The sequence below is a fragment of the Setaria viridis genome, chromosome 1, assembly GCF_005286985.2.
Source record: "Setaria viridis chromosome 1, Setaria_viridis_v4.0, whole genome shotgun sequence".
NCBI classification, from domain to species: Eukaryota; Viridiplantae; Streptophyta; class Magnoliopsida; order Poales; family Poaceae; genus Setaria; species Setaria viridis.
This window is the reverse complement of record NC_048263.2, coordinates 29544580-29673558: the sequence shown is the minus strand read 5'-3', so window position 1 is coordinate 29673558 and position 128979 is coordinate 29544580. Positions and strand designations below refer to the sequence as shown.

Below are 128979 nucleotides of genomic sequence, written 5' to 3'. Positions count from 1 at the left end.
ATCCGGAACTAAAGAGACATTAGTCACGGGTCTAAATTTCGTAGTCCCTTGGAGCCCTTTTAATCCCGGTTGGTGGTTCCAATCGAGACAAAAGTGAAACCACTACTATAAAAACGACTTTTCGTTCACTTCCTTAGTACCGGTCACATTTTGATCCGGTACTAATGTTACCGGATCCAAATTTGGAACTCCCCGAAGGTCTTTTAGTATCGGATCGTAACACCATCCGGTACTAAAGGGGCACTTTTAGTATCGGGTGGTATTAGGACCTGGTACTAAAAGCTCTCCACGGGTTACTTTATTTTAAAAGCATATCTAGTTTCATCACATGTGTTACTTTAAAAGGAAGACTCGCGTAAGGCTTGAGGTCATGGGTTCGAATCTCACGGACTGCGCACGACGCAAGGCTTTATTTTTTGGCGCAAAACAAGTTAGTACCGGTTGGTGATCCTTTTAGTACCGGGTCGACTCCTTTAGTACCAACACAGCAATACCGGTTGTACAACTGGTACTAGGGGGGTTTGGAACCAGTACTGAAAGTGGAATCCTCAGTAGTGAACTTTTAATTCTCTGCGACTCTCTCTTTCCCTTATCCTTGTCTCGATCTGCTCCCTCCCTCCCTCCCCGCCGCGGCCCGGCGAGGCGCGGGTGAGATTGGCGAGCGATGAATGATTATTTATTTGTGAATGATTCGTTTGTTATTTTATCCGGTGAATCCACCACGTGTTGTGAATCAAATCGAACTCATGTGTTGTGAATAAGATCTTGTGCGAATTGATTGGTTGTGCGTTCTTATATGTGATGATCATTGTGAGATGAGCATGTTTGTTGCTCTTGATTTGATTGTCTCTTTGGTGGAGTTGGAGCTCAAGGAGGTGGTACGGTGGTCGATGAGGTGGCGGGGCGAGCATGTAGGAGGGGGGCAGCCTACTTTTTTTAAAAAAAATCTTTTTAGTTCCGGTACCAACCGGGATTAAAGGGGATCTTTAGTCCTGGGTAAATGACCCGGGACTAGGAGGACTTTAGTCTCGAAAGATTAGTTCCGATTGGATTTTCAAGATACATGAGCCTATCCAACCGGGATCGATGCCCGTTTTTCCACCAGTGGTAGTACGCCGAGGACAATGGATCAGTGTTTCCCACCGATAACATTTCCCGTCACAAGGCAATCACATATACTCCGTTCTACTCCCTCCGTCCACGAACATATGACGTTTAGGACAATATAATGAAATGAACATAGCAGGTTGTCCCTCAGTGAAGATACCAGTGGATTTGTGGTACACATCTATCAGTCCACACCTGATAAGATTCTCCAACCGGCCCGGCAGATCGACAAAGGTTTTTACAATTTAGAGAAGTCCAGGGTCGTTACATTTCCAAAGTAAATTCAGAACACCAGGCCAATCATCGCACATATCAGCGTCACTCCTCGGCAGCCTGCGTTTTCACAGCCGTGCATCAGCCTCGCAGTCCTGCAGGGTTTGCCGCAGTATGTCAGCACTTCGTTTCGGAAGATCATACCATTCCTTCTCTTCCACAATTTCCAGCAGCACAGAATCACAAATGAGTCCAGCAACAGGGGACGCGATCCGGCCGTGGAGTGGTATGTAGATTACAGGTCTTGTGGTGAGGCGGCAGGTGGAAGCAGCACTCGGCACTCCAGAACGACCGTGCAATCGTGCACCAAGTCTCCAACATGACCTGGGTAGGTCTCCGGGGCGTTGCCGCAGATAGTTGTCACAGGCAGCTGCACACAGGCCGGTGATTGCCTGGTACACCGGTAGCAAAGCCCGCAGCGCGTCGCAGTGATGCCCCATAACCTTGTGTTCAATTGTGGTGATGCTGGCATGCCTGATGACCGAAACTGCCCAGGAAGATCGTGCACCTTGGTTTAGCCGGTGGATGAGCTTTTATTAGCAGTAGGAACGGATTCTGCGCACCAAGGTGTTTTATGCCAAGTGCTCCCTGATCTCGGTCGCAATGAACCTTGTCCAAGGCAATCAGGCAGCTCGATCCGCTAGCAGTATCTTCACCAGTCCACTGTCCACAAGAAGCTGCGCCATTGTTTGTCCATCTATGATATGCACCCTGTGGTAGAGCTATGCATGGCAGTATGTCACACATCAGATAGGACATTGGAGAGCTTTGCCATGTTGATCAGCACTGTTCGTTCCATGGAGTTGAGCAGCGACGCCTGCCAACCCGCGAGCGGCGAGATAGCGGCCTTCCCGGCAAATGTATCATGTATGAATCGAAGGCAGATAGCCTCAGCCCTCAGCCCTCAGCCCTCAGTGATTGTAATTTATTTCCGAATGCGATGGTCATTCGATGCTCAATTTGCACTTTTAATGAAAAGGCAGAGCACCTGCCCAAGGTTCATAAGGGAAAAAAACTACCCAATTCAACTCTAATTTCGCAAAGTCGCGTCCTTTAATTCAGGAAAAAACAGCCAATGTTCGATAAAAGGACATTCAGTTGACCGATGATAATGGATTTCCCACCAAAAACAGCCAATATTCGATTAAGGACGAGGACAGACAGACATCCACAGTCAGAATCCTCAAACCTGCAGGAAGTTTGCCGCGAAGTGGTCCATGTGCGCGTGGTCGAGCTCCACGGTCACCTGCACGCCGCCGTTCGGCGCACCCAGCAGCAGCACCATCCCCCTGCCGGACGGCGACGACACGAGCTCAACCCGGCTCGGCGCGCCCCAACCCATGTCCGTGTCGTCGTACGCCATGAACCGGTTGGACGACCCCGTCGGCGTGAACCTCTCGCGGGGGATCCCCGCGTAGACCTCGGCCCACCGCTCGGCACCCCGCAGCGGGTTCGCCAGCTTCTCGCGGGCGGCGTCGCGGATGGCCGCGGCCGCGTGCGCCATCCCGGCGTCGGGTTTCGTCAGGTCACGCGCGGCGGCCTTCGCAAACGACAGAGAGAGGCAGTTCCCGAAGTAGCCTTCGCCGACGCCCGGTAGCAGGCGGCGCCGGCAGTCCACAGGCACCAGGAAGTAGCAGGTGTCGTCGTCGTCGTCGCCGCCGCCGCCGCCGTGGTCCAGCGCCTTAGCGCGCACGATGGACGTCCACACTAACGACGACACCGCGACATAGGTGCTTGGAAGTTTTTCCAGCGGCTCGCTGATGGCAACGCTCTGTTCCATTACGCGCTGCTTCAACGAGTGGATCTCATCGCGGCGTATCAGAAAGCTCCTTCGCCGCTGGGCCAGCTCCAGCGTGGGGCGGGACGCCGGCGGCGGCCTGACCTGCGAATTTTATGTTCGTGATGAACAATGTTCATTGACCATGCGCAGCAGGGGGGAAGACCATCTCAGCGAGAGAGGCTACCGTAGGCAGCGCCGGCGCAATCGTGCGCAAGAACCTGCGCGTCAGCTCCTCCGCTTCCGGGTGCTGAATCGCCGCCCGGTCGAACGTCGGCGGCGGCACGAGGCTTTGGGACGACGCCGACCGCGCTACGGCAGACCATGCCCTCATGAACTGCCACACCGAATGGCCGTCGGCGACGGCGTGGTGGATGGACACCCCGACCACCGCGCCTCCATCACCGGCGGCCGGCCGAGTGACCTGCACGGCGAGCACCGGGGCGGGGAGGCGGCCGACCTCAAGCTCGGGCCCGAGCCGCAGCAAGTCCTCCGGGTCGTGCTCCTCGCCACAGGCGAGGCGGCGCATATCGCCGATGCTGCCGTCGTACTGGGCCTCCACGAACGTAACTCCAGGGTAGACGGCGGCCGGCGAACAGTCCACGACGAGGTCGCCTGCTGACGGGCGGTAGGAGAGCTTACCGGCGAGCGGGAGGAAGTCACCGAGCGCGGCGGCGAGGGAGGACCGCAGGGACCGGACGAGGCACGGGAAGGGCGGGACGCCGGGGCCTTCGTAGACGAAGAGCCGCTGCATGGGCAACACCCCGACGAACAAGCAGTCCATGAAGGAGAGCTTCAGAACGCGGTCGTCAGGGAGTGGTTGATGATGAGGTGAGCCGCCTGCTGGGGCGGCTTCATCTGCTCCGGCAGCTGGTAGGACATGGCTGACGCTGACAACTCGCACTCGGGAGCTCATGGCGCACAGAGATCGATGCTACCTCTCCAACTCGATCGGTTGTTTCATACTAGATCGATCCAGCGAGCTATCAGCTCTAGCCAACAAAGTGGTTGATGAGCTAGCAGAAACCACGCAATAATGTAATCAGAGATAGAGCAGTGCTGCAGATTGCCAACGAAAAAAAACGAAGGTTGACAAGGGACGGGAGAGAAACGACACAAATGGTGCCGTGCAGATACAAAGAAGCACACGGAAGCACGTCAGTCCTAATTTCTAAACGCAAATCGCTCATAATCTGTCCTGCATTGTATGCGCACTACGTACCAAGCTGCTTTTCGTACGAATATTCTCGTACCAGCCAAAATATTTCTCCACGCATCTTTATATTAAAAAGAGAGCATCGATTATAAAGTGGTTACAACGTGCAACGACGATTTGTGGCCACATTCGTTAAACCCACTAGAGCTATATTGAGCAGTTGGTTACAACTGAGAAAGAGAAGTGCCATGCATGCTTAGCTAAGCCACAAACAGGCAGCCAAACTGAATACCAGCCATAAATAAGTAGAACATTATTGACAACAACATAGAGTTCCCATCACAATACATACACATTCTATATACAAACATACAACTGATAATCTATTGGAGTTAAACCTAGCCACATTATTTTCATCCATCCAATACAATGCCAAACAGGGTCGAGATATATTAATACTTAATAGGTTATACATTGCATGAATTCTATTCAATCATCCTATGACTTGCTTCTTAATTGGAGTTTCTAATGGGTGAGGGTTGTCAGTTCAGGTTCCACAGAGAACCACCAGTATAGTATGAGCCCGGTGAAAGATGAAAATTTTAAGTGATGCGTATTGTTTGCTGAAATACATGGATAGTATCACTCTGTGACCATGAGATTGAGGACACGACATGATACACAACAGTGGAAGCCCCCGCGTATAAATCCAGGGGCACTACAATTAGTCCGTCCACGCGCGGATCTTGTATCTCCGCATTGACTAGTAGACACTACGTCTTATCTTTTTTAAAAAAATTTAAAGTTGTTGGGCTAGCTAGGGATATTGAGCTGGCACCTGAGCAGAAGTGAAAATGTTCAGATTTGCCAGCTTTAGAGTTTTGGGATAAAAATGTAGTCCTATACAATTTGTAGTAGCCTATCTTAATAGTAGCCTATCTTAATTAGTTAGCTCAATCAGTGGTTCATAAGGCCATTTTTATATAATAGAGTCTAAGGCCGTTCCAGTGGCCATGTTTATTTAGCGATCATGGTCGCGGTTTGGTTATGCAACTTGTTTACTTATACTATCGGAGTGTTCACTGTGTTGAAACATAGAGCAGATCCTCTTGATCAAAATATGACCCTCGGCACATGGTTCCGTGTTACGTATCGTGTCAATCATTCAGTCACAGTGGCTGATACCTTGTACCACTGCTGAGATTGCACGATTTTGTAGCAGGCGGTGAATGGTCCCTTCAGCGTAGATTTGGCTGTCAAAGTAGATGCAAAAGTACCGAAGAATGCTAAGTAGTGTTCATGTTCCTCCAGTCGGATATGCTTTGAACGTTGCTGTTTTGGTAAAAGAGATTTAAAATTGTTTGAAAGTCAACTCGAGAAAATAGGGGTAGGAGAATGACGGAAGCAACGGCGAACAGATGCAAACTTGTAATCGAACACCCCCTCGAATCTGCGGTCGTACCGCCGCACCACAGCAGGACGTCTCGTCCATCCGATCAACATCGAGCGGCCCAGTATCCTCACCGGGCCGGGCTATAACGCAAACGGCAAACCCCTCCTCGTCCCATTCCCATCTGCACCGAGACGGCCCAAACCTGAAAATCTGAAACCCCACCAGAGAGGAAAACTTCGAGAAGGGAGGCAGAGAGATGGAGAACGGCGGCGGCGGCGGCGGCAGAGGCGACGTGCCCGACGACGCCAACGAGCGTAAGAGATCGCTGCCTCTCTCCTTCTACTAGTCTCGACTCCTTCTACTCCCTCTGTTCGATGGGTTTGGTGTCGATTTTTTTTCTGGGTTTGCATCATCTCCTGACAGAAGAAAGGGGAATATTATTTTGGTGGGGAAGATTAGCTGAGATGCACGAATTAGGGCGTCGCGCACCAGTTCCGATCGCCTGTTTTTCTCTATCCAAGCTTGGTTCGAGGTTATACAAGTATTTCTAAGTATGCGTTGTCTGCTGTTGCGCAGATTGCCCTGGTACGCAGTCGGAGGATGCGGGGAAGGCAGATGCCTGCGCCGGATGCCCCAACCAGCAGATTTGCGCCACTGCCCCCAAGGGTCCTGATCCAGGTAATCAGATCATCCATGCCCTTGTGTTGAATTTCCATTCAATTTTGTGACTTGCTTTGGTGCCCCCTCACTGTTATCTGTCATCATTTTGTTTGATCTAGATTTCCTGGCAATAAGCTTAGTTCGGTTTAGTTAGATTTATTCACAGTAGCTGAGCAGCAGATTTAGTATGTTTTGGTATCAGTACAAATGTCCCCTGAACATGAAACTTAGTAGATTTAAGGGTGGTATTTCTGAGTTGCTGGATTTTTAGTGGCAAATGGAAGGACTAAGGTGCCTGTCACGTGTTATGTAGTAATCATTGAGGAGCTGTTAGCGCCTGTGTACCGGAAAACAGGCTACAGCTACAAGGGCTCAGTGATCTCCAGGGGAGACCTGATATCCTGATGCCACATCACTTTAATCAAAAATAAAATAAAATCCACTACCACAGCTGTTGCTGAAGGTTCAAAGTTTGATGAATCTCTAATTTTGGCTCAGACAGAGATTAGAAGAGTGCATGGGTTCCATATTTGGATCTTGTTCCAACTATCTGCGGGTGTTTGCTTAATTGCTTGGTAGTAAATTCTTGCTTCAAACCTGCATTGTTGTTGCACTATAAGGTCTAACAGATCTCATCACAAGAAAACAACTATACTTTACTCTTTTTTTTGTTACTTCCAATATTAATCTTCTTACTCCGCTTGGAACCTCATGATCTGTTTCATCTCCTACCGTGGAAAATGGACTGGGATTTCGCTATTTAGTATCTGCTATTTGAATATCAATATGTTGAAGTATTACTAAAGTTGCTCCAGTAAATTGCATACTTTTCAATATTGAGTAGCTTCTTGAAAGCTTGGACACTATCCATCTGCTTGTAGTAAATTTGGAGTGATGAATTTCATATTCACGAGGAAAGACACTCATGGCCCTATCCCTGCATTATACTTTGTGGACTTTTGAAGGGTATGCTATCAAGTCTGCCATGTGACTTCAGTCAGTGATCTAAATAAATACTTGATCTGAATGTAATCATTAATGAGAAAGAGAATCTTCAATGTGATATATATTTTTTTATATATTCACTGGAGCGAAGCATCATGGTTAAATTGAAATTTGTGTGATTGCCTAAAGCCCTGAACGCTTGTAGTTGGTAACCTTTTGCTAGTGGGTTAAGCTTTTTGGCATGCATTTTAGTGTGATCATGCTGTTAACCATAAGTGATTAATATGTGCATGAATGCTATTTAGTTTTCCATTTCTATTTGTTCAATGCTAAGTGAACTAATTATCGACTGATTGTATTTTGCAGATGTGGTTGCTATTGTTGAGCGGATGGCTACGGTGAAACACAAGATACTGGTTCTGTCTGGAAAGGGAGGGGTTGGAAAGAGCACGTTCTCGGCCCAGCTCTCATTTGCCCTAGCTGAAATGGAGCATCAGGTTGGCCTTCTTGACATAGATATCTGTGGCCCTAGCATCCCAAAAATGTTGGGCCTGGAGGGTCAGGATATACATCAAAGCAACCTTGGGTGGTCACCAGTCTATGTTGAGTCCAACCTTGGTGTCATGTCAATTGGTTTCATGCTGCCTAACCCAGATGACGCCGTCATATGGAGGGGTCCCCGCAAGAATGGACTGATCAAGCAGTTCTTAAAGGATGTTGACTGGGGGGAGATTGACTATCTTGTAGTGGATGCACCTCCAGGAACATCTGATGAACACATCTCGATTGTGCAGTACCTCCAGGCCACAGGAATCGATGGTGCGATAATCGTCACAACTCCGCAGCAGGTCTCTCTAATCGATGTGAGGAAGGAGATAAACTTCTGCAAGAAGGTGGGAGTCCCAGTCTTGGGTGTTGTGGAGAACATGAGTGGGCTGAGGCAGCCACTTTCTGATCTCAGGTTCGTGAAGTCAGGTGAGTCAGGCGAGACAGACGCTACAGAGTGGGTGCTGAACTGCATCAGGGAGAAAGCCCCTGAGCTTCTGTCGGTTGTGGCATGCAGCGAGGTGTTTGACAGCAGCAAGGGCGGGGCAGAGAAAATGTGCATCGAAATGGGAGTCCCTTTCCTTGGTAAGGTGCCCATGGATCCGCAGCTGTGCAAGGCGGCTGAGGAAGGGAGATCGTGCTTTGCTGATCAGAAGTGCAGTGCCAGTGCTCCAGCTCTTCAGAGCATTGTGAAGAAGTTCATCAAGCCCGAGTGACAAAATAGTGTTGGCCTGCTGGGGATCAGGTGGTGAACAATGAAATGATGTGACGATGCTATAGTTCTCACTATGTATGTTGCTGCGGTACACGCTGAATTTGTATTAGTGCTGGTATAGGATCCAGTAAGTTTTAGTTCGTGAATTATTGGTGGGTGCACAAACTACTGCAGAATTCTGAGTGAAGTATGTTTTGAGCTGCTGCCTGAATGATGTTTGCTTTACATGCTTTGTACTGCGAGTACATTAACTGAATGAGCGAATGGATTGTGCTAGCGAAAAGCCTAGAAACGCTTCTTTGCTGTTGTGGCGACTGTAATGTCCAGCACTCCAGCTACCATCCGGTTTGTGAAACTTGCAATTTATCGGGAGAAAAGGCGCCCTCACCACGCCACAAATCAGCGAGCTGATCGGTGTTGCTAAGCTAAGGCGACCCCGGCCTGGGCTGCCGCCACCACCCGTCAGGGCCAGCCAGGTTCAGGCCGTCAGCCACCCTCCACCGTGTTCACCCATCAGAGTCATTGTTTCACTTCTATGGAGTTCACTTAAGAACTGCCAATGGTCCAATTGTTGACGAACGAAACATAATAAGCGAGAACGGTAAGCATGCCCTGTGCTTCTCTTTACACTGACGACTGAACGGTGAAAACGAATTAGAAGGTGACAAGCAGCGGAAAATTGTTGGTCTTAAGCTGACTTGCAGCTATTATGGCTAAAGATGCAACTACATGTAGCTGCTCAAGTTAAAATAGACATTCAGAAGAAAAGTTGGCAATAGCGAGTGCATTCTGAACATGAAAGATTTTATTTCATATCGTAAACGGTACACACTTTCAACAAGAAGTTTCTCTTATTACGTGACCCGCGGATTACAAGGGCTATTTTCCTCAAGTGCTTGTTTGCAAATTCAGACCTTTCTGCCGTGGTTACACGGCAACTACCAAAACAGCTAAAACTTAGCGAGGGTTGGCGGCACCCATATGTAGCCATGGGTCTGCACATACCCCATCCTCCTGCTCATATCATCGGCCTCCTGTGGTCCTCGGGTTCCTGGTTGGTATGGAACGGACTTCAGCTTGCCAGCATCGATGTCGTGAAGCAAAGGAGTGAAGATCTCCCATGCAGCCTGAGAGGAACAAATACTCTGTCAGATTCGGCTATTTACAAGGGAGCCCATTTCAAAGGAAGTGCATATGTATGGCAAATCACAAACCCTCAGTTCATCTCGGCGAACAAAGTGCTGCTGATCACCTCTTATCCTGTCAAAACATACATTGGTATCGATAAATAGATCATGGTTCAGGAAGAAAGTTTTTCTTCTGAAACTTGCAGAGAACTGAATGCGCTGAAAGCAAATTTGGCACTAGGATGGAGCAGCACATACGTGTCCAAGATAAGACGCTCATATGCTTCTGGGATTTTTACATCTTGGTACCGCATCCCGTAGGATAGATCCAGTTCGCTTTGTTCAGTTGCCATTTCCAGTCCAGGTTTCTTGACCTACAAAAGTTCATGCAGTTCACTTAGACTGTCAACCAATCTGTTCATCTTTTCCCTTGACAAACGTGAAAAAAAGTGTTAGAGTTTGCAAAAGTAAATGCACGTACTGTTAACTTCATATACATGGCTTCTGATGGCTGCAGGCGTATAACAAACTCATTCCTTCCTTGTTTCTTGCCTATACCAGGGTAAAAGAGAGCACAAAGCATTAGTTCCGTTCAGTACAAACAGACAATTTAAATGGAAAATTTGGTCATTCAAACAAAATCATTCAAATTAGTAATAACAAGGTAAGTTAAGTTCTCAGGGAGTATGAGTAAATAACAGTTAGAAGCATTTGCAGGAACAGACTTAACGACAATACATTTAAAAATGAGAAAAGAATTTAGCACGTACATCTAAAAATGTCACCAGGAGCATCCTTGAATTGCACACGTATCTCTGCTTTCCTAGAATTTAGAGCTTTACCAGCCTTGAGAATGAATGGAACTCCTGTAGACACAGATATTTGCATGTCAGTACAAAAATAAACATTCCAGTCTTCAGAAGTATGAAAATTTGGTCATTTAAACAAAATCACTCAAATTAGTGATAACAAGGTAAATCAAATCTAAGCAACGTGGAGGTCTAGTTAAGGAAGTCTGCAGAACTTGACATGGGGGATTTTTTTTTAATAAATAACTCATCAAGTAATATTTACCCTCCCATCTTTCATTGTGTACCCTCAGTACAACAGATGCATAAGTAGGGGTGTTGGAGTCATCTGGCACAGTAGGGTCATCCTTGTAGCCATCATATTGTCCAATGACTACCTCTTCATGCTTTATAGGCTCCACTGATTGCAGAACCTGGCATTGTGTAGTAAAAAACCAAAAATGAATGCATTTGCAACTAGCAAGCAACAACAAATGATATATGACACGGGATTCATAAATTAAAATCACATCAAGGAAGCGTCTAGATGCCAGTTTTTATTGTCAGTTGATAACATAGAAGGATGAAAGAAGTAAGGACCTTGACTTTTTCATCTCTAATGTGCTCGGGTTTAAGAGAGACAGGCTTTTCCATAGCCACCAAACAGAAGACCTGCAAATTATAGTAACAGTCATACCAGACCTCTTGATTCCAGAATATAACATCATTATAGCTATGAGGAATTGTAATGACAGGTATCTACTGTGTCCGTTCAGAAGATTTAGCATTACAATGGTGATGAAATAAAATATTAATCATACTACTGAATAATCATGTATTAAGTACTAGCTGTTCCTACAGTAAACAACTGATACTATAGATTCAAATCATAGAGCAAATGTCTGATAAATGCTTGCAAAATTATTTTAAATGGAAGAAGGAAAAAGTCCATGAGGATATCCTTACCTGCAACAAATGATTCTGAATGATATCACGAATGATACTGCATCAACAAAAAGCAAGTCAGATACTTGGATTGTAAGAAGACAAATATCAGCACATGGAGGTCGTTTAAATGATAAATAAGAATGATAGTGCTTCTATGCTCTCTCAAAAAATACTGTTGGTAGTGTAGTAGGTGGTGCAAGATGGTCACAAGAAAGTAAAAAAGAAAAGAACTTTGGTCTTCCAAGGCCCGAGCAATATACAATTTGCAGTTAGTGTTTTTTTTTTCCAGAAGTATAAAGCCACATGATCAGAGGACCTATTAGGACCAGAGGTGCACCATTTACAATACAGAAAGTATAGAACAGATGTTTTATAACTTGAGATTCAGTTACAGCCATATGTGCCTTCTGGCTACTGCTCAAAACAAATGCTTATGCAAAGAACAACCATGAACCATATAAGAATGCAGTTGCTTCCAACGTACCCATATTGATCAAAATATCCTCCACGTCCCTCGGTTCCAAAGTCCTCCTTAAATACGATCTGCGGAATTGATTTATTATTTGCAAGCATATATATTTGGCATAATAATAACAGAAAAACTCCCAGCTTTCTGACATCGACTTTGTACAACTTTTCAGAAAAGAAAACTGACAAAAAGAATTCGGATCAACTTGGAAAATTCAATTTATGATTTATAAAGAAAAAAGTGCTCCAAGCACCTAGAGAAGAGTCTTACCTGTACATTAGCAATATTATCACGATTCCAGAGAGGCAAAAATAAGCGGTTTGCAAAACGAAGCACAAGCTGAAAATATGGCAATATGAGATAGAGTTGCATATAGGAAGGCTATAGAGTTCAGTGTTCACTATAAGTCACATAGTTTACCAAGTTTTGAACCAGCTCTTTTCCTAAATAGTGGTCAATTCTGTAGAGTTGTTCTTCTTCAAACAGCTTTCCAAGTTCGGCACTCAGTTCCTCTGCAGAGTCCAAATCCTTTCCAAAGGGCTTTTCAACAATAACTCTTGTCCAACCAGCATGTGAAGCTGAAAGTACAACATGAATTGATTATTGATATCACAAATTTTAGCACAGCTGCACAAGAACGGGGTAACATAAGGTAGTATGATAAAACTCCAAATTAGGGCATCGGCCTTGGTTATCTTTCTTAGTTACGTGTGAAAAATTGATGCCGCACAGTTTGAGTGCTTCTAGAAGAGGCAAAAAACTACAGACTACTGTATGGACTTTCAAAGGAATGAATGAATGATCTACTTGAATATGTAAACAGCATTTTGCTTTACTTTTCATCAGCCTCGGTGAAAGAGCAATGCAGAGAAACAAGGGTGGAAAGTGGTAGAGAACTATTCTGCTGAGAAGTTGAACAACTCTTGACAGAGAGAAAAAATTTGGAACTTTGCATGTTCCAACTTCCAACAAGCTGGGTAAACAATAAAGAAGAAACAGAATATGGTTCTTTATTTCCAAATAGCAACAACAAAGCCTTTTAGTCCCAGGCAAGTTAGGGCAGGCTAGAGATGAAACACAAAATGAGCCAGCCACCAACAACAACAAGAAGGGAAAAAGTTTATAAAAATATAAAAAGACATCAATACAGTCAACTGTTGGTTCTTTATTTCCAAACAAAATTAAATATTTTTTCTACACCAAAAGCTATGTAATAATCAGATAGCATCATTAACCTCAGGGAAGTTCAGTTGGAGAGAGACTTTTTGAGAGTAACTTACATGGATTCATGCAATACGATCTTATCATTTTGCATACGGATGGGTAGACTGATGGAGGCAATGCCAAATAAAATAGTCTGCGATAGCTTCCCGATTCATTGTTTTTTGATGTTTCATACTCAGAGATTGCCTTGTTTAATAACTCAAATCCTTCCCCACTATCATAGGAACCACTAACATATTTAATCTGTAGAAAAACTCAACATGATTACAGAAGTCGAACATTTAAGGATTCAGGAGCTATACACAATATTAGAAACTTACTAGCTGCAAAAATTGAGAAAGATGTTCATCTGAACCTTTGAGGTATCTGCAGCAGTAGAGCATTTATATATTCAGATAGAGAAAGAATGATGGAATATTTCAATCATGCTAAACATTGGTGGAAATAGGAAGGAACCCATCACACAACTCAGTAATCTTGTAATGAAGTTCTTGTATAATTCAAGGAATGAATCTTACCCACGGATGCGTTCTCTTAATCCATCATCAGAAAGATTTGATCTGGCATACCCAAATATATGGACTTCTTCAGATTGCAGAAATCCCTATAGATATCAACACAGCAGCGGCGAATAAGGTTCACAAGTTTGTACATGTGCAAAACTAAGAAACTTATATGTACATATTATATATAGGAAATGCAAATATGTTATATTATGATGTTCTAGTATTTTCAGTTCTACTGTGCTGATATATTTCAAAAACAGATGGATCAAACTATGCACTTGTTTCCTACTGTTGTATCAGAAGTTTACAGTTCCTTGTGGCTTTATAGTTAATATGTAAAAAACTGCTAGTGCGTTTACATTACCTGCTGAAAAAGGTGAAAGAGTGCTGGGAAAGTTTTCTTCTTAGCAAGGTCTCCAGAAGCACCTAGTACAACAATGGACAAGCAACCGGACTCTGAAGATAGTCCAAGGTCCTTGAAACTTGACAGAGAGCTGAAGCTATTTTCCCCAGAAAATGGGGAAGATACAGATGAGCGTCCTGACATGATAAATTGTGTTGTTTCCTTCTTCCTTCAGATAAAAACCTAGGAAGGTTGAGAAGGTACAATTAATCACACAATGAATAAGATTATTACAGTCTAGGCCATGAAGGCAAGGCAATCTAAAACATTTCTGAGCAAGACCACCGAGCTCATGTTATTAACAGTCAGTTTATACTACTCCCTCCGTTCCAAATTATAGGTCGTTTTGGTATTTTAAGATTCATAGATTTTGCTATGCACCTAGACATAATTATATATCTAGATGCATAGCAAAAGCAATGAATTTAGAAAAGGCAAAATGACCTATAATTTGGGACGGAGGGAGTAAAAGTTTTGAAACAAAAAAGTGGGATTCTAAAAAAGTTTTTTTTAAAAGAATTCCGGTAAATCTTTTAAAAACAATTCTACTCAAGTTTGTCCTCCAATATACCAGAGATTATGAATATTAATATGATGCTACGAGTTTACAATCTAGTTAGGAAAACTATCTTTTATAAGAGGAATCAATTGAACTGACCTTCATCATATTTAGGGGAACTGAAATCAATTCAATTGAACTATGCTAAGTGCAAGCAGTTCAAACCACTCATGTATTCAACCTTCATGAGTATGGAACTCCTTTTTTTTTTTTGCAGTAAACATGTTGCTTGTAAAGTGTTTGTCATGCTAACAAAAATTCAAGGTGAATGTGGCACTTATGTAGCCTTTGAACAGTAAGCAAACAAATTGACATTATAATAAAATATTCCTCTCTGAAGTCAAAATACACAACTATACGAGTACAGCTTAGTTTCCATACTGATTTTTTTGTAAACATTTTTTTAGCGAAAGTGTTACCCATATTTCGTCAGCTAATCTTGAGATAATTGCATGAGTCATGCCTACAATCTGTGATAAAATGTTCTGCCGATCAGAGGTACGAGTAATAAGTTAAGTCACCATAGAAGAACACATCAACAGGCATCTTTCATAAGATACTTTACATAGCAGAATAAACTAACTACCTTAGAAAAAGAAAGGTGGGAGGATGACGAGATCTTGGCATATAGCACATTACAAGATTAGAAGTAGCTGATTTTAATTAAAAAATAATCGTCCCCAACCACTCCCTAGGTACAGAGCATCCCAAAGAACCAGCAAAGAAACAATCGCCGAAGACAAAACTGAACGATCTCTATCGCAGGCAGTTATTTCCAGGAAAGGGTACTTCTAATTATGAAGAAATTGAGGGCAACTCTGAAGCGACAACAGATCCGCAGAAACATAAAACATGCAGGAACGGCGAACGCGATCCTTCGTAACCGGAACGGACGGGCGCTTACCCCGCTGCAGGAACCTCCGGCGATCAACCAAGAACGCCGAACAGGAGGATCGCAGTAGCCGATATGGCTAATGGCTATGGAGAGACGCCGGGACGCGGCGCGGAGCAGACCAGACAACCACTGATGAGATTTGACTTCGCAAGGGGAGAGGGATTTATAACGATGGATCGCACTCGCCCGCTTCCGTTTTCCCTCCGCCGCTTTTATACACCCGCCGACTAGTCCCGGCGGCCTCCGTCCGGTTCCCGGCTCCGAGTTGACCTCACCTGCCCACCGGCTAGGCGGCTAACATCCACCAACCCTGCACACATTGTTCTTCTGTTAATTAAACAATGCTCCGAAATTGAAGAATTTGCAAGGGCTTATGTGGCAAAAGGGCGTGATCTTGAACTACTGGTGGTGCATACGCATTGAAAACTCAAAGAATGGCACTATCATTTATACGATTTTCTTTTGGAAAAAAAACAAGAATTGGACTGTCCGTAAAAGGGTCTTGGTCTATGGTGCGCATGATGATAACATAATTCGATCGGATCCAATTTGCAGCCAACCTTGACTGCAACATGGAAATTAGAAATTTTATTTACATAATTAGTGCAAATATTCTTAAATTTATACGCGCTAGGCAGGAGGACGCTGGACATGAATACTAATTTCGCAAGATTTTGTTTTTAGTGGAAATACACGGGTCTAGCATCGCAAAAGTTTGTGTTTAGACCTAAAAGAATCCTTAGCTTTGTAAGACCAGGGCTAGTGCTACCTTTTCAGCGAAACCACAAAGACCAAACCTGTAGTTCATCCAGACACAGGGGTGGATCCAGGGGGCCTAATTTTAGTTGTAAAATACTGTAGATAAAGTTTCAAATTATCATTAATTTCTAGCTTTAGCCCTTAATTTCTACTATTTAGCCTTCCGAGGTGTTCATCCTGGTTCCGCCCCTTGTCCAGACACGAGCAATAGCAACGCAACACGTACTCAAATACTAGTAACCCCAAATCTCAAACACAGCCCCATTTCCTCAAATTCGGCCCATGCACAGATGCATCCACTTCCTCAGATGAGATCTTGCCAATCCCATCTTGGGCAAGTCACATCATCATGATTTGGAGCCGTGCTTGGTACAGCCGCACGGCGCCGAGTTTCATCGTGTCACGGAAAGCGCATTTGGCCTTTCAACCCTGGTGTCAACCTCGTAAAAACGCGAGAGGTCTTAACTACAAATAAATAGGGGAAAACTATCATATTATAAAATAAGCATGTGCATACTCGTCAAACGATGTGGGGGTAAAATCGTGACAAAGAGAACTTTCGGTGTCAGCTTGAGATAATTTTAGTCTGAGATGGTCCTGGGCAGCTGTAGTTCAACTTGAGATAATTTTAGGCTATTTTTGTTATAATACTGCACCAACGATCCCAAAAATTCAATTCAATTCCATTTCGTTTCGTTTTAGTACGAGATGGTCCTGGGCAGCTGTACATATTCTGCGATCACAGGTGAGAACAATATGGACTCTGGTTACACTTGCGGCTTTATTCTCTTGTCAACAATTTGGTCAGCCAGGAGAATGGGCCTGGCGACTGACTGTTCAGATAATGCGATCGGTTCGGAGTTCAGACACGGGCCAGCCCAAAATTAGAGTCCTCCATTTTGAAACTTCTGAGAGACGGTCAGATTAAAGCGTAAGAAAGGGCTGGACCGCCGGAGCAAATGCTCGTTCGTGCTGCTTGACCGGAGACCTTTTTGATTTTGAACGATCTCATTCTCACCCGGACGCGTTTTGACGAGGATTCGCAGGAGTTGACGATTAGTTTGGTACCCATGCTCGTCCTCGGCGAGAACTTCTTCGAGGATCCTTAGGGGCTAAATTTCATAAGATATGACAAGTTCTTTTTGAATTAAAGATGGAAGTAAGTAGGATTTTGGAAATATATCAAGATCCATCCTTATCCTAGGGCTATCGACATGCAAGTCCCTCATGCAAGTAAAAATAAATTTCCATAACATAAGAGAAGACTTGGCAATGAAGTTGGGCGCGAGATGACGAAAGGAAGGCCCAGGCCGATCGGCTTGGACCCCCCTAGGCCGATCGGCCTGGGGTATTTCCTCGCGGCCTCGCTTTCCAATTTAAGTCACGACATCTCTGGACTATAAATACCTCAAAAATTTAGCGAGCCCGAGCATCCATTCATCAGAACTCGATGAAACCAAGGGCATTTACTAGAGGGAGCTGAGGGCTGCCACAAGTCTTCGGAGTTATCTACGAGATGGCTTAGGCCAAACCCTACCGGTCATGGTCGTCCCTACACGGCGAAGCTATGGTAGAGTTCAGGAGTCAAACCTTGTATTCATTAGGGCCTATGTACACGTGACGGTGATATCAATCTAATTTTGTGCTTTGATCTATTATGATGTATGCTTATTCTCGTATGTCTAGCTAACATATGTTCTTAGTAGGAATAGATGTAATCGTGGTAATTAGTCTATATCTTGCGGATACATCTTAGTACTACGTAGAAAGTCGGTGTGGTCACCCTTGCGTGGTGACAACATGTGGGAGGGAAAATGTCGAACGACTGCGTAGGAAGTCATTTAAGGTAAAGCTTTGAGAAACTGGAGGCGTCAACACGCACCTCGCAGTGGCGGCCATGAGAAAGTAGGTCACTTGTGAGCCGCCACACTGAGAGATGCCACACTGAGAGATGACTCTTTATCAAGGTGCTACATAGGTTGGTTATCGCTTTGGCTGGACTACAATGAGAAAATGATAGGCTCTTGCTATCCTTGGTGATGTTATATCATATATATACATCTGTGGATGTGATCTACCCTTATTTATGATATCAATCTTTACATCAAGGTTACCCTTCATATGCAATCTATGCTTCATATTAGGATTAGATCCGTTAGATTAGATGGAAAACCCTAGTCAGTTCGCTGGTGATCCACGGATTGATAAACCTTGGATGGAATACTCTATGGAAAAGCTACGATGATTCGTGCACTTGCGGTTCACAAATTGACGCGATGACTGTTGTCAACATTGTGTACATTGACATATGCTTGTTTTTTTAGCTGTGTAAGATGCAATTGGTTTCAAAGTACAACACTATGGTTACATGTCCACGAGTGTCCTTCATCGTCATTCATTAAGAAATTTTGGCCTCAAATTATAAGTATCTTTACTGTCATTCAACTTAAGAAATTTGGCCACAGACCATAGATGTCTTCAATGTCATTCAATTCAAGAACTTTGGTTACATATTGTAAGTGTTTTCACTGTCATTCAATTTAAGCAAAAAAATCAAGGCATAAAAAAATTCACGCTAGTAAAGTTAATTTTACATGTTTTATGTACATGGAATCTGTGCACAAGGACCCGGGAATGGATATGCCACTTTGTGGTCATCATTATAGAAATTAGAAACTGATAAATGTTCTTTGATAAATGTTCCTTGCTGCTACTGTTTGCTATATTGAACAGGAGCTGCTCAAATCAATTGATGAAAGCTATTGTTCTTCAACTGTTCAGAACATTAAGACTTGAAAAATATAGCTGCCTTCTACCGTAAGTTTGCATAGTATCTCTTGTGGAGATATACTATTGGACTTGCAGGTTTGCGTGAACTTGTTATCGGTTGCAATGTTTGCCCAGGCTCTACAAAAGTTTTGGGTCCACCACTGATTCAGGGAAAATGTTGACAGGCATGAAAAGTACGAAGGACGATCTCTAGGACATTAAAAGGATGTAAGTTGTGTTGGGATACAAAACTGGAGAATATAGGGGTTGGCATCAAATTGATTATATAAAAAGAAATAAGATCCATGCTAACAAATATTTTCTTTTTTCTGAACAAGTATAAATTTTAGATTCTTTATTTGTAATAAGAGGATGTTCCAAATTTCAAATTCTTTTCTTAATGTAATAACAAGCCGTTCTCCTACGTGTTTAAGAAAAAGGAATGTTACCGTAGCGTTAGCACGGGTATTATAAATTATTTCCGCTTAGTGAAGTTGTTGGCTAGTTTTCGAGGGCAAAGGATTTCAATTATAGCGGCTTGGTTCTCTTGTTTTGTGTCATTTCTTTTGATTGTATTTCTTACTTTTTCATATACATGTATGTGCTTTATATTTTATATACTTTGCAGATTTTTAGAGCCTCTCCTAATAAATCCGCTACTTATTTTTGGAAAAAAAATACATGGTTTTAAGTTTTTGTTGAGTTATTCCGACCTTAGAACTAGAATAATCTACTCCTTTTGTTGAAGACGATGTAATGCCAGTGCCTACACATATATAGGATCGGAGTAGTTTTTCGTACTTTTTATCATGCAACTTTGGCTGTGAGTACCTTTGCAATGTTCGTACAACAAAGATCCGATGAGATGACTAAGGTCTTGTTTGTTTGAACTTTTGCTTTCCGAAAGCTGACCTTCAGCTTCTTGTCGTGGAATGGTGGCTTTCCGAAAGTTAGCTTTCTAAAAGCTACCTAGCTTTCTGAAAGCGGAAGCCTCGCAATCGCATCCACCCGACGCCGGCAGCCGCCGTCTTCCTCCACCAGCGGCCTCGCCGGCTATGCTCTGGATCTCCGAGGCCACTATGCTCTGGCACGAGCAGGCTCCCAGGACGAGAAAGGTGAGGGCGACGAGCGGCACGACTTGGGGTGGAGTTGGTGACAGTGGGCGGCGCAACCTGGGGTGGAGGGAAGGCGGCGGGCGGCGCGAGCTGGCGGCGGCGGGCGACGCGAGCAGGGGCAGCGGGCTGGCGACGCGAGTTGGGGGCGGCGGGCGGCGCGAGCAGGGGTGGAGGGAGGGCGGCGGGCGGGCGGGCTGGCGATGAGTGGAGGGAGGGCGGCGCGACGGGCGTGAGCAGGAGCGGAGGGACGGCGGTGCGGGATGCGGAGGGCGGCGCGACGCAGAGGAGGAGGCGGACGGGAAAAAAAAGAAACGTACCGATTCGATACTTTACCAATGGCAGGCGGGTAGCTCGCCAAAAGCTCCTTTTTTCCTCCTTTCCAACTTTCCATCGTAACGTGGCTTTCCATAGCTTCTGGCCCATGAAAAACTAGGGTCGAAAGCTAGCTGTTTGTTTGGGCTTTCAGCTTCTCGGGGCTGAAAGCTGGCTGAAAGCCCAAACAAACAGGGCCTAAAGCTATATTTGGATAAGTTAGAGCTAAACTTTAGCTGGCTAAATTTTAGCCCATTCCATTTGGAGATATAGTTGATGGATAGAGCTAAAGTCTATAAAATATCACTTTTATCCTTATTCTCTCCTCCTTTCCATAAAGTTAGGAATATTTTGGCTTTTTTCCAAGTTACTTAGTACTCAGTAGCTCCTTCCTCTTAGCTAATGTTTTTCATCTTTATAAAGTTTAGCTCATCCATTAACTCTCTGTTTGGGTTGCTAATGTTAGCTAACCTTGAATCTAAATATATCGCGCAGAGACGAGATGAGACGGGCTCCGACTCCGAAGGATCATGCTCAAAACGATCTAGCAAGCTACGCAGCTGCTGGCTGCTGCGCAGCTCAATGCAAAAGCACACGCAGCACGAATTGGAAGGCCGTGCGCGTTTGCGTTGCTGTCTTGCTCAACTTCTGTACTCTTGACACAGGAAATCCAGGCAGTTCAGCTGCTCAGAAGTCAGAAGCTGTCCACGTAGGCTATGATCGAAAACCTCCCTAGGGAAAAAAAAAATTCGAGAGCCGCAGAAACATCACAACTCTCAGCAAACACTAGGGCCCACGCATCAGTAATGGCCTCAGCTCCTCACCACCAGATAATCTGCTTGCTTTATCTTCTCCCGATTCCTCGAGGGACACGCAGCAGCGCCAAGCAGCGAGGCATCCATGGAGGTGGTGGGCGGCGTGTCGCTGAGGCCGTCGTCGGCGCAGGCGCCGGCGCGCATCGGGAAGCTGTCGCCCGTCGACGTGGGCGGGCGCTTCGTGCTCAGGGCGGCGCCGCGGAGGCAGCCGGCGAGGCGCGCGCTGGTGGTGGAGGCCCGGGGGAGGAGCTGGTCGGAGCGGCAGATGGAGCAGCAGCGGCGCATGCCGCAGCTTCCCAAGATCGAGGACGACGGCAACCCGCGCTTCGTCATCTTCATTCGCACCGCCAATGTCCGTGGTTTGCTCTAGCTGCTGACTGTTGTCTCCATTGGATTCTTCCTAGTCAATTGGTTTCGTTCTGCAAATTCAATGGCGCGTGATCAAGGTTCCGCTGCAGGTCTACTTCTGGTACCCGCTCAACATCATCACCGGCGGCACGACGGCGAAGATCATGCTCGCCGCCAAGGACAACTTCCTCGGCAAGTACATCTACAAGGACACGCTCGCCAGGAACCTCGCTGCCGTCATTTACAAAGTAATCATCGACATCAGCAGATCTTTGCTTCACAGTTCACACGCTCTCTAAATCTTATTAATGATGATCTAGTTTTACTACTTGCACAGACTACATAGGTATATCCGCACGACCGCGAAAATCTTAATGGTGCTAATTAACAACTGACTGCTTTGACGTGTCTGTCCGTGTTGTTTGTCTGAAAGGATGAGGATGTGATCATCGACACCGCAAAAGAGCAATACCGTGTGTTGAAGACCGAAAATGAGTTTAGATATGGCTACAAAGTTGTGGTAATTTTCTCCTCGAACCTTGATTACAGAAGCTTAGTTGTTTTGTTAAGTTTTTGAATTGGATAATAATCATCCACTTTTCATTTGCATGAGCAGGAGAATGGGAACGTTAGGTCTGCGCTTACGACAAGTAATGTGATCGAAGTATGTTTCTGAAATTTTGTCAAGTTCTATCACAATGGCATAAACAATATCCTAGTTCGGACTTCAGACCCCTAATCGTTATTACTTTTCAATTATGGTCTTACTTTAGTACTGAACTATTTATGAGATATTTTACTTAATTATTATTGCATGCTGGATAGCTCAAAATAGTGTCTTGGAAAAGTTCTCCTAAGCAGAAGTTGCATCCAAATGAGGATGGAAATTGAATCTTTGATAACAAATGTTCAAATTTTCAGTAAACATGTTTTGAGCATTCTGGCATGTCATTAACAATAGGACTCCTTTTTTTTGCGAAACATTAACAATAAGACTCCTGATCTCAGCTTCCAAAGAAAGACGAGCTCAAAACCGTTGTTGACAAGGTGAAAGACTTCTTTGGCGACGTAACTGCTGGCGCCAAAGAATCCTTTGCACAGATCACAGGATCTGCTGTGACCAAAGAGGACGAGGAAGCACAAGGCAAAGAGAAGTTCCGCTCAAAGAGACGAAAGAAGCAGCGGAAGTCGAAGCAGGGACTCAGTAAGTACATTGAGACTGCTTCAACAATTCAGCATCACTTGTGTAAACCTCATTGCCATCCTTTATTTAGCCATCAGACAGAGTCTAAGCACGTGATTTTCCGTTTACATCTTGCAGAAACAGAGAAATGATTGTGTCATTCAGCACGTCAGGGGTCGTTAGACAAGTGAAGCACCGGCCGAAGTTTTGTTATCTATGTCCAGAGTTGCTCTGTAATTTCTCCAGATTTAAATTTTTGCAAAGAGACATTGTGTAACCTCCTTGCGACTAACGTGTGTGATGACTTTCTCGCTAAATCTTGCAAAATTCGGTGAAGGTTACAGCTGTATATTAATTTCATTTCTTGGAAGTTTGAAAGTGAGTGTGGCTGTACAGTGCGGGTACGAATTGGATCATATGGCAACTGAATTTTCTTTATGTGTTAAATATCAAAGCACTTTATGTAGGTTACAAAAGGGCACCAGTGTCGAGTATGTCAAACCAGTAACTTAACGAAGATTGCACAGAACCACATATATGAGACTTGAAATGGGAAAACAAGGTTGGCCACAAAAGTAACGTCCATGGGATGGAGCTGCACCTTCCTCATTCTACAGACCCTTGGGATACATGTACCAAATTCACGCTTAAAACACAAGTTCTCTTAGAAACTTGTTCCCGGCGCAAGAAGAGCAACGCTCATGTCTTAATGGAAGCCTAGGTGAAGACGACGCAAGAAGTCCAGTGCGGGAAACATTGGCAGGGCGCTGAAGGAGCTGCAACAGAAACAGCAACTCTTATAGGTCAATGACTCGTGAAAGCTTCTGTATGCGGTTCAGCAAGAAGTCCCCTTGCTTGATGGTTGCCTGGTAGAAAGCATTCCTCTCATCTGGTCGGTTTGTCTCCAGAACACCAGCAACCTTATCAATTTTGCAGTGAAGCTTTCCAGCTGCAATGAACCGTGAGAGTTCCCTACAACAAATGAAAAGTAGGCTTTATGAATACTAAAGTAACAGGAAAAAAATCATGGTTAGCAGGAATTACAAAGATAGAACCACAGCAACTGATACAGCACTTACTGGTCTATGAAATCAACAGTCACACCAAAAGCAGCAGCCATTGCTTCCATTGTCACACTCTTGTACGACTCCAGGAATTGTGAGTAGACAACAGTACGCACTTCCCGCATGTAGTAGCGGAAATGAGGCTGAAGGTATCGGTCTAACTTGATCTGCTCTGCCAAGCCAGCTGGAAACAATCATAGACCATAGCACTGTCAGAAACGAATACAATGCATAATAATCTTTTTTTGAAAAGCATAATGCATAATAATCTTACAATAATGCAAGAGCTTGGAAAAGTTATTTATATATCTCAACTTACAGAATGCAACAAAGAACGACTTGTACTGGCAATTGTACAGGGAATTGAGGAACTCAGAGAGGTGAGGTACTTTCCCAATCACAGCCAGGATTTCTGGTGCATCTACCACCTGTCAAATTTCTTGTTATTGAGGAAACCATGATATGATGATAAGGAAACAGAGCAGACTAGACAAAGTTGAATACCTTTTGTTTCAGAGATACACGATCCAGTGTGATGATACTAGTGAGGACTGTATAAAAGATGAATGTATCATATGGGAATAACTCATAGGTAGTGAAAGTCGAAATGGAATCTAAAAATAAGCTGGCAGCTTTTTTGAAGTTTCTAGTTGCCATGCAGTACAATCCTTCATATACTTTCAATCTGTTCTTCCTCTCCCAGTCACCTCCTTCCTCAAACAAGCTTCAATAAGTAAAATTTATGGTTAAATATTACTGATTACTCTGTGAGACAAATGACAGAATGGAACTCACAAACAAAGATAAAGCTTACTTCTTTGCCTTATCAATGGACTTTGAGATGAGATCAAAATCCATGTAGAAAAAACCAATCTGCAAAGTGTGAAACACAAGATCCATCTTTTGGCCAACAGCTACAGTTTTTCCTTCAGTAACTTTAAGCTGTTCCAGGGCTTTCTCCTGAAATAGATCAATAAGGATTTTTAAGATGTGCAACCACAATATCTTGGACAGGCTCTTAGTGAACAAGGCCACAGATGAATGTAGAACAAAACAAGTCTGTACCTTCTCACCAACCCTTATAAAGTACAAGGATTTGGCAAGATGGGCTTCACGTACTTCGCTCTCACCCAAATTCTCCTCAGCGTCAGCAATTCTTCATGACAATTGATAAGGAGTTCAGTCTCAAAGGAACAAAACTTGCTTGCAATTAAATCATTATATACATAGTATGTGAAGTCAAAAACATGCAGAATCTTATAACCACTGAAAAGACATCCAAATTGCACTTCAGAGTTCTGTTAAACATTCTACTGTAGTTTGTTATCATAACTTGCTCTTCCTTCGCACTCATATCCTCATTATAACCTCATTAATACTGACTACTTGGCACAAATTCCAACTTACTTGACTGGTTTTTATTCCTGTGGTTAAGTTGTAGAAAGTTATTCGGCATCAATTGGATCAAATATCAAGGCATGAACTGTAGTATAGTCTTTAGAACCCCTTAGGCCCTTACTGCCCTTCCTCAACCCCTGCTATACCACTTAACAGAAATGCAATAACCAAAAGCATGTGTACTTATCAATGTGCATGACAGAGGATGCAGGGATATGCAAACCATCTCAGAGATACCAATTAGATCATAGCGTGGACATAAGTGTTCAACACAATTAAGCACAACTCTTACAAAAATTGCAGGACTTTTTTCAATGCCCTACTGAAGAGCTAAAATGTATACACGAACCATTATTCAAGGGGTAAATATATTAATTAATTAAATTAATTCAACTGGATCTTATCACAGTCCATGAATGCGAAATCATAGATCGAATGTGGGGATGAGGCACACTTGAAGAGCGCAGTACAAGTCCTTCTGGATCTATTTCAGTGTTTTGCATCGATAACACGACCTCTTCCTCCTATAGGTAGTTTGGGAGAAGTTTCTTTTTAAGTGGATACCTCAAGACCAAAAATAGCACGTAATTATTCAGCTTTCACAATATTCGATGATTTGCTCGCTATCTGAGGCATTAATTTACCTACTAAAATATCACCAGTGTCTACCCAGGATGCCAACTTCACAGTACAAGTACAATTGATATAGTTGAAGCATAGTACAAATATGTTTTTTTTATGGAACATTTGGTGTCAGCCTATAGGTTTTCTAATTCCCTCACCCCAAGAACACACAATCATAATCCATAACCCACACCTATCCAGTGCAATACAACGGCAAGCTGTACCACCTACTTCTAGCATCCAAACTAAGGTAGTCTGATTGGCGAAAGGTCATAGCACAACCTGAGTTATCATCAGTTCATCACCACAAAATCATCAACGCACACGGTACTAGATGAATAATCAACATGGCAACGGGAAAGAAGCCACATCCGAGCAGAAGGAAAAGGACGAAGCAACTCACTTCTCATCGAGCTTGCGGATCTCCTCGTCGATCCGCCCACGCATCTCGGCCAGCAGCGCGGCGTCCGGCTCCAGCACGCCCGCGGAGACCAGCGACTCGAGCAGCGGCGCCATGTCTGGCCACAGAAAGCCGAACCACGTCAGGGAGCCGCACATCTGAGGAAGCGGGGGGAGAGGAGAAGAGGGGCGGCACGGTACCATCGGATTTCACGGTGTCGAGGACTTCGGCGCGGAGGACGACCTTGGAGAGGTCGTCGACGGCGGGGTGGGAGAGAAGGAAGAGCTTGTGCGCCAGCACCAGGTGCCGCTCCTGCTTCCCATCCTCGCCGGCGCCGCCGTCCATCTCGCACGTCGCCGGGGGTCTCGCTTCCGTTCGGTTCGGCAGGCTCTCGCTTCGGTCGCACGGAGTCGGGTGCTCGGCGTCTGTGGGGGGATTGGCTGCTTCGGTCGCACGGAGTCGGGTGCTCGGCGTCTGTGGGGGATTTATTGTGGATGGGAAACGTGGCCCAGTTGTAAACGGCATCCAGTGGCGATAGCCCATGGGCCGGATTTGTCGAAATCTACTCGACTCTCTTCCGAAAGAAAATCATTGACCATTGCAGTGGAACGGACTACTTCAATCAGTGTTCGGTGATCTATTATATAGAACGTGCTGAGCACGTTTTTCGTTAAAAAGAAGAAAGTTTGTTTATTATAAGAAAAAAAAACCTTACAGTTTGAAAGAAGCAAAACGAACAACAAGAACCACATTCATGATCTTTAACAGCCCGACTAACCCTACAAAGCCCATCGAAGCTCAAAGCCTTGCCTCCTACAAAATGGCGAGAGCCAATGCTACCAGAGCTAGAGCGGATCAGTCATGCACCTGACGGTTCCGTTCCCGCCACAACGACCAAGCGACCAACCAAACCAGGGTTCAAACCCTTTCCGACGTGATTTAGGCACCCTCTTCCGAAATTGTAACCACCATGAAGCGACCGCACCTTTCTCTTGGGGTACTAATATTTGGAGGTTCACATAACGAAGAGTGTGAAACCACGTTTCCCGGCTATGTACACAACCGGTAAGCAAATAATCTATAGTTTGCATCTCTTGTGCATACAGAGCCTAATCATCTTTGTCACGGAGCTCATGGCGATGAAGACAGTTAGAAGTCTAACAACGACCATGTAAAACGAGCCATCCGAAGAACTTGCGTTTACCCAGGACCTGAGCCTTCCAAAGTCTCTGTCACGAGTGCCCCTATGTAGATCACTGATTTTTTTGCCCAAGGGGAAATCAGTGATCTTTGATGCACGACGAATGCATGCGGCATCACATCTAGCATCCAATTAAAAGATCATAATTTATATGCAGATACAAAACTCATGGATTGCCACTTTGGGAGAAGCGCCTTGAGTCTTGACTCTCTTTAACTGTATGTATCAACTGAAACGTAGAATCAGACAAGAGACACAAAATCTCCACATCGAAATCGATTTCGAAAGCAACACATAATAGTAGTCCCAACACGGCTTCCAATTTCGACTCCAACTGCATTTCACGGCATGAAGCTGATGAACTAGAAACAAAACCTTACATGATAACGTGAATGGGAACTAATAATGCAAGCATGCCAAAACTGAATTTCGATGTGCAGAACTGATCGAGCCAGCGCTTTTGCATGGCTAAGGGGTGTTTGGATGTCCCTGCTAAACTTTAGCACATATCACATCGGATGTTTGGATATTAACTAGGAGTATTAAATATAGTCTAATTATAAAATTAATTGCACAGATGAAGTCTAATTAGCTCATGTTTAGTCCTCCTAATTAGGATCCGAACATCCGATGTGACCCTGCAAAAGTTTAGTACCTCGTATCTAAACACCTCCTAAGTTCTGCTGCTCCTAGCTATGATCCAGAACAATGGAGAGATCTTGACGGCAGTTGTACCCGATCAGCTCCTCGAGCTCCCTGCCACGCCTCAGTACTTGCTCCCCATCGTACGACCTTGGTGACGACTCGCCAAATTACCACCTCTCGCATCAAACAGACCAACCAATTCTGCGAAGCAGTGTTAAAATCCCAATTTTGGCACTGTGCAAAAAGAAAATTTCTCATCACATCAAACTTACAGTACATGCATGAAGTACTGAATGTAGACGAAATTAAAAAATCAAAAAATAATTGCACAGTTTGGTTGTACTTTGCGAGACGAATCTTTTGAGCTAATTAGTCAATATTTGGACAATAATTCACAAATACAAACGAAACGCTACAGTATGCTACAGTGCTGCACAGAATCATTGTCCAAAATCAGGCAACTAAACAGGGCCCAAAACAAAGTAGCCCCAACACGAATTCCAAGTTCAACTTCCACTGCACTTTTATTGCATGACATGACACCTGAAAAACTACAAACATAATCTATTGATCAGAGCATTCGCGGCATTAGTATCAGTCATTACGTACAATGCCACCGAAACTCCTGTAGTACCGGTTTGTGGCCTCAACTGATACTAAATGGCGACATGTGGACCGCGTGGCCGACAGCTAGATCCCTAAGAAGCCATTTAGTACCGGCTGGTGGCTTCAGCCGGTACTAAATGGTGAGAATGTCATTTAGTACCGGTTAGTAGCTTGAACCGGTACTAAATGAAACCATTTAGTACCTATTGAAGTTACTCGCTGGTACTAATGTCAACCATTTGCTCTATATATAAATGAGCTGCTTTCTTAGCTTCCTCCTCGAGCAAGCTCAACCATTTGCTCGGGCTTAGTTTTTCTTCACTCGACCAGCTTCTTCACTAAACCGGTTAGCAACTTCATTTCTCCCTCCTCTGGTCATAGTATTCTAGGTTTGAATGAGCTAGTTTTATGTTACAAATGGAGTACTTGTTGCTTTATTAGATGCTTTATTAGAGTGAGGAGAATGAAGAGTCTTTTAGAATGAGTTTTATATTACAAATGAAGTACTTGTTGATCTTTTAGAACGAGGAGAAAATAGAGCTTTTTAGAGTGAGGTGATTGGGAAGTTTTTTAGAATAATTTTTATGTTACAAATGGAGTACTAACTTGTTGATCTTTTAGAACGAGGAGAATGGGAAGTTTTTTAGAGTGAGGACTAAATATTATAAACACATTTACTCTATTTTTCTCCTACCTAATATTGATAAAAAAATTATCTAATACGAATCTCTATGTTCATTTTTCACGTAATACGATGCAGATGGATTAGCATTGGATGTAACACCTCCGCTCCTCCAATACCAGAGAACAGAAGAACTTCGAGTCCACAAACTCTGGCTGAACATTATGAACGAATCTTGAAATAGTTTTCCAGACACCCTATGGAGCCAGATTTTCATAATAGAAGTATGGTGGTCAATAGCCTATTCAGGCAGAGATTTGTTTACTGACCTTGACCCATCAGCTTATGGTTGGTTTTGGATTGCCAAAATGGCCTATGCTTAGTGAACATGTATTTTGCCTGGACAGGCTATTGGATCACCGTACTTCTATTACGAAAATGTAACACTTACTCCAAAAAACATTTGGACAATTATTTCAAAATTCCTTTATAGTATTTAGCCATAGTAGGTGGACTCGTAAATCTCATGTTGTACCATTATTTTAGAATTGGTGTATCTTTTTATCTCCTAAATTAACAGTCGTGACGTGGACGATCCTATGTTCTAAATATCTCATTTATGTAAGACTTAATATATGCGCTAGGTTATATCGATAGATTCTTACGAATCGACATTATCGATATAAATTGTAGTTTGTATGTTGCAATGATTAATGATCACGATGTGGACAATCCTAGGTTCTAAGTATCTTATTTATGTAATATTTAATATGCACAATGAATTTCACATGTAATGTACTCTAGTTAATATTTGTGATGAATTTTTATCTCTACTATTTCATCTATACATATAAACACTTGACAACCTTGTCATAATAACAACCTTGTCTTAATGATTGAAATATTTTTTAGAATTAAGATAGTGTGCACGGGAAAAAAATTGCTGGAGGTGGACAGTTTTAGCTCCCGCCAATTTGGCAACTTTAGTATCGGTTGGAAACATACCCGGTACTAAATGGAGGAATTTAGTATCGGGCAAAGGCTGGAACCGATACTAAATGTCCCTAATTTCAGATCCCGCCATTTAGTAGTACCGGTTGGGAGCCCTGCCCGGTACGAAATGGAAGAATTTAGTACCAATCAAAGGCTAACACCGGTTCTACAAATACTTTGTCTTCTCCAAATACTTAGCAGTTTCCAAAAATTAGCAGTTCCTCCCTCTACGCCGCGCCGGCCCCATCCCCATCACCCTCACCCACCACCGCCACCCCGTCCCCATTGTTGTTGCCATCGCCATCGCCATCTCCGTCTTCCACCACCGCCGCACCGGTCCCGTCCCGTCCCCATCTCCATTGCTATCACCATCGCACCGTCCTGTCCGCATCTCCATCACCGTCATCGTCGCCCGTCGCCCCATCCTCGACCACCGCTACCTCGTTCCCGACCGCTGTCCCCGTCACCGCGCCTCTTCCTTCCCCGCCTTCCTCGGGGGCCGCCGCCGCGCCTCCCCCACCTCACCCACACGCCCTCCCCGATTAGGTTTTCTTTTTTGGATAATTTTGATTTTGATGCATTAAAATAATTTTGCTACCCATATTAGATTAAAATGGATATGAATTTGCTTGAATTAGATACCAATTTGTATTAGATGCTAAGTAATTATTTTTTATGATACAATTATGGCATAAGGCTATATCTCTTAGAGGATATGTAGATATTCACAGGTAGCATTGTGATAGGATTGTGGATTGCTATGAAATGATGGTCTAGATTTACTTCAATATATATGATGTGTGTATATGACAATGTATTATTGGTGGCAAAGTTGACTAGTTAAGAAAAATTGTGGCAAATTATTTTATCACAATTTTATTTGGACAGTTTGAGTTAACTATGGCAAGTGGAAGTTCTTGGTAGCGGCGGTCGTGGAGTGGCCGCTATGGTGGTGGCAGTCGTGGACACTACATTTTTGAGGAGCCACCATTGGCTCGTCCTCCAGGAATTCACTTCCCTAATCGCGTCATTGACTTGCCAAAAGGCGATCGAAGCAGAGGAACAATTCCCAATATAGTAATTGTCGTTGTCAAGATTAGCGAATCAAGACTTAGACTAGTAAATTTCTTTTATGCGCGTGAGCCTCAGGTGGTTGCGTGGGAGACACAGATTTAGACTGGTTCGGGCAAAGGAAGCCCTACGTCCAGTATCGAGGATGCTCGTGTTGCCCACGCGGGGGTTCTGTAGTAGGGGGTTACAGATTAGCGAGAGAGGGACTGGTCCCAAGTCTCTTTAGTTTCAGCGCTCTTAGGGAGAGTTGTAGTGTACTATGGTGTGTGGGAGAAGAAGCTGATCGATCGATCCCTCTCTCCGGCCCCGGGTTCCTCCTTTTATATCGCAAGGGGATGGCCGGAGTTACAATTGGGATCAGGTAAAAAGGTTTGTAAAGAGTAAAGCGTAAAAAGGTAAGAGGTATGGCAGGAAGGAGGAGCGAGATCCTAGGTGTCCGATGCCCTGCCGACCCTAGACGCGTGCCGGCGTGCATGCCGGAGGGGGAGGTCGCCGGGCGCCAAGTGTTGTTGCTCCCCGCAGATAGCTACTTCGATGCTCGTAGGTATCAGGTCATGATGAGGGCGCTCCGTCGTTACCCCAGCGTCCGTTAGGGAGGACGGTGGATGCCGCTGCTCAGGCGATGGCTGTTGAGAGGGAGAGCGTCACATCCGTACTGCTGGGTGCGTGGGACCCGAGGGCGTGCGGGGCCCGAGGACTGGCTGCTCTCTCTCTTGCTTCGGTCGGCACAGGCCATGAGTACCCTGCGGCGAATGGGAGCCGGCCGCCGGCACTGTAGCCTGCACAGGGCGGTCGTGCACGGGTACTTGCGCTGGGTTGCGTGAGGGGCGCGGTCGCCCTGCCCTCTGCCAGACCTGCGGCGCATTTATGGCGAGGCCGACAGGGGGACCCACTGGATTTTGTCTGTCTTGCTCATGTGGATCGCATCCGAGGGGGGTTCCGGCCCCGTGGGCCCCAGCGTGCCCGACTCCTTCGCTTAGGGTCGGACGAGGCGGAACTTTTCGTGGCACAGGGTCGGGCGCCCCCGACCCTGGGGTCGCGGTCGGGCGAGGCGGATTCCTTGCGGAGGGGGGTCGTCCGTTCCCGATCTTGGCGTCTTGATCGGGCGAGGCGGAGTTTTGGTCACGTCTTGGTGGGCCTGGGCCTTCTGCGTTTGCTTCCTTAAATGTTGCTTAGGGGATCGTTAATATTTCCCCCGAACAGTAGCCCCTGAGCCTGTGGTGGAGCAGGAGTGCTCCTCCGGAGGCTTTTTTCGCTGTTTTGCCGCGGATTTTGTGTTATGGCGTGCTTGTTTTATTTCAGCCACGCTTGTGAGGACCCGCAAGTTGTGACCACACGCGTGGCAGTTGGTTGCGAGGCTAGCCCCCGAGCTCCCGCTTGTTGCAGGAAACCGATCGGGAGGCTAGGTCGACTTTTTTGATCGTTGCCCCTCAAGCGTCCGTTCGCTTGGACGGAGGGGTTGAGCCGTGCCACGTTATCCGCATTGGACGAACCGTGGTGCTCGTTTGAGCTGCAAACGGGTAAGTTCGAGTGGAGTCCCGGTCCCCGTTCGGGGGGGTCCGGCTTGGGCCAAGCTGGTGGCGTACTCCAATTTCCCGCCGGTCAGTTCATATAGTTCCCGGACCCGTTCGACCGGATCTGAGGGCTCGTTGCCTTTCCCCGTGGAAAAACCATGAACTTCTCACCGAGCGGGACTCGAACGTGAGGTTGGGGCACCCTTGGCGTTCGCTCGCCTGGGTGTTGGCCGCTAGCGGGCCCGCCCCTTCTCACCCCTTGCTTGGGGGATGTCCTGAGGCAGCTGTCGAACCCGTGTTGGGCCAGCTTTCGAACCCCTGGACCGTACTGGGCCGTAGGGACGTTTTCAGCCCCGTATCCCTTTCTTACCTCCCTGTGGACCTTGGACCGGAGCGGAGCGGTTGGTGTGCCTGGGCCGAACGTGGGGAGCGTCGTGGGCGTGGCACCCGGGAAGTGGAGTTATGGAAGCGCCGTCCCGCGAATCGAGGAAGATAGGATGTTTTTCGCGGCCGATCGTGCGCGCGGTTTTCAAAAAGGAAATGGGTGTGGCAGGGGCGTACCTGGCGCCGCATTTATGGCGGCCGGGGCGTCGATTCGGCTTCCCCAGTACCTTTCCTATAAAAGCAGGAGCTCGCCGTGCCGGTTCCTCTCCTTTCGCACTCGAGCCTCCTTGCCTTCCTCTTAGTTCACCTGCGCTCGCTCCGCTCGCCTCGTTCCCGTCGCTCCACGGCGCGCGCTTTCGTCTTCCACCTCCGTCGATCTCCTCCCTTTCCCGGCGATGGCCTCCTGGGGAGTTTCCCACTTCACCTCCAACCGCGCCGAGGGCCTGGTGCGAAAGGGGCTCCTCTGCGAGAAGACGGAGGCGGACGAGTGGTTGCTGCCGGGGCCGGAGCAGGTTCCGTCGCCTCCCGCCGGCTACGTCGTCTCCTTCGCCCACTTCCACGAGCGGGGATTCGCCTCCCCCCCAAGCCGCTTCTTCCACGGGCTCCTCCACTACTACGGGCTCGAGCTCCAGCACCTCAACCCCAACAGGATCCAGCACATCGCGGCGTTCGTCGCGCTGTGTGAAGGATTCCTGGGCATTGAGCCCCACTTCGAGCTGTGGAAGTTCTTCTTCACGGTGAGCCTGTATCAGAAGGCAGGGAAGGCCGGGAGCCAGCAGCGGTCGCCTCCGGTGCCGATTGGGTGCGCCGGGATCCATCTCCGTCATACTCGCTCCAAGGAGTACATGACGGTGAAGACCTCGGTGTCCCCACAAGGGGTGGCATAACCAGTGGTTCTACGTGAAGAACTACCCGAACTCCTCCTTGCCGGTCTTCACCGGCCGCACCATCGACACGGCGCCCGAGGTATGGGCGTACGGGCCGGTGGAGAAGGAGAAGAAGAAGATCTCCGACTTGCTGCAGGCCATTGGGCAGCTGAAGCGGGATGGGCTCACCGGCGCCGGGGTCATCGGCGCGTACCACGCCCGGCGGGTGGCGCCGCTGATGCTCCGGGCCCGGCCGCTTGGCGCCATGACCCCCGACACGCCGCCCGAGGGCACCGCTCTGGCGACGGGTGCGCTCGCCGCCTCCGAGATCCGGCAACGGCTCCGGGAGGCGCTGGAGGATAAGGACGTCGACTACCCGATCCCCGGGCATCCGCCGATGCGCCCGGAGCCGGGCTTCGTAGACCTGGTAAGGCGTTTGGGTCACCGCTTCTCCCTCCTGGTGTCCGCTATTTTGTTTTTCTGATGCGGATCCGCTTTACGTTTTGCAGGGCATGCTGACCCGGGTCGCGGACTCCCTCCCGCCGGTGCCGGAGGATGCCGAGCGGAGGGCTCGCAACCGTCTCCGGGCCGAGGAGCAGAAGCGCCGCAAGGACAAGGAGACGGCGAGGCGGCGGAAGAAGGCCGCCAAGGAGCTCCAGCGGCGGCGGAGGGGGGCGGTCGTGTCCGACGACGACGACGATGAAGAAGAAGAAGAAGAAGAAGACAAGGAGGAAGAGGAAGAGGAGGAGGAAGAGCTGTTTGCCCCCCGATCGGGGGCTTTGGTGATTCGCGACGCACCCCCGCAGACGGCTGCGAGGGGTGCAGCGGAGGGAGCGTCTTCCCGGGGTCCGGCTCCCCCGGGTCCTTGGGCTGTGCCTCAGGGGCCAGCACAGCGCGTGCTCCAGGAGCCGGCGCGGACTGCTCCTCAGGGGGCGGCGCAGGACGTTCCCCGGGGGTCGGCGCAGGGCCTCTCCCACGAAGGGGCGCGGGGCGCCCCCTCGGGGTCGGCTCAGGGCGTCCCTCAGGAGCGGGTGCGGGCCGCTCCCCCGGGGTCGACACGGAGCGCCCCTCAGGGGCCTTCAGAGCCTGCCCCTGCCGCCGCCTTGGGTCTGGCGCGGGGCGCTCCCCAGGAGTCCGCTCGGGGCGCTCCTCGGGGATTCGTGGGGACTGCCTCCGCCGCCGTGCCTGTTGGTGGAGGGCAACGGGGTGGCGACAAGCGGCCACTGCCAGATGCCCCGGGGTCGGTGTCCGGCTCCGAGTCGAAGCGCGCGCGCCGCCCATGCGCTTCGAGGGCGTAAGTTGACTTTCCCTACGTGTCGTCCTTCCTTTCTTTTTCCGTTTGTTTCTGCTGACGCCTGGCCGTCGACGTGCAGTACTTCTCCCCGTGGCGTCACCCTGCGGCTGGTGCCCAAGAAGGCGCTGCTGACGTCGTCCTCCTCCGGGGGGCGGGCCGCGGCCCCGCCAGTGGCGAGTGGCGGGGTTCCTGGTGTGGCCACAGGTCCCCCCGCGGAGGTGGCCCCTGCGGAGTCGGTTGGCGGAACGGCGACGGAGTCAGCCGTAGGAGGGGGAGCGGACTCCACTCCGCCTGCGGCCCCACCGATCGCCCCTCCGGCTCGGGGCGTGATCCCCCCGGGTCCTCAAGCCGGGGAGGTGATCAACCTCGACGCCGACGAGGCGGAGGAGGCGGTGACGACGGGGGGCAGGGCGGATGCCCCCGCTGCCATGGCGGGGTCAGAGGAAGAGGGAGCGCTTGCTCCCGGAGACGCGGCGGCGGCAGAGGCGGTGGTGACAGAGGCAGGGGCCTCCGCCCCGGTCACTCTCGCGGGAGTAACTCCGGTGGCTGAGACGGAGGTGCCCACGGGGGTGCCGTTAGCGGCCTCGGTGGCGACGAGCGCGCAGACGCCGGGGCCGTCGGCGGATCCAGGGGTTTCCAGCGTCGTGATGCCATCCTTGATGGTGACGTCAGAGTCGGCCCCCGTTCCACCCTCGGCTTCCTCCATCCCGGGGGCGTGGAGAGGGCCCGTTCTCCGCTGGACATCCCGCGATGACCCGCCGAGGCGCCTCTACGCACTGGATGACGCCGCCGAGTGGCATAGGTGGCAGGCGATGCACGGCGGCGTCGCCCAAGTTCAGGCGGCTCTGACCTCGGCGCTGGGGGTCTTGGCCAACGCCGTGGTCCCTGGCAGCAAGATATGTTATTCCTGCCGCTTGGCGATGAGTACCTCCTATTTGCTTTTTTGCTTTAACAGCATGTTGCTTGGCAGGCTCTCCAAGAGGGCAGCCGGGAGAAATCTGACTTCCTCCGGCGGCAGCGGAACCTCTGGGAGCACTACAACACCGAGAGGGAGCGCACCAGGGATCTGACCCTGCAGCTTGGCGCCGCCCAGGGGGCCGTCCGCGACTTGGAGGGGCGTGAGCAGGTGGTGTTAGAGGGGGCGCGGCGTGCCGAGGCCAGGCTCCAGGCCGTCGCCGAGAAGGCCCGCCTCGACCTCGAGGAGTTCCAGGCCGCCATGGACAGGGCCCGCCGCGACGCCGAGGGGCTCAAAGCTGCTGCTGCTAAGAGGGCCCGCCGCGACGCCGAGGAGCTGGCGCGGCTGAGGGGGGAGGGTGGAGCCCTCCGCACGGAGAACGACCAACTCCGTTTGCAGGTGCAGGGGCTCCAGTCCGCCTTGTCCCGCAGCGTCGACCGGGAGCGCGAGCTAAAAGCCGAGGCCGACGGTGAGGCTCTTTCCGCTCCTGCGTTTTTGTGTCGTTGGTGTTTTGCTTCTTCTGACTTGGTGGGATTTCTTGAGTGGCTCCTGCAGGTGAGATCACCAAGTTGCAGGCTCTGCTCGACGAGGAGCGCGGCAAGCATGGCGCCCTGCGGGATGCGGTCTGTGTCATCTGCGAGGACTTCGGTGTGGCTCCGGAGGAGGGGTCGAGCTCTCTGCCAGCTCGTGTCCTCGAGGTGCGTCGTCGCCGTCGCGAGATCGCCGTGGACGCGCTTCGCCTTGGCGTGCGGCGCGCCTTCGGGGTATTCGGCTCTCACTATTCCGACATTAATTTTGTCGGGATGAGTGAAGGGTACTGCGCCGGCTACACCGAAGCCGAGCTGGACGAGATCGACGCCGGGGTGACCGCGCCGGCGGAGGCCCTCGCGAAGCTCCTGGAGCATGAAGTCGTCCCCCCTGCCGACCCTGAGGCCGCTCCTGCCGACCCTGAGGCCGCCGCTGCTGCCGACCCTGAAGCCGCCGCTCCTGCCGACCCCGAAGCCGCTGCTTCAGCCGACCCCGAAACCACTGCTCCAGCCGACCCTCCTGCCGATTAGCTGTACCGGGCTCGCGCCCGAAAAAGTTTGTACTTATGTCAGTCGTTTTGAACTCGTTTGCGTTGGCCATACGGGCCTGTTCTTATGACTTTTTATTTGCGCAAAGGAAACCGTTTCCCTTTGTTATCCCTTTGGTCTTGAAAGCTTTAGGATGCGTTGCCGGGTGCGTCAGTAAGTTTTTGATGAGCGAAGGTACCGTAGCCGCTGGGGCGTAGGCTTTTTCGCAGTCTGATTGTAACTTGCCTGAGTACCGTTCACGCATCCTTATCTTTTTGCATCCAAAGGTTTTCGAAAGGGAGTGTTCGGTCTTGAGAAAAGAAAAAACGTTTTCTTTTTAGATGGCGCCCAGCGGCTGGGGTCGGGACCCCTGATAGCCCCCGAGGGGTATGCAGTCCTGGAGCCAGGCCAGGGTCGGATACCCCTGAGCTTAAAAGAAAAGGCCTTCTTTTTTCGCAGAAGAACAAAACTGGTAGCCCCCGAGGGGTATGCGACCCTGGAGCGAGGCCAGGGTCGGATACCCCTGAGCTTAAACGAAAGAACGGAAAAGACGGCAAGACTATGGATAACTTGGAAATGAGAGCTATGGGTAAAAGTGCCTTAGCTGTTCTATGTTCCAGGCGTTGCTGAAGATTTGCCCGTCGGGAGTTGCCAGCTTGTAGGTGCCTGGCCGTAGCACTTGTGCGACGATGAACGGGCCTTCCCATGGGGGAGTCAACTTGTGCCGACCCCTGTTATCTTGGACGAGGCAGAGCACTAGATCTCCGACGTTGAAGGCGCGGCCTTGTATCCTGCGGCTGTGGTAACGCCGTAGGGCCTGCTGGTACTTAGCTGAGTGAAGTAGGGCTACATCTCGCGCCTCGTCGAGTTGGTCTTGTGCATCCTCGAGTGACGCCTGGTTTCCCTGTTCGTCGTATGCTTTGACCCTCGGCGACCCATACTCCAAGTCGGTGGGCAAGATGGCCTCTGACCCGTAAACCATGAAGAACAGGGTGAACCCTGTCGCCCGGCTGGGGGTCGTCCTCAAGCTCCAGAGGACAGCTGGGAGCTCCGCAACCCATCGTCCGTCGAACTTTTTAAGGCGGTCGAAGATCCGTGGCTTGAGACCCTGAAGTATCATGCCATTGGGTCGCTCGACTTGCCCGTTCGTGCGGGGGTGCGCCACTGCCGCCCAATCCACTTGAATGTGGTGGTCGTCGCAGAACTGGAGGAATCTCTTCCCAGTGAACTGCGTGCCGTTGTCGGTGATGATGGAGTTTGGGATCCCAAAGCGGTGGATGATGTCGGTGAAGAACTGTACCGCTTGCTCGGACCTGATTTGCGCCACAGGCCTTGCTTCGATCCATTTGGAAAACTTGTCGACAGCGACGAGTAGATGGGTGAAGCCCCCGGGCGCCCTTTTGAAGGGTCCGACGAGATCCAGCCCCCAGACCGCGAACGGCCACGTGATGGGGATGGTTTGCAACGCCTGCGCGGGCAGGTGGGTTTGGCGGGCAAAGAACTGGCATCCTTCGCAGGTGCGGACTACCTGGGTAGCATCCGCGACCGCGGTTGGCCAGTAGAAACCCTGTCGGAAGGCGTTGCCAACAAGTATCCTTGGCGCAGCGTGGTGACCACAAGCCCCGGCGTGGATATCCTGGATCAGCGCCTTTCCCTGCTCGATCGGGATGCAGCGCTGGAGGATCCCAGTGTGACTTCGCTTGTAAAGCTCCTGGTCGATGATGGTGAAGGATTTCGCATGGCGCGCGATCCTGCGAGCTTCGGTTTTGTCTGCCGGGAGTGCGTCGTGGACAAGGTAGTCGAGGTACGGGGCTCTCCAGTCGGTCGGGGGGTCGGCCCCCGCCGCGGGGCCCGCCTCGATTTCCATAACCACGGGGTCGGATGGCTTGGCTTCCAGGGCCGGGTCGGGTGGGGCAGCGTTGGTTCCCTCGGGGTCGGTGCTCGGGTCCAGGACAGGTGGCGCGCTGCCGACCTTCCCCGGCTCGGGTCCCGACCCCAGGGCTGGGCATGCCTCGCCGACCCCTGCTGGCTCCAGATAACGGATCGAGGGCTTCAGCTGGTCGCTAACGAAAATGCCGTCGGGGACGGGCATCCGGCCGGACGCCGCCTTTGCTAGCTCGTCAGCGGCTTCGTTGAAGCGCCTTGCGACGTGGTTGAGCTCCAACCCGTCGAACTTGTCCTCGAGCTTTCGGACCTTGTTGCAGTAGGCGGCCATTTTAGGGTCATGGCAGCTCCATTCCTTCATGACTTGCTCGACGACCAACTGGGAATTGCCTCGGACGTCTAGTCGACGGATGCCAAGCTCGATGGCGATGTGGAGCCCGTTGAGCAGGGCTTCATACTCAGCGACATTATTGGATGCAGGAAAATGGAGGCGGATCATGTACCTGATGCGTACGCCCAACGGAGAGACGAAGACGAGGCCTGCTCCGGCGCGGGCCCTCATCAGCGACCCGTCGAAGTACATCGTCCAGTACTCCCGCTCCTCTGTCGCCGGCGGTGTTTGTACCTCTGTCCACTCGGCCACGAAATCGGCAAGTACCTGGGACTTGATGGCGGTGCGGGGGACGTAGGTGATACCCTGATCCATAAGCTCAAGCGCCCACTTCGCGATCCTTCCTGTTGCATTTGGGTTCCGGATTACTTCACCAAGCGGGAATGAAGAGACGACCGTTACCGGATGGGAGGTGAAGTAGTGACGCAGCTTCCTCTTCGTGATGAGGACGGCGTAGACGAGCTTTTGGATCTGCGGATATCGTGCCTTGGACTCGGACAATACTTCGCTGATGAAGTACACCAAGCGTTGCACCTTAAGAGCGTGCCCCTCTTCCTCCCGCTCCACTACTAGGGCCGCGCTGACCACCTGGGTGGTTGCCGCGACGTAGAGCAGAAGGGTCTCGCCGTCGGCCGGCGGAACTAAAATTGGGGCCTTTGTCAGGAGGTCCTTGAGTCGGTCAAGTGCCTCCTGTGCCTCGCTGGTCCACTCGAAGTGGTCGGATTTCTTCAGGAGCCGGTAGAGAGGAAGTCCTCGCTCGCCGAGGCGGGAGATGAAGCGGCTTAGGGATGCTAAGCACCCCATAACGCGCTGTACTCCCTTTATGTTCCGGATCGGCCCTATGTCGCTGATGGCCGCTATCTTCTCCGGGTTCGCCTCAATGCCGCGCACGGAGACGATGAAGCCTAATAGCATGCCCCTTGGGACTCCGAACACACATTTCTCGGGGTTAAGCTTAATACGCTTATCCCTCAGCCTTTCGAAGGCTAGCTCTAGGTCGGGAACGAGCTGATCGCCCTTCCTGGATTTGACAACGATGTCGTCGACGTAGGCCTCAACGGTCCGTCCGATAAGATCTCCGAAGCATTTAAGCATACATCGCTGGAAGGTAGCCCCCGCATTTTTGAGGCCGAACGGCATCTTGACGTAGCAGTAGGGGCCAAAGGGGGTGATGAAGGAGGTAGCGAGCTGGTCGACCTCTTTCATCGCGATCTGGTGATAGCCGGAGTACGCGTCGAGGAAGCTGAGAGTTTCGCACCCGGCGGTTGAGTCGACTATTTGATCTATGCGTGGCAAAGGGAACGGATCCTTTGGACACGCTTTGTTGAGACCGGTATAATCGACACACATCCTCCATTTCCCGTTCTTTTTCGGTACAAGAACAGGATTGGCCAACCACTCGGGGTGGTGTACTTCCTTGATGAACCCGGCCGCCAGGAGCTTCTGGAGCTCTTCACCAATGGCCCTGCGCCTTTCTTCGTCGAAACGGCGCAAGCCTTGCTTCACTGGTTTAGAGCCGGCCCTGATGTTCAAGGAATGCTCGGCGACTTCTCTCGGGATGCCTGGCATATCCGAGGGTTTCCACGCGAAGACGTCGCTCTTCGCGCGGAGGAAGTCGACGAGCGCGCTTACCTATTTGGGGGATAGGGCCGCGCTGATCCGCACGACCCCACCACCGGAACTGCCGGGGTCGAGAGGGACTTCCTTGATGCCTTCGGTGGGCTCAAAGAAGATACCTGACTGCTTGGCGTCGGGCTGGTTCTCGATCGCCTCCGCAAGCTGGACCGCCACGTCGCTCGAGAGGGTGACGGCCGCGGCGTACTCGCAGCACTCCACGTCGCACTCGTATGCCTTCTGGAAGGTTGTGCCGACGGTGATGACCCCGTTGGGCCCCGGCAGCTTGAGCTTGAGGTAGGTGTAGTTGGGGATGGCCATGAACTTCGCGTAGCACGGCCGTCCCAAGATGGCATGGTAGGTTCCGCGAAACCCTACCACCTCGAAGGTGAGAACCTCCTTCCTGTAGTTGGAAGGGGTCCCAAACGTGACGGGCAGGTCGATCTGCCCGAGAGGCGTCGCTTGCTTCCCTGGCACGACGCCATGGAAGGGTGCCTTGCTAGGACGGAGATGGGAGTGATCGATCCCCATGGCGTCGAGGGTCTCAGCATAGAGGAGGTTGAGGCCGCTGCCCCCATCCATGAGTACCTTGGTGAGACGCGTCGTACCGACGATGGGGTCGACGACGAGAGGGTAGCGTCCTGGATGGCGGACGCATCCAGGGTGGTCGGACCTGTCGAAGGTGATGGCCGGTTCGGACCAATCGAGGAAGGCCGGAGTCGCAGGCTCGGCCGCGTAGACCTCCCGGCGCTCCAGCTTCTGCTGGCGCTTGGTGTCATACGTTGCGGAGCCCCCGAAGATCATGAAGCAGCCGTCAACCTTAGGGAAGCCGTCTTCCCTCTCTTCGTCGCCTTTCTTTTCCTCGTCGGGTTTCCGCTTCCGGTCACCCCTCACCGGATTGCCCACGAAGAACCTCTTCATGAGGTTACAGTCTTTGTAGGCGTGCTTGACGGGGAACTCGTGGTTCGGGCACGGTCCCTCGAGCAGCTTGTCGAAGAAGCCGGGAGCGCCTTCGGGGGGCGGCTGCCCTCGCTTGCGTTCGACCGCGGCCACGAGGGGGGCCTCGCGCCGCTGCTTGCCCTTCTTCTTCTGCTGGCGGTTGGAGGTGCCTTCGTCGGCGTCCTCCTCCCGTTTCGCCTTGCCGTTGGAACGATCGAAGATCGCTCCGACAGCCTCTTCGCCAGAGGCGTAGCTAGTGGCGATGTTGAGGAGCTCTTCCGTGGTTCGCGGGCCTCGGCACCCTAGCTCGTGGACGAGGGGCCGGCAAGAGGTCCCTGCTAGGAAGGCTCCTATGACGTCGGCGTCGGCGACGTTGGAGAGCTCGGTGCACTTTCTGGAGAAGCGCCGGATGTAATCCTGGAGGGACTCGTCTGCCCCCTGGCGGCAACTCCGGAGATCCCAGGAGTTGCCAGGGCGCGTGTATGTCCCTTGGAAGTTTCCTACAAAAACCTCCTTCAGGTCGTTCCAGCTGCGGATGCGCCCTGAAGGGATATGTTCCAGCCAGGCTCGCGTGGAGTCTGCCAGAAAAAGGGGTAGGTTGCGGATGATGAACAGGTCATCATCCGCCCCGCCAGCTTGACATGCAAGCCGGTAATCGCTGAGCCATACTCCAGGATTTGTCTCCCCCGAGTATTTGGCTACACTCGTGGGTTGCCTGAAGCGCAGTGGAAAGGGCGCATTTAGGATGCGCGTGGAGAAGGCCCGAGGCCCGGCCGCTCCGGGGCTTGGACTGCGGTCTTCCCCGCTGTCGTAGCGCCCGCCACGGTGGACGTGGTAGCCTCGATCTGCCCCGTCCTCCCTGTCCGCGCGGGAGCGTCTCCGCGCGTTCAGGGTGTCACGGGCGTCGTGGACGAGACCGACGCGTTGGTGGACGGATCGAGCCTCGCCTACCGCGGGTGGCGGAGCTCGTCGAGCGGACGCGGCCTGATTTGCCCCCGGAGGGGGCTGATGGACAGATTCCCCCCGCCGTTCCGGGGGTGCGCCATGCATTGCCCGGCTGGCGTTCTGCCCGCGTCGCCGAGACGCTGAACTTTCCGCCTGCTGGACGGCGGCGCATTCAAGCAGGTTGCGCATTTCTTGGCGTGCCCGTCGCTCCTCGGGCGTCGCCGGCTCGGGGAGCTGTCGGAGCAACACCGCCGCGGCGGCGACATTCTGGCTAGCGCGGGCAAAGAACGGCGGACGCTCTCCATCCGCACAGATGCGTTCCTGTACGTCGCGTGCCCGTTGTCGTGCTCCCCCCTCGTGGTGGGGGTGCTCTACTTCTTGGCGAGCGCCCACATGCGCTTCCGGTTGCTGAGAGCACTCTGGGGCCCTGGGTAGGGCCCCAGTTGTAGCTGCGGCGTGCGAGGGGGGAGCCTGTTGCCTCCCCTCGGCACCATCGCCATTGGACCCCTCGGAGTGCGCGTCAACCATGAAGCACTCGCGCGAGGGGCGGGGATTCTCGTTACTGGAGCCAATGTCGGAGATTGTCCTTGCCACGTCCACGAGCTCGTTGCTCGCGGGCGACGTGGTTAAGGACCGCGCTAGGAGGCGACCGTGAGCCCCCGTGGCGTTGCGTAGCCCGAAGAGCCATCCTTCTGGTGAGGTCCTTCTGGTAAGCGACCGGCCGCTCGCCGCCGTCCCGGTGGCGGAGCCGAGGGCAGCGGGACGAGCGGGAAGGACGAGGACAGGGATCAGCTTGATCCCTTCCCCGGTGGCCAGGAAGTCCAGGCTCCCAAAACGGATCAGGGAGCCCGGAGCAAAGCCGCTATCGCGATTGGCCATCTGAGGCTGGAGATGCACGCGCAATGGTCCCCTACCTGGCGCGCCAACTGTCGTTGTCAAGATCAGCGAATCAAGACTTAGACTAGTAAATTTCTTTTATGCGCGTGAGCCTCAGGTGGTTGCGTGGGAGACACAGATTTAGACTGGTTCGGGCAAAGGAAGCCCTACGTCCAGTATCGAGGATGCTCGTGTTGCCCATGCGGGGGTTCTGTATTAGGGGGTTACAGATTAGCGAGAGAGGGACTGGTCCCAAGTCTCTTTAGTTTCAGCGCTCTTAGGGAGAGTTGTAGTGTACTATGGTGTGTGGGAGAAGAAGCTGATCGATCGATCCCTCTCTCCGGCCCCGGGTTCCTCCTTTTATATCGCAAGGGGATGGCCGGAGTTACAATTGGGATCGGGTAAAAAGGTTTGTAAAGAGTAAAGCGTAAAAAGGTAAGAGGTATGGCAGGAAGGAGGAGCGAGATCCTAGGCGTCCGATGCCCTGCCGACCCTAGACGCGTGCCGGCGTGCATGCCGGAGGGGGAGGTCGCCGGGCGCCAAGTGTTGTTGCTCCCCGCAGATAGCTACTTCGATGCTCGTAGGTATCAGGTCATGATGAGGGCGCTCCGTCGTTACCCCAGCGTCCGTTAGGGAGGACGGTGGATGCCGCTGCTCAGGCGATGGCTGTTGAGAGGGAGAGCGTCACATCCGTACTGCTGGGTGCGTGGGACCCGAGGGCGTGCGGGGCCCGAGGACTGGCTGCTCTCTCTCTTGCTTCGGTCGGCACAGGCCATGAGTACCCTGCGGCGAATGGGAGCCGGCCGCCGGCACTGTAGCCTGCACAGGGCGGTCGTGCACGGGTACTTGCGCTGGGTTGCGTGAGGGGCGCGGTCGCCCTGCCCTTTGCCAGACCTGCGGCGCATTTATGGCGAGGCCGACAGGGGGACCCACTGGATTTTGTCTGTCTTGCTCATGTGGATCGCATCCGAGGGGGGTTCCGGCCCCGTGGGCCCCAGCGTGCCCGACTCCTTCGCTTGGGGTCGGACGAGGCGGAACTTTTCGTGGCACAGGGTCGGGCGCCCCCGACCCTGGGGTCGCGGTCGGGCGAGGCGGATTCCTTGCGGAGGGGGGTCGGCCGTTCCCGATCCTGGCGTCTTGATCGGGCGAGGCGGAGTTTTGGTCACGTCTTGGTGGGCCTGGGCCTTCTGCGTTTGCTTCCTTAAATGTTGCTTAGGGGATCGTTAATATTTCCCCCCAACAGTAATATTCTTTCCTTCTTGTAATTGATTTTTTATTACACATGAACAATTCCTAAATTTACTTACATACAATGTAGCTTATCGACAATATTAGATGGCTGAAAGATGTTGTCGAAGTTCTAGGTGGTATTTGTCTTTTAGTGCAATCCGAGATAGTTGGTTCACAGAATTTTAAAAGAGTAAAAATCTGTTTTCAAGTACCTGTTCGAGAAACACATGCCAACCGGATGGGGGTACCGATGGTTTCAATTACCGCATGGGATCAATTAGCACCAAGTAGGGTAAACTTTGAAAAGACCGCCATGGAGGCCTGCCTACAACAGGTTAATAATTATGGGTACTTGTGCCAGACTTCTCATATTTTCGAATAAAGACGCTCGAGGAGGGAGAAAGCAATGTGACTAGGACTACTGAGAGGCTTTGTCAGCTGAATCAACATGACATAGTATGGAACATATCTATTCATCCTTTTATCTTTAATTATATTACATTTTTAAAATTTTATCACGTTATTATCTTCTTTTAGGATGTCTTTGGTCAAATCTTGGCGGCAATGAGTTTCCATGCGATTCTAGCTCAAATCTTGGATATGTTGAATTATAGTTACACCGATGGAAACCCGATACGCACCAGAGATTTGAAGCTCCAGGTTCATCTCACTTTCTACGGGCCATTTTAGTTGATATCGTTTCCATTGTTCGAGATTTATAGTAGTGCATGTGATCGTCCTTGTGAAGCGCTAGAGAGTGCACTAATTCATGCTCTAACTTATATTGATGAAGTTCTAGGCTTTACGATTGGAGACTTAAGCTATGTGGCATATCTACATAAGCGAAGCGAATTATTAAATATGTAGCATGCATGGATGTACTCCTACCGTACCGTTTTCTTATAAATTTAAACTTGTTCTCTCTAAGACCATGTACAAACTATTGAGTGGTAATGATGGATTTGAATGGTTTGGTATAATACGAATACGAATTAAAATAAAAGGGTAAAAAAGGGAAAAGGAATAAACTTTAGTACCGATTAATAAAACCAACCGGTATTAAACTGACGTCGGGCAACAACGCGACGTGACTCGTAGTTTCAGTTTAGTACCGGTTGATATTACCCCACTACTAAATGGTGCATTTAGTACGAGTTAGACTGACCGGTACAGGTTACCAACCAGTATTAAAAGTCGATGCTCCAGTAGCGAGATATGAAACATTACAAAGCTGGATTTCAATACACAAAAACTGCAACTGCAGCCAGCGCTTCTGCTCGGCCGAATTCGTGCTAGTTCTACAGTAGGCTAGGCTGCTAGCTCGGATCCGCGAAGAGCAGTGGAGAGATCACGAACCCTGGATATTCAGGCATCATCTCGTACATGCAGTGCAGGCCCTCGTACACGTCCATGGGCTTGTACCCCGTCAGCTCCTCGAGCTCCCTGCCCCACCTCCGCACCTGCTCCCGGTCGTGCGCCGGCTCCAGCGACATCCTCGCCAGCAGAATCGCCGCCGCCGCGACGGCCGACGGCAGGAGCCTCAGGCAGCGGTGGTCGATCAGCGACGAGCCGGCGATCGCGTGCGCCGCGCGCCGCAGCTCCAGACCTCCCTCCCCCATGCCGGCGTGCCTCGTGAAGTGCTCCACGAAAGTGTGCGCCGTGGGCCCGCCGAGCCGGTACCCGAGCGCCGCGAGCAGGGCGCGCTCCGCGGCCACCACCTCCTGCCACGCCGCGAACCCGCAGCGGGCGGCGATGTCCCGCGCGTTCACCCTCCGCGCGGTGCCGCTGTCCTCGTGCTTCGCCGCGGCGTAGACGGCCGCCGCGCCCAGGAGGCGGAGCCGGTACTCGACGTCGGCGGCGCCGATCGTGATGACGGCTCCCGCCGAGAGGAACCGGTCGGCGTAGGAGACGGCGCGGTGGAGAGCGGCGGGGCCGACGCCGAAGTAAAGGGCGAAGCTGGACATCCACGCGACCAGGGCGGCGCGCGCCGCCGCCGGGCCCAGGCCGCCGCTGCCCCGTGCGGGGTCGAGGTAGCCCGGTGAGGGCCGCTCCCTGGCGTCAGTCTCTGTGGCGCGGAGGCTGGCGTCGATGTCGCTGTCGTAGGCGTCCAGGGCGGCCGCGGAACCGTCGTCGTGGGACGAAGCAGCTGAGTGCGCCGGCAGTGGCGCGGCCTGCGGCTGGACGTGGGCGTCGACGTGAGCTGCAGCTGGCGGAAGAGGAGGGAGCACGCCGATGGCGCGGAGGTAGTCGTCGAGCTGCGCGATGTCCATGCTCATGCCGGCGTCGCCGACGCCGGGGGAGAAGTCGAAGGTGGGGGGCGGAGGGCCAGCGAGCAGCTCGTGGGCGAAGGGATCCAAGATCTCCATCGCCGAGAGAGCAAGCGAGCGAGCGAGAGACGCCGAAAAGAAGATCCCGGCCGTGTGGTGCGGTGGTGGTGGTGGCGGCGGCGCAAGAAGCAGAGGAAGGCAGGACGCTGGAGCCTGGAGGAAAGAAAGTGCCGTGGTTACGTCGCGCTTGCGCCCCCGTCCTATTTATGCACGCGCGCATGCGCCTCGTCGTATCACACGCTCGATCTGGCCAGATGGGAATCCGACTCTGCGTTCCGACTTCCGACCGCAAGGTTGCCAAAAATAGCCGGCGCGTTCAGCAAGATCGGGTTTCCAAAAGCGCCGGTGCCAGGCGATCTCGCCGACGCTACACGGCGGTTGTATTTCCGCGTCGGGTTCGGGGTCGGAGGGGAGTGGGTGTCGGCGTCCTATCCTCCCGTGGCCCGTGCACTGTGCGCAGGCGTGACGTCCGCTGGCGCTGCCAGATTCTGAATCTGCTGTCGAGCCGGGGCCGGTTCGGATCGCGTCACTTGACGGAGTAGCGGAGCCCGTGGGTTCGTCGGAGTGTCACGACGGCGCGCCGTCCATTGCTCGAATCGGCCGCAGGGCGCGTGGGGAGGAGGCCGAGGGAACGTGCCGAGCATCCGGACCTCTCCGCACGCTGTTGTTCTCCGCGTCCGAGTCGGGTTCGGCGTCGGCACCGTGCGCGGCAGCAGGTCCTGATCGAGTTCGAGCCCGGGTGCAGATTGCGGGGCTGCTTCCACGAGCTACTTTGCATCGATGAACTAGCTCTCGTCCACATCAGGAGTTCAGGATCACGGATCAAACCAAACGAAGCCAAACCTCTCCAGTTCTTGCTGGTTCCATCGCGAAACGCATGTGCACTGAAGGCAGTGAACGTTTATTGAAGTAGCGTTCAATTAACTGTATCTCTTCCAATTCCATCGATGTCAACAAAGAGACCCGATGGCAAGTATCTTCAGAGCTCACATGGTCACATCTGAACCGGAAAATTGCGTGACTCAAATGTGGCTCACAAGCTTTAGTGCATAACGCACCCAGATCATTAAGCATAACTGAAGCATGAGAAACTATTAACCATACGGCATTGCTAGCGCCCGGACGTCCGATGGGATTTTCCTATCGGACGCTCTGTTGCAACCTCAAAATAAAATATCTGCAACATCAAAAATCTATAGTTGCAATATTGAAACATATGCGAAAAAATGACTACATCGTTCGACTCTAAGATAGAAAAATTCCGCCGCAACATGAATACTATGTTTAATACAACCTTCACTATGAAACATGCAGAAACACTAGTTGCAATACCGATGCTTAACTATTGCAGCATATGTCGAGCTGTCCGATTTTTTTAAGATTCCAGACGTCACATCGAGCCGTCTTTTTTAAGATTCCGAACGTTAGTTCTGTAGCATTACCGTTAACCATATCAGGAGAGGTATGTATGAATGTGAGGCTTGTGTTCAACAGCCCTAATGAGGCATAGGCCCTGTTTGTATACGCTTTTCTGGAACTCGCTTATCTGGCAAGCATGCTTATCTGATAAGCCTGCTGTCTGGAGAATCCGCTGTCTGAATGAGCTAGGTGTTTGGCAATCCTGATTATTTTGTGTCGATTGTCTGTCCTGACTGTTAAATTGACCTGAATGCCCCTGAGGCTGATAATAGCTCATTTTTGTTGTGAATCTAAGGAGAAGATAATAATTCCAATCTTTTTGAAGTTTGTTAAATAGAAATTTCATTACAATAATATAAAATTCATATAATAGATCGGTCTAGTATGGAAATATCCGTCATGGGTACAACAACGAATCACGAAACTATACGACAACAATAACATCATGCAATGCACCCATATCATAGCTCCTTCTCAACAACAACAACATCATGCACGGCCAGCTCAAATGCTGCTCATGGTCAGCACTCAGCAGCAGACGGCCAGCACTCCGCTAAGGCCAAGCGCAGGGGCCAAGCAGCAGGAGCAGCTGGAGGCCAAGCAGCAGCAAGCGCAGGGGCCAAGCAGCAGGGGCAGCTGGAGGCCAAGCAGCAGGGCCGGCCGGAGGCCAAGCGTAGGGGCGCACAGCCAGCACTCCGCCAAGGCCAAGCGCAGGGGTGGCCGGAGGCCAAGCAGCAGGGGCGGCCGGAGGCCAAGCGCAGGGCCGGCCGGCGGGCGGGCGGCGAACGGAACCGGCGGCGACGGGATCTAGGCAGGAGTGCTGGCGCCCGGCGGCGACGGGATCTGGGCGGGATTTGTGCAAGGAAGCGGTGGAGGCAGGTGGGTGACAGACGGAGACGTAGCCGGCACCAGCACCGATCGGAGAGCGGTAGGCGGCGGACGGGTGAGGGTATCGGGGAAAAAGCGCTTCGCTTGCCCGAGAAGCGGCCTTGAGACCGCGTAGAGAATAAGCGGGGCACTAGTTGTTTTCTAGATTGTGGGTTAAGCGGCTTGAGTGGTAAGCGGGAAATAAGTTAGGCGTTTGGGTGGGCTTATCGCTTATTTTCACCCATAAGCGGAAAATAAGCGGATACAAACAGAGCCATACATGCAGAACATGCGACACCCAACGGCGCACGAACACTAGTAGAGAACTCATTTTTAGTCCCAGTTCGTAGGGACCAAATCTCCCGAAAAACCATCCAGAATAAAACAATTAAGACAAAGGGGGTGTCTTTAGTCCCGGATCACTCAACCGGGACTAAAGACCCTCCTATCCCGGTTGGGAATACCAACCAGGATAAAAGAGTTTTCCAAAAAAATAAAAAAGCACCAGCGGGCGTTTCGCCCCGGCTCCCGCACCGCCAGCCTCCGTGTGCCGCCGTGGAGCCACCGCATCCTGCCGCCACCCACACCCCACGCCGGCGCGCCTACTCCGGCCTCGCTCGCCCGCACCGGTGCGCCTGCTCCGGCCCCGCCGCCTCCTGCTCGCTCCTCGTCGCGGCCTCCCTCTGCACCTTGTCCGCGCCGCCCGCCAGCGCCACTGGCCGCGCCGTCGCTTGCCCGCCTCCCCTGTCCCGCCTTAACTTCCGCCTCCTCGGCTCCCCCACACGCCTCCTCCTCCGGCGGCCCCACTGCTCCGACCCGCCTCGCGCAGCCTCCTCCGGCGGCCCCGCCACTCCAACCCGCCGAGCCCCCGCGCCGCGCCTGCCGGCCCCGCACCGCCGCTTGCGCTGCGCCAACCGTCCCCGCCCCGCCGCTCACGCCGCGCCCACCCCACCTCCATGCTGCGCCCTTCCCTCGCCCCGCTGCCGCTTCTCACTGCCAGTAAGGGGCGAGCAGAGGGGGAAAGGAAGGAGCAGCGGAAGGGGAGGGGCTAGGAGAGGGAGGGAGGGAGGGAGGGGAGGGGAAGGAGAAGGAGGAGAGGGAGAGAGGAGGAGAAGGAGCTAGGAGAGGGAGAGGAGAATACTGTGCGCATGCATGAGGGGGAGAGGAGGCGTTTGGTGGAGAAGATAAAGAGAAGGAAAAATTAAATGAGAGAAAGAGAGGAGAAGTTAATGTGGGAAGGGAGGGGACACATGGGAGGGCGGGATAAAAGACCCTCCAAGATAAAAATTACCAATCGGGACTAATCCTTTCATCCCCGTTGGTAATTCGACCTTTAGTCCCGGATGGTGTTTCCAACTAGGACAAAAGACCCCTCGGGACTTTTTTTTTTTCACGAGCCTTTACAACCGGGACTAAAGGGGCTCTTTAGTCCCGATTGGTGAGCCCCCGTCAGTTTTAGACCCAGTTGATGAACCTTTGTCCCAGGCTAAATTTAAACCGGGATAAAAAAGATAGATGGAAGGTGAGTTCTCTACCGGTGGAAGTGACTGGCTTGCTGCTTTCACTCAAGAACAACAACGCAATAACATTGCGTCTGATGATCCCAAAAAATGAAAAGTTTCTCTCTCTGCAGCGTCCGCACTGCCACAGGAGCAGCACATGAACAACTGCTACAACCGGGAAGCTAGGCTTACTCTACTCCATAACCAGAATTTGCTGCATAACTTCTGTACAACAGGATACATCCCTCCACTACTTGTGCAGTTCATCACATGTTTCCAAACGGTATGATGATGCTATCAAGCTTAGTAGGTAGGGCCCTGCCAGTCTTGGAGTGATCCGCAGATTCCAGAGCACGCGATGTCTGAAGAGCCATCTCGGAATGAAGCCGCAGGCAGGTCATGGCCATCTACGGAGTCAAACATGAAAAGACACGATTAGCAGTATTAATGATTGCATATCCATCATATATTACTAGTAATTGGTTTCTCTATACAGATCGCTCGATGTGTGGGATGATTGGCTATCAAGCTTACTGATAACAAACTAGATGATATCCCAATAAGATCACGCGGCCAAATAGTAAATCGTTTCACCAAGTAGACGAAATCTTTTCTGCAGACTACAATGGAAGGCCATAGTATTTGAATTCAACACATGTATTTGTTTGTTGGCACTTCGTAGTAGTACTCTACCATGCACGTCATAGGTTGAAAAGGGGTACATTTAACACAATAATTGCTCTATCTATACCAAGGAGCAGAACCGCATAAAACATATGTAACTGATACTTATTCTCAGTAATGATCACAGTACTTACTGATGTGCATTCTGTATCAGGATCAGCTTCAGCAACTTGAAGAGCCCATGTGCGTATCCACTCTAAGCCGGTAGAAATGTCCTGGTTGCCTTCTATGAGAGATGATGCCACGTATGATGGATGTAAAGATATCAATATACAAGATGCTGCAAACAGCACCGACCTTCTGACATATGCTTCAGCATGTTGCGAAACATCTCTGTAGAAAAAGAGTTCCCACAAAATTTAGAAAAATAATGGCTAACAAGTAACAAACAAGTTCCTCAATATGTAAATGTTTCCTCTTCTGGTGAATACCTTGATCTTATCATGTCAAGAAGAGCAGGAGCAAGAGCTGATGCTTCTGGATGCATGGCCATACACTTCATACAGACACCAAGCATGTATATCAATTTACCGAGGACAACAAAGTCCCTATTGAGCAAGTCGACACCATGTGACCTTTTATCATATCCTTGCATCACAGGGAGCATAAAAGCAGCAGCATACAAAGGAAATCTATTTTTAGACCACTCAACCTGCAAGTCTTTTGCTTTTCCAAGACCCCATTTACGAGATTTCCCTGATTTAACTTGACCTGATCTAGATGGAACTTCTCTTTCATAGCGGTGTGACCAACTTAAAGGTGTTCCTGGTTCAGAGACCTCTCTCCAAGGCCCTGCTCCAGGAGGTCCCCTATTACTTGGAACCAGCCAAGAGGGAGAACTGTCAGTTATCAAGTTACCATGTCGCTGTTCTGTCTTCACAATTTTAGTTTCTGCAAGCTCCTGTGCTGCCTCAGTCATAACATCAATAATCAAAATGCGCTGACTAATATCCACACTAGATGAATATAGCAATTTTGTCATAACATCTAGAGATTCAAATGGGCAGGTTACCAGTAAAGCAACTAATGCCTTCTGTCTCTTTTCTTCAGCAGAATCTTCCTCTCCTTCCATTGCCAAATCAGAACAGCGAACATGCACCAGTGCTCTAACAAGATCGCCTGAGTTGTGGCGAAGTTCATCAGGTGATGCTCTCACAAGCTTTTCAGCAGAACTAAGAGCATTTTCAACCTTGGGCACAGAAAATAAATAAAGATCAGGATTTTGCAATATTCCCTTTGAAAAGAATTGATAATATTAATTGGAAACTTACACCATCTGGATCATCAGGTTTTCTTAGTGCTGCTGCAATATCACTCAGGTGGCTGAATTTCTTTTGCAAATCAGTGTCATCATCTGATAGATCATATGGCTCCAGGGATGAATCACTGTGTGCATCGATGTTCATGCTTTCCTCATCACATTCTTCCCCTTCAAATTGCTCATTCGTAACAGTATCAGATATTTGATCATGATCTATTGATTTGATCTCCACAATTTTTGGTTTGACGTCTGGAACATCCTGTTTGACTGCTTTTGCCTTTTTCTCACCAGCATTGCTCTTGTTTTCACGTGATTTTGGCTTATTTTTAGATTCTACAACATGTAATGGGGCTTTGATCTCCTTCGGAGAGAGAACCCCAAACTCCCAATCAACATTTTCACAACAATTGTCATCAAGGTACAGAGGATTTTTTGGATCAACAACTTTAGAAAATGTCAATGCAACAGCACTAGCCATCTTCCTTACTAAATCAATTGGGCTCTCTAACCTGCCTATAGTAATAAAATAACATTCAGCAAGGCTGCATGGAGATATTATGGCTATTCATATCATATTCTTACAATGGTAATGTATATGGGGAAAAACTCACAGCTTACTCCTTGAAGAATAGAATTCAATACATCTTTAGTTGTTTCTAATTCTTTTTTTGTAAGCTTTTCCAAACATAATCCAATTGCTGCAGTGATATCTGCATTCCTTAAGGGGAACAATGCCAAACAATAACTTGCATAGAAAAAAAAAATGAAACAGCTTAATTTTCAGAGGCTCAAAGGATACAAGCTTGTTGCTCCATTGAATATGACTGGACAAACTCCTTCCTGGACCAAATACTAACCAAACTTTGCAAAGTACCAAAGAAGTTTGGTGTCCTTTGCATCAGAGTTTCTGTGGCTGAATTTGGTGGGCATTCAAAGATAGCATAGTGAAGAATCCATCTCAAGCAGCATAAAGGAAATGTTTTCCAGAGCAAAAATTTGTCAACAAACATTGCCCTGAAGATGAGATAAAGTTACATGATGAAGGAAAAGGGAAAAAACATAGAAATGCTTTACAAATTTAGTAAATGCTAAAGATTCCTATGGCACGCAATTTGTATATTGAACAGTCAGGTAGAGGCAGGATGTAATGAAAGTAACGCATGAAACATAGCCCTTCATAGTAGTATGGATCTAAACAATATTATTCACAATGAAGATCCACATGATTGAAAAGGTAATTATGTCAATGCAATAGGTGCTGATACAAGAGACCCAAATACATAAACACTGATTTAAAAATGATGATGGGATACTCGTAACAGAATCTCCAGTATTCATCACAAACTTCGTCTCAGAGGACACGCCCAAAAAATTTCATAATACACACTGAATGGAAAGATGAATAGTTGTAGTGAGAATCTGCATAGCAATGAGCATGAAAAGAGACAACTGATTGCTCTCTTAGTTTCCAAATTGGATATTATGAGGTAAATATTGGCCAAAGAAGATTTTTTAAGTATCCTTCGCCTCACGAAGCAATATAACATCCTACATGTCGCATATGCAGATGAACTGAAAAGAAATAATCGCTAAACTACCAGAAGAAACACTCCTGTGTTGCTTAGAAAAATCAGGTGGGTCCTATCTCACCTCATAACAGTTAAACGCTTGAAGCTCTGGTTGAAGAGGGTCCACAGAATCCAATAAGCCTCTTCATCACTTATATGTTGTGATGCAAGCTGACGCAACAACTCTTCTGTCAACCTTTCAATAGAATGTTGATCTTTCAATGTTTCAACAATATTGAACCAAAATTGAGACTGGGAAACATGCTGGATCATCTCGGGACTTATGGACTTATGATCTGATGGTACACATCTATGTAGGTGATTGCAGATCCTAGGAATCAATTCAGCAACTAAAATGCCTGAAACAAACAAGACATCATCATAAATACAAACACATGATATGATGCCTTGCCGTGTAATACTGGTACCAAACAAATAGTACAAAGTTTAAAGTGTACTTTACGCTAAAGAACCAAACATGCTCTAAGTCATAGAACAACCCTCTTCTTAATACAAAGATACGCAGCTCTCCGGCGTATTCTTGAAAGAAAAAAAAAAGTCATAGAACAATCAAAACATCTAAGTGCACTTTGAGGGATTAATCCTCACCAGTAGATCCACGACGACTAACACGAGATAGCACTTCACCCACAAAGAGGAACACAGAACTCAGGGCACAATGTTCATTAGCATCTTTGTCAGCAGCCAACTGAACAGTTGCTGCTTCTGCTCCAGCAAGAAGTTGGCTGACAACATCCTTGAAGAATGAGCTTGGTTTTTGTTAAGGGGTTACAATTTCAAGAACAAATGAGAAGAAAAAAATTATTTGAGTTTGGGAACAACAAACTGCAGAAATAAATGTGAAAAAACATATCAACCCAATTTTTGAACTATTGTCTTTGACCTGGGCACAACATACCAAAGAAGAAATTTAGTAAGGAAGAATTCCCAGGTTAGTTGTCTAATAAACTATAAGATACTCCATAGTGGAAAAGGATACGTTGATCTAAGTGCAGCTGAAGCTCCCAATCTTGCTTTATCTGGAACAGATGCAAGTAGTTGTGCAACTCTTGAAACAACTATTGTTTTATCTGGGTTGAGAACATCATTACCATGCTTATTAGAGCGAGTAAACTCCGCAACGATTTGCGAAACCCCCTTATTATCAAGCAAGCATAGAACCAGTAGCCTGAAATGGGTAACACTCTTAAGTAACAAACCTAAATTCAAAATTTAGTATCAAGTCAGAGCAAAAGGATGATCGCACATAGAATTAAGCTCCAAGATAAGAAGCAAGAATCATTAATTAAAGATAAGATGAAAATGTGCCCCAGTTTCTTTTGCAATAATTAAATTGAACACGGTGCATATATAAACATCTACAGGCTAAATGTGACTAAGGCATGACACTAGTGAAGTTCACAAAGATGAACCATGAAACAAAATTTTTAGTGTAATGTCTCAGAGTTGAACAGATTGTAGTTCTGATAAATTGCAAGTGATCAGTTTACAATACCACCTTTCAAGGTTCAAGCAAAAAGTTCGATGGTCCTCCTTAGAATCTTCTTTTTCAGATAACGCTGGTACAAGAGCTTGAATCACTTCAGTTGGAGGTCCTTTGACAAAAAATGAATCATAAATTTCATTTCTTGCAGAGGCTTGGATCTTCCATAACCACTTCAAGGCAACATCTGACAAACCAAAGTGGCAGAATGGATTAGAGTGCCAAAAATGCTTAAGAGTAACGAAGTGACAACATGCTTAGTAACAGGTCAAAATTTTCTGAACATTATAGATGTCCATGGGGGGCATAACAAGTTAACAACCAGATTGCTGTAAAAGATAACAAGGACGGCAAACAACTGGTGTCCACACAAAAGTTGGATCAGTCTATCATTTTATACCACAACCACATTTAAATTACTTTTCCTTTATAACCATAAGTGACAGGAAGTATACAGCTGAACAAAAAATTAAGTACAATAGAAGGCGAGAGTTCTCCACAAGATTAGTGAACACATGAAACTATAGCACCACGGATAAAAACTCTCCAGAAACATCCAGCAAGCAGGCAACTCTTGCTTTCCACCCAGGACACAGTGGATAAAGACGAGAACCATCCAGCAAGCACGCAACTCATGAAATTCAATTCTTCAATGCCATTTGTCTGAACATAAGTTTATAAAGAACTCTAGAAGCTTTCTTATAATTAACAGCACAAGTCAATTTTGTAATGATTGCAAACGACTAATACATGCCATGAGATTGCAGCTGACGGCAGACATAAATGAGTCATGGTGGTATGAGACTGCAGTTAGCAGAGGAGGCATATACTACCGTTGTTTGTGAGCACTCAGGGGCAAATAGGGTAACCAACCTATGTAAAATGCAACAATATTGCATTATACAGTGACATGTTCGATGAGTACACTTACTGCTGAGCAATATTTTAGACATAGTAGGAAACGCTGGACCATGATAAAAGGCACGCCTCCAAGACTCCCTTTCATCATTGCTGACACTTACAGCTTCAATAATCTGGGAAAACATAAAAGCGATGAATCCTCCAAGCTATAACATGGTTCTGCACTCCGATTTTCTGAATCACACAGAAAGAAGTACATGTATTTGAAAATGTTCACTAATTTATATCCCAAATTTACAACTCAGTGCGCTGTCATGAATATTTATCTTTAGACAAAGGTCCCAACAATTCCATAAATGTGTACTGCTAACTTCTCATCTAAGTGGTCTCAGTAATATCTTGTGTGATAACCCATTGTGGAATCACTCGTGTAATAAGTATAGAAAGGATTATCAACCAAAAGATCTATTCGCACATTTAATCTAGTTCAATGCTAAGCTACTTCTTTCCAGAATTTCACCTATCAGTTGCATATATGGCTTTTTTTCAATCTAAATATAAAACCAATGCTCTTATTCTAATAGTTGTGGATTTCATTTTGGCATGCTATCCCATGCAACTGCAAGCCAAAACAGACTTCCTGGAAGTCCAGACCCCTTCCATCAATCAAACTTCATAGGACAGCATATTTGTCACACAACCATAGAGAAATTTGTAAAGATCTCAGGATTTCGCTTAAATGAATGAACTGTGTGCTTCAAAGTATCGCACAGTCGCACCTGGGTCCTGAAGGGTTCCTCGACGGTACCTGAATGCAAGATAGCGCACGCGAACAACACGAGTCAGAGACCATCAGCGGTACAAATGGGATATTTGAGGATTAAGTGTGTGGATTAGGGCTCGGGGCCTCACCGGCGACGGCGGCGGAGTCGATGGGGAAGAGGAGGGCAGCGACGGCGTGGATCGCGCGGACCACCTCTCCAGCACTCGCCGCGGCGGCAATCGCGTCGGCTGCCTCTGCAACCTTGGCTAGGGCCAGGGCTTCGAGGCCCGTCTCTCCATCGCCGCCGGCCGGAGAGGGCGCGGAGCTGCTTCGCGTGCTCGCCATGCCCGTTCGAACAGACGAGAGACGAGAGTCTACGGAAGTTCGAGAGAGGTTACAGGGTTTTTGTGCAAGGATTTGTTTCCGGGAAATGACAGGGTCCTCTTGCTTGGTATATACACAAATTTCAAGTTATCTGCTAGAAATCCATTCATATTACTTTTAGAAGGATTTCTCTAAAATTTATATGTTCTAATGGAGAATGGGAGTAAATCTCACATAACTATGTCACAAGCTATTTATCATAAAATTCTAAATTCTATGTTGCTTTTATCACACCGTTACAAATTTTGTGACGTTCTTCCTCATGCCTATTATTTGAGCCTACCTATATGGAGCGAGAAGCATAAGTCACCAGATTGTGACAAGAGCATCTCTAGTGTACCCTGTATGGTAAAATTCGAACCATGAGAGAAAAACTGAATGCTACACGTGAGAACAATTAGCTGTGGGGAACCACAAAATCAGTCTTTGACCAATGAGCTAACCTTAGGCCGTGGCTATCAAACTTTCTAACAGAGCAAAATCATTGTCATACTAATTATCGGATTTAGTGTCCGACAGTCCACCTGCAGGCGAGAAGATCATAAGAACAAGAACTCGAATGGTAATACGGAGACGCAAGGTTTAGATAGGTTTGAGCCACCAAGAAGGTGTAACACCCTACGTCCTGTGTTCTGATGGATTATATTGTTGGTATAAGATCATATGCCCCTCGAAGCTATCTCTAGCCGCCTCTAGCCGCCTTATATAGGCTGATGATCTAGGGTTACAAATCGAATAAGATCTAATCCTAGTCGGTTGCTTGTGCTCCACGGGGCTTCATACGTTATCCCGCATGCCAAGGTCAGGTGGGGTCCACCTATCAGGCCGGCCAACATTTTGCCCGGTAGAGACTCCTTGTTATCCATATCCCTCACTAAATCTACCTTAAACGCCTTGCTTACTATTATGATTGAGGGACATAAACTTCCTCGCTCAAATTTATTTCTTATAAACGCAACTTCAGCCCTTTTTTCTTAAACCTTTGAACAATTACACCAATTTTAATTGGCAAATTTTGTCATTTCAGATGAACTTACGTTTCTGTTAGTATTATTCTAATGACATTATGAGCCTCTAAACTACAGAATGACTGTTGCTGCTCTACTTTACCGCAAAGCAAAATGTATAGGGAAAGTTAGACCTTCTATAAAAAAACAGACAGGGAGAAAGTTAGACCTTCTATAAAAAACAGACAGGGAAACAGAACACCACAAAAATTTCGGTTTGGCGACAATGTTGATGCCTAGCAATAGGATATATTCTGTCATAATAACTATATTTAGATCTATATTTTGCTGATGGTTGGTTAGAACACCTATAGCTTTTCATTACCTTCTGATAACCACCTATAGCTTTTCATTACCTTCTGCGAAAAGCAAAGATGATCCCACGACAATTCATGCCTCATGCAGCTACACACACAATTTTGGAACATATTCAGGATAAAATGTTTATTCACTCCATATGTTTTAGAGTGATTGCATGCAAAACCAATCCTATACTTTCCAAATTAAATAGTTGTGTACTATATATATACTAGGTCAAACTGTTTTAAATTTGACCAAATTTACAATAAAGAGTATCGATATTTATAACACTAAATAAGTACGTAACGAATCTAATAGACTTGTTAGACATCAAAACTATTGATACATTTTTATATAAACTTGATCAAACATAAAGATGGTTCTTTTGATACATTTTTATATAAACTTGGTCAAACATAAAATAGTTTAACTTAGGACAGAACTAAAAACACTCTTTGCAGGACGGAGGATCCAACTATCGGTTTCTGTTTAAGACACCGCTCAGCTGCGGCCTGCAAGAGGGAAATATGCTGGAGACTGCAAATGCTTTCACTTCGAGCAACGAATTTACGATGATGGGCCTACTGCTACAACTTCTTCAGTATAACAAAGATTCAAAGAATGGTAATGTTCTTTTCTGCACATTACATTTCCTGCGCGAAAATTCAACATATACTGCTCGAGTACAAATCTGAGCAGGAGGGAGAAAATGAAAAGAATGACATTTGTACCATCTACCATGTATGGTATGAAAGAAAGAAGAATCTGCTAAATGCTAATGCTATTTTTACAATTATGCTATGTGGTAGGTTGAGTAATGGGTATTGATGTAGTGTCACAAAATGCCGCCCAGCAACCATAGGTGCAAGAAGAGCCAGTACACCATAAGCCCTAGCCTCGCTCGTGGTCGGTTCATTAGAATCTGGCTCCCTGAGACCCTACAGAAAGACTCAAGTTGATTAGACCAAAATGGACTCCCGAACAGATGATGCAATATTCTCCTTGTCGTCACCCAACCATCAATAGAATGGATACAGCACAAGGTTTATTTTTTCGTTTCAAGAAACAAACTTGACTTGTCATGTTCTATGAATTTAACTCTTGTTTCCAGTGAGCCCAGTTATAAATGAAGGAATATATAGTAAACTAATAGCATGATGAATTTATGCAAGCTGTTTTGATCCTGGCATCAAAGGAAGACCAAAAGTATTTGTGAATGTAGTAATAATTTAGTCTGCCTCTAAAACTCCATGATCAGGATTCAATTTGTGTTAGGAGAACAAACAAAACGAGGAAACAAGATAACCTAATTACTGGTCCGCGCTTCATAAGCCCTCCTATCAGTGTTGGAAAGACAAGGCAGTGATTGTTATAGCCAAAAGTGCTCTATGCACCTAATTACGGATTTGGGAAAAAGAATACCGAGGGTATAGCAGCTAGAATTATTGGAGTGCAGATAATCCTTTTTGAAGCTTATGTTGTACATACATTTGGCAGAATCATTCATCAGCGGAGAAGGGGGCCATTATGTTGGAAGAAAAGCACATATTTGCTACAAAATCAGTTGAGATCTGGACAGCTAAGCAGTGCAAGTTGCTAAACCCTACAGGCTAAGCATATGAGAGAATGCTGAGCATGGCCCACCTCACTAAGTTTCCAACACACAAGGGCAGCATTATTTGTAATAGTGCAATCAGCTTACCAGATAGCATCGACCCTATCAGCAATGTGCTTTCCTTGTGCTGGAATCAAGCCAGATGTATGCAGTGATTTTATACGCCCTTCAAAGATGAGAAATACAGTGCTGTTATTTACACATTAAAATGTAATGGAAAAAGGAAACCAAAAGAAGTATGCTACAATACCTTTGTCGTCTGAATCCTGTGCAGCAATTAGTCGTTCTGACTCTGAACCAATATTAAGAACAAGATGATCTGATGATCCCTTCCGCATTGTTCTAGCATGTGCAGCAGTAGAGACAGATGAAATTGATGCCTTGCCCATTGGTCCCTGCAGAGTAGTTCAGAAGACCAAGTTATAACCAAACATAAATATATCTGCACAGATCTGCGCTCGCATGCAAAGAATAGTCCTGTGCAACAAGTTGACTAACAACAAAGGCAAGGTTAATTATATTTGTGGGCAGTGAAATCACAATGAAAGAACAATATATTACTTCTAAACATTATGAATGCCAGTAACATATATTAGAAGATTAAAAGAAGGATAACTAATGGCAAAGTCAGAAGCAGAAACAAGGTTTACCACATCTTCAATCTCAGACATATCTGAAACAATTGCTGAGGAAGATGCTTCAAATGATCTGTCTTTACTAGAATCTGGCTGCGCAAGTCGTGCATGGTACAAGTCCTCAAGCATCTTAACTTTTGTTGATAATTCATCAACTGCCTTTTCCCTGGATTGCAGCTTTGCACCTTGCTCCTGTATTATGGATTTAGCATTCCCAGCTTCAGTACTTGAAGCAACTATTAGTTTTTCCAGCTTTGATAAGAGAGCTTGTGTGGTGGTAGGTTTGTTATCTTCTACTACATCTTTCACTCCGAGATATCCTAACTGCTGAATCATCCGCTCCATACTAACAGTTACCTCAAGAAGTTCACTGCTTTTGGATTCCAACTCCCTATTATTCAAATCACTATTTCTTGAGACCTCCTCTCTTAGCTGTTCTATTTCACGAGTACATGATTCAACATTTAACTGTAAATCTTCATTTTCATATCTTAAGGTCTCAACCTCGTGTTGAAGTGCACTGAATCCATCAATGACAGCAGAGAGTTTGTCAAATGGACTAGGCAATGCAGCCTCTTCCCTCTGCAAATGTGACTCGCCTGACATCATATTTAACTTATTTATCTTCTCAACAAGGGCTTCCATTTGATCTTTTGAAATTGCATCATCGGTTATACCTGGATTTTCAAGAAAAAAAGAGTTCGTCAAGATGAAACAAGTAAATACAAGTTTGAAACCAAAAGAACATAACAAATGTAAGAATGTTCAATTACAATTTAGTACAATTTTACCTCTGTCTGCTGTAATTTGAGTATGCTCAAGTGATAGCAACTCTAACTCCCTTGCCTTCAATGTACCCTCTCTTTCCTGGTATTCCTGCATCTTTAGTTCCATTCTGTTGCATTCATCCTGTAACATTTTGAGCTCTTTCTCCAGCATGCTTGCTCTTTCTAATAACAACTGATGGTCGTGTGAAACAGTTTCAGCAGCTGATTCAGCTTGTTTCAACCTCATTTTGAACTCATCCAATGAAGTTACCACACAACCCTTAATAGCAGATAATTTTTCAGATTTTGACTTCAGTATTGTAATTGTGGACAGTAAAGCATCAGCCACCTTATTATAATCATCGGCATCCTCATCCTTCAGATCAGATACAATTACTTCTAGTTCAGATCCTGTGCTTGACCTGCCTGTAGCCAACTCTATTGCATATCCTAGATCAACCACATCATCAAAAACAATTTTAACCTGTTGGATGCAATAAAGACATTTTGATGACATTGCTCTCAGCTCTTTTTGTAGAGAAAGCACTTCAGATTCTTGAGCTCTGTTATGAGCATCCTTGTTTCCCAATTCAATCTTCAAGGTGCCATGCTCTTCTAGAGTATGAGCAAAGTCATTGCTCGCCAGCTGCAGAGCACGAAGCACTGACATAATATTGCCATTCATGTAGGCTGACAAATCTTTCAAAAAACTAGAAAAGTATTCAGTTTGGTTGTTCAACTGTTCAACAATAGTAGAGAAGGACGAAGTATCATCAATATTCCCTTTTTTAGTTTTGCTGTTGCCCAATCTTTCTGTAACAAAGTTATCATAGTCTGAAAGAGATAGAAGTGTTAAGAGTTCTGGATCCTGCACAATTTATGATCATAAGAGGTCAAGTTAGCACAATAGTTATACCTGACAAGAATTGCAAAGCAAATCAAAGGGGAAAAAGGGAAAAACTAGAAGGGAGGGAGTTTTCCCTATTGTACAAGTACGAAGTACCACCTTTTTAACTGCGTGCATAACATACAGGCAAAACAATGTAGCCAGTGAAACTAGATGGCCATGTCAACAGTGGATTAATGTTGCTACCATTTGTTATCCCACTAACAAGATCATACACAAAATGTTGACAGTTCTTAATTAGATTACTCATTCAGCTATCTTGTACACTGGTGGGGGGCAATTGCAAACACTAAGGACAACATTACAGAGTTGACAAGACCAATTACACAAGAACTAGATGAGCAACTATGATGATTAAGCAAAGCATACAACTTGGTCCATTGGTAGTAAAACGTTGCTGGAACTTGGAAGTACTCTGGATAGCTCTAGAAAGCTAGAAAGTTCAAAAAACCAATAAACTATCTCACTTCATTGCACAGAACAGAGAAGCCTAAAACAATGTAATAAGGGAAAAATTACCTCCACAACTGCATCAGTCTGAAACCCCTTTGCAGCAAGCTGCTCATGCATATTTTTGACAATAAGGCCCATATCTCTCAAGCTGCTGATTGTCTTTCCAAATTCTTCAGCCATCAGAGATAACAGACTATCATCCATTACAAGCATGCTAAGCTTCTCGAGGTTGCCATGATGTTCGGTTGAATGACTTTGTAAGTTTCCATGAGTTCTATCCAAGTCCTCCAAACATTTGGCTAGCTTAGCATTAAGAGCATTGATTTCTGTTTCATGTTTCACTTCAGCTTCTTTCTTTTCAGCATCAAGAACAGAAATATTTGATCTAGCCTGTGATAGTTCATCTTGTAGTGTATTAATAGTGGCATTGGCATCTTCAAGTTTGTTGGCATTTATAGCCAGTTCCTCATTTGTTTTCTCCAACTCCTCCTCTATAGCAGCAGTATGCAACTGTATTTGACGTTTTTCATCAGAAATGGAAGAGATATGATCTTTTACTTTTCTCAATTCATCTTCTAACATGTTTATGGTCGAAAGGGCGTCAGAAAGCCTGCTAGCATGTAAGGTAATTTGCTCATTTGCTTTGTGTAGCTCATTATCCAAAGAACCCTTAGCAACTAGAGATTCCTGGATGTATTGGGCAATCTGGCTAATTTTTTCCATAGGATCTTCAAATGGCTGATCAACTGGAAGAGTAAGGCTTGATATTGAATCAGCCAGAGTGCCAAAGGAAGCTCTGGCTTCTTCCAACATGCTTTCTACTTTTCCCTTTTCATCATTAAGGGTAACAATATCAAATTGCAGCTTTTCAAAATGTGCAGCCTGCAAAGATAGATGCTCAACATGCTCTTTGAGGTCTGTCATGGCAGATTCTCGTGATTCTATCTCATGTCTTAGATTCTCAATACCAATATTCTTTGCATCCAGCTCTTGTTTTATCATATCTGCTTCAGAGGTTTTCTCAATCAAAGCTTGGTTTAGATTTTCTGTTTCCATGCAACTCTCATCCAGAGCGTGTTTAAGCCTTTCGATCTCAGAGGTTTTCCCATCCAACACTTGCTTCAAATTATCTGTTATGGAGTTATTTTCATACAAAGCATGTTTTAGATCCTCTATCTCAGAGTTCTTTGTATCCAACACTTCTTTCATATTCTCTGTTTCAGATTTATTTTCATTTAGAGCATATTTAAGCTTTTCTATCTCAGAGTTCTTCCCTTCCAGAACTTGTTTCAAATTCTCTATTTCAGAGCTCTTTTCATTGAGGACTTGCTTGAGTCCTTCGCGCTCATGTACTAGACCCTTGCCCTTCTTTACAGCCATTGATAGCTTCTCTCTAAGCAATGATGATCTCTCCTCCACCCGTTCGAGCTCCTTCTGCAGTGAGTCCTTTTCATTTTTCAGAACATGAATCTCCTCCGCCATTCTTTGCAGTTCATCAGTCTTCACAGACCTATCAATCATGTCTTCCTCAAGAATTATCTTACATAGTGATGATTCCTGATTGATGGTGTATAGAAATGTTTGTAGCTTCTCAAAACTGTCAGTCTCCATAGGAGAGGATTTCGTTCTTTGTTGTATGTTGCTGAGGCTCTGCAGTACCAATTTGGCAGTATCCAGAGGCTCATTACCTTCCAATGTGACATCAGAAAATTCTGCAAAAGTCTTTATCAGCTCATTATTCTGTGAAGAGACAACAGACAATTTATCGACAGCAGCATTATATAGAGACAGCAATTCTGAATGTTCATTTACAAGCATGTCCTTTTCCTGTTTCTCTTCCAGTAGAACAATTGTCAAACGGTCAATTTCCTCGTGCATTGAAACCAACTTTGATTCATGTGCAGCCAATCTACCCAACATATCAGCAGACTCACTATGTAACTGGACTACATCATCTTTGGCCTGGTTCAGTGAGCTGACGAGCCAACTGATCTGAGAATCAAGTTCACCGGTTAAGACCGAATGTGGAATGTCAACGGAGCTTAAGATATCTTTAACTTTGTGGTGCTCTGAGAAGATCATATCAGCAATTTTCTTCTGCTCAACTAACCATCCCAATCTGTCTGTCATCTCCAAGGAAAGCAGATCCTCAGGAAATGTTGCCTCCGACATGATCTCTTCAATATGTTGAAGAACCCCATCTTTTAGTGAAAGGGATGTCTGAAGAGAAGTAAGGGCACTGTTTGCTTCATTTAGTTCCTCAATGCTGGCCTTAGCACCTTCCCAAGCACTATATGTTTCTCGAAGCTCATCCAAGCATTTCTCATGTTCAATCGTCTTTTCGTCTAGAGAAACTGTTAGCTCCTCAACTCTGCCCTCAGCTGCTTGCAGGGCATCAGACTTCTTTTGCAACTCTGCCATGCAACTTTGAAGCTCAGCCGTCTTTTCAGCCAAGGCCTGCTTCAAGGAATCACGGTGCTGTACCAGTGACTTGCCCTTTGTAACAGCCATGCTGAGCTTCTCCTTGGTCGTTGATAACTTATGCTCCATCTGCTCAAACTCTGCCTTAGCTTTGCTTGCCTCAGAATTTGCTGCATCCCGAGCAGCTTTCACTTCCTCAAGTTCATCGGCAAGAGCCTTCTTCTCTTCTGCAAAAGAGTTCAGCTTCTGCAGGAAATCCACCTCATTTCTCTTGCTACTGACCAATTCCTCTGTAGCAATACCTAAGATGGTAGCAAGGCCACCTTGTGCTGTGGCCACAAAATCAGGCTTCACCTCTGCTAAAACCTGCTCGAGCTGTTCAATACCCGTCGAGACCTGCTTGTACTTCTCTACTAGCGATGAAATCTTCCTTTCCAGAATAGAAACCCCATCCTGCTCAGCACCCTCAAAGTTGGCATCATCTTGTCCAACCACAGAATCAATTGATGCAAGCATCCGCCCAACAGCTTGCTCAGGCCCTTCCCTCCACGAACTCAGGTATACATCAGCAACCTCCCTTGACACCTCTGCCTCCACAGCCCTCGCATGTAGGCTCTCAATCTCCTGCTCCCTGGCCCGTGCCAACGAGTTAAGTTCAAGCACAAGCCTCGAGCAGTCGTCCAGCATCGAATGCAACGGTGTCTCGTCAGGGTCCTCCCCATGCAACGAAACTGAAGCTTCCTTCCCAACCATCTCCTGTAGCATCCTCCGGAGCGCCACTGCCTCCCGCGCAAACGCCTCCTTCTCTTCCTGAACCAAAACAATTGTGCGTCACATCACGCACCACTAGAGCTTGCCAGGTGCAAAATCACTTGCTAAATCACGCGAGGCCAATCCAATCCAGTGCGAAGGCGAGAGGAAGCAGCACCTGGTACTTGCGGAGCTCGGCGCCGGCGCTGGACACCTCGGGGAAGTCGATGACGGTCATGGACTCGTCCAGCGAGCGCGCGGAGCGGGAGCCCGCGGCGGCGAGGTCGTCGGGTGCGTCCTCGAAGGTCTCCCCGCTCGTGGCGTCGTCGGCTGGCATGTTCACGAGGACGCCGCCGTCCGGGTCCGCCCCGGGGCTCCGCGCTTCCTGCAGAGCGAGAGATAGAAGCTTGTCTAAGAAGCCGTCGGTCCGGAGTCCGGACCCCATGTATCAGAACGGGGTCGGCTTCGCGCCATACCTGGGCGGGAAGCTCGACGAGGACGCCATCGCTGCTGCCGCTCTCGTCGGAGTGGGCCCGGCCGCGCTGCGGCGAGGAGCGGCGGCGGGCTGAGGGTGAGGATGATGATGAGGAGGAGGACTTGGGGGAGGAGTCGGAGTCGGAGTGGTCGCCCATGGCGGCGGCGGCGGCGCTGCTGGATCTGGGCCGGGTGGGGGGGATCCGATCAAGCCATCGGCGTTCAGCGACGCGGGGAAGAGCAGGGAATCGTCGGGTGGAATGTCTGGCTCGGTGGAGACGATGTCGTGTGGGCCAGTCCCGGGTGCGTGGAACCAAGCTGTAGCCGCAGGTGGAGCGTGCTTACACGAGGGGGCCAGTTGTCAGTGGAAGAGATGGATGTTGTGATTTGTCAATGTGGTGCTGGGTGATTGGCTATTGCAGCGGCGCGGCGACCAAGGTCCCACCTGTCGGTGCGCGAGTATGCGCACCCTGCGGGGAGCGGGGGAGGGGGATCCAGCGCGAGCCGGCTTCGGTGACTTTCCTTCAGCAAGTCACCATGTAACTTGCGGCTGCCTATCCACCCTCCAAATAGGATCCGATGGCTCAAGATGTGTGCAAGCAAACCAAAGCACCTTGAAGGCTTGAACTTGGTTTTTCACGGGCGTAAAGCCGGCGCCGCCGCCGCTTCGAGGACCATGCCAGAGCTGAAAGGGAGCAGGCCGCAGGTGAAGATGGGCGCGCGGAGCACGCTGGTGCTGAGGGCGCAGGCAGCATCGTAGGGCCTCTGGAGATGGCCGCTCGGAGCTCCTCAAGGCCAGGAGGAGAGGAAGGTACGCGCCAGGCCACCGTGGAGGGGCTCTCCCGCGTCGCCTCGACCCGGAGAAGAAGGTTCGCTCCGAGCAGCCATGGAGGAAAGGGAAGCGGACTGCCGACGGGTCGTCGTGGAGGAGGAGGTCCTCAAACTACATAGCGCATATCTGCTAAGCTAGCTGCAGAGGACCTGCATTCATCTTCCCCCATGGCTAAGCCAACGAGTCCTGCGCTCGTTCATGCCCCTCTTGTTGGGAATCCAACTGAATTAACTCAGATTACTTGAAGAGATTGGTGGAATTGGTCATGATGAGGCCAGGTGACTGATCAATTTGTGTCACATATAGACTGGGAGCTCGAATTTTGGAGAATGGAGGAAATGACGAGACCAGCTTTAGGAGCTCGATTCATGGTATGCAAGCGCTCGATTTTGACAATAGCAACTAGATTTGGACGATTCGCGGCACTACTGGCCGAATTAGTGCGTCAAGAACTCCATTGCGACGATTCGGCGCTCGTCTGCGGCGGCCTGGCGGGGCATCGATTCGGTGTTAATCTCGTCTCGGAGGGGAACCGCGAGAGCAAGCTTTGCTTGCTCGTGCGGGAGCTGCTGTTGGCCTTGCTGCCAGTGTTGCGGGCTGGAACGTGGAGGCGTCGTCATGCCAGCGGGCAGCAGCGACGGCCACGGGGGACGACGCCTCGTAGAGGATGCTGCGGCAGCGGGGCGGAGGTGCTAGGCCATGACCCGGCGTCGAGTCCCGTGCGCCCACGGTTGAGGCGCAAGATGGCGTTCAGAAGCGGAAAACGACTGCGGGAGCTCCCCGGGGAAGGGGATCAATGCGGCGGCGAGGGAGCGAGGAGAATGACAGAGCTGCTGGGGAAAAGGATAAGTCCTGGGCATATTGCTTGGAAACGTCTGGAGCCGTAGGATCAGGATTGAACGTCGGATATGGATGGGTAAGTTACGACGTGACTTGCTTAAGGAAAGTTACGAATCTCACTCCGATTCACTGCAGAGCCCAAGATCGTTTCATGTCCTGTGTTTGCTCGTTGACCCCGAGACACGGGATCCTACTGATGTGTGAAACCGGATCTTCACGTTAGTAACTCAATGGCAGACACATCAACTGTACAGAATCTCATTTTAACATACGAGCAGTGGGAGGGAGACACGCTTCCACTTTTTTTGAGAGGGAGATGGCCCCACATTTCAGTGGGTGACAAGCCTAGGTTTTGCTGCGAGTGCAGCTCAAGTGCCCCAACCACTCGAACGAGCAGTCATGACCCACCGGTCACCACATGACGAGATCACAATATCACAGATTCACAGCAGGAAGGAAAAGCATATGGGTGTACTTTGCACTTTCCTGTTCCATTTCCTTCCGGTGGCGGATGCGACTCTCGAGCTTATGAGGAGCTTCCTCTTCTTCCTCTCCTTGTTCGCTCCCTTCTCTTCTTTTTCCTTCTTTTTAAAAATTAAGGACTCAAGGAGAGGTTCCATTGTCTGAGCGATAGTAGAGGGGCGCCCGCCCCTATTTCCTCCATCCGGGAGAAAAGTTGGCTGAGAAATTTATCAAACATGGGAGAGAAAATAAAAAAAACCGACATACAAGCCCAGCCAAGCAAAGCCCATGCCACGCCACCTCTCAGCCCAAAGCCTCATCCTTAACTGGGCCGAAAAATGCGCCCAGCTCGCGATGGGCTTTTTCATTTACGCTGCTGCCACCCAGAACGGCCCGTGCGGGTGGCTGCTTGCCTGCTTGTTGCGTTCAACGCTTCGCCGGCGAGTCGGCGACGACTAGGCGAGCGGCGGCGCCCTTCGACGGCGACGGGTACCCACCAGGTAGCCCCACCTCTCTTCCCCTCCCTTCCCTTCCCTTCCCTTCCCTTCCCTTCCTGCTGTGCCAAACCGAACACCCCAAACCCTAACGCAGTAACGCGAGCTATTTGTATTCTGATCTGACCCACTTTCAAGTATACATACCTACTGATTCTCTTCTCTGTAGGCTCAGATGGGGCTCGATGCCATGGCGGCCGCATGCTGCGTCCTTCCGGTGCTCGTCTCCTTGCTTGCCATCCGCTTCGTATACGTGCTTTGGCGCAGCGGCCAGCCGTTGTCCGGGTCGCCCACCGCCGGATTGCGGTGTCTCATCGTCCTCGGATCTGGTGAGCACGTCTTGCCTGTCGGATGCCAATGGCCAGTTAAGACATAGAGTTATCCTGGTATATCAAACAACACCAAAAGCACATACCATGGAGCTCCACGAAATGGCAACATTGAATTACTGTAGGTAAATGCAAGCCCATACGGGAACTACTTCGTCACTGACTTTAATCATAATTGGTAGTCGATTTCTTGAACGTATGGCAAAATATTTTTTTAAAATAAAAACGTATGGCAAAAATCTCAGTTGACAACAGTACACCATCACCATGACATTTGTAATGAAGTAGTATAGCTTTTTATACTAGTTGTCTTATTACCACGGCTAAGTGTGGTATATTTATCTTACAATTACTCTTGCAACCTCATGTGCTACTTCATATGGGATCCGAAAAAATAATTTATACATAGTTATTGTAGGATCACACTCAAATTGTATATCTGTTGCCCTGTACATCGTTCGCAAATGCTTTTCCTATTCCAGAGTCAGTTAACCTGGGCCCGTGAGTTCACTGTTACAGCCTTGACTGCTTTTTTTTTTATAGTTATATATATATTTGCAAATGGGTTACTGCCAAGAGCCCAAGACGCATAAGTCATATTGTTAGTGTAAAGACTGTTACCTATGTGCAGTGTGCTAAATCCATGATGCCTTGCCTCTGATGAATTTTTAACTTTGACCCTATGTAGTGTGCACAGTCCATGATGTTTGGTTCAAGTATTGATATTGTCTGGATAGTCGGGTTTGGTATTTTAATGCACATTTATATATCCTAAAATAGGCAGATGCATATTTGATCATCTCCTTTTCCCCCTTTGTTTTTGTAGATTCTATCTCATTCTCTTCTTGCACATCACAGTGCATAATTGCGTATGCTCAACTGTGAATACTACAATAATATGTTACTAAACTTATTGCTGTTTTACCATACTGTGTGTATGATCTTGGAAGAACCTTATGTAGCTACTCCTAGTAAGTCATAAAAATAATGCAGCACGTTGATTATCTATTAATTAATGAAGTTGGTTCTTAGGAGGGCATACCGCAGAAATGATGAATGTTGTAACAGCGGTTCAGAAGGATAGGTTCACGCCAAGGTACTATGTTGCTGCACTTACTGACAATATGAGTCTACAAAAGGCTCAGGTCTATGAGCAGTCATTGATTCAGGTGGAGATCAATTACCATTCTTTGTTGAAACAGATATGGTTGAAGTTTCTTACCTAGTTAAATTCTGGAATATCTGAATATGATTCTAGATTATTCCTTTTTCAGAGTGGAGAGAAGACCATAAAAAATGCCCACTTTGTGCAGATATATCGTAGTCGTGAAGTAGGCCAATCTTACTTTACCTCCATTGCAACAACATTGCTAGCTACATTGCATGCTATGTGGCTAGTAATAAGAATCAGACCACAAGTGGTGTGTACCATGTTCAAATTTGTTTGTGCCCATTGTGCAGCATGAGCTCAAAGATACTAACGATCTGTTACTCCTGTAGATATTCTGCAATGGTCCAGGGACATGCTTCCCTCTCTGTGTCTGTGCTTTTGTTCTGAAGGTAGCTCTCACACCCTGGCTTCTATCCTCGCTTAACTTGATGTAGTATACTACTTCTGCCTTTTCTTTTTGTTATAGAACAGGACCTGAAAGGCTAATGTAGTATAATACTTCTGCCTTTTCTCGTTGAGTCATTGTTATAGAACAGGATCTGGAAGGTTAATGTGGCCATCAACATAATGACCATTGCTAATTTGTTCATCCGAAATTTCAAGTTGATGCCTCATGTTCAGTCTATAATGAGTTTGGGCTTGATGTCTACAGGTGCTTGGTTTAGGATGGTCCTCCATTTTCTACATTGAAAGCATTGCAAGAGTGAAGAAGCTTTCGTTGAGCGGCTTACTGCTGTACAAGCTACGGATAGCTGACCAGTTCTTCGTGCAGTGGCCCCAGCTGCAGCAAAAGTACCCTCGAGCATACTACGCTGGCCGATTGATGTGAAGACTTGTCCATATCTGATATTGGGATGCTGTATTTTCCAGCCCAAAATTCTGAACACGCTGACAATTTTTGTACACATTCAGGAATACAATCGTGGTTGCCTTAAAAGAGAGGCATTACAGATATACTATACATGGGGCATGGAAATGTAAAGTTGCTTCAAGATAATCTTTCTGGATGAAAGAGGATCAAAGTAGACTCATATAAGTTAGTGCAGAGTGTAAAACTCATTTTTAATGTTTAAAGAGAAAGATTATCTGTTCTTAGTTGTGCTGGTGATTGATTCTGTACACAACTTGGGATTTAGCATTCTTTGATATGTTCCTTTGCTGACTGGTACCTTTGACCCCCACCCTTTGTTTGGGAATTTGGGAGTACATTTCCAAACCAAAGGGGCAAAAAGTGCACTCGTGGAATCACAGATGCATCTCCAGTTCTCCACCCAAACTCGGATGGCAGTTCCTGCATATTTGAGGGCGCTCGGTGGTGCTGGCTGCAGTTGCAGCAGCCGCTACAGCAACTGCAGCCATCCAACAGTAGCTGCAGCGCTGCTGCTTATTTGAACAGCATTTCAAAAATGGCGGGAATTTGACAACAGAAAATGTTAATGCACACTGATTCCCCGTCCAAGACTCAACATAGAAATGAAAAAAAAATGACAGCCATATTGCACTCAAGCTTAGCTCGTAGCAACAGCTCACTGCTAACTCAAACACCAAATTAGGCATGAGGTGATGGTACATCCATAACAAAATATCCACCAGGTACACCAGTACACCGCACATCGTCCAATTCTGATGGTGAAATCAGATTACAAATCTACAGTCCAGCTGCAATCCAATCACGGAGACTAACAATATTGTCATTAGCTGTAGCTGCTAACCAATCCTGCCATCCTCTGCAGCGGCTGCCTACTCCGGCGAGCCCATGCACGCTGCGACGGGACCGGAGAACTCGAATTCCATCTCCTTGGAGAGGCGCGTGGGCTCGCTCATGGCGCCCTCCCTGCAGATGCAGTGGACCGCAGCTCCCGCTCGACCTCCACGGCTCCGGATCCTCTGCCTCTGCTTTGCGCCCAACGTGCTAGGTACGAGATCTAGTTCATCGCCATCAAAAATCCATTAGATTTGTATCTTTCCATCCAAAAACACAAAAGATATTTGCCAGACACAAAATACATATGCTGCTCACCAATAGTCGAACAACCTATCTAAAAATGAGCCCAATGTTCATGTGCCAAGAACCCTACCTCCTTTCCTCCTAAAACACACAAACACAACGTTGGAACTTCTCTATCTCTGACACATGGTTTGCTTCTTCTTTGGCACCACCGCAGCTTGTGGATCCAATCCTAGACGCCGCAGGCAATGTGTGTCAGACTGAGAGGCATGCTCTTGACACCATGGACTCGCGTGTGGTGAAGCCTGGAGGGCTTTTGGACTTCATACTGAAGTCGTCAGCTGCAGGCGCCTCTGCACCTGCTACTTCCACCAAAGAACATTCTATCTGAGGTGATGCTCTGTCCATCTGCAGATCCAAATTACATAACGAAATGCCTACCGATGTGAACAGATCAGATTTTGTGTTGCTTAAGGCACCATAAGACAAAGAATCAGAGTTAAAAATATAAAAGTATATTGACTGATACAAGTCATGTTTTGGCAGACCTCGATTGATGCTATCATGGGCAATGGGCGTACCATGATGATTGTTTTTTACGGGCTCTCCCAGACAGCGTGGTGAGACCCTCGCTAGTTCCTACAATCCAACGATTGTCTATGCATCGACATAAACAAGCTTTTGCTTGCCAATAAACATTGGCCATTTTAACTTGACTGATTATGATCCACGTGACCTTATTTCCAGGCTATTCCAGCTGAATTTGCTGCTCCTTACATAAGAAGGAATGATACCCTGCGTCAAGATTATTGATGCTGCAAAGATCACTCATGAACTTTTCAAGTAGAAGTAGCAAGGGGTGTTGTACGTTTCAGTGGAGGGTAATGTCACCATTCACAACCTTTTCAGATGAAAAGAACTCAGGCCAACCTCCACTGAAACGGATTACACGCCTTGCTACTTTTATTGAAACGGATCAGACCAAGGAGCGCTGGACGAAAGCCACAGGGGCCGGGAGTCCGATTTTATAGAGTGCCGGCTCCTCCCTCCCCAGCTGCCTCCGCGAGGTGGTATTAAACTTCAGTGCGCGCGCCTGGTGCAGTGGTGCTTGCTGCTGCTGTGCGCGCTAGGCCGTAATGGGCCGTTATCAAGGTAAAGCGACCTGAGTGCCTGCTGAGCGCTGCGCGCGCCACTAAGGCCATGTGTATGATATATGCATGTGCATTTTCCCTCCTTCTTTTTTTTGCTGTGCCTACAACATATGCTAATGATTTGATGCTGCAAGAATCCCTATTGGATGCGGACACAACCAGCCGCTTCTGCTTGTTCGTTGAACTCGTTCCTCGTAGATAAGCTGAGGTTTGGCATTTTTCTCGTTTCTTTCTTTGGCGCTTTCTTTTTTTCTTTACAAGTCTCTCATTTTGTTTTTTGAAGTACTTTAGGACAATTAAAAAGTGAACTCACTGCTGTTGTTTTATTAGCATATGCCACGTAAAAAATCATAGGTCACTTACTCACGCATCAATATGTGCAGCATAAACATAACAAGTCACTACTCACTAGTATTCTATAAATTGGTGAACTTATTTAGCGTTGTATACTTACCTACGGTGCGATTTGCCTATGTATTATACATGGTTGTAACCTTGGTGTTAAGTTGAATAGTTGAAGTGGTTACATACGCCGATGTTCCCGATTTGGATTCCCGATTCGTGACCGTTATCGACTTTTTTCCGATCGAAATGTATCGTTTCCAACGTCCCGTATTTCTGATTTCGTTTTCCCGATCTGCCTTTCCGTTTCCGTCCACGTGGTTAGAGTGTTTTCCCGACCGTTCGTGACTGATTTCGTCCCTACCTCCACGCGTCCCCGGAGCTCGAGCATCACCCACTGCAATCGGGACCCGCAGGGACCAATGGCAATAGGACGACGGGACGACCTCGGCTCTTCTGCTTCCTCGGGGATCGAAACCAAGCGCCATTCTCCTCCAGTGGCGCAGTCGCGGCAGGTCGAGCTCTTCTTGTTCGTACCCTTCTCCTCGAATCCTCCACTAGCACAGCCGCAGCAGCACTACGCCGCCCAAGTCGAGCTCTTCTTCTTACCCTTCTCCTCGACTCCTCCACTGGTGGAGCTTCATCAGGGAGGCGATCCTCTGGCTGGCGACATTGGTTTTGCCAGGTCCCAGGCCAGGTTCTGTTGAGCGGATTGCTCTACATAACCTGGTGTTTTTTTATCACCTGCACGATGCACAGGTATTGTTCATCTTTTCCCCTGAACTCTGGACTTCTGGAGTTGGGGTTCTTGATTAGTTTCGGGGTTTTGTGCACGAGTATTGTTCATCTTTTCCCTGAACTCTGGACTTCTGGAGTTGGGGTTCTTAGTTTCGGATTTTTCTTTGAACAGTGTGGCATAACAAAATAGGATGGCAGTGATTTCTTGGAGATCTCTCTCCGTTTTCTTTCTGGAGTCTGAATTCTGGACTTCTAGAGTTGAGGTTCTTAATTAGTTTCGGATTTTTCTTTGACCAGTGCGGCATAACAAAATGGGATGGCAGTGATTTCTTGGAGATCTCTCTCCCTTTTCTTTCTCGAGTTTAATATTTGGATTTTTCTGTAGGTTCTTTGAAGAGTTTGCCTGTTCTCTTTTTTCCCTATATAGAAGCTAATGCTTTGTGTTGTTTCTTTTCTTTCTCGAGTTTAATATTTGGATTTTTCTGTAGGTTCTTTGAAGAGTTTGCATGTTCTTTTTTTCCCGATATAGAAGCTAATGCTTTGCGTTGTTTTTTTTCTTTTTTTTCTTCCTTCTTTCAGGAAACAGGAGCTGGTTTTGCGTTGGGTTTTGGGTGGGTTTTTTTAATCCTAGATTCCTAGTAACCCGTCTTGTTGTTATTGCTCTGGTCTTTTCCTCTATTGTCTCAAGTGAAGTGACCAAATTTCATTGTTGCCCTTCATTGTTTGGTAGGGGAAGGAATGGAATCTGCACCTTGTTTAGTTACTCAAAATCCTAACTTTGACACTATAAAAAAGAAGATTTTCCATCATATCAAACTTACGGTACATGTATGGAGTACTGAATGTAGATGAAATTAAAAACTAATTGCACAGTTTGGTTGTACTTTGCGAGACGAATCTTTTGAGCCTAATTAGTCAATATTTGGACAATAATTCACAAATACAAACGAAACGCTACAGTATGTTACAGTGCTGGCGCAGTGATTTTGGTTGTCCAAAATCGGGCAACTAAACAGGCCCTTGATTGGTTTCGGAGGATGGGCGGTGCTGCTCCTGATATGGCATGCCGGAAGGAGCTGAGGAGTCGCGACGCCATGATTGAGATTTGAGGGTTCATTTGGTAGTTGCAGTTGTGGCTGAGATGGCTCCGGTTGTGACTCCTCTGCTAGAGCGACTTCTGTGGTGGAGCTGAAGCTGTTTCTGAAAAGTGTTTAGCAAAATGACTTCTCCTATATTTTTTGAATGGATGCAAGAAAGTAAATATCCTGTTTATTATTAGTTTATAATTTGAGTTCATTTTGAAGTTGAAAAAATAAATGAAAAGGAACTCCTTACACTTCTCATTCCTTTCCTTTTCTTTTCTTTTCTTTTTTTTCCTTCTCCTTTTCTGTTTTTTTCTTTTTTTTTCCTTCTCCTTCCTTATCCAGCCGAACGGTCCTCCTCTGCCCCGTCTCTTTCATCCCCATCGTCCTCTTTCCTCCCACCGCAGCCCCTGCACCAGATCGACCCACGGCCACCATCTCTGGCCCGCCGTGCGCCCCGCGGCCACCTTCTCCGGGCCGCCGCCTCCCACCTCCCCTGCGCCGCCCTCCCCTGCGCCCGCCGGCCTCCCACCTCCCCTGCGCGGCTGTGCCGGCTGGCCGCCGGGTCCGACCTCCCCTGCATCTGTCTTCCCCTGCCCCCGTCGGCCGCCCGCCGGCCGCCGGGCTCGTCTTCCCCTTAGCGGCCCCCGCCTCCCTACATTAGGGGTCAAACCTGGAACTTTGCCCCCGCGGACGGGGAGGAGCCACGGGGAGTCATTTTTTTCGGCTCCCTCCCCGTCTAACGGCTCCAGTCACCGCATTTTGCGGAGCTCCCGTGGTGAAGCCGTTTCTTCTTCACCCCTTTGGCAGGGCTTCACCAGAAGCCCGTGGTGAAGCCGGTCGGGAAGACCTGCCAAACGGGGTGGTGATGACGATGAGGAGGGAAACAAAATGAGGGGTGGTGTCAGTGGGGTGACGAACGGGAAGACATCCACTGCTGCCATCTTGGAGATGGGAAAGCAAAAGGAAGGGAGAGCCAGCAGCAACAAGAATATGATGGCTGATGACCGGGAGAAAAAAAACAAGACGACTACATGGAATGGTCACAATAAGGTGAAGAGTAGTAAGAAGGTGTCCACTACATCTCTTGAGAAGATGAGGAAAAAGGAAAAACTTTGCAATGCCAACAACAAGAAGAAAATGCAAATTTGTGATGATGAGGAGGGAAAGAATAGGAAGGAGTCCACCACGATATCTGAGAGGAAGGATAAGGAAAAGATGAATAAAACACACAAAGAGAAGATGAGGGCTGCTAACAGCAAGGAGAGAAAGATACTGAGTGGCCACGATGGGGTAAAGAAGAGTGTGGAGGTGTCCACTGCATTCTTTGGGAAGGAAAAGAAAGGGAAAAGGCTGAACAAGACCATCAATGAGGAGCTGCAGAGCGATGAAGATGAAGAGGAGGGGGTGTGGAATTACGATGGCAAGGTGAAGAATGGGAAGGTGGCCACAGCATTTTCTGAGGAAGAGAAGAGAAAGAGAAGGCCAAACAACAACACTGAGAAAGAGACTGCAGCATTAACACCTGCTGTTAAGGAGAAGAGAATGAGGCCCAGTGAGAGCACGGAGATGATGATGCTCCATGACAAACCGAATGGGAGAAATGTGGCGTCTAATGTATCCAAAGAGAAGAAGATGGATACATCAAGTGGTTCTAACTATAAAAAAAGGAAGAGGGAAGAACCAGACTCACTATCAAAGAAAGAAAAGAGGGTGTGGTGCAATGCTAGTGATAAGAAGATTTATAGTGGTACGGTGCAGGAAAAGAAGATATGTGGCAGTGGCAAGGAAAAGAATAGGCAGGCTCCCTTCACATTCTTCAAGTTCATATACAACTATTTCGAGGAATTTCTGGTAAGTTTTTGTTTCTTACTGTTTTGCTCATGAGATTCTCTTTTTTCTTGACTTGTTTGGGTTAATGATAGTATCTTTTTCTTGTTTGTCTGTGTTATATACTTATATTATGTGCCTACTAAACATCAAGAACCTGCGTATGTTTGTGCAGCTCATACCACCAGCTGTTGCACCCAAGTTGGAGGATTTGACTAATCGTGATGTATATCTTGAAGATTCAGAGAAAAGACGTTCAAAGGTCAGGCTATCTGTGGTGGATGGTTCGCTCGCTTTTCATCAGGGATGGGATATTTTTGTTTCAGACCATTTGATTAAACTGGGGGAGTTTTTGTTGTTTGAGTACACTGCTAGGAAAAGATTTTCTGTGCGGATTTTTGGTATAGATTCTTGTGAAAGGTTGGATTTTAAAAAAGACCCCAAAAGAGTTGAACAGGGGATTGGGTATGGACCGCCACAAGATAACAATAATGGAAGTTTGATCGATCGTCAATGCAAAACAAAGGGTACTTCTCCACTTCACAGCAAAAAGAAAACAGTAATTCTGATTTCGGATTCAGGAATTTCAGCAGACAATGAGGATATGTTGAATATCACATCAGATGCAGATTCAACACATCATGTGACTATTAATACCAACAAAGACCTGAAAAGAGTTCAAAGTGGTGTTGGAAATTTGCCTGATGGAGTGTGCAGAACCAAGTGTATTTCACCACCTTGCAGTGAAGGAAAAACAAGTTCTGAAATAATTGTAACTGGTGCAGCTCCCTTAATGCATGAAAATGATGGTAGAGTGGGGCATGAATTAGAAAAACATGATTTGGATGAAGATTTAATGAGGAAACAAGGAATAAATTCTATTCCTTCAGATTCTATCACAGCTGTGGGGAAACATCAGAATCATAGCGAGACGATTGTGAGTCAAAACATTTACAGAAAATATGCAGCTCCTGGAGGTTTTCGATGCTTGGAGAAGTGGACGAAGGCTATTGTGAACAGTCCAGCCACTCTTGATGGCACTGTACCGATTGAACCTGAAAACACTAGAAAAACTGGCAGCATATTGGTTGATGGTTATGGTTCAATTGGGCTAAACGCTGGCAATGAGTACTTCTGTTCTGAGGACCATCATACACTTGTCCTACCGGTATTCACCATGCCTGTCAAAGAACCCTTAAGTGCTGACAGAGTATCAAATTTCAGACATGTTGGAACAGATACTGACCATAGTATTAATGAGAAAGGTGGAGGTATGGTTTAAATCATAATTTTTCATTGCTGCCGGTATCTGTTGTCAAAAGTTTTTGCACTGTTTCATTCACAAAAGAGTTTATTGTGGAGGTAACAGGCAACTAATTTTTATATCATGTATTTGATGTCTATTTGATAGGAGCTGCTGTTCAAATTCAAACGCAAGGGGAACAATTGGAACCTGTGGGAAGCATTGTAATTAGCCAAAGCAATAATATCCCTCTGTCTGCAAACACTGCAGTTCTGGGCGAGTACGGTGCACTAGGACGAAACCCTGCTGGACCTGAAGGAACTTGTGCCTTTGTCGAATCAATGCTAACAGTGCCTGTTGAGAAGCCCTTGAGTCCTGATGGAATATCCAAATGTGGAAGCAGCAGGACAGAGATCGATCATAATGTCAATGGAAAAGGTGGCAATGTACCCTTAACTTTTCTAGTACCACTGCAACAAATTATCTTTTCAAAATTCTCTTTGCTGTCTATTTTGGAGATACTTGTTATTTGTTTATAGCATATACTGAGTCTATATTTGGTAGGAACTATTGTTCAACTTGAAACAAATATGGATCAAGTGGAGCTAGTGGGGAGCAGTGTATGCAGCCAAAGTAGCAACGTTGCTATGCATGCCAACCATGTGGTTGTACATGAGCCAGGTTAGCTCATTTTATCTATTTTTGTTTGAATTTTAGATGAAAAAGGAGTGGGTTTCCAATTGGATAGTGAAACTCTAATAAGGTTGTTGGATTCACTCATGCAGAACATTTTTTCTCCAGACAGGAAGGTAGAAAGTCTGCAAACTGTGCGATGACAGAGTCTTTGTTGCCTATTAAAGACAAAATTCTGGAGTTGGATGGTCATTCTCTACTAAAGTTCAGTTTGCAACTCTGCGTTCCTGATACCACTCGGAAATGGCTTGTGAGTTGTGTAGGGTCCATAAATAGACCTCTTTCACCACTATTCTGTAGCACATTATGTTATTATATATTTTTTTATTGGCTCAATCAAAAGCATCCTTGCAAAAGGAAAAATTATAAAATTATTAATGCCTGGGCAAAGATTGGTTGGTCCCACTTTATGCCATGATGCATATTTAGATATATTTTAGTTTTTAGCAGAAAACGGGCATCAAGCAGACACTTCCATCTTGATATGTAGGGCCTCGCAGATATTGAAGGACACATTTATATAAATAAGTGGACAGATTAAATGTGCAGCATTGCTTCGAGGGCAATAAATTCCCACATGAATTCATATAAGAAAATTCCTGGAAATATTTTCATCAATTGAGAGAAAAAAAGGAAAGATCTAAACTACTTATTTTGACCGGTAAAGGGGTAGATTACTAGATTAGCCAGGTATAGGTAATATATTGTTACAAATTGTCCAGCAAATACAATCCATTTGCAAACATACTAAATTGTATCAGCAGGAAATTCTAGTGTTGTAAACTTTTGCTAACCATTGATGATTGGTTCAGCGATATATTACTAACATCAATTAAACTGTTTAAACTGTAGAAGTAGCTCCTTGCTAATGGTACTTATAGTGTTTGGGCCTGAAGTTCATGTGGACTTGATAGTATCCAGGCCTGACGTTCATGTTCTTTCGAGTTGCCTAAATCCTTTGGTTGTTGCAAAACATGTACATCTGCTGAGATTTGGCGTTGATTTGACGTAACTCTGAACTTTAGTTTTAATGTTGATAATATTAGATTTTATTTCTCTAAATATTGTTATGATAACAACTGCATCCTAGTTTGTTGAGGCTATTAGATTAATTTGATTTTGAGCCTCTGCTGACCTCATTCACCTGTTCATAGTTTTTACTCCCTAAGTAAAATTTCTGATATCCTTGCTAAAAATACTTTATGATCAATATCACGTATCATTAAGCTCTTTTTCCTTTTTATCTTACTCTAGGAGCTACCGAAGTCGCTTTTCGACACTGTTAAACAGAAAAGGCATGACCGGAATGTTATAATGCTGAAGGATCCTATGAATAGATTGTGGACGGTTCTTTACCATGAGAACCCGGTCTTCATGGGCCTCACCGCGGGCTGGAAGCATTTTGTTGCGGGAAACAACCTTCAGACTGGGGATCTCTGCAAGCTTACTAAGGAGGCGGATGGTGATGAGCCGGTGTTCTCTGTTCAGATAACGAAACGACGACTGTGATGTGTGCATGGTGTATCATCTTTTGTTAGGTGGGTTGCCACTTCATGAGTTCATTTTTTACCTATCGATCAACTAGTACTATAGCTGACCCTTCTTTCCCTAATCCTGTGCTGGCATCAGGAAGAATGCTTCAGTTGAAACAACTCCACGGATCGTGTGGCAACCTTGTGGATCTGCCGTATTTGCAGGAATTCGTGTGGAGACCATGCGGAATCTGCCGATTTTGGGTGTGCATAGCACCAGTGCCGTGGACAGTGATTGGTGGACTTTTGACGATCCACATCCAAAAAAAAATATAGAAGTCAGGCTGAAGGTTGCATATATCAGACGTTGGAAACTGCTAGTCCATTTGTTGGGTGTACCATGAATCATGATGCTGCGCAGCTGCAGTGACAGCAAAAGGCGCCGGCCAGTTCACTTCAACGCTGCGCCACTTGATCCTGGTAGCATGTCGACCGTGCCTGAACTGGGTAAAGATCTATATTGGTAGAAAAAAAACGTTGAATCTGCCTTTATTTATATTGGTAGAAAAAAACGTTGAACCTGTCGATATTCTTGGCGACGAGGTTTAGTTTTTTCCGATGTGCGTGTACTTGTGCTGTTTGGAGACGCTCAGCGCGCGATCTGATTAGCTGCCTAATCGCGGTCGCGGCGGTACGCTCCCAAGACCAAAAGCACTTGCCCGCCCTTGGTCGCCTTCGGCGTCCACGTCCGCGCCGGTGGTCGCCCCAACGCCCCTGCGCTGCCCCCCGGACCGCCGCTAGCCTTCATGGATCCCAGTATCCCACCACCCACCTGCCAGGATTGAAGCCGATGCTATTATGAGGGCGCGCGTGCGTTAATGCTGCCGCGCGGCACGGCACGTCGGCACTACATCCCGGCTGGTTGGCTGGCGGGCGGGCTCTGCAGCCTCTGCTCTGCTCGACGGACGCCCGTGCCGTGCCGTGCCGGGGAATTGAAGATGTGGGGGTTGGGTTGGGATTTCCGCCCGCCCGGCCCCTGCGACCGCCTTCAACGCCGCCTATAATTTCAGCTCATCAAACCCAACCTCCCCCGCTAGCCCTGCCCTGTCCCCTTCCGTCAGTCAGACCTCCCCCAATCGCAGCAAGTCAGCAGCAGCCAGCAGAGCAAGATGCTCCCGGTGCACCGTGGACTTGGCTTCTGGATCTGCCCCGGCTGCCGGTCAGTCCTACACGCCCGACACGCTTGCGTTTCTGCCGTTGCAAACACACCGTCCCAAGGCCACAAGATGTGATGTTGGGTTGGGTGAGCCTACCAAACACGTAAACGGTTTCCTGGGTGAGTTTTAAAGAACATGCCTAAAGATTGTGGCCCGGGGACGTACTTCGCTTTGAAATCTTCCTGGCCCTGCAATGTTATGAAACTGTGATCATCTCATATAAAGATTGCTCCTTCAGCTAGCTTTGAACAGAGTTTCTCAACATATCCTATGGCCTATTTTGTTATGCGCAATAGTACTCCACACACGGCTGCGGCAGCCTCTGCCTGACTGCGTCCCCAAGAAGACCGGTGGCCTGCTGCAATTTTTGTGTCTTGTAACCTCAATGGATTTCCTATTCTGACTAGATAACTTATTCAAATGTGACAAAAGCGCGATTACAACAAAGGCAGTCAGGCAGTCAAGTAGAGGCTGCCTGACTACACAATTACGAAGCACGACTAAGAGTATATTCAAAGACTCGAACTGCACATAGTGGCTCCCTCCTTCGTTTTGAGAAAGAAAATGTCAACCACTTGGAAAAGTCAGTGTATGTTGCAACAAAAGGCAGAGCAGCCGGCTAGTTCTAATTTGCCTCATTCGAAAATTAATCTCAATAAAAAAATCGAAGAGAAGAATTAAGCAGACTAGTCGTATTTAACAAGAACAGTGAGGAGATTTCTGTGGTGGATGAACCTTGTAAACAATAGCGCCAAGATGCCCAATCAAGGTGCATTGTGTTCTCGAATTCATTAACCTGATACTTCAAGGAGAGGAAAACACCATTGTTCACACTAGTACCATCATGTTTGATTTGTGGCGGGTTGTTGTTGGAGGTGTAGTTGAATAATACTACCAACATAATAGAATAAAAAAAAGACAAAAACGTACTTGACATGTATATCTAGTTACCAAGGTATACATAATTTCTTTTGCAAGTAGGGCCTGTTTGATGGGCTAACACTAAAGTTTAGCCACATTTAAACTTTAGACGTTTGGGTAAAATTAGCCCAACCCTGTTTGGATGCGTGGGCTAATTTTTAATTGGAGTACGGAGAAAAGACGCATGTACCCCTAGTATCATGTAGGTGTTGTTTGGAAGGAGGGTAATTCGGTCTTTTCTCATCCGCTGCAAGAAATTAGCTCCCATTAGCGGGGGTTTGGAGGACTAATGGACTAAAATTTAGTTGGAGGGTTAGCTAATTTTTAGCCCACCTTTAACACCCTATTTAGATCATCAGAGGTTAATTTTTAGACACATAAAGTTTAGCCCTGAAGCCTACCGGCCCTAAGAAATGGCCCTAAGAAATGTTAGTGATATCTCGGTAACCAGATACACGAGTTGACTACACTTTTGTCCTTTAAAGAAAATAATGAAAGAATGCTGAAATACGGTAATCTGCTTATTTTATTTTTACCGAGGTGTCAATGCTCACTGCCTGGAAGGCTGGAGCTGATCGATCTAAAAAAATCAATCAAATCCGCATCCTATCTGAAAGACTGGACTGTCCATGGACACGAACTCGAGTACTCGACCAATATTCAGTTCGCGTTCGGTTAGTCTTGGTACACCAGTTCCACCCACCACCGGAGAAAGCCCACCTCCACAGCCCCACTATAAGTCCCCAGCTCGGCGGCACACCAGGCCACCGCACCGCATCGAGTCGCTGCTCCTACTCCAGCTCCCCAAATCCGACGACGCCCGCCATGGCCGGCACGTGCGCCCACGTCGAGTTCCTCCGCGCGCAGCCGGCGTGGGCGCTGGCGCTGGCCGCCGTGGGCCTCCTCGTGGCCCTCCGCGCCGCCATCCGCCTCGCGCTCTGGGTCTACGCCGCGTTCCTCCGCCCCGGGAAGCCCCTGCGCCGCCGCTACGGCGCCTGGGCCGTCGTCACCGGCGCCACCGACGGCATCGGCCGCGCCATCGCTTTCCGCCTCGCCGCCGCCGGGCTCGGGCTCGTCCTCGTCGGCCGCAACCCGGAGAAGCTGGCCGCCGTGGCCGCCGAGATCAAGGCCAAGCACCCCAAGGTCCCCGAGGTCCGCACCTTCGTGCTCGACTTCGCCGGCGAGGGGCTCGCCGCGGGGGTGGAGGCGCTCAAGGAGGCCATCCGGGGCCTCGACGTGGGGGTCCTCGTCAACAACGCCGGGGTGTCGTACCCGTACGCCCGCTACTTCCACGAGGTGGACGAGGAGCTGATGCGCAGCCTGATCCGGGTCAACGTCGAGGGCGTCACGCGGGTCACCCACGCCGTGCTCCCCGGCATGGTCGAGAGGAAGCGCGGCGCAATCGTCAACATCGGCTCCGGCGCCGCCTCCGTCGTGCCCTCTGATCCGCTGTACTCCGTCTACGCCGCCACCAAAGCGTGAGTTCCCCGTGTTCTTGCTCACCAATTACCGCTTTGTTTCGTGAATTACTGTTTTGTTTCGTCTCCATTGATGTTTACTGTCGCAGTTGTACATGTTATAGCTTGAATTGGCTCGATTTTAGGATAGATGGCGTTAGTGGAAGTAAAATTGACTGAGAACAAAGGAGCACGCCTTTCTTACCTGTCTGTACTTGCTTAGCGCTGTTAAGGTGTTTGTTCCTTCGGTGTGAATTTTTAGTATGCAACAGTTGGTTAGATGTATACTCGAATGATCGAATTAGTTAGGCACTGAAGTCCCATCAGTCTAGACTACTTCAGATGTGCAGTTTGTTCAGATCTGACGTATGATCACTCTATTTAGAGGAAATGGAAAGATAAGCAATGGGTTACTTGTAAGCAAGAAACTTAGGCCTACTTGCTTTCTTATGATTCATAACTGAAAACTTTATGATGTTGCCTGTTGGATTGGCCTAAAGGGTCCCTTCAACTTAGTTGGGATATATTCTCCTGTGATCTAGTTTATATTGAATGACGAGGAGAAGACACATAAACACTGAAGTAGTCATGTAACATAAAGTACACTTGTGAATGAGCCAATGAGCAATTGGTCCTTTTCTTGCATCTGTTGTGTGCGTGTCTCTGTGCTGCTATACACACTTAGCTTGCATGCTAAAAGTAATTTCATCTTTGCTTCTCAGGTATGTCGACCAATTCTCAAGATGTCTCTATGTTGAGTACAAGAGCAAGGGTATTGATGTGCAGTGCCAGGTAACAACTATTCGCTATTTGCAATAAATGTTCATCAAATTGTACCAACCTTGCGGCACTGCTTGTTGTATATATGAACTCTCTCACTCTTAGCTCAACTTCTTCATCTATTCAGGTGCCCCTGTATGTTGCAACAAAGATGGCATCCATCCGGAAATCCTCCTTCATGGTTCCTTCTGCGGACACCTATGCTCGTGCTGCTGTTCGCCACATTGGCTACGAGCCTAGGTGCACGCCTTACTGGCCACACTCCGTCATGTGGTTCTTGATCTCCATTCTTCCGGAGTCCCTCATCGACAGTGTGCGCCTGGGCATGTGCATCAAGATCCGCAAGAAGGGGCTAGCCAAGGACGCCAAGAAGAAGTCCCTGTGATGTTTCAGATATCTGCCGAACACACATCGCGATTCGCGCTGTTACTTCGTCACCTTTAGTGGACATGTGCTTCTAGCTTTGCTGTAGTCACCTTATTCAGTACCATTGCCTACCGAATCTGTTAAAAATGAGAATGTCGTTGTTCCCCAGACTATTGTGAAGTGAGAACATGTGATTCGTCATTTCAGAATGTAACACTAATGCGGTTAAAGATGGAATGGGATTAACTTAAGAAGTTGTGTAACTCTGTTCTCTTTTCTGGATTAGTACTTCGCATGTTTGTGTAGTTTCTTTGCCTCCAAATGATCTGAGATGCATTTTTCTCTAGACAGAGTTGTATAACACTGAACTTCTTGATGCTAAGGATCGTGTTACCCTTATGGAAACTTAAGGTAGCCACTGCATTATTTTTGTCAAATCATTTACATCAAATATAATGCAAATACCAAAGAGCACCAAGTAACAGGAACTGAATTACTGAAAAATGCTCATGACTCATGAGGCATCCAGTTCTGCGAGCGTTAACCAACATGCACATCTAACTGGTGGCACGAGTGAGAATGACTCTTTGCTTTCTAATACAGGCCCCTACTGCAATGTATGTTCAGGTATAGCCATCAAAACAAACAACTCGTCCAGGATGGTTGAGGCTAACTCTTTATACAGCAGAGTCAGCTCTTTCTACAAAGGTCAGCAAAAATAGCCCCGAAAAGAACTTAGCTTCACTGGTGTTTTCAGTTTAATACTGTTTCATAACTATCTTGCAATGTGAGCATCACTTGCCAACTGAGCCTCATGATCATAAAAAACAACAACTCATCCAGGAGGAGCTGCGGCGGCCTGTTTGCCACCCATCGTCCCCGCAAGCTCTTCCGAGAGTGCCTTCACTAGGGTGTCGAAAAGGCATTTGGCTATAGAATCAACAGAATCAGAAAGGACATATTTTTGTTTATTAACTGAAAATGAGTGATGGATGGAAATACCTTTGAGCAAATGCAGAAGAGGCTGCTGCGTTGCCTTATCTGTGTACTATGCAGTAACTCTAAACTGTTTTCTTGTCATGCGCTTTTATATATGCTTACCATGAACCCAAGTGTCCAATGAATAATTTGTTGCTACTGCTCAAGTACGCTCATCATACCAAACCAGAGTAAAACATGCATCATCACAAAAAGCTAGCGAGCGATTGCGCAGATACAGAAAAATTTAATCATTTTGCTTATTTTGTGAAAAATAATACACATCACACCAATCTGTAAGAAAAATTAGCTCAGAATACAACAGTTTTCTTCAGTTCATATGGAAGGACACGGAGCTCGCAGTATGACTTAATAGCCTCTGCTAGGCATTGCTTCTCAAGGTTCTCAGACTTCACAACAAAACTCTGTAGTGTGTCTCTGTGAGAAACTCGCTCAACCTGTATAGCAGCAAAACAAAGACAGAAAGACTAAATATCCGATTTCCTGCTAGAAATTGTCAAGATTAAAAGCACATTGGTTTACTATAATTTCACACGTGTGAATCGCAACACAATAAATGGTGCACAGTTCCGATGTGAAAGTGGTCAGGCATTATAGTAGGAATGTAGGATTAAATGAAGGCAATGCTAATTGAGCCCCTAGGGTTTACGCTAAAATAAAAGGAATTCCAACAACTAACTGTTTGCCAAAGACGATTCCGTATTAAACATTGACAACCAATTTCAACTGATGATGTGATGTGAATTGTGATCCATCAATTCGATACTTAGGTTAACTGTTACGTGAAAAGTATGAATACCATTTGCTCAATTATTGGCCCAGCATCAAGTTCGGTAGTGACAAAATGGCTAGTTGCACCGATCAACTTTACCCCAGCATTGAAGGCCTGAAAGATAATACTTATTAACATTTCAGATTAGGTTCACAACTCAGATCTGATAACTTTGATACCTGTCTAGAAGGATGCCCTCCCTTAAATGAGGGAAGAAGGCCATGATGAATATTAATAATATCTTTACCATATGATTTTAAAAAGCTTTCTGACAGTATCTGCAAGGGAAAATGATATGTCACAGATATATAGATGAAAAAAGCCTGTAGTAAATGTTAACCTTACAGAGTCTATGCACCTACTGGAGATTGGATGATCACACATGGAGATGAAAAGAACAGGGACATGATCTTGAAATATGCATAGCTTATTATCAACTATATTGCAAAATTGAATTCTGATTGCATCAGCTCAGTGAGGAATAGACAAATGAAACAGACTGGGAGTCCCTAACACTAACAGCTAGCTAGATTTTAGTATTGTGCCTCAAAAAATAAAGACAGAATCTCTATAGATTATATAAGTGTCAGTCTCAGTTTTGTATGCTCTGTGGTGTTCCTGGTCCCATTTTTTTTTGCCATTCTTAAGATAAGGAAAAAAATAGCAAAACCATAATTTTACCTGCATATATCTTGCCAGCACAACAAAATCTGTGCCTTCAATCAATTCTAGTATCTCTTGCTCCCTTTTGTTCCCAGATGTGGTCGGTAAGTAGTGATATGGAATACCATGCCTCTGAAGAAATCGTTGCACATGATTATCTTCTGGTCTATCATGGTTGCTGCAGTGGAAAAATAGAAGCATGTGTGACTGAGGAGTGACGTTTTCTGATAAGGAGAAAATAGGGGCCAGATATCGCCTTCACCTTATGACACAACTAATGTCAACTGGAAGCCTGCCTTCTTGCCATCTATACAACAAATCAAACAAGCAATGGTCCTGGAAGGAGAGGGGAAGATAGATGCTTATCAAAAACAAAAGGACATGAAGAGACATTGCATATATAGCTTGGAATATGGTACACTGTGCCTGAAGCCTGAGCAGTTTCTCAGCAGAAGCTACACTGTACCAAAGGCAGCGATGCGAAACTGACGAACCTGCTTTGAAGCAAGGACCGAGATCTTGTATTTGGGGTCAAGATCAGGCACTCGTACGGTCGACCTCTGCGCACCGAAGCAATGGGACAGGTTGAGGAAATCTTTGTGCAGCTCGTCCCGCGGCCACAGCTTTGGGTTGTACGTGAATTCACTGGAAAGCCACACATGGTTTAGGCAACTGAAGAAGGTCATTTCGACACGTTCTGGAGTATCTGACTGACCTGCGGGAGTAGAAGACGTGCTTGTCGTCGGGGACGAAGACATCGACGCTGTGTATGTTGCCGCCGCGGGAGGCGATGCACTCGGACAGCTTGGCGACGATGCCCACGGTGTCCTGGCCATTTTGATTCGGTCGCTGTCACTAGTCAGTCGAGGAGGAGGGCCCCAAATGGAGATAGGATAAGGGGGAGAGGAAGGAAGGAAGAGAGAGGACGTACGGGGCACTGGAATAGATGGATGCCGAGGAGGTTGCCCGCGGGCACGGCGGCGGAGACCGGCCGCCGCGCCAAGGACAGCATCTGCCGGTCGATCGATCTACCTATCCTTCCCTGACGAGCAGATGGATGCGACGGGATGGGATGCCCATCGGCGGCGGCGAGCAGATGAGCCTGATTCCACCTCGTGACCGAATCACGCGCCGCGGTTGGTGGAGCAGTATCGGTTGGCGCTTCCCTCCTGCACTGCACAGGACAGAGCTCGCTGGGTGATTTTACAAATGCTTCGTGTCCTGCTACGGCTGTCAGTGATGTCGTGTCACACGAAGAACATTTGCACCTGAACGTGGGGACAAAGATGGCATCCAGGACCTGGAGATCTTCCTCCATGGTTCCAGGTTCCAGCCGTGGACGCCTTCGCTCGTGCCGCTGTCAGCGTAGGGATTCTCACAATAAAACTCTTATTCTTCGTATGATTCGAACTACCTCTTACAGTCGTAGCCTCTCATTTGCGTAGGGATTGTTAAGGTTTTTCTGCTCTTGTGGAAACTAAAGAAGTAAAGATAGCTCCGGATGATCATTTCATGGGCAAACACGCCGAAGCCTGAACACAAACATGCAACAGCACCTAGTCACAGGAATGAGCCAACGTGCACACCTTACTGACGGTATTGCTTTCTAGAAAATACAGTTATACAGGGTATCACTGCATCGTATTTGTATGTCCAGACAACAACAACTAATCCAAGAGAAGTATTGGGGTCAACCCTTCATACAGCACTACACCAGCGTCGGCGCTTTGCCTCTTTGTACAAAGTTAGCAAAAATAGCCCAAAAAGGGCATAGGAGAAAACTCCTTTTCCCACTAATTTTTCAGTTGAAAGCTTTCTTTTTCCAAAATATCATTCAGTGTTAACATCGCCTGTTATCTGGGCCTCATGATCATCGCCCCGGATGCCTGTTGTCTTCCCTAGGGAGCTCTGGCTAAGCATTCGGACAATACCGCTTCTCGTCTTCCGGACTTGAGATCCATTGGCAGACTGACTGCCACCCATAGTCCTCGCAAGCTCCTCCGAGAGAGATTTCACAAGGACATCAAAACGGCGCTTGGCTGTAGGGTACCTTGATATTGACTTTGTGATTCCTTGCAACCTTGCAGTAGGATCAACAGAATCAGCAAGGGATTGCATTGGCTTTAGTAACTGAAAGAAAATGATGAATGGAAGTACCTCCGGGCAAATGCTCCTATTTCTGCTTGTTTTTGCTCGCTCAACGATGGCAGCCGAATGAGATTCTCCTTGACACGCTTAGGATCGCTGATCAAGAGTACTTGCTTCTCAAGGTATGCTTCCTCTTCTTCTGTGAAGTTCTCAGCTTTGATTTGATCTTTGATGACCATCAGAGGGTCGAAAAACCACTCGAAAAATTTACTCTTAGGCCTATTATCAGACGTTATCTCAGATCCATCACCTGCATATTTGACAGCAAAGCCTCGAAGGTCAAGGAAAGTCACCATAAACCTCTTTTAGTGATGAAGAAAGCAACTCTTACTCACTTAGAACCAGACCATCAGAATTAGCTTTTGCAGATCGGAGGAGTGCCTTAAGGATAACATATGCCGGTAAACCAAAATTAAGTACCCCAGTGCTGACTTTGCCTGCCTTTGTTCCTTCTATATCTTTTGGGGTTATCACCCCTTCAGCGACCAGATCCTTGCCATAGTGCTTACACTCTATGAACAGGTGATCTAGCAACTAAACAGCACTTTTAAATCAGTTATACTGCACAATTTTTCAAATACCAAAGAATCATAGCACGCTTTCAAGTAAATAAGATTATAGAATATCATACTATAATCTGTAAATTCTAAATGGAGTGCCAGTATTAAGATTCTTATTTATTGGGAATGCAGTGAAATTTCTTTTCGATTTTCCAGAAAAAGATCACCTTGAATGGATTGAACTCATCAAAGCTACTTTTAAATGATGTAACACGCTGTGGCGCTTTCTTTCCATCATGCTTGTCCTTGAATGAAGCGGGCCTTGAGAGCGAACCACCATGGGAGGAAGCTTCATCTTTCTGATATTTAAACCTAACCATGGAAGGTGAAATTTTAAGTAACTTGCATTCCCAAATGTACAATTTAAGGACAACATTTTAATAAAGAATACACCATTTATACCTAGGAAAACAAGATCCTGGTGCCATGTCAAGTACATCATTTGTATATTCATCAAAGATGGATACTGATGATATTACATAAGACAGTCCCAAGAAAAGTGAGGATTCCTGGCACAGGAACAAGATTGCCACTGTAAGCTTCTTGCCTCCACATCTAACAGGTTAAACGATACTAGCTTTATACTAGAATCAAAATTTTCATTGCCAGTCCAAAAAGATTGTCGATACCTGATAAACCACCACAGCAGCATATGTGCCAAAAGGAACACTGCAGATAATGGAGGCTAGAAAAGCTCCTATAACTGCAAATGGCCAGAGAAGAATAGCAAGACCAGCAAATGGCACACAAGCTGTCTCAAGAAAAGGTCCTTCTCTGCCAATAAGATCTTCAATCAACCGCTTCCATCCTTTGAAAAGCATAACGGGGAACTTGTACAAGGCAATTAGTGTGAACATTATGGCATCCACTACAAGTCCACAAGCAGCAGCAAGTATTGCACCAGGAATGTGAAGCAATCTGGGGATGTAAAATTAATTATTTTCCTTGTGTAATAGAGAATTCTTCAACTAAAATAAAATCACTACAAGGCTGTTTAAATATTAACGATAATATCAGGATTTAAAGGATAGCGAACTTCAATTTGCATGGAGCAATCCCCCATATCATTTCTATCCAAAACGAGTTCACAAGCATGAAATAATTGTGTATTTCATTGTCAACCTGAACTGTTCTAGATGTGTAAGAAAAGCTGACCAAGATAACAAACAATCAAAATGTTCCATTATTAGACAGCTAAATTGACTCAGAATCAGGGAGCAGCGCAGACAGCAGAGAAGTTATGATCTTATTCTTATCAGGAAGAATGGAAAAGGCTGAACAATAATAGAAAGTAGACCTTATTTCATATGGCTTGCCATCTGGAGGTGCATGAAGACGAACTTCATCCATGATTGAAAAATATGAGTGCAACAACACGTCTTTCATGTCCCTGACTACTGTACAGCTTCCTGTGATAGTGTTCCATGTTCCATCCTGTGTTGCAAGTTAGCTAGCCATGTTAAACAGGTGAAGTACAAACGAAGCTGGTATCAGAGTGAAACCATTGCAGATAAGTTTTACCAAAAAACAGTGAACAAGTGGCTTTTCTTTTCCTTTCCCAACTGCATCGAATGTAGCCATTGCTGGTGCCAGAAAGCCATAAGCGAAACCAGCGAGGATGCTTCCCATGATGCCAATTATTAGCCATAGAACCAAAATCACAGTTACAGCAATAAGAAGCAGCAGCTTTATGACCGGTCCTACCATCTTGGTTCTGCTTTCATAAAAAGGTGGTCAGCATATCCAAATAAACCAACTTGCATGACTTCTCTTCCAGGGCTGAAAAACTGCAAGCGCTACCTGATAATGCAGTAATATGTCCAAATCACATGCATAGGCCACAAGCCCAGAATGAGCGCAGAAATTCCAATTGTCATGACGAGCCATGCCCATGGGCCAAACAAAGCACCTGGATTGGCAAGAATAGCATGAATCTAAATACCAATAATAACAGAGATCAACAAAATTACCAAGTAGTAAACCAATCCATCAAAATGTAGCCAGGTATTAATATTTACCATCAGAGCACTGTGGATTTCTAGACTTAGCAGACATTTAACCTCTCAACAACTTCCAAAATCTGTTTTTTCTTTAAAAAAAACTTCCAAAATCTCATGTACACACATTTCATTACATCACTAGAAATTCCAGTTGCAACTACTGCAGAAATCAGTTTATGGCTCTACGCCCCACATCAAGCAGAACTGCACTAATAGTAAGTAAAAGATGCAGCATGAATAAATCTGTAAATGCAAGAAAAATGGACCAGGGCAATCGGTTCATGCTCACAAAGTCAATACGCTATGCCAGTAAAACAATGGCATTCCTCACTTGGGTCCCATCATATACCTGTCCTAACCAAATAACATGTACTACTCCACTTCCTCCATTATTATCAAACGACACTGTACATCAACTCATAAAAGGACTAATTCACTCGTGATATGAGCATCTATGCAACCTGATTCCATCATTACTGCAGCCTACAGCAATGGTTTAACCAAGCATCAGAACCAGCATCCAGCATTTTCGAGAAAAAAAATCAGTACAAGCATCCATTCTTCACAGAAAACTAGCAAATGCAACACATCACATGAACTGATTGATTGAATTTGTGAAACAAGGACAGAACTATATGAAACCATCCTCCAATACAATTCCAATCCATACTTTTATTGCACAAAGAAGGGGAGAAGAATGCAAATAGAACAAACGTTCTGTCCACCTTTGATGATTCCCAGGAGGAGAAGCGCAAAGAAGAAAGGCAGGAACTTGAAGAAGCTCCAAACAGATACCCAAATCCCTGCCTCCATTGCCAACCTTGGTCGAAGGCCTCTCACAATCTCACTACCTTCTTTCGAATCCAATGAAAGCCGTCCACTCCAGACTGTGCAAAACGGGAAGAGAACAATGTGGATGCCCGAACGGTTAAGCTAATGCAGCAATAAAAGGGACCTCATCAAGACCAGAGAGGCAAGAACTGAGGAACCGCAAAGAACCGGGCCTGGAGATTGGATTGCCGGTGGTTATGGGCTGTTAACTAAACAAAAGAAAGAAAGAAAAAAAACGAAAGGGATGCAAGAAAAGTAACCAAGAAAAAGCGCACCTGAATGGGAACCGCCTCGCGCTGTCAAATGCTGGGTGGGCTGGGACCTGACTCCTGAGAACGAACTTGCGGGAGGCCGGTGGAGCGAGGTTGCTTGCGCGATTGTTTATTCAGAGATTTTGGGGGAGTAAAGAGGAGCTCGCTTTGCTGGTGGAGTGCAGGTTGGTGCTGCTGGCGAGCGGAGCAGAGCCGGGGGCTCTGCAGCTGCCGCAGGCGGGGCAGGCAGGAAGGCAGGACCGCAGGAGGAGGAGGAACGGAAGGAGCGAGTGGTCGGCGTCGACCAGATGCGTTTTTCACTTGTCTTTGCCTCGTTGGGCAAACACATGGCACTATGGCAGTGGGAAGGACTGAAGGAGACAGAGGGAGGGAGATGACTGGTGTTCAGTAGGCAGAAAGGCAGGCGCTGTTGTACTTGAATACCTGTAGCAATGGTCTCAAAATATTTCTAGATCTGGATCGGTTCAAACTTCAAATATCCAAATTGGGAATGAAATATTAGCACGTGTTTGGGTGTTCCGCATGATTTATAAACATCTTTAGGGCAAACCATCACGATTGGGTGCTTGATTTCCTCATAATTTCTAGTAAAATATCCTATTATGTGAAATCGGTTGGTGCAATATTCATTTTGTCCTCACTCAAAATGTCGAATGGGGAGTGCAGTTATGTCGCCAATTTTTCCTTCTCGAATTTGATGCCCAAAACTCAAAAGAAAACTGAAACTGGGCTGTTTTCCTAGTGGCGGGCCGTTACTGGGCTCTGACACCCTCCAAACCAGGCAGGCTACCGCGCGTCAAGCCCACGTAGCCCAAGGCCCAATCGAGGTGGGCAGGGCGATTCCGGACAGCGAGTCAGGGACAGCCGCCGCCGCCGCGGGGCACGCCGAGTCGCCGACCACCCCGCCTCCGTGTTGCGGCCACTGTTTACAGCCTTACACGGGCTAGGGACAGGCGGGGAGAGGAGGCGCCCCGCGTGCGACGCGCGGCCATGGCTCAGGCAGGCGATGTTACTTGTAATCCTGTGGTATCCGTTGTTTCCGTTTTTTCCGTTGAACAAGCTCACCACGGTGTCATGGTGGAGCGAGTGTGTAGGAGCTTGACGCATGCTGCGTTCGTGCGGAGCGAGTCTTTAGGGAGTGGCGCGACGGGTTCGTGTGGACGTGGGATGGCACGCCTGTTGATCGGCTCGCCGCGCTTGTAGGCCTGTAGGGAGATTAGTTAGCTAGTTGGCTTTCTATTTAAAAGGTTATAATACATACAGAAAACGCTGCCGTTCTTTTTGCAGCGCAAAACCTGCGTCCACTTGTGTTCATCGAGTGTGCGTGTGGGTGCTTGCCGGCGATTGGAACTCGCCGGAATTGCAACAGGCGAAGCGACCATGGTCCACGACTCCACGGGTCACGCGTGCGGCGCGTGGCTCCATGCCGGCGCGCGTGATCGTTCGTCGTTCCAGCGGTAGTCGCGAAAGGAAGTCAAGGCACAGGGCATGCCGCATGCGAGTATCAGGCCTTGATCTTCTCCACGGAGAACGGCAGGGCCCAAGAAAGAAGCAATGCAAAAGAACTCCCAGCCTCCTCGAAAGGTCAGAAAGGGCAGCGTCCTGCCGCTGCCGGGGGATAATGGCTGCCTGTCAGACAGACTGACCAGATCGTTGCTCCCTCTTGCAAGAAGCACAGCATGGCCCTGGTCTTGGTCTGAATCTGATCATTACCGATTATGAGCGCTTTCGCAGGGTCAAGGTCAACAACTTCTGCGTCGGGACTAGAGGGAACCTTATCGTGCACTAACAAGCATGTCAGAGTTTCCTGTCTACATCTTGATCATGGTTCTAAGACTGAATGATCCACTTAAGTCAAAAGAACATATCCTTTCAGTTGTCAGGTAACATGTCTACATGGCCGTCGTCCAAAGTGCCGGCGCTACTGGCATACAGGCATAGTGGCATTCTTTTACCATTTGGATTTTCAAGCATCAATGTCTTGATCTTTACTGCGATGGAACTAATTTTCTGAAAAAAAAATGTATATTTGGTTACTTGTGGGTGGAACAGCAAGCTGATAAGTGACAAGCTCCATCTTCATCAGGCCTCGTACGAGTTCCTTTCTCGTGAAGCCAAACAGCCTCTCTACTTTGCATTGGTGCTGACAATCCAAGCCCGAAAGGAGGTGAGTTTGAGCAAGCAGCTGCAGGTTGCCGCTGTCTGCAAATGGGGAACAAACCGGCGACCGATTTGCACTCGGCTTCCTGCAGTCCAGTGCTCCTGATCTGAAATCTCAACCACCAAAGACCACATCAGCCGCCACAGTAAAAAAAAGGACAGTTAGGCTGGAATTTTCCCGTCGTAAACTTGCTTTTCTTGAACCTGAAGCGTTATACGATGATTCATTCTCCATGCGGACATCACAATCACATCGACCCATGAGCAGATCGAGAAGATTAGACGCTGACACAGTTACACAAGCTGGCAAAGGGGTTACTGAACTGTTGGCTGTAAGCATCCGTTCCTAGCTCCGGGGTTCAGATAATTTGGCACTTCCTTCTCTAGAAACTTTCAGTCTGTCCCTCTACCTCTCGCTGTTTAGACTTGCAAGCATGAACTCGGCTCATTTCTTAATCCTAGGTGCGGTTGTGGAACAGATATGGTTATGGATTCTCCATCAATCACACCCGATTTTTAAGGCAAAACCATATGCATGAATCACATGTGCGCCAGGATCAAATTACACACATGCGACGACTTCAGTGAATAAAAAAGATAATATCATAACGTAGAGAGAGTATATAATTATTACATGACTGATAGTTTTTTAAACTGAATAGCAGAAAGAGTATTTATTATCGCAGCGGATCTTCAATGAAAACGGCGACTCCACGGGCAGTTGATTGGAGAAACACTTACACCTAGAACTCCTCCCAAACTTGAAGAACCTCCACAACGTTGACTTGTTCTGAGTATAACCTCCACAACATTGACTTGTTCTGAGCAGCGGTTTTAGTAAGAGTGAGTACACTTATGCTTGGTACTCAGCAAGCGTGAGGAATGTGTAGTGTAAGACCATTCAAGGATAGGCTAAGGTTTAATAGCAATTCATCATTTTAATTGGTTGGTCAAGTTTTATTAGCATTTACTAAGTATAACTTTATACCACCCACGTTTAACGTAAACATAAATAAACATAACAGAAATAAATCACATCAATTTAATTTGACTTTCGATAATTTAATTATGTGAGGGTCCAGGCCATTCTTAACCGTGAACACGGCTGATCGATCAGTTTTACACTCTGCCGAGATTGCACATCTTTACCCACAAATCGAATCAAAGTTCCAAAGAACTTTAGACTCAACCATGTTGTGCGGACTAGACATAATACCACACTTTCTAGGTGTGATTGAAAAGGGACGCTACGAGGCCTTTGCAAAGATTCCAGATAGCTCACTAAGGTTTTATGATCAACGTAATGCATAAACCTCTCTCCAACTGCGAAGCTACCATAGAGCAGATCAGTCAGAGGGCCGGGTTATACACCAACTACTGTCTCCCCCTCTTGCCCCTTTCAGGTAAAGCTACCACAAACTAGAGTTTCTAATTAATTAGCCAAGACCAGAGCCATATAGTTTTGTGGTTATACTATTTTTCTGGGTGGTCGCTCCATGTTTCAATTAAGCATGGTATTCTTGTATTACTGAAAGGTATAATATAAATAAAATAAGTTTAAATATTGGTTCATTAATACCACCATAACCAAGTTGAGCAACTAAGCATGAACTACCTAACATTATGTAAACCCAGATTGATCAAGATTCAGATTGATCAAGGTACAGGGAATAAAACTGACCACTCTTTAATTAGGACCCATCATATTTATATCTTAAAGTGCATAGCATAAGTGTTATTGAACATGAAAATAGAAGTTTCATAGGTTCAAGTTGTGATAAGGGCACGACTTGCCTTCCTGGACTTGTTCCAGCTGCTCGTAGTCTTCAAAGCACACGAGCACATACAAGCAAGCAAAGGAATAAAATAAGAAAAGAGTACACCAAACAGTAGCAACAGAGAAAAACAAGATCGTAAAACTAATCTATGCATAAAAATGAACTCATAGATGCAAGAAGCACTTAAAACGGATCTAAGACGTTAAAGATATGCACTAAACAAGGTGTAAGAGCCTGTCTGTAAGAAAACTAGACTTCTAGGGGTTAACTTGAAGAAACCGAGGGCTAAAACATAAATACACAACTGAAGGTTTAATGTGCAAAAGAGCAAGGCTAGGATGGCGGGCACTATTTTGCAAAACCTCAGGGGCTATGAAACGGATGAAAAAGAACCTAGATCTAATTACTTTTGAATTGCGATGGGTCTCGGGTGCAAAAACCAGAAAACCCAGGGACTCTTTAGCAAAAAGCACGGTACGGTGTGGGAGTTGACCTGTATTGACCGTGTCAGATCCGATCCGAGCCATCGGATCTAGATCTAAGGGATACGGTCATTTGGAACTAAGTCGGCGGCGCGCGGGCGACGGCGGTGGCGACTCGCCGGGAATGACTCGAAATCGAGCGTTTGGGCTCGGTTCTCAATGGGATCTAGCCCAGGAGAACGAGGAGCACACGGTGAACACGGCTAGGGTATCGTCGGGGTGGGTTACGCGGCAGCGGTGGCGCAAGGCTCGGTGAGGTGACACGGTGGAGAGGCGGTAGCTCCGGCGAGCGTGTCCGTGCGGAGCAAACCACGATAGCGCACAAAAACCCCACGGGCAGCCTCCTCACCTCCTTGCGGATCCCCGGGCGGTGTCATTGATGACGGGGAGGTGGCAGCGACGCTGGGGAGCTTGAGGCGGGGCGCTAGGGTTTGGTGGGGGTCACGGGGGTGCGCGCGACAGCTGTTTATATAGCCCGGAGGGGCACCTTTGGCGTGCAGGCCAAGTGGAGCAACGCGGAGGGCGGCGCGGCCGGCTCGGAAACGAACCCGAGTCGGTTGCGACGTGGGTGGTGCGGAGGAGGAAGATGACAAGTGGATCTCGAGCGTCAGCGGGAGAGCGGATGAACAACGCAGGAGCTGGGCCGACGCGGAAGCTGGGCTGAGGCGGAGGCAGCTGACGTGGTGTGAGAGCGGGCCAGCGCGGAGGCAAAGACGGGCCGCCTGTTGGGCTGCTGCAGGCGTTGCGCTACGGTTGTGGAGGGGGAGTGGAGCGATGGGCCAAGCTTGGCTGGAAGAAGGAGTAGGCCGAAAGGGAGAGAAAGAAGGGAGGGAAAAGAAGAGGGTTTCTATTTGTTTAAAAGAATCAAACAAATGAATTTAAACACAAATTCGAATTCAAGCAGCCAAAAATAATGCACCACCATGAATGCAACAATGAACTCCTATGATTCATTAATTTATTTTGAAAAAGATTTAGATGCCTAAGAAAATTTAATTGCAACCTTAAAATCCTTAGACACATGCATTTAATTTCTAACAAATTTTATTAAATTGTAAAAGTTGAAAATTAGGGTGTTACAATCTGCTGCGAGCTCTGTACTAATCCCTTCTTTCTGAAGCCAAGCACCTCTCTGCATTTCTGCATTGATGCTGACAAGCATGCAGCTGAAGGTTGCCTCTGTCTGTAAATGGGGAACACATCAGCGAGCAATCTGTACTCTCAGCTCACAGTCACTGCAGTCCAAAGAACTTGATATGAAATCTCAAGCGCCAACCACCACGTCCACAGCACATCCATGGCACATCTTAGGTTCCTTTTTCTTGAACCTGATCACAAAAGGAATGGATCACATTGTCCAGCCTTATTGCTACGATCTTGCACATCTTTAGGTTCCTTTTCTTGAACCTGACGCATCGCTATGATTCGCTCTCCACATGCGGACATCGCAATCACAAACCTCAAAGATCAACAAAAGGAGCACCATCCATCATGGAAAGGGGGACGAACACTTGGTTTCATCCATTCATTGGGAGCAGGAACACAAGATACATACAATCTTTCTCATTCATATCCATGACCCATGCTGGATTGTTGGAATGAGAAACGACCAAAGTAGTAGGGACCATAAAAAAAAAGCCCAACACTAGGCATAACACATCACGTCACAAGACCACAGCCACCACCATGGCTGACGCTTGCAACTAACTAGAGTACATGATAAAAAGGCTCTCTCACTCTCACCTTCAGGGACCCTTAACCCTTCCTTGGAGTGGCACTAAGAGTGGACTAAGAGGGGTTTGGAGGACAAACCCCTCGGATTCCGGATATAAAAAAACCTTCCAGAAATTAAAATTACCTTCACGCTGGACTAAATAGTACGGTTTATAATCTAGTAATAAGCAGTAGTGATAGTTAGAACGGTGATGGGCTGGGCCGGGCCGGGCTACACTTGGATAAAGGGCTGGCACGGGCTCGGCACGACTTGGGCTGCGAGGGCCCGGAGCTTCATGTCCTTGAGGGCAGGGTCCTCGAGGAGGAGGACCTTGTCCTTGTCCCTCACCCCAACCATGTGGAGGTGGTCGGTGTCCTCCCTCTCCTTGCCCCTGAACAGCAGCCTCTGCTCCCTGGGCTCTAGACCAGTCAGCATGGACAGCATTACCTTCAGCTCCCCTGAAATTTCAGAAAAGAAGTTTGTTAAGTAGAGGACAACCAAATAGGGGCATATATATTTTGAAATGAAATTCAAACTTTCAGTGCACACATCATTTACAAAACGATGGAAAAGAAAATTGATGAAGGTTCCAACATGTGTGCAATTTTGGCTGATTCTCAGGCATGTTGACAGATGGTTAGATGCCTGCAACTGCAATCTGCAATTGCATGCATGAGCATGAGCATGAGCTGGCAGTGCCGGGGGCAGCCATGAATAAATGTGTACGCCCACGTTAGGGAGTGGACTTTTTAAGTGTCTTTGCGTCAGCATTGCTTGTACAGATACGGTGAGACTTCAGACTTCTGGAGTAGAAGTACTGTACTGCTGAAGAAGATGCAGCACATGTCGGCTTACAGTTTACTATTTGGCTCCGTTATGAATTTTTGTGGCCAAGGAAGGAGTAAATTTGGGAGCAGAGCTGAGAGCTGTCCATAGACGCATTTTGCATAGAAAAAGTTTACTACAGGGACGCTGCTGTACTTGACAGTTCAAAGGTCTTAACTGCATCCAACGCCTACCAAACAACTGCACTCACTAATGCGAAGGGGAAATGAAGTTTTCTTCTTCTCCTCCTCCTCCTTTCTCTTTTCTAAGGAATAAGGGGAAAGTTGAATAAACCTTTGTGATGGAAACTAGAAAAAAAATACTAGAAGTAAAAGCAACAGACATATCACTGGAGGCTAGAGTGATGGAAACTCTGCCAAGAAGAAAACTATGTCAAATCAGGTTCCAAGAACAAACTACAAAAAGAAATCAAATACGCATGCGAAAAGTGAAATGAATCGGAGAGAGGAGTCATCAGATTGGAGAAATGCGTACTCACCAAAAGTGGAGGTGGCTCCGATGGACACATCATGCCAGGAGAAGCCGGTGGAGACCCTGACCACGATCACCTCCTCGCCGCCCTTCCCATCCCTCTTCTGCACCAGCATCCCTCCCGGCCTCACCTCCCACTCTATCTGCTCGGCACCGCCGGCCCCGGCCGCGCTGCCATTGCCGCCGCCACAAGCGGCCGCCTGCTTCGACGACGAGGGGCTCCTCTTGAAGAGCCTCTTGGAGTACCTCAGCTTGATCATGGCTGCGGAAGTAGAGCAGCTGCAGGTTTCTTTGCTTCAATGGCTGGCTGTTGTGCTATGGTCTATGGAGGAGTTGTTGCAGTTCTAGTGCCAAGGCTCTTGTGCGTGTATGCGTGTGAATATATAGGACGAGGAGAGGCCGTTGCAGAGGGCCTAGCAGCCTGGCTGGCTTTAGAAGCGTGCGCCTGTTTAAAGTCCAGGACCGAGGAGCCCAACAGCGAGGCAGAGGCATGCAATGCAATCTCTGAAAAGTCCAAAGTGTAGGACCCAAAAAAAAGTTTTTAGAAAAAAAAACAGACAAGGATTGGCGTATGCATGTTGCCATTATATTATATACTTCCTCCATCCCAAATTAAAGGTCGTTTTGACTTTTCTATATGCACAAATATTATCATGCATCTAGACGTAGGGTATATCTAAGTGCATAACAAAGTCTGTAAATCTAATAAAGCTAAAACGTCTTATAATTTAGGATGGAGGCAGTATTACTGTGCTGCACCGGCCAATCTTGAAATGTTTTGAAAGTTGCATGGAGGTGACAACGAAGAGGTTTATTTTGGGTCGCACATGGGGAGGGTTGGCGCCAAAAATGATGAGCTTTTGATGATGAACGGGCGAAGGGCATGATCATTGGGGTGGTCGGTTAGCTTATTAGGGAGGGCCGGCCTCCCGATTAGACATGTTGATCGGCAATTTACCAACATGGCTGGCCACCGGCCGCTAGTTTATTTGTGTTAGTTTTGGTAGTTCGGGGCCCTGCGATTGGTCGCTGCCGTTTGTTTTGAACGCAAGGAAAGACGGTGATGATGGTGAGATGTTGTACGTGCGCAGTGTGCGCATGTTTTGAGTAGGACCAAAGGTACGTGTTGGTCCGATTTTGGTGGCTTCAAGGGTGGTTAAGGTGGCTTCTGTGGGGCTTAATTCACACTCATCTTCCCGCTGCTTCGCTGTTCCAAGTCTCGTCGCTTGTGTTTCTATCTGCGAAAGCTTATGACAGTGCGAGTTCAGAAACAGCCTTGGATTAATTAGTGTATTCTGCTCAACCATGGCGCTGAGAGGTGATTAAAGAAACTGGAGTACTGTGATTACTGGCCGCTCTCATTCTAGTAGTGCCGCGGTCATACGATCTCAAAGACTCCAAAGACGATGAGGCCGGCCTGATGCCGATGCCAATGATGACGGATCGAGGTCGGCGCAAGATGACCTGGAGCACATCAGCACAAGAGAATCCGATTGCGCGTGCGCCGCATCAATTGTTATATCCGGAGAACTTTCCCCGCGGCCAAGGGCGTCGCGCCATGTCGCGGCAGAACGTGCGCGGCGCGGGCATTTCGCATTCTCGCGTCGGCGCGCAAGGCCCCAATGCAACCCGTTGGTGACAGCGAGTCTCCCCGGCCACATGGCGTACGTTCGGGTTTGTCCCGGCGCGAGTGCTGCGACAATTTAGGGTTATTCGGCGGATCGCGGCTAGTTTGGATCCATGCTCTCGCCTGGCATGTGTTGGGGATTGGAGTGGATCGGGTGGTGGTGAGACGCGTATCTGTGTGCAGTGGATCAGGCAGTTAGCGTTAGCGGCTTGCTTAGGCTTAACATGCATGGTTGATCAGCATGTGCTTGTCGCTTCAATGCTTGGGGTTTATCCTTTGCAACAAACACTGTTTATTTGTTGTTGTTTTAATTTGGCCAATCGCAGTTTTTTTTTTTTTGAGGAACTGCCAATCGCAGTTTGACAGGTCCATAGCCAGAGAGATTATTCGGGATCGGGATTACGGGAGGGTCCGTGTACCAGAGCGGCAGAGCCACGTGGCCGGCTGGCAAGCCGTAGTACCATGCGACACCTGACTGCCGCCCGCCAGCACCGCGGCACGCGGCCAGCCATGCCAACGCCGCCCCACCACCACGTCGCGCGGCCCCGCCCCGCTGCCCGCGCCGCAGCCGCCGGGCGCTGCCCCGCCAGAGCGCGAATCCACGGCGCCGCCGCCATGGCTTGCCCCCCGCGTCGGCCCGGCCTTACCGAGTTTCATGGGTCTCCTCCGTGGGCCGTGGGCGGCGGCGCATCCTCCTCTCTCTGTGCAACCTTCTGTTTGCGCCGTTGTGGGCCGGCGGGTCGTCCGCGTGTCCCTTGGCCAGGCCGACGTTTGCGACGGCCCACGACGCCTCCCGCGCTTTCCAATCCACCAACCGCGTGCGCCTACCTACCGGAAAACCTATCCATCCTGCTGAAGGTGGGAAGGCATCGAACTGTTAAGTGGGTGTTTGGGAGGAGACATCGAATGTTTGACACTAATTATGAGTATTAAATCTAGACTAATTACAAAACTATTTACACAACTCTTAGGCTAAATCGCGAGACGAATCTATTAAACCTAATTAGTTCATGATTTGATAATGTGGTACGGCAGTAACCATTCACTAATGATGGATTAATTAGGCTTAATAGATTCGTCTCGCGATTTAGCCTAGGGATTCTGCAATTAGTTTTGTAATTAGCTTATGTTTAGTCCTCCTAATTAGTATCCGAACATCCGATGTGACAGGGCTAAAGTTTAGCCCCCTCCTCCCAAACACCCACTAAGTGTTTAGGATTCGTGCAAATAATGAGGTCCTTTGGATCTTCATCAAACTCAAACCTTAGCTCCCTTCTCTCCCTCCCCTGCCGTCGCTGCCGCCTCCCCCTCCCTCCCCTGCCACCCTCCCCTGGAGAAGAAGGTTGGATTCAACTTTTTTTCGAAAAATGTTGCATTCAACTTTTTCTAAAGAAATGTTGGCTCAATTTTTTTTGAATAAATGTTGGTTCAACTTTTTTGAAGAAATGTTGGTTCAACTTTTTGAAAAAATGTTGGACATCATTTTTTAACCAACATATTTTCAGTGGACCATCATCAAATGGGAGGATTGGGGAAGAAGGTAAAGAAGAAGAAGATAAGGTTGAGATGGCCTTGGTGGGCTGGAAATTTCAACTCCTATCTCTATCTTCCACAAGATAGATAGGAGCTCCCTACCTACTACTCCCTCCGTTCCAAATTACAAGTCATTCCAATTTTATTGGAGAGTCAAACTATTTTATGTTTGACCAAAATTATAGAGGATGACAAAGATTTATGGCACCAAATAGATATAATATGAAAATATATTTAATGAAGAAACTAATGACATTTTATTTGGTATCATGAATATTTGTACTTTATTGTATAAATTTGGTCAAACTTGACTCTCAAGAGAGTTAGAACGGAGGAGTGCGACTCCTTTTCTCCGTCGCGCCTGCACTTATTGGAGTGAAGCAAGACTTGTTGGAGCCGCCCGTGTGGACATGCTGTTGCTGAGTCATCACGTCCACGGCTGGGGTCGGGGAGGCGCTCGTGTCCGCGGTGCTCAAGGAGGTGCTGCGCGAGCTGGGATCCGTCGTTGGTGAGCAGATCAAGGCGCGATGGAAGCTAAAGAAAGACATGGAGAGCATCAAGAGCATGCTGGAGTTAGTGCAAGCCCTACTCAGGGATGCCGAGAGGCGGTCCGTGAGGAAGGAAGCAGTCAACCTCTGGCTCAAGATGCTCAAGAATGCCGCCCACGACATCTCTGACATGCTTGATGAATTTGAGGTCAAATTGTCACAGGTAAATCTTTTCCATCGTGCTCTATGGGGAGACTTGTTCGTAGCATGTATTTACTGTCCTGAACTAGAGCATATTAACGGGTGATATGGAGCAAGTACCATATGTTTTATTCTAATTAAGACACCTCTTTTATCATTTATGGTAGAAAATTTTGATTCCCAAAGTATTAGAGTGACTGAAATTCTGAAAATATATTTATCACCATTCATTCTTGATCTGATAGTCTCACGGGCTACTGAAAAAAGGGACGGGTATTGTAATATAATACCTCCCTTATGTGTTCCCTTATGCGTTGTATATGGTTATTATATTCTTCTGCTGAAAAGCTATTACACCAGTTATTTATGATTTTTTATTCCCTTTAATTAGAAATTGCTATTGAATTTTATTTTCTTATTATCGAATAGGGGAAGATGTCTAGCTCTGTTTCCAAGTTTACAATAGGTAGGGAAAAATTAACAATCATAGCAGCACAACGATCACAGTTTGGATTCATGCTACACACTTGTTCGACATACTAGGAAGAGATAAAGAAGAGAGAGACGACATCAAAGATCAGTAGAGCAACTATCATTGGAAGGCAGAAAGAGAAGGTGGAAACAGTAAAATTGCTAGCATCAAATTGTGATCAGAAAACGTTGGTAATCCCTATTTTAATGTTTGGGGGCATTGGTAAGACCACACTTACCAAGTGTTTTGGAGTCTTATTTAGAATGACCTAATGGCCATGTTTAAAGAGTTCCACAACTATAGGCTCCCTCTACATAGCTTAAATTTTGGGATATTAACTTTAATCCCAAAGCTCCGTAGTACAGGCCAAAAGTGATAGCTAATAGACTGAGCATGGTGGCCAATAAAGTTATTAGACCATCACAAACAACCTTTCTACCTGGAAGGTATATTATGGAGGGGGTGGTAATTATACATGAAACTATCCATGAACTGCGTAGGAAAAAATATAGTGGGATTATTCTCAAACTAGATTTTAAGAAAAAAACATATGACAAAGTCAATTGGACTTTTTGGCAACAAGCTCTAAGAATGAAGGGGTTTTCTTCAACATGGTGTAAGTGGATTGAAACTATACTAAGTGGGGGAAGTGTGGGGGTTAAAGTTAATGATGACATTGGGCACTTCTTTCAAACAAAAAAAGGTTTGAGGCAAGAGGATCCTTTATCTCCGGTCCTGTTTAATATGGTAGCAGATATGTTAGCTATTCTTATTTCAAGGGTTAGAGGCAGTGATTAAATTAGGAGCCTAGTGCCACATCTGGTAGATGGAGGATGATCAATTCTCCAGTATGCAGATGATACAATACTTTTTATGGAAAATGATCTAGAATTGGCCAAAAACTTGAAGCTAGTACTATGTACATTCGAAAAGCTCTCGGACCTTAAAATCAATTTTCATAAAAGTGAGCTGTTTTATTTTGGAGAGGCAAAAGAGAGAGTGGTAGACTATGTGCAGATTTTTGGCTGCCAGGAAGGATCTCTCCCCTTTAAATGTCTAGGCATTCCATGAACCAAAAAAATCACTAATAAGGATTGGAATGTGATTGAAGAAAGGTTTCAGAAAAAATTGGGAAGTTGGAAAAGCAAAATGTTGTCTGTAGAAGGTAGGTTAGTGCTTCTAAACTCTATCCTATCCAGCCTACCAATGTACATGATATCCTTTTTTAGAATCCCTAAAGGGGTTCTTAAAAGAGGACTATTATAGATCTAGGTTCTTTTGGCAGTGTGATGAGCATAAGAAAAAAATACAGATTAGCTAAATGGAGCATCCTCTATGCCCCAAAGAATATGGGTGGCCTGAGCATTACTAGTTTGGAAGTTCAAAATAGATGTCTGCTAAGCAATTGGCTTTTTAAACTTCTAAATGAGGAGGGAACGTGGCAGAGTTTGCTAAGAAGGAAATATCTATCCAAAAATACACTAACTCAAGTGTCAAAGAAGCAAGATGACTCACAATTTTGGACCGGCCTCATGGAAATAAAGGATCAATTCCTGTCCATGGGCAGGTTTGAAGTAAATACTGGGAATCAAATAAGATTTTGGGAAGATGAATGGGATCGATTCCTTTATTTACTTCAAACCCGTAGCCATTATTTACCTCAAACTTTGATTCCCATTATTTACTTTCAAACTCATGGAAAGTAAACATTGGCAACCGTACAACACTTGTTTTTCAACTGTCTGATGGCAAGATTCATTTCGAATATTGTGTATCTCTCTTTTGGAATTCAACCACCAACTAGTGTGTCTAATATACTGGGACCTTAGCTTAGAGGGTTTTCATGGCGGATTAGGAAACATATGTTGATAGGTGCCTCAACTCTTTGCTGGGCAATCTAGTTAAATAGAAATGAGGTACTGTTCAAAAGAACTATTACTAACTCATTTGTGCAGGTGATTTCCAGGAGGACTTTCTGGATAAGAATATGGACGATGCTCTCTAAAGAGGAAGAGAAAACTGCTTTGAAGGACAATTGCCGCAAACTAGAAACTACAGTCCTGGACTTCTTCAATAAGAATGGGTGGAACTTCAGAAACAGACTACAAGCATAGCGAGTCTGGTCTGGTTGGGATTCTATTTTTCTTCTCAGGAGAGTCTCTCCTGGCACCTGGGTGTCAAATGATGCCGATAGGGGGACCTTCAGCAAGCCCAGTTGGAAAGTTTGATTTCTGTCATAAACTAGCGTTTTTCATCCTTTGTTTCTCTGGTCTAGAACTTGTGTCCTGTTTGAGGTGTGGGTTCAGTGACAGTTTGGGAAGACAAGAGTAGGCTTGTAGTTTGCCGAAGGTTGCCAGCAGGCTGAGCATTAGCAAGTCTGACTAGAAGCTTAGAAGGGGTTTTAGGAGTCTGTTTCGTCGGTCCTTTTGTTTCTCTTCCGTAGAACTCATATTGAGTTTGAGGTGTGGACAGTCTGAGTAGACAGCTGCAAGCTTTTAGTCTCTGATTGCGGAGGCTGGAACTCTTTTCTTAATTAAAAAAAATCAGCTACATCCGTGCGGTCAAGCAACTCGCCGACACCTTAGCTGCCGTTGGGCAGACTCTTCGTGATAAGGAAGTTATCAGGTTCATCCTCGACCACCGCCTCGGTTCGGCGGACTGCGCCCTCATCAAGTCAATCATCAGCGGTAACGACGACATCACACTAAACGATCTCCATGATGATCTTATCTTGTTAGACATAGGCACCAATTTGTGCCCTCTCGGTTTGGGGAGACTTCGGCACAAACCGATCAGGTCTGCGACTTTGATTTAACTGCCCTCGATAGCTACTACTCCTGCAATCCTCAACCATTGAGGTAAGACTCAGGACGCCTTCGGTCACATCATGAGCGACCTTAGCAAGATGAGCATCAAAGAGAAAATGTACCGTCATTTTTGCAAACCACAGGTGGGTCAGGTACTCACCACAAGTGGGCATTTTGCCCAATTCCATGTTGGCCATAGTCCATCAGTTACCTACTCGAAAGCTTCCCATAATAATCTTCAAGAACATTCTGCATTTGCGGATGGCTGTTAGTGCTAGTAGCCCTTTCTCTGTTATGAAACCATTGTTTCAATGATTATCTTAAGTTTCATTTAAGTTTCTTTCTTTTAAGAAGGATCCAACAACGAATGAGCCTCCAACTCTGCCACGCAGGGTCCATAGTACACTAGCTATTCGAATTGTAAAACATTTAAAGAAATGCTAATGAAGACGTATTGCCCCCGGGCGTCTTCCTCCTTGTAATGCGGCTGCAGTCATGACACATCGATCAGTTTCTGACGCGGATCCGCGATCCTTGTCGTGTCAATACTCCTAGGACGTTTAGTGCGAAGACGCGGCACTGCGATTAAAGCTTCCTATTGGAAGTTAGGATGGCTGTGAACTCAACTCATGATGCCACAGTCACAGATCAACGAGTTGTTATCATAAAATTTGCGCCTTCTTGGACGAAAGCGACGCGCATGAGACGCAGCCAGCCAGCCACAACAATTGCTTGCGATCGTTTGTCTCTGCCAACCAAGTAAGAGAGCATTGACACGCATCATCTTTAAGCAGAAAGTTTGCACTAGCTTATACGGTATGAAGCATCAACATCCACATCCACATCCACAATCATCATTCATTAAAAGAAAAGATGCGCTTTTTAATATTCGTGGCTCTGGAACTCGTCTAAACAAAAGTTATAGCCAGCTTTACCTTGACCAAATCCTTGCATATCCTTTTTTCCCCTAAATACCTTACCAGTGCCAGTTTTGATTGTTTGATCCGATCGAGTGATTTTGTTGTATGTATTGATGAGCTATTGGCACCTCGAGAGTGATTCGCGTACCAGACCTTCAGATTCTCATTTACTAGTCATTTGACATCTTTCGAATGCAACTGAGCGACTTCGACTTAATTACTTTTGGAGTTTGGTGATAATTTCTGTTTGCGAACATTTAAACAAACTTATGTTGATAATCATGTGTTGTCTATAATGGAATCCAACCCTCTGGAACGTGCACGTAGCAACTTTTGATTATTTATAAAAAAAATGAAATTGTTTGTGAAGAAACTTGTGTAAAGTCATAGTATTCCATTACCAATAAACAACATAGACACGTTGCATACGGTAAATATGTAGCTATGGATCGGTTTAAACTCCATGCACAAGCTAGTTCACTCTAAAAGGCTAAACTTATAAAAAAAAGATTGGTAATTCACTTTGACAAACCAAACAAGTACTAACAGGACTTCAGGACTTGTAAAAGCCGGCTCTTCCTCTTCCGCACTCCTTTAGGGATCATTTATGTTGCCAGACAAGTTTCTCAGCAAGTGCAGAGAATTCCATTCCTATAAAAATTTTAGTTACCCACCTGCGGCCGCGTCAAATGTGCGACGATCAAATCGTGCGCCAAGCATTTGGCGAGTTTTCATGCACCTTTACATGTACTAGCTGCCTAACCTTGCTTAGCGTGCCGTAAGTCTGGAAGCCAAACAAGCCGTTGCCGTATTTTTTATGGCGCGTTGATCCTCTATATTAGATCTCTTGAATAGTGCAGTAACTCAACTGTAGCAGAAGTACTACAGAGGAGCCTTGTCGCCACCAAACAAAACCCTTGTGATAACGTCAAGAGACGAACGGCTCTGAATGTTGCTTTGATAACCTTCATCTTCAAGATTCAGGACGCAGGCATGGTAGTTGGAGTGCCCCCTGTTTATACATAGCATCCGGGTTCATCTCATATCTTTAAAGAAGAGGACAAATACGGCTGCTGCCAGGATCAAACAGTGCCCGAGGGGTAGGAGGAGGCTAGGAGCCGGACGACGCTGACGTGGCACCTACTCGCGCGTCTATAAATACGGGGAGTGACGCATCCTCTGCACCCTTTCTAACTAACTTCCCAGGCCCGACACCTCGCCGCCGCTCCGCGCCCCCACCCAGTCCCCGAGGGTGCCGACGCTGCGGCCTGCGAGGATCGGATGAACTGACTCATCGGATAAATCCGAGTACGGCGATCGGACTGTTTCTCGCTTAATTCCCTGCGATTTCGATGCTCCATGCCGCCCCTTGATTTTTCTCCCCGCAATTTGGTCTTCTGGGGATTTGTGTGTGTGTGTGTGTGGGAATACAAGTGGGGGATAACAAGTTTTGGGGGGAATCTGATGAAATCGGATCGGTTTTCCGGCGGCGTCGGGTCGATCGGGTGGGAAAGGAAGGTTCTTTTCCATGGCTTGTGGAGATCTTGGTTGGTTCCGCCGGTTCTTGTTCCGCGGCGATGGTGGTGGGCGGGGTTGGGATGCGGGTGCTGGGCAGGGGAATCGACATGTTTGGTGTCTTGAATGATGGGATTTTGGCGATCTGGCCATCTGGGTGTGGATCGTACGGTGGAACCTTGGCCTGCGTTATGATTTGATCACGGGTCGTCTTCGTTGGACTTCGGGTTTTCCCCTCCGAGCTTGTGCGTTGTGTTGGTGATGATCCAGTGTTAAATCCTCTCGTTGGTGATGGTTTTCCCCTCCATTTAGGTTTGGTTATGCAATCTGCTTTCAATCGATAGGTGTTTTTTTGTTTCGTTTTCTTCTTATTCCTGTCATCAGCCTGTCTTTTGCAGGCAACGGCTTAGAAGAATCAGAAACTGTGAATGTGGTTATCTAATTCTTTATTGTCGTTGTTGTTCTCCTTCCAGTTTGTCTTAACTTCTTCATTAATCATCTCTGCACTTTCACTTGACTGTGAAGTTGATATGCTGCTTAATCTGTATGTCAAGTGTCCAACTGGCTAACTGCCACTTGTATTTTCTTGTCAGACTGACTTATCTGCTTCCATTCATCTGTACATTGCAATTGCAACAGCACTGCAAGAATCATGCAGTGCCCCATGGACGCTGCTGCTAATGGAACCTCACCAGCGATGCAATTCCATAGCATTGCTGATGACTCAACATTACATTCATCTCCTTTGCCAACAGCTCTTGAAAGTTCAAAGCGGCATTGCTATGGAGATGGGATCCCAGGTGAATTCCCCCTTGCTGTGAGCCCCTCCATTGTTCTCCATGTGCTCTCAGCCTGTGATCTTGACCCGAAAGATCTCGCCGCTCTGGAGGCAAGTCATACAACTACACTCAGTGCTTTGTTTTAACAGACTCTGCTACTGATGAGTTGGCACCTCTCTCTCGTGTCAGGCTACATGTACATTTTTCAGTAAACCAGCAAATTTTGCACCAAACTTTGCACTGTCGCTTCCAGAGCTAGCAGCATTTGATATGTGCCAGAAAAGGACCATGTTTAAGCTGATGAATGAAGAAGAAAAGGAGTGTCTGAAACAACGTTGTGGGGCCTCCTGGAAGCATGTTCTTAGGTATATTTTGGTTAGGGAGAAGAATGGCTCTCGGGTGATTGCCGGGCCAGGCCATAGCATAGTTATAACCACTAGTGGAGATGTATATTCGTTTGGGGCCAACTGCTCTGGTCAGCTTGGCCTTGGGGATTCAGAAGACCGGTTCAAGCCATGTCTTATCAGGTAATATTTCAGTTTTCCTGAAATGATACTATTTTAGTGTTTACCAGTATCAGCTTTCACCTCCTTGTTAGGTCTCTACAAGGAATCAAAATCACACAAGCTGCAGTTGGATCAAGACGGACAATGCTTGTTAGTGACACAGGAAGCGTTTATGCAATTGGCAAGGATAATTTCAGGGGTGCGGAATTAGTTGAGGCTGCTCATACTAGTCAGATTACAACTCCTAAGATAGTGGAGTCACTGAAGGGTGTGTTTGTTGTTCAAGCTGCCATAGGAGGTTACTTCTCTGCAGTTCTGTCTAGAGAGGGTCGAGTTTACACTTTCTCATGGGGCAAAAGTGAGAGGCTCGGCCACAATTCAGATCCTTCAGATGTTGAGCCTCGCCTTCTATCTGAACTGGAGGATGTCCCTGTTGCCTATATCTCTGCAGGAAATTGCTACCTCCTTATGTTGGCATACCAACCGAATGGACTGTAAGGTTCTCCTCCTGTGTCCATTTTTCTCAAATGATAAAATACGTTACTTTTTATTTCTTTATGAAATGAGTATTTTTCTTCGAATATGGATTTTTCATTCATTAATTTTGGTAAAACTTAATTTGTGATTGATCATGAAACTTGTCATGCCTGAAAGTTTTTAACAGCATATGCCAAATATATGCAGGTCTGTGTATTCTGTAGGCTGTGGTTTAGGAGGCAAGCTTGGGCATGGATGCAAGACTAATAAGGGCGTGCCCAAGTTGATTGAACAGTTTCAGTCCTTGAGCTTTAAGCCAGTTTCAATATCAGCTGGCACTTGGCATGCCGCAGCCCTCAGTGCTGACGGGCGTGTGTGCACCTGGGGTTGGGGACACACTGGTTGTTTGGGGCATGGTGATGAGGAATACAAGGCTGCTCCCACAGTGGTAGAAGGATTACGCAACGTGAAGGCCGTTCATCTCTCCACTGGTGAATACACTACCTTTGTTGTCGCAGATAATGGGGATGTGTACTCCTTTGGATCCGGTGAATCCTTGAATTTAATTTTCCAGGTGTGTTCATTCTTTCTTGTTATATTTGAAAATATATCCATTGTATGTCAACGACCGATACTTGGCATATTCATGTTGATTATGCACAGCGCTGTCATGTTTCATGTCCATCACAATTTTGATACACCTGCTGTTTGTTCTCAGGAGGACGACGAGGGAGAGGAGGAGGGCCCAGACTTCTCGATCCCGAGCATAGTCGAGTCGCTCAAGGCGCTGAACAAGAAGGTCGCGCAGGTCTGCCCCACGAACGCCTCCTACTGGCTGAACTCGGAGATGGGGCACCCGCACACATTCGTGGTGATGGAGTCCGGCGAGCTGTGCGCGTTCGGGGGAGGGATCAGAGGCCAGCTCGGCGTGAAGCTCCTCGAGGGCGTGGAGAAAGTGAGCGTCCCGATGCATGTTCCGATCGACCTCAGCTGATCCCGCTCCACCAGCATTCGCCTGAACATTTGCGATGGCGTTCCAGTTTCAGTTCAGCCGCGTTTCTGCTTGCGCCTTGTTTGGAGCAGTGGAAAAGGTTAGACATGGTAGTATGTAAATATTAGGGAGGCTCTGTTTGGTTTATGTGAACTCCCTGAAGTAACATGAAGGTTTTTCGGTTCTGAATTGAAGTTTGCCTAATCTGCAACTGCTCTGTCACTAAATTTTTTTTGAAACAAATCTGTCACTAAATTAGTGTTCATGTTCTGCGCCCAAGGTATTCTGGCTCCATCATATATTAGCGCCAGGGATCGGATGCCCGATGCTTGACGTCGCCACGTTCAGACCAGCTTGCTCCGGACGCTGGACCCGTGCCCGTCGAGCCTATGGCGAGCGGAAGGTTGTGCACGGTGCGCCGCGCCCCGCGCGCAGCCTGATCGTGCCGCAGCTGTACACGCCGTGCCATTGCCGCCCGCTCCACGGCACGGCTTGGTCAGAGCCTTACCCCGTGGAGGCTTGTTCAACTCTGCTGCGAGCTCCATCAACACACGCGAGAGCGGAGACGCTGGCGCCTGGCAGGGCGGGCGGCGGCCGAGCCTGCCAAACATTTGCCATCCCAGCTGTTTGCCGTGGCAGGGCTGGGCACGACGGCGTAACGCGGTGAAGATTCACGGCCAAGGAATAACACTAGATCACCGGGAAAGAACATTGTAAACGAAACAACATGTAGATCTACAAGGCGCAAAGCTGCATCACCAGGAAGAACAATGTTGGCGCTACAAATTACAACGCGCCGCAAGTTAGCAAAGATAATATAGTACAGCAGCAGGCAGATTGGGCGCGACCATGCTGGTGACAAAGCCGTTGCCGGCATCTAACAGAAATATATAGATGATGTATGGGTCTATCTATGCGCACTTTTGGTTGGTTTGTACAACTCGTGCGGCAAAGGCTTCTACAGGATCTCTCGTCAGGCCTCCTCAACCCGTCAGTCTCCCCATTTTTGCAGGGGATGTGCAGGCACCGGTCGATTGCATGGGGACTGGGGAGTTACACTTTTGTGATGTCCAGCTTGGGGATTTGCTCTCCGGTTTAATGCACTGGGGCTCTGTTCAATACATTCCTTTGAAAACAGGATTTGTTCGGCAGATGCTCGCACCATACTCTTCGTATTCTGCTTTTGTGTGGCAAGCCTGGTTGTGCAGAAGAATTGACATAATTAGTTGCGACTCGGATAATAAATCATTCAGAGATCTCAGGTGTTGTGTGGTTCTTTTCCAAAAACCATAACACGTAATACAAGCTGAACTACCTCGTAGAATTCTGCAGTAGAAGCAAGCACAGAACCGCCAAACCATACTGCATATCTCTGAATAGGATGACTGACCACATTCACTTCTATAGGTTGGGCCTGAAAATCAATAGAATTTAGGTGTAAATAAAAAGCCATAAAAGATTCTGGTTGGTTCAGTGCTTTTCCTTTCCAGTGAAAAGGTGAGTACGAGAGAATAAGAAAGTTTGTACCTTTGGATCCCCACTAATAAGCCGAGTGTTAGATGCACGGACCCGTGCATCCACTATCTTTTTCAGGTCCCGTTGTAATCTCCTATGGAAATCCTTAAACATAGTTGATCCTCCAGACAAGACAATATTCTGTGCCAGTGGGAATAATTTAAACTTAGTGTAATGTCTTAGAACCCGAAAAAAAACATAATTCTGATCATACATACCTTGTACAGAGCTCTCCTCGTGTCGATTGGGGATGATTGAATGCACTTGTCAATAACAACTTGTAAAGGAGTGGTGAAGTCATTGTTGTAAATCTCCGGGTTGAAGAATATCTGCACCCATTTTGAAGTACTATGAGAAGGTTGAATTAAAATGCACAGTGAAATCAAAATGTATGGTAAAAATGTTTAAGGGCTCAAATAAAACTTTTGCATTACAGTTACATTCATGATCATAAGGCTTGAACTCAAACTAGTTACCCCATGAAGCCAACTTAGCTCAGGTACAAGCACTTAACCCCCCCCCCCCCCCCCCCCCCCACCCACCCAAAAAAAAACCCATAAAACTCAGGTGCAAAGTGAAAAAAAGAAGGAGCTAAATTTATTAGGAGGAGTTCTGCACGCCATAGTCTACCTTTAATGTACCAACATAATTTTCTTGTAAGCCCGAAACAGGCATAGCAACTTAGAATTTACTACTATAGTATACTCATTTATTAGAATCAACTACCTCAGGCCCCAGGAATCGTTCATATCCAATGTCGCATGTGTATTTTGCTCCAGTTTTTGGTTTGATGCCAGTCCAATGTTTAATGTACTTTGAGGGCTCTCTGTCGTGCTTATTGAATTCCTGAAATAACAAGGTAGATTATGAATATTCTCCTTTGGGCCATCTCTCCCATTAAAAACTCCATGGAGGGAAGTGGATGGCACTGAGACATATTTAAGGAAAACAATCACCAGTGGAGAAATATATAACAAAAAAAATGCGTATGCATTATTTCGCACAAAAAAATGTGTAGAACATTGTTACTCATTCAGATCCCAGTCAGTGAAGGTGTAAAAGAGAACCTCCATCTAATCATCACCCATCTTCTTCAGAATCAAAATATAGATCTTCACCAAATAACATAAGAAGGCAGTTAATGGAATTAATACCTTCACAATGTCTGAAGAAGTATAGCAGTACATTTCTTTAAGCCTCCTTGCTACATCAAAAGATTCTTCAGGTGGAATGTTCTCACCCCTTTCCTGGATGCAAGAATGGGAGGATCAATGACTTATGCATATGCTGCAGTTGTTCCGTATCATTTTCTACAAGATGATCATATCAAGCTATCTAAGAAACAGATTTTGTGCACCCTTTGCATATATATCAAATTTAAGTCATTTCACCATGCAGTTTAAACGTAAAAAGGTTTCTTCAGTCATTTCACCCATCTACTTGGAAAGGCCTAGCTGTTATCTTCATTAGAATTTAGAAACCTACAGTTATGACTTACAACGCTCAAAGAATCTACAAGGTATTCGCAAAAATCACATCTTGGACCAAGTTTGAGATAATCTACTAGATTTATGCAATATCACAAAAATAAGAACATATAATTATATCATGTGCTGCAGCTATCCACCTCAAAAAAATTTAAGTGAATTTTAGTGTGTGATACTATACATTGTCACATGAGGAACGGACACATGTAATAGACACGTTTCCTCCAAATCAAGCTAGATTTACATATTGCAGTTGCTCTAGAAAAGTTGAGTACCAGCTTGTGGCGATCAACAAGAAAGCAGAGGAAGCTACCTTCATGAGTTGCTGGATAAACTGGGTAACATCCTTGCCTGTGAGCGGAATAGATCTGATACTGCTTCCAATGACATAACCATCAGCAACAGGAACAATGTGGGTAGCTCCATCACCCACATCAACTACAACACCTGTCATTTCACACTGAAAACAAAGCATGAAGTTTCTCATAAATATCAAGAATGTGATTACCGTTCAACAGCGAAGAAATGAAAACAACGAAGAAGAATAGATGCATTCTCATCCATTTTTCAACCAGACTGAAACATGATCTTTGTTGCCATCCATTTTTGGCCTAAGGTATGCATGTGCAGTGCTCAAGAAACCACAAGACTAGGCCCTAATGACTAACCTTGGTGGTAGTGTACCCAGCAGCTAGCGCTAGGACCGGTTGGACTGCAATGTAGAGACCGGGCACATTGAACGTCTCGAACATGATCTCCCCAGTGTACTCCCGAGTCTCAGGAGCAGTCAGAGGACTCTCAGTTAAAAGAAAGTAATGATCTTCCGGATCACACCGCAGGTAATTGAAGATGCACTGTTGCCAGAACCTCTCCATAGTATCCCAATTCTCCACCTGCAGAGTCCATTTCAGCCCAAATCAATCGAACGAAGGTCGTGCAGGAAAAAAAACCAGCAGAAACTGCGCACGGGCAGTACAGAGCCGCAGCGCCCACCTGGCCATTGCGGATGGGGTAGCTGAGGCTGTACGTGCTGCTGGCGCGGGACCGCGCCAGCGCCTCCTCTCCGATGTAGAAGTCGAGGTCGGCCATGACGCCGGCGCTGTGCTGAGCGAGCCAGTTCCCCTTGGCGGGGGCGCCCCTCGGCGCCGGCTGCGCGGAGGCGGAGAAGGAGTCGTTGACGGCGACGACGGTGGGGGTGATGAAGCAGGGCTCCACGTTCCCCGCGAACCCCATCTTCGTGTACCTGCCGCGAGAGCCGGGGGCCAGAGCCGGATCAGCGCCGTCGCGCCTCCGCGCGCAGATCTAGAGAGAAAGGGAGCGTACCCGGTGCCGTTGTCGATGACGACGGCGGGGCGGGACAAGGCGTCCATGGCGGGCGCCAAGCGGGGCGGTCGTCCGTCAGTGGCGGCGGCGGCGGCAATCGGGGCGGGGCCGGGTCGAGTCGGGCGCGCGGTGGGCCGCTACGACCAGCGGCAGGCGGAGGAGGCGGGCGGCGGTCGCCGTCGCGGCGAGCATCCCAGCGCCACCACCGGGCCACCCACCCACCGCCACTGGCAACCACCGGCACCCGCGCCGAGGCAGAGCCAGTAATGTCGTCTGTCTCTGGGGGACGAAGCTTCGGGAAGAAGGGAGGTATATCTCGGGGTTGGCGGGCGGTGGGAAGACTGGAGAGCGGAGCTCGAGCTCTGCTTTGCTTTGGGTCGCGGCCTTTCTGCTTCGGTGAGCGCTGGCTGGATTTGTCCTGGCGTGCGTGTTGACAACGCTGCGTCGTCTGGGCCTCTGGGGTGGTGCGTGCGTGTGGGATTTTTTTATTTTAACCCTTTTAAATTAAAATTTTAAAAATAACTCCTCCCAATTTAAATTACCAAAAACTAACTCTTTTTTGTCGCACCAAAAGCGACGTGTAACAGAGTCACGCCACATGCAATAGCGTGACTAAAATTCCATAATGGCATGGTCACTACGTGGAGCTGACTTATAAAAATGAGCTGGAACGATCACACCTGACTGACAAATAAGTCACACCAACAAGTATTACGTGACAAGCTCCGTGCCTTACTAGCCTTCTTCTAAGTGCACAAAAATTCAATTTATTTAGCCTTATTTCCTTCTACATTTTAATTAACTAATGAGAAATTGTCAGGTATAATACATGGAGCGTATATGTTCCATTTTAAGTGTTGCTACTCTAAAATATGGTGTATAAAATGAATTATCCAATTTATAAATAGGTTAAGTGATCTCCAGCTTAGCTTCAGAGTTCCAGTAATATCCTATCATGGTCAAAAACAGTGATAAGTTCAAGCTTTAGGCTCCAAAATAAATAATCAAATCTCCGTTTTGGTCCTCTTGACTTCTTAAATCCATTTACCTAATATTCCTACTTAATTTTCAAGTGAACTTTTCCGAAGGTGATACATGAAATCTTTTTAGAAGGTGATACATAAAATCTTTTTAAAACGTAATCTAATGATGCATAGTTATTATTGTTTTCAAGACTTGTGAGATTTTCAGTCGATGCTGAAAGTGGGATAATTTGCCAACTTGGACTTGATCTTTGAACTCTCGTTGCCATAAATTGTTGAACCATAATCCTTCCATGACAATGTGTATAATTTCTACTCCAACTTTCATGTTATCCAAAATTTGAGTGTTTAGCTAAAATTCAAAAATCCACAAGCCTCGACATGGCTATTGATAATATATCCAACACTTACATTTCAGCCACTTGGAAAACAATAACACTTAGACTATTTTGGAATAGGATTTTTCATTATCTACACCATATTTTGGAGTGCAAGAACATACATTATGTATTATGTCTGTCAAGTTTGGAGAATTTAAGTGCTCATTAGCTAATTAAAATATAAAAGAAAATAAGATTAAGTGAACTGAAATTTTGCACTTACTACACAAGCTAGCAACCTGCAACTAGCTCAATGATGGTCACGTGGTACATGCTGCCCCTCATATCACCACGCCACCATGACATTTTAATCATAATATTGTATATGGTGTGACTCTGTTATAAGTCGCATCGTGTTTTTTAGCGTGATCAAAAGGGTTAGTTTCTGTAATTTAGATGGGGAGAGTTATTTTTAAAATTTTGGATTTAAAAGGGTTAAAATAATAAAATAATTCGTGCGTGTTGGGGTGCGGCGTGTTGGTCCTCGGGTTGGTACGGTGGTGGCGTGCAGGATGATGGCGACACCGCCACCGACGCCTCGGTGCCTGTCCTCCTCTCCACGTCCAGGGCCTCCGCTGACGTACCACCACAAGGGGCGCTGCCTGATGGCAGGTGGGCCCAAATCTAGGTGATTTGTGACGGAATGAAACGATGTCGCGTATGCGTCAGGAGCTGATGCAGTTTAGGGCGTCTCCCTCCGCGGACGATCTTGATGTTTAAATTGTGCGTGGGGTAATTTTGGTGCCTTTTCTAAGAATGACGGTGTATAAAAAGAATACATTTTATTCATAAAAATTAAACATACTTTGGTGAAAGATATGTGAAATGATGCTCCGACGTGGTACCGGAGAACAAAAAATAGACTCATATATATGTCGTGCTGCAGACTTAGGGGCGTTTTCTTCCGGTGACTTATTTTTAGCACGTGTCACATCGAATGTTTAGATACTAATTAGGAGTATTAAACGTAGACTATCTACAGAACTCATTACATAAGTCGAGGCTAAACGGCGAGACAAATCTATTAAGCCTAATTAAGCCTAATTAATCCATCATTAGCAAATGTTTACTGTAGCAACACATTGTCAAATCATGAACTAATTAGGCTTAATAGATTCGTCTCGCCGTTTAGCCTCAACTTATGTAATGGGTTTTGTAAATAGTCTACGTTTAATACTCCTAATTAGTATGTAAACATTTGATGTGACACGTGCTAAAAATAAATCAGTGGAAGAAAACGGAACCTTAGTGTAGCAAGAACATTGTGTGTCAATCTGCTGTGGAGTGACAACGTATGTCACGATCTTAAACCTAAGATGTGAAAATCATAATCACGCCAACCGAAGAGAACGCGTGCTATTGTTGAGCGACTGTTTCCGCTTTTATGTTTTCCAAACCTCATTCTTACTAACTTTGTGAAACGTGGCGGCCATTAAAAATAATCGTTAAAATATATTTCCACCGGGCCATGAGTGTGAGTAGCACACTATTTTGGGGCCAGGCCCAAGTATGGCATGGCCCAGTAGTAATCACGCCTGGGCAGGCACGACACGAGCCAGCCGTTCGTCGGCCGTGAGTGCATGGCCCGCTACCTAGCAAGGTGGGCCTGGTTGGGAATCTGCTGCATCCACAAGTTATCATAGTTGTTTCACCTTTGATGTTTTTTTTTCCATTTTACAGTATTTTGCAAAAATATACGTCGAAACAAAAAATTGGTAAATCCATACCTATATAGTATTTGATTGGCGGAATTTCTCATACCACCGATTCAATTGGGCGGTATGTTCCTCCTACGTGATGTATTTTTAAAAAATTATAACTTTTTTCATATAATCTTGGATGGACACAAATTTTATATGAAATTTGTTGATTAGACGAGATTTACAACTTTGCAGTTCAAATTTTTTTTATTTGAAATCATCTTAATGCCAAAGTAATCAATGCAATGTTCAAACCTAAAGTTCAAATTTATATATTTTATTGAGATGAAATAATTGATGCAATGACGAGATAAAATTGATGCAATGTGCTGAGACATCCCAAAAAAATTTAGTGTATTGAAAATATTGTACTAGTTTATTGAGATCGTTGAGATGAGCTTGAATAAATGATTAATCTAGTATATTTTCAAATTATTGACTTAATATTCCATAAATCATGTTTTTAGCAAAAATAACAAATTCTTGACGTAGATTAGAAGGGAAACCCCCCCGCAGGCCGCAGACCCGCTGCTTTTCGGCCGCATCAGCGTTGAGCATTCGTTGTTGTGCAATTACGGGCCGTCGTGGGCCGTGCGACATATATAGGTTGGTGCATCTTTTGCGGTGCTCCTGACACCACACTGGACACGGCCACACGGGAGACGGTCTCATCATCTCTCAAGCCTCCCCTTCCAGATCCAGCCGACAGACCGCATATTCCACCGCAAGGCAAGGGCGTCATCGTCTTCCTCATCCCCTTCCGGCCCCGGCCTTCCCCATTCCCCTCTCCCCGTCCCCGGACCCCGGGCTCCTGTGGAGCGGATTTTCGGCCCAGGCTCTTTCTCCTCCCACCACGCCTTATCCTCTCTCTCGGTCTCGGCCTTCCTTTCCTAGCGGCGACGACAGGGCGAGTTGCGCTGCCCGCCAGTTCTTCGTCGGGCGACGGGCGCTTCGCCGGCGACGAGCATCCGACAGGGGGTACGCCCGCCCATTCCCCTCCCTTCCCGTCCTGCTGCGCGAAATCGAACACCCGAACCCCCTAACGTATGGTATTTGTATTCGGATCTGACCATGATTTACCTATTAATTTCGATTTTTTTTTTGCAACAATTATTCTAGGTCCTATACTAGGCCCGCCCCTGTCGTGGGACGCATCCGATCGGATCGACTCTTTTATGAGTTCACAGGACGCCCAGCATGAAGTTTCTAGAATACACCCCCTTCGACAGGTAAACATGGTATTTTCTGTTGCTGTCGATGTGCTCTTGGCAGGATGCAATTCCTTCTCCCCAGTTTACTAATATCGTGCTTTTGGTTGTCTTCGTCCAGCATAAACTTGTTCCTCGACCAACTCAACCTTGGGGATTGCGCAATCAGAGGAAACCTTGAGGCCTTCTCATGTAAGAAACTAGGAACATGCTCCATTGCATCTCTTGTTGAGCACGAGGTACATGCTTTTTTGATAAGATGGCATATTTTTGCAGGCAAGCACACTTCGACAGACCGTCGGCTTTCAATAAGCCTAGAACATGAGGTACATGCATTTCAGACCCATGAATTATATTACCACTGAGATCATTTTTCTTCCAACAACGCCATGAATCAGCACATGTAACTTTGTCCTCTCTTTGGAATCGTGTGAATAGTGTGAAACAAAGTATTGTGATTGACCACATCTTTTCAGATAGTTCTTTGAGCCCTGGTTGTGTTCACTCCTGTTTGGGCTTCTATGCCTCCCCTCACTTTGCTTCTAGATATGCTTTGTTTGTTCAATAGTATATATCACAGCATGGTTCCCTGTTTTCAGTCCAACATACATAGGTGGAACATAGTTGTGGCTGCCTGTTGTAGCATATGTTTACTTTTTGTGAAATTAGTTTAGATGTCTCCTTTCATGTGTGCAATTGATACTTTCCAGACAAGTGTTGTAGATATCCCGCTTGCACATAATGTAAGAAAATGGAATGATTCATGTACGATTTCATTGCTTAATGGGCTAATGGCACGCCACTTGAAACTGCAGTCTTATGTTCTTTTCCACCTGCCATTTAGGCTTTATTATGCCTTTATCTTCTACTCTTGTTGTAGGCTGTTTGGGTCTTCATCATTGTTTTCTTGTTGTAAATCAACGGTAAGATGTTTGACTTGGCTATCTGATTGATGGATTGATCATCAGAAGCCCAGGAATGTTTCTACTTAACCTAAAATCTACTGAACGTTGCAAATGGCATATCACAGTTGTAGTTTGTATGTTGTTGTTTCGTGTAATGTATCTCCCTAGTAATTGTAGAGCATTTTACGGGGAGACCAAACATTTCATTCCAACCATTTGCTGTTTTATAACAGCACAGAATTGGTGCATGTTATTGTAATTATGCCAATCTAACTTCTCTGTTGTGCTTTCAGATTCTTGATTACCTAGGCAAGTCCTCTGACAGTGATCCTTCTTCACCAGTGGAGCACCTATCCTCCAGATCCAGGTTAGGATGTGTGGATTAGCTTTATTATACACATATACTTTTAACAGAGTCTAACCTCGTTTTGTATATGATGTTTGTCCAGCCGGAAGACATTAATATATCTGGTTCTGACTCTTGGCCACATGTATCCAGATTATGATTTCAGGTAATTTTGTCTTTGTAGCGAGTGTGTTCTAATATAATCTGGAAGGAAGGATATTTGGGTAATGTCATAGTCAGCTTTTTTGGGGCGATATGGCAAACCCGCTTTTGTCCTTTCCTACCAGCCTAAAGGGGGTGTTGTCAGATGGTATGACAGACGGATTAATAACCGTTGCTCTTTGAGCTGAGAGTTCAATTCTCTCCATTTCCCTTGGTCTTTGGTATTTGATAAATCTAACTTTCTTAAGGTCTCCTGGCTGTCATGCCACACATTCATGATAGCACGACCTTTAGATTAAATTTAACACCCTTTTGTCAACATTTGTTCACTTATCAGTGCTGTTCGGGCACACTTGTTCTTCCAAGAAGAGGAGATGGAAAGTTTCAAGCAGATGATAGACACCTACTTATCGGACGCTTCTAGGGTAATTCTTCATGGTTTCTTTTTTATCTCGTTATTTGTTTTTTTGGCTCTGCACATATAAATAGATTATTTTAGTGAGATGGCAATATCCGAAAAGTTAAAAAAATCACGACATAACGTCGCTTAACTTTTTTCTGTTGAAAATTCAAGCTAACTTAAAATGAGTCTTAGCAAATCAAAATGAACCTGAGGCTTATCCAATTTAAAATGATCCTGAGGCTTATCCAATTTAAAGTGAACCTGAGGCTTAGCTAATATAAAATGATCCTGAGGCTGTATGTTTTGCCTTTCTCACTGATTTGATATGCGTAACCTGAAATCGGACTTCTGTTCAGCAATGGGCAGCAACAAATGAGGGCAGTTCTCTTCTGGACAGTATGACTAAGGCTATTGATGAGGTCAGGATTCATTCATTATGTTTGGTTGGAGGTTGTATAGTCCTTTGATTTTATGCTTAATTGTTTACACCTTCTTATGTTTCAGGTTATCAAAATCAGAGAGTGTGACATCTACAGCTATAACCCAGACTCTGATGGAGATCCAGTTCAAGAGAAAGGGGCCATGTATGTTCAAGTGAACTATGATACAAATGCGTTGGTTAGCTTATGCAACTAAATTGACACTCTAATATGGATACATTTTTTCCTTGTATAGATGGTCATTCTACTACTTCTTCTACAATAGGAAGCTAAAGCGAGTTGTGAGCTTTCGATGTTACTGCACTAGGTAGGTGCTAGCTCCAATCTGCAGGGTTCTTACAGGGAACACAACATAAACATTAACAAATTAATTGCATATTCTTTTACCGCAGCAAATTATCAGGAGATGACTTCCTAACTGGTGCGGCGTCTGATGGTGAAGAGGAAGATGCCTTGATCGACATGGACATATGACTGACCGCATTCTGCTCGGAACCTGTTGTGTGTGTAATATAGAGCGTTATGCCCCATTCCTGCCAGGAAGCTTTTAATATAACTACCCTTGTATCGCAGCCTGTGAAAACCATGGCCCTTGTTAGTGTTGTTTGTATATGCGGATTTGGGACTTCGCAGCGGCAGACTTTTAATCCTGAAAGCTTGAGCTGCCACGGTAATTTGGTACTCTAGTGTTTGCTGGAACTGGAGTCTATGTTCTGCCTGGTTAAACAATAAGATATTCAGACAATTGGGTGAATTGAAGTGTCAAATTTGCTCAATTGTTCATTCACTGCTGCTGATGGAGCTTTGTTGTAAAAGGAAAAGTAGTTAGGTTAAGTTTTTTGAAGAGTTATCTGGTCCTTCTGGATATCTGGTGCAAATTTGGATCGACTTAGCATATTCGACATCGTGATTGTGATATTCCCTGAGTCCCTGACTAAGATGACTCCGAAAATACCAGGAGTTTTTTCAGAGTTAAAAAAATTACTATGTAACGTTTCGTGAAGAGTAACTCCAACAGAATATCATTTTTGACTCTCCATTCGACACCAACAGAATATTCATTTTTACTCTCCACAGAATATCATTTTTGACTCTCCATTCGACTCCAGCAGAATATTCATTTTTGACTCTCCATTCGACTCTCAATTCAAGTTGGTGAAAAGATTTTTCTTTATATTGAATTGCTCATTTTAATAGATTATCCATTTTTCACTCTCCAAATCCTAATAGTTGTTTTTCCACTCTTCATTTTGTACATTTGGCAAGCCGGATGTGATAGCTATTCGAATAGTAATTTTGTTGGATCATAGCAGACAAATTTTAACTTCAAGAGGGAGATAGCAAGGCTGTTGGAGTTTAGCTTGGAGAGGGAGATAGCAAGACTGTTGGAGTTGCTCATGTTTTCTTTGCCTAAGCCTGGTACTTTCCCCTTGTCTGGTGGGTCAACCTCTGTGGAACCTGGCGACCTCGAGGAATTTTGGAGGTATCTGTGCAAAAAACATTTGGTCAATGTACAGGAAAGTAGGGAGCAAAGCTTGCCATTTTTTTTCGCTACACTCGCTACAGCTGGCCATGCCACCATGGCAGCCGCTCGCCATGTCACTAGGGCTATGGGAGAGCCCGAGCCAATGGACGGGATCAAGGGAGGCTGGAGCCGAGTTTGCAGGAAGCAGCAGCACGAGCTCCTCCCTTTCTTCCCCCGAGCCGGCCGGTCGACTGCACCCAGGGCCAGCTCTATAATTTGAAGGGTCCGTGGGTAAGGATGAAGATAAGGGACCGTTGAACTATTTTTTAATATGAAAACTTAAGTATACTGTACAAATAATAAAATTACTTTGCAATATATTATATAGCTCATAAAACATAACAATAGTGCAACAAAAAACTAAAAATAATAACTATTATGATTACCTCGAATAAAAATATAATGCTTCAGTTCTTTGTAAAAAACTGTTTTCGAGCATTTCTTGATGCAAAATCTTCAAGAACGGTATCAAGATTAATGTGGTCCAAAATATCCTTCTCAATGCTGCATATAGTCAAGCCATTCAATCTTTCCTGTGACATAGTTGATCTCAAATAATTTCTCAATAGTTTCAATTGGAGAAACTTCTTTCGGCTGATGCTACTGTCTGGAATAGTTAAGAGAATCCAATATGCAATGGAGACATTCGGGTAGCAATCTGCAGCTTTAACAAACTGAAGAATCTCGGATGTTGACATCAGTTGCTCTGGCAAAGATACTTGCAACACTTTTAATTCAGAGAAAAAATCATCCAAGTCAACATCAGACTTGTTGTCATGAGAAAAATATTTTGCAAAAGTAGTGCAGCACTTTCGTAGATCATTATCATCCAAGGACTTCAGATTTTCTGAGTTGAATAAGAAACCAAATATTTCTTCAAATTTCTTTAGCTGTTCAAATCGACTAGTCAATGAAGAAATAGCAGCATCCACAATAACTAGGAAGTAACTATAGATGAAAGTTGTAATTCTTTAGTTTCATCATTTTGTTCATCAAAATGCTTCTTTCTTTTACCTTGACGTTTTGTAGGAAATTTTGGCTCTATGTCCATACTAGATGCAATAGATTTTGCAGTCTCAATACTAGCATTGAAGCCTTCTTCTTTGTACTTCTGAAAATATGAGGTGAGCCCCTCAATTTGTTTGAGAGTAGCATCTAAGCACACAATCTTAGATTATAACCTTTTGCTCACAATGTTGATAGTAGATAAAATACCATCCCAGATAATCATACCAACTATAAATTCAAATTTCTCAATTGCAGTTACCAATGATTGAGCATCACTTACTGTTTTTTGGATCATCAGTAGCAGTTCTTTCCACTTCCTTCAATGCTGATATTATTTGTGGGGCTTGATACCTGATAGGTTGAACACTCTTTATTCGACTCT

General features: G+C 46.7%; 18 protein-coding genes and 2 long non-coding RNA genes across 29 annotated transcripts; 9 read left to right on the top strand and 11 right to left on the bottom strand.

Moving 5' to 3' along the window:
• Positions 1-1332: 1332 nt before the first annotated feature.
• LOC117860520 (anthocyanidin 3-O-glucoside 6''-O-acyltransferase) lies at positions 1333-4298 on the bottom strand. Its single transcript, XM_034743838.2, has 2 exons — positions 3345-4298; positions 1333-3262 (listed from the first exon to the last, which is right to left on the bottom strand). Exons 1-2 carry the CDS (start codon positions 4071-4073, stop codon positions 2564-2566), a joined length of 1428 nt encoding a protein of 475 aa, XP_034599729.1. The 5' UTR covers positions 4074-4298; the 3' UTR covers positions 1333-2563.
• A 1561-nt stretch (positions 4299-5859) lies between these two features.
• On the top strand, positions 5860-8797 carry LOC117860527 (cytosolic Fe-S cluster assembly factor NBP35). The gene is made up of 3 exons (XM_034743842.2): positions 5860-6020; positions 6283-6384; positions 7678-8797. The coding sequence occupies exons 1-3, from the start codon at positions 5963-5965 to the stop codon at positions 8571-8573; spliced, it is 1056 nt and encodes a 351-aa protein (XP_034599733.1). The 5' UTR covers positions 5860-5962; the 3' UTR covers positions 8574-8797.
• A 558-nt stretch (positions 8798-9355) lies between these two features.
• Positions 9356-15796, bottom strand: LOC117860511 (glucose-6-phosphate 1-dehydrogenase, cytoplasmic isoform). The gene is made up of 16 exons (XM_034743826.2): positions 15501-15796; positions 13999-14220; positions 13647-13732; positions 13449-13494; positions 13185-13371; positions 12325-12482; positions 12175-12243; positions 11920-11978; positions 11454-11490; positions 11088-11159; positions 10774-10921; positions 10470-10565; positions 10181-10251; positions 9958-10073; positions 9787-9832; positions 9356-9699 (listed from the first exon to the last, which is right to left on the bottom strand). Exons 2-16 carry the CDS (start codon positions 14179-14181, stop codon positions 9523-9525), a joined length of 1551 nt encoding a protein of 516 aa, XP_034599717.1. The 5' UTR covers positions 14182-14220; positions 15501-15796; the 3' UTR covers positions 9356-9522.
• A 5512-nt stretch (positions 15797-21308) lies between these two features.
• On the top strand, positions 21309-23141 carry LOC117860503 (protein HHL1, chloroplastic). The gene is made up of 6 exons (XM_034743818.2): positions 21309-21613; positions 21720-21857; positions 22043-22129; positions 22226-22273; positions 22618-22813; positions 22931-23141. Exons 1-6 carry the CDS (start codon positions 21347-21349, stop codon positions 22942-22944), a joined length of 750 nt encoding a protein of 249 aa, XP_034599709.1. The 5' UTR covers positions 21309-21346; the 3' UTR covers positions 22945-23141.
• A 170-nt stretch (positions 23142-23311) lies between these two features.
• Positions 23312-26736, bottom strand: LOC117860494 (26S proteasome non-ATPase regulatory subunit 6). The gene is made up of 8 exons (XM_034743807.2): positions 26479-26736; positions 26282-26396; positions 24922-25012; positions 24671-24816; positions 24361-24580; positions 24176-24284; positions 23872-24040; positions 23312-23764 (listed from the first exon to the last, which is right to left on the bottom strand). The coding sequence occupies exons 1-8, from the start codon at positions 26621-26623 to the stop codon at positions 23590-23592; spliced, it is 1170 nt and encodes a 389-aa protein (XP_034599698.1). The 5' UTR covers positions 26624-26736; the 3' UTR covers positions 23312-23589.
• A 19943-nt stretch (positions 26737-46679) lies between these two features.
• On the bottom strand, positions 46680-47729 carry LOC117855596 (putative cyclin-F2-1). The gene has a single exon (XM_034737978.1). The coding sequence runs from the start codon at positions 47727-47729 to the stop codon at positions 46680-46682; it is 1050 nt and encodes a 349-aa protein (XP_034593869.1).
• Positions 47730-51499: 3770 nt separating this feature from the next.
• LOC117860444 (uncharacterized) lies at positions 51500-58525 on the bottom strand. The gene is made up of 13 exons (XM_034743737.2): positions 58269-58525; positions 58136-58164; positions 57427-57529; positions 56511-56682; positions 55992-56180; positions 55601-55761; positions 55074-55350; positions 54223-54437; positions 54035-54133; positions 53434-53936; positions 52594-53351; positions 52297-52495; positions 51500-51885 (listed from the first exon to the last, which is right to left on the bottom strand). Exons 1-13 carry the CDS (start codon positions 58462-58464, stop codon positions 51745-51747), a joined length of 3042 nt encoding a protein of 1013 aa, XP_034599628.1. The 5' UTR covers positions 58465-58525; the 3' UTR covers positions 51500-51744.
• A 1898-nt stretch (positions 58526-60423) lies between these two features.
• On the bottom strand, positions 60424-68086 carry LOC117860401 (trans-Golgi network-localized SYP41-interacting protein 1). The gene is made up of 8 exons (XM_034743670.2): positions 67835-68086; positions 67537-67743; positions 64254-67418; positions 62852-63695; positions 62076-62737; positions 61676-61820; positions 61513-61591; positions 60424-60748 (listed from the first exon to the last, which is right to left on the bottom strand). The coding sequence occupies exons 1-8, from the start codon at positions 67988-67990 to the stop codon at positions 60646-60648; spliced, it is 5361 nt and encodes a 1786-aa protein (XP_034599561.1). The 5' UTR covers positions 67991-68086; the 3' UTR covers positions 60424-60645.
• Positions 68087-70325: 2239 nt separating this feature from the next.
• LOC117860421 (uncharacterized) lies at positions 70326-73055 on the top strand. 2 transcript variants are annotated; one of them, XM_034743712.2, is made up of 6 exons: positions 70326-70466; positions 70630-70789; positions 71822-71958; positions 72064-72210; positions 72290-72349; positions 72613-73055. In XM_034743712.2, the coding sequence occupies exons 2-6, from the start codon at positions 70636-70638 to the stop codon at positions 72787-72789; spliced, it is 675 nt and encodes a 224-aa protein (XP_034599603.1). In that variant the 5' UTR covers positions 70326-70466; positions 70630-70635; the 3' UTR covers positions 72790-73055. The 2 variants fall into 2 exon arrangements, with proteins under 2 accessions (XP_034599603.1, XP_034599609.1); XM_034743718.2 differs by lacking the exon at positions 70326-70466 and adding an exon at positions 70492-70556.
• A 413-nt stretch (positions 73056-73468) lies between these two features.
• On the bottom strand, positions 73469-75045 carry LOC117860432 (uncharacterized). Of its 2 annotated transcripts, none has more exons than XR_011898240.1 (2): positions 73981-75045; positions 73469-73885 (listed from the first exon to the last, which is right to left on the bottom strand). It is a non-coding gene; the product is annotated as an uncharacterized lncRNA (long non-coding RNA). The 2 variants fall into 2 exon arrangements; XR_004641489.2 differs by having other exon boundaries at positions 74039-75045.
• Positions 75046-77609: 2564 nt separating this feature from the next.
• Positions 77610-83075, top strand: LOC117860411 (B3 domain-containing protein Os02g0598200). 4 transcript variants are annotated; one of them, XM_034743680.2, is made up of 7 exons: positions 77611-79075; positions 79227-80322; positions 80463-80732; positions 80859-80975; positions 81080-81246; positions 82242-82525; positions 82617-83075. In XM_034743680.2, the coding sequence occupies exons 1-6, from the start codon at positions 78113-78115 to the stop codon at positions 82494-82496; spliced, it is 2868 nt and encodes a 955-aa protein (XP_034599571.1). In that variant the 5' UTR covers positions 77611-78112; the 3' UTR covers positions 82497-82525; positions 82617-83075. The 4 variants fall into 4 exon arrangements, 2 of the variants coding, with proteins under 2 accessions (XP_034599571.1, XP_034599581.1); XM_034743690.2 differs by having other exon boundaries at positions 77614-79075; positions 81080-81237; XR_004641486.2 differs by lacking the exon at positions 82617-83075 and having other exon boundaries at positions 77610-79075; positions 81096-81246; positions 82242-82384.
• A 2281-nt stretch (positions 83076-85356) lies between these two features.
• LOC117860383 (very-long-chain 3-oxoacyl-CoA reductase 1) lies at positions 85357-87463 on the top strand. Its single transcript, XM_034743660.2, has 3 exons — positions 85357-86075; positions 86777-86846; positions 86962-87463. Exons 1-3 carry the CDS (start codon positions 85423-85425, stop codon positions 87217-87219), a joined length of 981 nt encoding a protein of 326 aa, XP_034599551.1. The 5' UTR covers positions 85357-85422; the 3' UTR covers positions 87220-87463.
• A 951-nt stretch (positions 87464-88414) lies between these two features.
• On the bottom strand, positions 88415-91055 carry LOC117860368 (formyltetrahydrofolate deformylase 1, mitochondrial). 2 transcript variants are annotated; one of them, XM_034743648.2, is made up of 8 exons: positions 90566-91055; positions 90350-90483; positions 90129-90279; positions 89897-89970; positions 89653-89812; positions 89151-89249; positions 88999-89085; positions 88415-88636 (listed from the first exon to the last, which is right to left on the bottom strand). In XM_034743648.2, exons 1-8 carry the CDS (start codon positions 90950-90952, stop codon positions 88490-88492), a joined length of 1239 nt encoding a protein of 412 aa, XP_034599539.1. In that variant the 5' UTR covers positions 90953-91055; the 3' UTR covers positions 88415-88489. The 2 variants fall into 2 exon arrangements, with proteins under 2 accessions (XP_034599539.1, XP_034599544.1); XM_034743653.2 differs by having other exon boundaries at positions 90350-90462; positions 90566-91038.
• On the top strand, positions 90871-91128 carry LOC117860393 (uncharacterized). The gene is made up of 2 exons (XR_004641482.2): positions 90871-90999; positions 91080-91128. It is a non-coding gene; the product is annotated as an uncharacterized lncRNA (long non-coding RNA).
• A 75-nt stretch (positions 91129-91203) lies between these two features.
• On the bottom strand, positions 91204-95821 carry LOC117860352 (uncharacterized membrane protein At3g27390). 2 transcript variants are annotated; one of them, XM_034743634.2, is made up of 11 exons: positions 95449-95821; positions 95068-95346; positions 94143-94251; positions 93864-94056; positions 93640-93776; positions 92972-93260; positions 92745-92851; positions 92510-92654; positions 92118-92316; positions 91792-92032; positions 91204-91714 (listed from the first exon to the last, which is right to left on the bottom strand). In XM_034743634.2, exons 2-11 carry the CDS (start codon positions 95153-95155, stop codon positions 91465-91467), a joined length of 1758 nt encoding a protein of 585 aa, XP_034599525.1. In that variant the 5' UTR covers positions 95156-95346; positions 95449-95821; the 3' UTR covers positions 91204-91464. The 2 variants fall into 2 exon arrangements, with proteins under 2 accessions (XP_034599525.1, XP_034599532.1); XM_034743641.2 differs by having other exon boundaries at positions 95068-95229.
• Positions 95822-101354: 5533 nt separating this feature from the next.
• LOC117839500 (BAG family molecular chaperone regulator 3) lies at positions 101355-103299 on the bottom strand. Its single transcript, XM_034719876.2, has 2 exons — positions 102904-103299; positions 101355-102037 (listed from the first exon to the last, which is right to left on the bottom strand). Exons 1-2 carry the CDS (start codon positions 103154-103156, stop codon positions 101811-101813), a joined length of 480 nt encoding a protein of 159 aa, XP_034575767.1. The 5' UTR covers positions 103157-103299; the 3' UTR covers positions 101355-101810.
• A 3180-nt stretch (positions 103300-106479) lies between these two features.
• LOC117846164 (putative disease resistance RPP13-like protein 3) lies at positions 106480-109782 on the top strand (the record flags this gene model as incomplete). The annotated part of the gene is made up of 2 exons (XM_034727281.2): positions 106480-106767; positions 109173-109782. Coding segments are annotated over 2 exons (447 nt in total), but the record flags the coding sequence as incomplete, so codon positions are not given.
• A 2326-nt stretch (positions 109783-112108) lies between these two features.
• Positions 112109-115423, top strand: LOC117860273 (ultraviolet-B receptor UVR8). Of its 3 annotated transcripts, none has more exons than XM_034743540.2 (6): positions 112109-112252; positions 113053-113348; positions 113428-113765; positions 113813-114238; positions 114429-114795; positions 114940-115423. In XM_034743540.2, exons 2-6 carry the CDS (start codon positions 113112-113114, stop codon positions 115213-115215), a joined length of 1644 nt encoding a protein of 547 aa, XP_034599431.1. In that variant the 5' UTR covers positions 112109-112252; positions 113053-113111; the 3' UTR covers positions 115216-115423. The 3 variants fall into 3 exon arrangements, with proteins under 3 accessions (XP_034599431.1, XP_034599437.1, XP_034599444.1); XM_034743546.2 differs by having other exon boundaries at positions 112110-112252; positions 113099-113348; XM_034743553.2 differs by having other exon boundaries at positions 112110-112252; positions 113837-114238.
• Positions 115424-115942: 519 nt separating this feature from the next.
• On the bottom strand, positions 115943-119943 carry LOC117860292 (actin-related protein 3). Its single transcript, XM_034743562.2, has 10 exons — positions 119538-119943; positions 119208-119457; positions 118883-119107; positions 118528-118674; positions 117882-117974; positions 117454-117573; positions 116946-117056; positions 116740-116868; positions 116528-116626; positions 115943-116408 (listed from the first exon to the last, which is right to left on the bottom strand). Exons 1-10 carry the CDS (start codon positions 119582-119584, stop codon positions 116328-116330), a joined length of 1302 nt encoding a protein of 433 aa, XP_034599453.1. The 5' UTR covers positions 119585-119943; the 3' UTR covers positions 115943-116327.
• Positions 119944-123244: 3301 nt separating this feature from the next.
• On the top strand, positions 123245-126818 carry LOC117863034 (uncharacterized). Its single transcript, XM_034746613.2, has 11 exons — positions 123245-123578; positions 123720-123829; positions 123930-124000; positions 124085-124134; positions 125007-125080; positions 125163-125225; positions 125559-125646; positions 125981-126043; positions 126129-126208; positions 126300-126371; positions 126457-126818. Exons 2-11 carry the CDS (start codon positions 123798-123800, stop codon positions 126536-126538), a joined length of 675 nt encoding a protein of 224 aa, XP_034602504.1. The 5' UTR covers positions 123245-123578; positions 123720-123797; the 3' UTR covers positions 126539-126818.
• The last annotated feature ends 2161 nt before the right edge of the window (positions 126819-128979 follow it).

Coding starts and splice junctions, on each gene's coding strand:
- LOC117839500 (XM_034719876.2), bottom strand. CDS start 103,156: ATGATCAAGCTGAGGTACTCCAAGAGGCTCTTCAAGAGGAGCCCCTCG. Junction 102,038..102,903: donor CGGAGCCACCTCCACTTTTG/GTGAGTACGCAT, acceptor CTGAAATTTCAG/GGGAGCTGAAGGTAATGCTG.
- LOC117855596 (XM_034737978.1), bottom strand. CDS start 47,729: ATGGAGATCTTGGATCCCTTCGCCCACGAGCTGCTCGCTGGCCCTCCG.
- LOC117860368 (XM_034743648.2), bottom strand. CDS start 90,952: ATGGAGGAAGATCTCCAGGTCCTGGATGCCATCTTTGTCCCCACGTTC. Junction 89,813..89,896: donor GACATTAGTTGTGTCATAAG/GTGAAGGCGATA, acceptor TTTCCACTGCAG/CAACCATGATAGACCAGAAG. Junction 89,086..89,150: donor GAGGGCATCCTTCTAGACAG/GTATCAAAGTTA, acceptor ATTATCTTTCAG/GCCTTCAATGCTGGGGTAAA.
- LOC117860520 (XM_034743838.2), bottom strand. CDS start 4,073: ATGAGCTCCCGAGTGCGAGTTGTCAGCGTCAGCCATGTCCTACCAGCT. Junction 3,263..3,344: donor TTGCGCCGGCGCTGCCTACG/GTAGCCTCTCTC, acceptor TAAAATTCGCAG/GTCAGGCCGCCGCCGGCGTC.
- LOC117860494 (XM_034743807.2), bottom strand. CDS start 26,623: ATGGACGGCGGCGCCGGCGAGGATGGGAAGCAGGAGCGGCACCTGGTG. Junction 25,013..26,281: donor ATCCGCAAGCTCGATGAGAA/GTGAGTTGCTTC, acceptor ATTGTCATGAAG/AATTGCTGACGCTGAGGAGA. Junction 24,285..24,360: donor GTGTATCTCTGAAACAAAAG/GTATTCAACTTT, acceptor GAAATTTGACAG/GTGGTAGATGCACCAGAAAT.
- LOC117860527 (XM_034743842.2), top strand. CDS start 5,963: ATGGAGAACGGCGGCGGCGGCGGCGGCAGAGGCGACGTGCCCGACGAC. Junction 6,021..6,282: donor GCCCGACGACGCCAACGAGC/GTAAGAGATCGC, acceptor GCTGTTGCGCAG/ATTGCCCTGGTACGCAGTCG. Junction 6,385..7,677: donor CCCCAAGGGTCCTGATCCAG/GTAATCAGATCA, acceptor TGTATTTTGCAG/ATGTGGTTGCTATTGTTGAG.
- LOC117860273 (XM_034743540.2), top strand. CDS start 113,112: ATGCAGTGCCCCATGGACGCTGCTGCTAATGGAACCTCACCAGCGATG. Junction 113,349..113,427: donor AAGATCTCGCCGCTCTGGAG/GCAAGTCATACA, acceptor CTCTCGTGTCAG/GCTACATGTACATTTTTCAG. Junction 114,796..114,939: donor CCTTGAATTTAATTTTCCAG/GTGTGTTCATTC, acceptor GTTTGTTCTCAG/GAGGACGACGAGGGAGAGGA.
- LOC117860444 (XM_034743737.2), bottom strand. CDS start 58,464: ATGGCGAGCACGCGAAGCAGCTCCGCGCCCTCTCCGGCCGGCGGCGAT. Junction 55,762..55,991: donor TCAGCTGCACTTAGATCAAC/GTATCCTTTTCC, acceptor ACAAAAACCAAG/CTCATTCTTCAAGGATGTTG. Junction 54,134..54,222: donor TTCAATGGAGCAACAAGCTT/GTATCCTTTGAG, acceptor TAAGGAATGCAG/ATATCACTGCAGCAATTGGA.
- LOC117860511 (XM_034743826.2), bottom strand. CDS start 14,181: ATGTCAGGACGCTCATCTGTATCTTCCCCATTTTCTGGGGAAAATAGC. Junction 12,483..13,184: donor ATCGTATTGCATGAATCCAT/GTAAGTTACTCT, acceptor TTGTACTTTCAG/CTTCACATGCTGGTTGGACA. Junction 12,244..12,324: donor AAGAGCTGGTTCAAAACTTG/GTAAACTATGTG, acceptor CCATATTTTCAG/CTTGTGCTTCGTTTTGCAAA.
- LOC117860352 (XM_034743634.2), bottom strand. CDS start 95,155: ATGGAGGCAGGGATTTGGGTATCTGTTTGGAGCTTCTTCAAGTTCCTG. Junction 92,852..92,971: donor CTGCTGTGGTGGTTTATCAG/GTATCGACAATC, acceptor TTCCTGTGCCAG/GAATCCTCACTTTTCTTGGG. Junction 92,033..92,117: donor TTCTGATGGTCTGGTTCTAA/GTGAGTAAGAGT, acceptor TCAAATATGCAG/GTGATGGATCTGAGATAACG.
- LOC117860401 (XM_034743670.2), bottom strand. CDS start 67,990: ATGGGCGACCACTCCGACTCCGACTCCTCCCCCAAGTCCTCCTCCTCA. Junction 62,738..62,851: donor TCAAATTACAGCAGACAGAG/GTAAAATTGTAC, acceptor TTGAAAATCCAG/GTATAACCGATGATGCAATT. Junction 61,821..62,075: donor TGTCTGAGATTGAAGATGTG/GTAAACCTTGTT, acceptor ACTACTCTGCAG/GGACCAATGGGCAAGGCATC.
- LOC117860411 (XM_034743680.2), top strand. CDS start 78,113: ATGAGGGGTGGTGTCAGTGGGGTGACGAACGGGAAGACATCCACTGCT. Junction 80,323..80,462: donor TATTAATGAGAAAGGTGGAG/GTATGGTTTAAA, acceptor TCTATTTGATAG/GAGCTGCTGTTCAAATTCAA. Junction 80,976..81,079: donor TGTGGTTGTACATGAGCCAG/GTTAGCTCATTT, acceptor TCACTCATGCAG/AACATTTTTTCTCCAGACAG.
- LOC117860292 (XM_034743562.2), bottom strand. CDS start 119,584: ATGGACGCCTTGTCCCGCCCCGCCGTCGTCATCGACAACGGCACCGG. Junction 119,458..119,537: donor GTCATCGACAACGGCACCGG/GTACGCTCCCTT, acceptor CTCTCGCGGCAG/GTACACGAAGATGGGGTTCG. Junction 119,108..119,207: donor ACCCCATCCGCAATGGCCAG/GTGGGCGCTGCG, acceptor TGGACTCTGCAG/GTGGAGAATTGGGATACTAT.
- LOC117860421 (XM_034743712.2), top strand. CDS start 70,636: ATGGGGCTCGATGCCATGGCGGCCGCATGCTGCGTCCTTCCGGTGCTC. Junction 70,790..71,821: donor TCTCATCGTCCTCGGATCTG/GTGAGCACGTCT, acceptor GTTGGTTCTTAG/GAGGGCATACCGCAGAAATG. Junction 72,350..72,612: donor TCTGTGCTTTTGTTCTGAAG/GTAGCTCTCACA, acceptor TGATGTCTACAG/GTGCTTGGTTTAGGATGGTC.
- LOC117863034 (XM_034746613.2), top strand. CDS start 123,798: ATGAAGTTTCTAGAATACACCCCCTTCGACAG. Junction 123,830..123,929: donor GAATACACCCCCTTCGACAG/GTAAACATGGTA, acceptor GTCTTCGTCCAG/CATAAACTTGTTCCTCGACC. Junction 124,001..124,084: donor AAACCTTGAGGCCTTCTCAT/GTAAGAAACTAG, acceptor ATATTTTTGCAG/GCAAGCACACTTCGACAGAC.
- LOC117860383 (XM_034743660.2), top strand. CDS start 85,423: ATGGCCGGCACGTGCGCCCACGTCGAGTTCCTCCGCGCGCAGCCGGCG. Junction 86,076..86,776: donor GTCTACGCCGCCACCAAAGC/GTGAGTTCCCCG, acceptor TTTGCTTCTCAG/GTATGTCGACCAATTCTCAA. Junction 86,847..86,961: donor GTATTGATGTGCAGTGCCAG/GTAACAACTATT, acceptor TCATCTATTCAG/GTGCCCCTGTATGTTGCAAC.
- LOC117860503 (XM_034743818.2), top strand. CDS start 21,347: ATGGAGGTGGTGGGCGGCGTGTCGCTGAGGCCGTCGTCGGCGCAGGCG. Junction 21,858..22,042: donor TCGCTGCCGTCATTTACAAA/GTAATCATCGAC, acceptor TTTGTCTGAAAG/GATGAGGATGTGATCATCGA. Junction 22,274..22,617: donor CGACAAGTAATGTGATCGAA/GTATGTTTCTGA, acceptor TCCTGATCTCAG/CTTCCAAAGAAAGACGAGCT.